The sequence below is a fragment of the Cryptomeria japonica genome, chromosome 5, assembly GCF_030272615.1.
Source record: "Cryptomeria japonica chromosome 5, Sugi_1.0, whole genome shotgun sequence".
In the NCBI taxonomy this organism is placed as follows: Eukaryota; Viridiplantae; Streptophyta; class Pinopsida; order Cupressales; family Cupressaceae; genus Cryptomeria; species Cryptomeria japonica.
In genome coordinates, this window is record NC_081409.1 from 34,563,693 (window position 1) to 34,707,871 (window position 144,179).

A 144,179-nucleotide genomic window follows, 5' to 3' on the forward strand; every position below is an offset into this window, starting at 1 on the left:
ACCACATTTCTGTTCTTTGTTGAGCTCTTGTGCACACATAAAATCTAAGAGCAAATATATCAAGCAAGATCAATGGAGATAGGAAGAATGAAGATCCAAACCCTATTGGACATGTGATGGTATAATCTTTATGATTTTGTTGATTTTCGTTTGTCTTAGGTAATCTTCATATGTTATGGTGGATCTTTGTTGTTGTTAGGCTAGGGTTTTGTGGTTGAATTCATTTAGTCTTTCAATATTGTTGTTTCCATTTTTACTATAAACATTTTGGCACGCTCAGTGGGACTTTTGTCCCTTTTGCATTTAACATATTTTGTTGCAGATTTTGTGTTTTTGAAGTTGCAAATCTGACATTTTCGATAAACTTTCGACATTTCCGCATCTGCGCATCCTGGAACCCCATTTTTGCTTTTTTGTCGCATCCGTGACCTCCGTAATCACGTCTGTGTTCGGCATTATTTTATCTTATTTTGCAAATTGCAGGGTTGTGTCTCTGTTTCCAAACCGCGTCTATGCACCTTTCAACCGCATCTGTGTTTGGGAGTCACATCTGCAAAGGATTTAGGTACGCTTGTGATTTTCTGTCATGTCTGCATTAGGTTTAATCACGTCTGTGTTTTAGATTTTGCAATTTTTAGTTTTTGATCCAGTTTTGAGGCTTTATTTCATCATTTGGATTTCAGATATGGTTTATTTTGGGGTAACACCTTGTGATCTAGCTAACAAAATTGGTGCAACTTGTCTTGGAAGCGAATCGTCTTGTCGAAGGCCCCTATTTCACAGTCTTTTGGATCTAAAATTTACCTAACTTGTTTACTTGCAGGAAGGGCTAATCATTTGAAACAACCCAAACTACTAACAAATTTTTGTTGCAGGATCTTGGCAAGGGTTTTCTTTTGATCTTTATTGTGTGCCTTGTTTTCATAGATTACCAAACATTTCAATTGGTGCACTAAAATTGGACCAATGTCTTTTGTATCTTGAGCAATAGGCTCTTTTTGTTTAATCTATAGAGGGCATGTCTCCCTGTGTGGTCATTAAGACTATTGTGAGGAGAGAACGACCCAAGTGGTAGCGAGGAAAACCCACCTCTTCCGAACCACTATAAATAACTGTATCCATGGTGAAAGCCATGGGTAACGTGTGTTGATTAGTTCACACCAACACTATGTCTCCCCATAAACCCGTTTGATCAAATTTATTTGATCAGTTGTAAGGTGTAACCCCTAACAGTTGGGAGCCTTATGTATTTACAGAGTTGAAAGTGCCGCATGTATGGCCACACGAGCGGATGCCCTTACTAGCACCTTTTTATTTTAGAAAGCCAAAATCCTTCTAGTTGTTGGGGCAGGAGGTCGGACCTCTAGAGCTGCCCACACACATACGGTTCTTAGTAAAGATACAAAGTTCGCCAAGGGCAGTTTTCATGGGGACTGATGCTTGGCTACCCCAGAGAAGTGAGTACCGAGGGTGGAGCTAGTGGGGTCAAGCATCTAAGTATCCGCTCTAAATAGCGTAGCCTCAGGGGAAACCCCATGTGGGATCAACAACTATTGTCCTGGCCAGCCATAAGAATTGTGATTGTCTTCTTTTAAACATTCAAACATTCAAGATCAAACATCAAAACATTGTGTCTTTTGTGTCTTCAAGTGTATGAAAAACATTTTTACATCAAACAACACACTTTATTTTGAGTCATTTTGAGTCTAAACACCTACAAACATTGAGTCCTCATCAACATTGTGTCCTCTTGTCATGAAAAACGGTCACACATTCAGATTTGGTCACAACAAACAACTTCACAAATTGAAAAAATTGCACTCATATTTTAGAAACTGCGTCTGTGAAGTATACAGGCATATCTTTGTTCAGTATTGGAAAAATCTACAGTCCAGCAAACAAGAGCAATTAGTTTTAGAATTATTGAGCTTCCTAAGTTACTTCTCCATATTTTCATCTAGCATTCAGCCTATCTTTGGGTCTCACAAAGTTCATCATTGCTTTACATCTTGCATTACATTCACATTTGTCTAAATTTGAGTCAAAAGGTCACTTGCTTGTCCTCATCTTGCTTTGTCAACACACTACATACAACAACATTTTGCTAAGTGGTCCCTCATCAAGGTCTATCACCTTTGGGTCTCATTTGGTCTTACTTAGAGTCAAGGTCAACTTACCTCATCAAGAGAAACTATCATCTCTTTGGAAGCCACACCTACTCTACTACATACATACTTGGTCTTACACTTTGGACATTGCAAGTACACCTCATATTCATTTACATTCCATACAAACTCTTGGTCTTCCATACTTTTTCCATCTTCATCTAGTCTCACACATCTTGGTCAAGACCTAGTTCATGGTCAAAACCCGTTCCCAAAAATCTAGGAGAGAAGCTAAAGAGGCTCAAGAGTCCGCAAACATGAGTGCCTATGAGTATAAAAATGATGTCTTTTTCAATTCTGATCATACCACATTACCTGACATGGATGCTTATAGAAACATTCAAAATATTGAGAACATGGATAACACAAACAACAATGATACACACAATGACAATATGGACAACTTTTCCATACATTCAGCAAAAGTGGAAGACTCCATTATGGATCCCTGTCTCAATCGATTGGTTGAGGAAATAATGAGGAGAGATAGCCAATATTTCTTACAAGTGATGGCACAAAGTGGAGCCAATATCCCTCATGATTTTGACATGTCTCAAATAATGGAAAATCAACCTTTGCAAGAAACTCAACTCAACATGGATCAAAGGAGGCCTAATAGTGGAGGCAATAGAGGACCACATCTTGTGCCTGAATCACCATCATCTTTGTTTCAAAAACCTGAGGTCCCACATACACATGGTCAAGCATATGATACTCACCTTCACAGACCATCATGGAAGTCTTATGCAGAAAAATATACTCAATCACATACCAATGCTAAGGACCAACCACCAAAGCAATTGTATATCCAAAGGTATGCTCAAACTTTGGACACAAGGAAACCCCGCGTCAAATTTGGGGGCAACAATTAGAACAAACTCATGAAATGCCTGTAGAGTATGGTATATATGGACAAAATAGATATTCCATTCCTAATCGTGACTCTATACCAAGTGGTCCCTATACGCAACATCATTATAGACCTCCTCCATATGAACATGTGTATGATCAATATCATCCATATATGCAACATGCTCCTCCTCCACCTGGTGGCTCAGGCATGGGATATGATCCAAGAAGTCGGTCTCCACCTAAGAACAATTTGGAACAACAAATAAAGGACTTACAAAAGAAAATAGAGGACATAAATACACCGAAGCCGACTTACACAATGAGAGACATATGTCCCTATCCATTTGACAAAAGCATTCCAATTCCTCCTTTTCTTACACATTTTGTGACACCTAAGTTCAATAAGTATAGAGGCAAAGGAGACCCTAAGGCACATATAAGACAATTTTTCACAACTTACATTGAGGTAGCATCAGAAGAGACATATTTATTGAGACTATTCCCACAAAGCTTAGGTGATCAAGCTATGGAATGGTTCTCTCAACTCCCACTTGGAATTAAGTCTTGGGGTGATCTAGCAAAGGCTTTTATCCAACATTTATCATACAACATAGAGACATATATATCAGTCACCACTCTATGCAACACCAAACAAAAGGATGGGGAGTCTTTTTCATCATTCTTGCAACAATGGAGGAATTTAGCCAATAAATTCTCTTGTGAAATTCCACAAAAACAAATGGTAGAGATGTTCACCCAGAATGTCAACAAAGACATTGGTTATGATCTAAAGAAAGCTTGCTTGTCCACTTTCAAGGACGTCATTGAAAAAGGCTTAGGAACATAGAAGGTCCTAATTGAACAAGGAGTAATTAAAATATACAAAGAAAACAAAGAGGACTTTAAAGGAAAAGACAAGCCAAGATTTTGGAACAAGAACAAGAACACAGTAAATGATGGTGTTGTTGATGCTAATACAGTATGACCCAAAATTATTTTTTCTGGATCAAGTTCTACAAACAACCAAGTGAATACTCAAACAAATTCCAAACCATGAAGGAAATGCACTCCATTGGGAGAACCATTTGAATCAGCTTTCAAGAAGCTAGTGGCAAACAAGATAATAACAATTCCAGATAATCCTCCATATGAACCAAAGGTCAAACCAAATTGGTGGAATGATGATGAGTAATGTGAATTTCACAAGAGCAAAGGACATAAAATAGGAAATTGTCATCGGCTAAAGAACATCATAAAAGATCTTATTGATAGAGGTAACATTGAGATTGAAGGGCATTCATCCAATCAAGAACATGTGATGTTTAAGGAACCATTCCCAAAACATGACAAGGGAAAAGCTAAAGCCACAGATGACCAGACCAACTATACCAGAGCATCCTATAACTATGATTCAACTGTCAATCACATTTAAATGGATAATTATGTCTCTTCCATTATCATAAAGGACAAAACGCTTGAAAATTTTGCCCAAAGACCTAAAATTGTCCTAAAAGGAATTGGATCTTCTATTGAACCTACCTCTAAATGTAATGTTACAACTCGTTGAGGTAAATTCACTTTGCAAGGTGCTCCAGCTAAAAACACCACTTCCTCATCAGCCAAACCTGAGTACGATCTGGTAGATTAGTTAGGGAAGACACTCATGCTTATCTCCATCCTTGAGCTCTTATGCATATCCCTTGCACATAAGGCCATTCTTGACAAAATTTTGAGAGACACTTCTGTCCCCACAGATTTGAACGTGGACCAGTTTCAAGCCATGGTGGGATACCTTTCCATTCCACACTCCCTTACATTCACAAAAGCTGACGATGCCTCCGTGAGACAACCACATAATGCACCTTTACACATTGAAGCCTTCCTACACAAACATCGAATAAAATGAGTCATGATAGATGGAGGAGCCGGTCTCAATATATGTACTTTAAACACAATAATACAATTAGGATATTTAAATAAAGTTATGAATGCTACAAACAAAATTATCATCAAGGCATATGATGATGAAGAGCGTTCATCCAAAGGCACAGTCACCTTACCTCTCAGAATTGGGCCAGTTATGAAGGATGTGGTTTGTCAAGTCCTAGACCAAGATCTCACATACAACATATTGCTAGGGTGTCCATGGACTCATGAGATGAGAGCAGTCCCATCCACATACCATCAGTGCATTAAGTTTCCTCACAATGGAGTTGTAGTAACAGTTAATGGTGATCCTAATCCATTTATATACTGCAATAACTTGAGACCAAAAGCCAAGACAATAATTCCAATTAATAGAGAACCTATCCCATCTTTTGCATATATTGACCCTGAATCATTAAAACCTTCAACATCAAAGCAAGGTGAGCTTAAAGGGAAATATCTTGACAAAGGCATGGGTGAATACACTTTGAATCAAACTATGTGCTTATGATAAGTTATGAGTTCACCAAAAGAATATGGATGACCACATCCTTCTAAACGGGTATCTATCATTACACTAAAATGGGAACCTACTATTTTCCAAAAGTGGGGTGAAATGGAAGAAGAACACTTATAAAAAATGCTTTACAAAGACCCTAAAGATGGCACACAAGATCACATCAGCATACCATGTGAAAAATATGGCAAAGGATTCAAGATCCTACAAAAGTTTGGGTATGATGGCAAAAGTCCTCTTGGCTTAAGAAAATAAGGTATCACTCAACCTTTGCAACCATAATTAACATTTAAAAATTAGTGCTCGAAAGGGCTTGTTTTCATCTCTTCCAAGGTAAACACTCACAAATCAGAAGAAGCATTACAAATCATGATGTCCAATAATCAGCAAGAGAACCGCTATTCCACCAACTCTAATGAATGGGAATGGGGTTCAGACAAATCCTCCAGTGACTATGAACTCACCGAGACATTCAAAGAACTAGGTGAACCCACAAAAGTGATGAATAATGATGAACTGTAAGTACCAAACCAGTACTGAGAGGGGGGGGGGGCTGAATCAATACAGACAAAAACTCTCCCTCAACCAGTTTGACTGCAAAGACTGTGCTTAACTGGTAAACCTAAACACCGGTCTAAATCCGAGCACTACCGGTTACACACAGTGAGAGTATGAATAGCATAAACCGGTAAACACTTAGATCTCTACACAATCTAATATCTCATTTCCACTTTACCCTTATGCATAAACAGATAACATATCATCAGAAATATAATGACCGCCGGTTAAACATGCTTTACCACTTAACAAAAAATATTAAAGCATTACATGAAAAGCATCACACATGACACGCTGATTTTTCACGTGGAAACCCAATTGGGAAAAACCACAGTGGGGATGAATACCCACAAGCTGTTCTTTTAACTCTTTTGAAGTCCGCTCTATTAGGAGCCTAGTCCGGTTAAAGACTTACAATAGGTTTTGCTAGGAACCGATCCTGCTAGGGATCACCCGGTTAAGCGATGGCTAAATACCCAGTTAAAGGTTAGAACCCTGTTAAAGGTTACCTAGCAAGAGGATTTGAAGAACTCATTGAGTTGAGTCACCCTATTAAAGGATTTACACAAAATCCTGTTAAAGCTACCTGGTTAAGGGATTTTCCAACTACTGAAATGGTTAGAAGTCAACAGGTAATACACTGATCTGATAACAACATTCAATGCCAAGGCAAATCCACTTTAGCTCCTTCTCTTCTGTAATCACACTTTGTAGGTATCAACACACTTCTCCGATCTAGCAAGAATCAAGTATCTCTTCACTTGGATACACACATAGCATTTGCCAACAACTTCAAAATGAAAAACATCATCGACCTTATAGGAAACAGAGAGGTCGGTAGCATAAACCCCAAACCCTAAACATTTAGGTTTAACAATTCAGTCGGTTTAATCCTGACCGTTAATCACATTACATCGAATACAACAGTCTTGAACAAATCTCAAGATGTTCTCCAATGTTCATTCTTTGCCACTTCAGGAAGTTCATAACCCATCACGCGCTCTCCACTGTTTACAGAGACTTTGCACATTCCCGAGGTAGATAGGATCAATCTCCATGCAAGATCCTCAAGGAAATCCTTCACTCGCACAAGGCTGACGTGGCAACACTTATCTGGTCTTCATTACAATGCTAACTCATCACAAGATGTCATCGGTTGAATCACACAAGCTTGGAATGCATCAACCTGAAACCCTGAAGCTGAGACTACCAACCGGTAGTCATGCCAAATGAAACCCCGATACAAAACTTCCATTTATCGGTTCTCATTCTAACACACTGGTTCACCTTGAACAAACATACCACTTCACTTTTTCACATATATCGATTTACATCATCATACCGATTCTCACATATACCGGTTCACAATATCATACCAGTTCTCTTGCTAGTTTGCTTACTACAATATACCAATTCATACTTCAGCATATTCACATCAATGACAACATACAATATCATCATGTCATCATGCTCTACACATATGCCAACAAGAAGAAGAGGAATTCCATAGAAAATTCAAAATTGGTCAAGAAACAACCCCTGAGGATCCCACACAGTCTTTGTCTCTAGGTTCTAGGTCGAAATCACGAAGAATGAGAACACCTGTTTCAGAATGCGCTTTTAGTATTGACAATTTGGACTCGTTCACAATCGAGACAGATGAGGAGAGTGCCAACGATGATCTCAACAACTACCTTGACATACCTGAATATAACTGTATTTGCACCCTAACACCCACTGACTTTGAAAACATTGAAGGCCTTCCCCTTGTTCACCACCAACTTATTGATTGGGACCATGAAGGACCTGTACAGTTCGACACATTCCAAAACGATGAAGCCTTTATCGACTATCTAGGCATACGAGATGATCTTCTGCTTGGGGACCATAAGGCGGGATACACTATAGAACTCAACAACGTGGCATATTTTGGTGAGGGTGTTGGGCCTTCCAGTCGCAAAAATGTAAAAATAAAAACAAATCAAGGGTTTTATGGTGAAAACCACATTGTGGCACTGTCTGACCCCAAAAAAGTAAAAAGAAAGGATGTATCTAAGGGTGAAAACCTCTCTGTGGTTCCCGAAGATGGAAGACTTGACATTCTCCCAGCATCATATGAAGAAAAATCATCTATGTTAGTAGAGGAGACCATCAAAACAAACATTGGTACATAAGAGATTCCACATAACATATTCCTGACACAATCTTTGACAGAGGGAGAAAGATCAAAGTTCATAAGTTTCTTCACATAGCGACAAATCAATTTTGCATGGTCGTATGCTGATATGCCTGGACTGGATCTGGATTTAGTAATGCATCATTTGACAGTCAAACCGAGGGCAAAACCAGTAAAACATAAGTTAAGAAATATGCATCCACAAGTGGCATTATTAGTCAAGGCGAAGCTTGAAAAATTATTGGATGTCAGATTCATACGCCCAATTGATTATCCTGAATGGATCTCCAACTTGGTACCAGTCAGTAAGTCAGATCGCAACATCAAAATATGCACAGATTTCAGAGACATTAACAAAGCTTTTCTTAAGGATGACTTTCCATTACCAAACATCGACCTGGTCGTAGATCTCACAGCAGGTCATGCAATGTTATCTTTGATGGACGAATTATCTGGCTACAATCAAATCAAATTTGCGTCTGAGGATCAGCACAAAATAGCATTTACTTGTCCCTGGGGAACTTTTTGGTGGAATGTCATGCCCTTTGAGCTAAAGAATGCAGGCGCTACATACCAACGAGCGATGACTACTATCTTTCATGATCTCATGCACGTAACTGTAGAAGATTATGTTGATGACCTCTTGGAGAAATCAATAGACAAAGATACACATTTGGACATCCTTTCAGTCATTTTTGATCAGTTGGAAAAATACAAAGCAAGACTAAACCCCAAGAAATGTGTCTTTGGAGTAACCTCTAGGAAGCTCCTAGGATTCATTGTTTCAAAAAAAGGAATCGAAGCCGATCCAACAAAAGTCAAAGTGATCCTGGAAATGCCACCACCAAGAAATATCAGTCAACTTTGATCTTTACAAGGAAGACTCTAGTCCATACAATGGTTCATAGCACAACTTGTAGATAAATGTCATCCTTTTCAACATTTGCTACACAAAAACATCAAATTCAAATGGGATGATAACTGTCAACAGGCTTTTTAGATACTCAAAGATTATCTTCTGAATCCACCAGTCTTGATGCCACGAGTCCTAGAACAACCCTTGTTACTTTACATATCAGCTACATCAACAACACTGGGGGCACTCTTAGCACAATAAGAGGCTGAGGGCAAAGAAAAGGTAGTCTATTACATCAATCGTACTTTGGTTGGTTATGAGCTACACTACACACCAGTTGAGCATGCATGTCTCATTGTGGTTTTTGCTTCGCATAAATTATGACATTACATGCTAACTCATAAAACTAAGCTGGTCGCAAGGATCGATCCATTAAAATACCTTCTCAATAAGGCGACGCTTACTAGCAAACTAGCCAAATAGGTGATGCTCTTGAGTGAATTCGATATTGAATATGTGAACATAAAAAAGCAATAAAAGGACAAGCTATTACAAATGAATTAGCAGATGCACCCATGATAGATGATGCTCCTCTAATTTCAGAATTTCCAGATGAGTCCATCTTGACGATATCACACACAAAGCCTTGGCAACTATACTTTGACGACTCATACACGCAGCATGGTGTAGGAGCTAGTATCCTCTTTATCACACCTCAAGGGGATTCCATTCCAAAATCATATCGATTGTCATTTCCCTGCACTAATAACATAGCAGAATATGAGGCATTAACAACTGGACTATAGGTTGTAGTTCAGTGGAAGATCCAAGAACTTCATGTTTTTGGGACTCTCAACTGGTAATTCATCAAGCAACTGATGACTACCAAACAAATGATGAAAAATTAATGCCTTACAAGAAAATGGTAGATGACTTCAAGCAACACTTCACGAAGTTAACCTTTGAGCAAAATCAAGCCGTAGATGCCATGGCTACCATTGCTTCACTGATTGATCTACCACAGAATGAAACCCGCTATGAGTTCTTGGTGCATAACCTTTTGGTTCCCTCGTATGAGATCACTCCTACTGAGATGATATGTGTCGTTGGTCCTAATTACCAGTTATACGGTTCCATTTTCACATACCTCCATAACAACACCCTTCCTCCTGACTTATCCAACAACCAACGTCGCACTTTCATTCGCCAATCTTCCTGATATGTCATTTTAACCGATATCCTATACCGTCGAGGACTAGATGACATTATCCTTAGATGTTTAGAAAGGGATGAAGCTCAGATTGCGTTACTCGAAGTTCATGAAGGAATATGCGGTCCACATTCTAGTGGTCCTACCTTAGCCAAGAAACTCATCAGGACTAGATACTACTGGCCCAACATGGAAAAAGATTCATATCAATTTATCAAGAAATGTAAGCAATGTCAAATTTATGGAGACCTTATTCATGCACCAACACAAGAACTTCAACCGATTGCGACTCCTTAGCCCTTTTGTCAGTGGGGACTCGATCTCATAGGAAAGATTCACCCTCCTTCTTCCAATGGCCACAAATTCATTATCACTGCCACAGAGTATTTCACCAAATGGATTGAAGTTGTGCCTCTTACACAATTCACTAGAAAACAGATTGCTACATTCATTCTCAACCATATCATTTGCTGATACGGTATTCCTCTTTCCATCATCATTGATAACAAACATCCCTTCAAAAACCAAGATGTTCATGAACTTTGTGATCACTTCCATATTACTCATCGTTTCTCCACTCCTTAGTACCCCCAAGGTAATGGTCAAGTTGAGGCGTCTAATAAAACTATTCTTAAAATCCTCAAAAACACAGTCCATGACGCTGACCAAAATTGGCATATCCAACTTAATCCCACACTTTGGGCTTATCGCACAAGTGTTTGCGCACCTACAGGAGCCACACCTTATTCACTTGTCTATGGCGTTGAAGCTATCTTGCGTATTGAGTTCGAGTTACCATCTTTATGAGTCTCTTTGCACAACATTATCAATGATGAAGACTACAAGGTCTCTCGCTTACAAGAACTAGAACTATTGGATGAACGAAGACAAATTGCTATTAATCATCTCAAGGCTTATCGACAACGAATGAGTCACAGTTACAATCACAAGGTGAAGCCTTGCACATTTGAGATAGGTGACTTAGTTCTCAAAGAAAACCCCAAAAATCAGCAAGACAGAGAGAAGAAGGGCAAGTTCGAACCAAATTGGCTTGGTCCTTACATCATTACATCAACTTATGGATCCAGTGCATATCAACTCTCAACCCCAGAGGGTGAACCTTTGGAGGATCCTATCAACAACATGCACCTTCATAGGTTTTACACATAGCTCTTCAGAATATCCTAATTAAAAATTAAAAAATACAAAAATAAAAAATAAAAAAAAATACAAAAATACAAAAAAATCATAAAATAAAAAAAATCGTTACTTGGTGAAACTTGGCAAACAGGCACCTTGTGACATAAAAAATTTGAAAAATCAAGAAAGTAAAGAAAAAAGCATTTCGTCCAATGGTGAAAACCACTTTGGTGGCGCACTGGGCAAGTAACATGGTGAAAACTGGGTCACCGACGCCATGTGTAGAGACATTGCTCCTCCCTCCTTCAGGATTCAATTCCATCCTTTCACTTTGCACACACTCACGACCTTTCCATTCATAATAAATCAGCTCCTACATGTGGCTAAGGCAAATCCTATGTCTAGTGATGGGTGTGGAACTAAGAGCATCACACGTTTTGAGGAGTACAGTTTCTTCTAGTTTTCTTTAGTATATCCACGCACAATCCACAATAAAGCAAAATTTTCATCGACAATCCGCAAAAAAGTTTTGTTTTCTCCACAATAAAGTATCAATTTCATGGATTTAGTTAGTTTCAGATGAGACACAACAACAACAAGGGGCTTCAACAAATCAAATCTTTCAACAGACTCAAACAACATTATGGTTCAGTGCTATCTATCCTTTTGTGAAAGTAAACATTGTGACCACAATCAAATAAGACTTATATAAGTAAAAAGAGACACTAAACTCGAGGACTACAATGGATGTTGGTATCGAGTCTTGGTTTTCTTTTCAATTTTATCTTTTTGGTGACATGTCTTTTAGCTTTTCCAAGATGTCTTTGACTAGAGATTTTATCTGCAGGATGTCTTTGACTAGAAAGGCAAGGATGGGGTATCATCACCTATTTTTCTTTGCTATATGTGGATTGTCTCTTAGTAATGCTATGACATGTCCAAGGATATGAGGACATTGTGAGTCTAGTATGAACTGGGGCATTCCTTATTTGCAACTGTATGATCTCCATGCAAACAGGTACACTGACTTTCTGGGTCGAACATATACCTCAATTGTCATAACCTCTTTGCCATAATAAAGCTCAATGATGATAAAGCACAAGAAGCTCTTTCACTTCCATATCTTCTATCTTCCATCCCCCTTTCTTGATTGACCTCCATCGCCTTTCTTGAGTCCGTGTAGCCTTCTATCACATGACTGAGTATAATGACACACCAAAAACAAATATTTGCATTTCATGTAGATTGCACCTGCATTACCACAAATAAGCATTTCATACATACATATAGATATCACAATTGCATCACATCCTACACACAACACATGTTAGCACATTTTACATTTTCATCATGTAAATAGTTATTTGCATTATCATATTCATCTGCATTTCATACATTCACATTTGCATTTGCATAAACATATAAAGCATAAAAGAACAAAAATATTGCATTGCATCATGTACATATTTGCATTCATATCATAAGCATCACATAGAAATCATGCATTAAAACATAGAAAAATCACATAGGTACACATGCATATAGTTGTCGCAATGAAGACTCATCTCATATATATATATCAAAATCATAAGTGTCATGATACAATGATGTCAAAATCATATGGCTACAATCACCCAAAGGTGTCATCATACAAAATGGTATAAAACTGATACATAGGGAGCCCTCTAAGGCTATGATGAACTCCCTCCCTCGGAGCCGATTGGCCTCGATGGAGTTTGAGCCCTGGAAGGACCCGCCCTAGAATCATCTCTCTTGCCCCCTCTATCTGGTGGTGGTGGAGGATCCATGACCCCACCGCTAGACGCTTGTCTCCTGTCTCTCCTCCTAGAGATCGTCGCAATTCGCAATGGTCTTTAGAAGCTCCTAGCCCGCTGATTTAGTGGTACCACTCCATAATACAAGTCTCTCTAATAGGCTATCTCCTCCCCTGCCCACATAACATAGGCGTATCTAGCCCCTGTATCCTCTATTGTCTACCTCTCTGCCCTCAGTGTTGTCTCAGCCTCCGTATAGTGCTGAATAGCCTGATCCCTCTCCCACTCAGTGTCCCTCAGTTGTCTCCTGAGTCTAGCTATATCCCTCTCTAGGTCCTGGATCTCATCTTCCTATCCCTAGCAGATCTCCCTCAAGGATAGCATCTCATCCTCCTCTCTCCCCTCACTCTGTCCCTGTGGCTACTCCTATGGCTGCTCTTGTCCCTGTACCTATTTGGGAACCTGTACCTATCTGGGAACCTGTGCTGCTAGCATCTGTAATAACAATCCACCTCTGCCCCTCACTATGTGAGCCTGCTGAGCCTGTCTATCCTCTCTGCCCTCTCTCCTCAGAGCCACTCTCTTCTCTACCACTATGCCCCACCTCCGTCGTCGACCTCTACCTCCACCATCTCCACTATCATCTCCATCACCTCCACCATCTCCATCTATCGGCTCCCTTGGATCCGTCAGTCGTGGAAATAGATGCTCTGTCCAATATGCAAAGTACTCTACATCCATCCCTACATCCTCTACATATTCCCATATGTCCCAAGACATGGGAACCATCTCCTGCAGTTGTGTCACTGCCTGATCATAAGATAATAACGACCCCAAATGCACCTGATCCCTCACTGTCTGTGCATACATCCCTAACCCTCGTGGCATCCGCTGTATCCTGTCGAACTGCCTACATACCCTATCAATCAATCGTTGCTCAATGATATACGATGTCCTCCCAATCAGATACCTGCTCCTGAACACATATGACAGCTCCACTGCATCATCCTCCCACTCCTCACAGTCCTGGTACGACCTCCATACCACACTATCTACCTCATCAATCACCCGACACCAATAATATAGCCTCTCAATTTGTGGCTGAGAAGTAATCATATCATACAAATGAACATAGCTATGCCCATGTCCTCTGCCCCTGAAGTGTATCGGTCATGTAACCGACAGATGCTCATATGCCCATACCTGTAACAAGGTCACTCCGCATCCTAATCCTGTTGATCCATGATATACAAATTGATGCAGCTCATAGTACAAGTGTGCCAACATACGTGATCCCCATGCAAACCTGGTGTGCTTAGTCGCCAATGTCTCCAGTGTCCTCCCCCATCCCACAACCAACCCTTGTATCGCCCTGTTCGGACACAGGAACCCACTGATCACTCCTGCCAGCACCACCGGTAGCACCAATCCTGTTTGTGTCATGGTATCCCAAGCCACAAGTCCGGCCCTCATCTCCACTCCTGGATCCTGAAACACTCATCTCAGCGCATCCTTATCTCCATCTCGATCGTAAGGAACCAACTCCCCATCGATCGGTATCCTCAGTATCTTGTATACATCCTCTAAGGTGACTGTCATCTCACCTATTGGCAAATGAAATGTACATGTCTTTGAGTTTCATCTCTTAGCTAATGCAGTCAACAACCCCATGTTCGCTTGAAACTCATGCACATACATAATGTATCACAGACCCATAGCCTCAACTGTTGCTTTATCCTCGAATGTCAGCTCTGCTCGTAAACTCTGAGTCAAAGGGAATCTCTCCCATGACTCCAACATCGGTAGGTCCTCTTGCAGTCAAGCAAATCAACCGTGTTAACCCTAGTGGCATTCCTTGTTCATCACAAAATGCTGCTTTTTATCCTAGTGGTACTCCTTGTTCATCACAAAGTGTTGCTTTTTATCCTAGTGCTTATATCTATCATATGGCACTCTATCCTAGTAGTACTCCCTATTCATCACAAAGTGTTGCTTTTTATCCTAAGTGCTTATATCTATCACATGGCACTCTATCCTAGTAGCATTCCCTGTTCATCACAAAGTGTTGCTTTTATCCTATCTTTTAGGGCACCTACTTGAGTGTATCCTCTTGAGTGGCTTATCCAATTGGCAACGTATGTTCTATCAGAGAATTGTCAATTTCTTTGGTACTCCTTGTTCATCACAAAGTGCCTCGATCTATCATGTCCTAGGGCCTCTGCTTGAGTGTATCCTCTTGAGTAGTTTCCTGATTGGCAACGTATGTTCTATCACAGAATTGCCAATCCTAGCCCTATCTACTATCCTAGTCTTCCCTAGAGGACTTGCTTGAGTGTATCCTCTCGGCAGCTTATCCAATCAACAACGTATGTTTATCACAGAACTGTCGATTTGACCTTGAAGACATAAACACGCATTCATGACACAAACGCGCTTGCATCCTACCCAGACGCACCTGTCTTACACAAACGCCCCTGAATCACGCAAACGTGCCTATGCTCTGCATAGACGTGCCTGTCCTGCACAAATGTGCCTGCAAGACACAGACGCGCTCATATTGAACACAAACGCTACTGAAATCATAGACGCGCTTGGCACCAACGCAAACGCGCCTAGCCTACCCAGATGCGCTTGGCACAAACACAAATGCGCCTTAACATTTTTCCCCTCGCTTGATATTTTTCTAGACCTACCTAGAGAACATTTATTACACTACCTAGCATGCATTTATGACAATAATTAATGCAACAAGGTACAAGGAGGTCTTGTGGTACTCACTGACACTACCTACCATCTCGTTATTTTCTTATTTCCTCTACCTACCCTCTAATCTTAGCCGACCATTTATTTTTTACACCTCTCAATCTTATCCCTCCATTTGTTACAGTGTCTTCTATATAAGGAGATGCTTCCTTCATTATCAACCCCCCAACTACACTTTCGAATTTTCATATGCGATCAAGCCTACTTGCAACCACATTTCCGTTCTTTGTTGAGCTCTTGTGCACACATAAAATCTGAGAGCAAATATATCAATCAAGATCAATGGAGATAGGAAGAATGAAGATCCAAACCCTATTGGACATGTGATGGTATAATCTTTGTGATTTTTTTAATTTTCATTTGTCTTAGGTAATCTTCATATGTTATGGTGGATCTTTGTTGTTGTTAGGCTAGGGTTTTGTTGTTGAATTCATTTAGTCTTTCAATATTGTTGTTTCCATTTTTACCATAAACAGTTACATCAAGTCATACTAGAACTGGTGTAAGACCCTACAATCATAATCAATTACACCCTATAGCTACTTGATAACTGGTATAATTTCCTGACTAGGGCTGTATTTGGATTCTTAGAACTAACAAGCACTACGTGCAGCTAGTGCACCTTGGCCAAGGATTTATCTACATATTTTTATGAGGCTCATTTCCACCCTATCTGACTTGCACTTTTAATTTATTAGCAAAAATAAGAAAAAGGGAATTTCACCAGAATTTTTCTTATGGTACTTGTGAGGTTAATACTTTTAACTCACACTTACAGGTTAATCTTCTTCTGACTGGGTGTAAACCCTTATTTTAAATTTACCATTCATTAATTAAATTCTCATTAATTTCTTGCTGAGGCAGAGGTCCCTACTGAACAGTAAATGAATATATAAAGAAAGCCAATATTTGTATTTACAAAAGACTCCTTTAGGAACAACAACGCAGAAAATAGGAAGGAAAGAACAAATGAAGAAGCTTTTGTTCAGTTACTAAGTTAAAAATTATCTAGCTAGATTTCTTAGGAGGATACAACACTTAAAACTAAGACCTCTTCGTAGTCTTAAGCTAATGCTTCATTGAAACAATAAATATGCTCTCTATTGAAAATAAATATATCAGAGAGTCCACATGTCTAGAATTTGAAGAGGATTGAAACAACAAGAGTATTGAACAATGTGATTAATAGAGAAGTCCTGGCAACTATGGTGGCTGGTTGCACTTCCTTAGAATGCAGAAGAATTAGGAATTATGGTGTCTTCACTCCATCCCCTTAGTTCTCCCGTCCATCCCAAAAATGAAAAGAGTTGCCGAAAAAGAAGAGAATAATAATGCCAAAGACCCAAATTGTTCCACCCTATATGCTTTGCCACCCTAATGTTTTACGGGGGAGTTCGCTATGATTTCGACATCCCCCGTCGTGGCTCTGGGAGACGGAATCACGTCCGAGGAGAAATTTTTTACAAAAAGCCTCATAGCCCATATAATAATCTTATTCGAAAATATAATATATCCCGATCAGGAGTATGATGATAAAACATTTTGACGAGAAGGCACTAATATTTAATAAAATTGGATTTTTAAAAGAACGTAATAAGGTCCAAGAGAAATTAAAAAGACTAAGTCTTAATATTTTTTTTTTATAATTACATAAAATTAAATAATAAAGGTAATAAATATATCTTTTTTTAATAAACAATTAAAATTTAATAACAATATACCTTTATTAGAATTATTTTACAATTGATCAAATATTATATATTTTTAACGTTAATATATACGGAGTCGACTTCCTCAAGTCGAAGACATGACTAAAAAAAAAGTAATAATTAAGACGATATTAGGAGATACATAATAATGATTTTGCAACTCAAGTACAAAGGTTCGACAAACGAGTCGGAGAAAGTCGGAGACACTACCGGACATAATTCCCATGGTCCTAATAGGGAAACTAGGTTGACAAGGTCACACTAGCTGACATTAGGTAGTACATACCAGTCTTATATTCCATACAATCATTGACAATGACCATTTCGCTTCCCTCTTTCTCGGTGATATCTTTAACGTTAATATATACAGAGTCGACTTCCTCAAGTCAAAGACATGACTAAAAAAAGTAAGAATTAAGACGATATTAAGAGATACATAATAATGATTTCGTAACGCAAGTACAAAGGTTTGACAAATGAGCCGGAGCAAGTCGGAGACAAAAACAAACATAATTCCCATGGTCCTAATAGGGAAACTAGGTTGACAAGGTCACACTATCTGACATTAGGTAGTACACACCAGTCTTATATTTCATACAATTATTGACCATGACCATTTAAGTTCCCTCTTTCCTGGTGATATCTTTTCCCCTTCTTCTTGGAGGCCAAGTCATTCCTGCATCCACTTGTCTAAACTAGAGTAGTTAGTCTGACATCTCGATAATTCAACCTTAATGTTTATATTCGTTAAATCAAAAGATGAGTTATAACATTACTTTGCGTAAATGAAACATCAGAACATTTCATATGTTTATAATATTCAAAAATAAGAAATAGAGCAATTTCAACTAGGGCATCATTTAGGCTAAACCACTGTTTCTAGCATTCAATACCATTTAGGGCATCATTGTTAAATCGAATACCACTGTTAGAAAAACCACAATCTTGTAGGGCATCAAAATCATTGTTTCAGTAACCAGTATCCATCTAAGGCACCAACACAACTAAGTATCAAAATAAGAGTATATAGGAGGGGATGTGACACAAAGACTTTAGGAGGCTAGTGAGTAACTCAATAGCTTTGTTGAGATCATCCTTGTCTTATTTATCCCTTTTAGTTCTTACAACCAATCTTGTGGCAATCACCTATAAATTATGTGCATCCCCATCTCTACTTGGGGGGCCTAAATCCACCTTCACTATATTGTAGCTATTTGGTCTAGCCTAACCGAGTTCTTTCTGAATAGAAGGTTGGGATATTCCTACATACAAATTCCCAAAACTACTTCCAACTCTCTCCTCAGATTTGTCTTATCATCATTCAACTTTTCCACCTAATTAACCAAGGCATCAATGTTTGCTTCCTCATATGAATTGTTTTCACTAAGTTCCAACAACTGCTCAGCCAACTCTTTTCTCTTAGCCAACGAAGCTTTGTACTTGACCTTTATTTCACCAAGGGCTTCTTTAGATTCTGCAAGCCTCTGTGAAATCTCTCTATAGCTCATTGAACCTTCCCCCATGTTAGCCTTAGAGATCCTTCCCAAGTGGTTAAGCCTTTAAGGGAATTAGGCTCTGATACCAATTGTTATTATGAGGATCTGGTTACTACTGAGAGGTGGGGGGGGGTGAATCAATAGTAAAACAATTCTGCAATACTTCAAAAACCTATACCGGTAACTACTCAAACAATATTCATAAGAAGATTTACCAAACCATTCCCTCAAGTGTTCATCATTATGCAAACAATGTAAATATATCAAATGCACAAATCAACAATGCAACCACCATATGAATACAAATATTTTTCACGTGGAAACCCAAATGGGAAAAACCACGGTGGGAATTAGCACCCACAAAATATTTGCACTCTTTTGGAATGCGCCCAATTAAAGGCCTAGCCCAATTAAGAGCTTACAATATGCCCCGTTAAGAGAATACCCTGTTAGGAGTCACTTGGCTAAGTGATTTGCCTCAACCCTGTTAGGAGTAACCTTGTCAGAGGATTTTAAACTCAAGTTAATGAGCCACCTGGTGAAGGGATTTACAACATAAGACCTGTTAGGATCTACCTGTTAAGGGATTTTAAATTGTTGTAACTGTTAGGGAACAATAGGGTAAATGATTTGATCAAAACACTTCCTTGCTTGCAAGTACAAATCTTTTTCAGCACAACTCTGCTACACACATGCAGACACTTCAATCTGGTTCGACAACACCTTCTTCTCAAACTACCGACACAAAATCTCTTCTCCAACTAGCCCTAAATACACTTTTCAATCAGGTCGGCTACATAACCCTAACTACATCAACAATATATAATGAATTTACGTTATAGATCATTATAATAAATTTCTAGATAATTTCCACTGTTGAATGATCACCGCAATCAATGCACATCGATTTGATAAGCAATCAAACCCTTGTCACATTCTACTAAGCACTTTGTTGTTTCCCAAGAAATCCGATCCTTGTACGCGCTCAAACACCATCTTATCATTACACATGGATTCTGACACGTCATCACTAAGTTATGAACATGATAAGATCCACTGCCAAACCATAAATCATTGACGGTTAAAGATTTGTTACTGATATACATTCTTCTTCACAAAGTTCATGACAGTCAATTATAACTCACTCAATACACCGAATATGCTGATGCGGTTTGGAACATAGGTTCATGTTCCTGTCTTCAACACTCCTGTAAAACCGCAACATCTAACTCTTCACCAATTGTCTGTACCAGTTACTTGATCATTGCTTTGTTCCTATTTACCGGTTTACAACAACTTAGCAGTTTTGCTGTCTAACACATTCCTCTACCGATTAGGCTATATCGGTAGGTCTAGATGACTTGGATGACTCAACAAACATGGTTTCCATCAATGATAACACAAATAAAGTCATCAAACAACTTACAACTATATCATCATCATCTAGCTAACAATCTCCATCAACTTTACCAGTCATCTTCATCTCATCGACATCTCCATATGCCAACAATCTCCCCATCATTATCTTCATCAGTTATGCCAACAACTAATTTATATGGTAATCTTTTTTATATGGGTGATGTTGTTAATAATGTAAAAAATATCATGGCTAAGGTTGTTCCTCACAAACTTATTCACATTAATTTTATTACATGAGATAAATATCTTTCTCTCGGTGAGCTTTCTAAAGTTATCTGTCACATGAATAAGGGTCATCTCTTGCATGCGATGAGATTTCCATGGAATTATATAAAGGTAATAGTAAAATTGGATTAGCAAGTTTTTATTAAAATTTTATAATTGTGCTTTCTCTAATTTATATGGTAATCTTCTTGATATGGGTGATGTTGTCAATAATGTAAAAAATATCATGGCTAAGGTTGTTCCTCACAAACTTATTCATATTAATTTTATTACATGAGATAAATATCTTTCTCTCGGTGAGATTTCTAAAGTCATATGCCACATGAATAAGGGACATCTCTTGCATGCAATGGGTTTTCCATGGAATTATATAAAGGTAATAGTAAAATTGGATTAGCAAGATTTTATTAAAATTTTATAATGAAGCCATTCTGACCAGTTATTTAGGTTGCCATATAAATAGGGCCATTTTTAAACTTATCCCTAAAGAGGATGATCCCTCATAGATTAATAATTGGAGACCTATTATCTTACTAAATATTTCTTTTAATTTTTTGTTTAAGGTTTAGCCTCAAAGGATGTAAAAGGAGTTGCTCATGTTATGTCTTTTCCTTAGTCATGCATTCTTGATAATTTGGCCAATAGTTGAAAAGGGATGCACCAAGCTAAGTCTTCTAAACAAAATTGCTATGGATCTTTTAAATCTTGAGAAAGCTTATGATAAGATTGAATGAACTCTTAGTTTTCTTATGCTTAAGGCTCTAGGGTTTAGATTTTCTGTAATATTCTTAATATTTTATTTATTGATGTCTTTGTGTATATTTGTATCAATGTTGAATTGTCTAATTTCTTTTCTCTTCATAGGATAGTCAGGTAAGGATGACCTATAGTTCCTTATTTATTTCTTGTTGTTCTTGAAAAAATACATTATTTATTAAATGAGTGTTTTTAAGCCCACTTGTTAAAGGTTTGTCTCTACCTTTTGGTAAATTTAGTGTTTAGATTCAATCTATTGATGAAACTTCATTTTTGATTGAATTAGATGAAGAGGAATTTTAAGTGCCAGATAATATATTGAATTTATATTGTATTGCTTCTAATTCTAAGATTATTATTAGTAAATATAGTATATTAAGTTAGAATACTAATTGACCTATGTGGATTTGAAATAGGGGTTAGATTTGTTATGGACTTGATGAGATTATCAAGCATTTTTGTATCCATTTTTTTTTAAATTATTCTTTATAATCCACGTGGGAGTGGATTTTGGATAAAATAAGCAATATGATTTTAAAAAAACAAGAAGGTTTCAAGTTTGGTAGAAAGTGTTATTCCATTACACTATTTACTTTTCTTCATGTTGGCTTGTTGTCTCTTCCCATATAAATAAGTTGAATAGACTTATTAGATATTTCCTTTGTTTGGTGGTAGTAGAAACAATATGTGTGTTTTTCCTTGGAACTAATGAGTTACTTCTAGGGTTTTGGGAGGTATGGGGCTACACGATTTTTTTGTTTATGAGGTTTCCCTTGCAGTTAAATGAAGTATAACATCTATGTTTGGTAGCGAGCCTTTGTCTTATGTACCTAGAGATATGACATTATAATATATATAAGTGGATGATGACATTGATACATGATACACACCCCTTAAGTTATTTATATTGGGTCATGAATTATATTACGTAATTAGGAGGCTTGCATGGATTTAGTGATTTACCCATCTATTATATTATTAGGAGGAGGTCTATATAGAGAAGACAAATATCATTATATATATGTGATGATTATGATGTTGTGGTTGGTGTCTATTGAAAATAGAGCTTGGAGTAGTTTCTTGAATAAGGAGTATTATACTGTGAGGTTTATTCTTTTTTTATATTTATTGGATATTAGGGTATCTTGCCACAAATATCTATTGTGTGGTGTGTGATCTATCCTCTACATTATTATATGCATAGATCTTACAATTTGGAAGCAACTTGTGAGGAAAAATGTAGCTATTTATGTGCCTAAAGTGAGATTTGATTATAATGGGTTATATTTTGCAATGTCTCCATTTTTGGGTTCTCTTGTAGTGCAACCAGTGCTAGCTCTTTAGGTTGGTGTTAGTAGAATTGTACGAGTATTTTGATGTCGTTAGTGTGTTCAAATGGACAAATTGAGGCGAGTGACACAATCTAGAGTGATTTTGGACTTGTCAGAGACTTATTATTTTTAGTAAGTCTCAATTTGGACATCAATTGGTCAATTGGGAGTTTTTCCTAACTTGCTATTTTTAGTAATTACTATGTTTAGTAAGTGCTATTTTGGGTAGCTACTATTTTTGGCAACCGATCATAGTTTCAATCTCCTCTTAGCTTTAGTAGTATCTTTAGTTCTAGGGTTTGGATAGTTTGAGCTATTTTTAGCATATTACTATTTATAGTAAGTACTATTTTGGACAACAGGTATCAATCTCAATCTTTCCTCAGCTTTAGAGTGCAAGTCTTCAGTTTTAGGAATTGGTGAATTTCCTAAGGCTGAGAATTTCCGAAGAATTTGTTTTTAATCCAAATATTTACTCTTCCTCTTCCTAATGATGGATTCTTAAGTGCAATTTGAAACATTGATTCAAAAAATAGACTCAATTTATCCGAAAAACACTTTTTCAAGGGCACCTTTGTTCATAGTTTGGATGATAATGCTAGCTATCCTATTATTGCTGACAATGTTGGTGCTGCTTTGAATGATGAAATTTCTCCTATTGTTGTTGTCGATCATAGTGGAGGTGGTCCCTCTTCTAAGTTTTGTGCTTATGTTGTTATTGAGTCTCATAGTAAGGGGAAAATATTGTTGTAAATATTGGTAGACAATTTGGACATGGATGTTTCACCTTTATCACTAGTTCCAATAAAGATGGATTCCATCTTGGCTTCAAGAATATGTTGATTTTAGTAGAAACAAGTCTTTGGAAAAGGGTTTTAATTCTTTCATTGACAAGATGGATAAGGAGTATAATGTGATACATGATACTCTTATATTTTATGGTTTGTTATCTCAGATTATTTCCTATTTAATCTTTTGTATAATTGATTATATGATAGAATATCCAAGTAATTTGATTTTGACTAGTCAAAACAGATAGATTATCTTTGCGACACTCTCTTCCTAATTTTTATCTCAACTATATTAAATCTTTGTTAATCTTCACAACCAACTACTCAAAAGATATATATTTTGTAAACTACTATAAATATTAATATAATTCTTATCTAAAATTTTCACCAAAAAATATTCTCTTTCATAAAATATAATCTCACTAAGATTTAAAATATATTCTAATTGAAAAAATCCCAAATATAAATACAACCATACAACCATCGAATTTAGCCCAAACGGGGCAAGGACCACGACTGTATCACGCCAGTTCTGCGAAAAGAAAAGTTCCAAGGAAAAAATTCCAAGCTGAACAAAATTTCCAAGCAGTGAAGAGTTGTCCCACACCCACGGCCATTGCTCCCCAAAACACAAAACAAAGCAACAGAATAGAATGCGATTGATTTATAAACGAATGTACATTCTACACGTAACTACATGGGTTTAACGATAAAAATAGCGAAACTTTAAAAACAACAACCACCTTGTTTGCACAAATTCGAGAAACATGAATTTAATACATTTTAAACAGCTCAGCAACGGGCCGGCAAATCTTGTCAACCGCAGTTAAACATGAACCAGGGTTGACAACCTTGAATTAAAATTTCCTTTTCGCAGGGACAAAATACAGAAGTCCAGCAAGGATAATAATAATCATTCGTAAATTCCCAGCTCTTTACAGCGATCAGACCGGGGTTCGAATTCCGCGAGCAAGAAAAACCAAAAATATCAGAAGAAATTTCGGAAAATATCCGAAGTCGACATGTTTTTGTCTTGAAGATTAAATTTTCACGCGCAGCATGAATGTGTGATGCCGTTCGGCTTAGCGCAAATGTGGAAAAGCTTGATTGCTCTGAATTTGATGAAATTTGGGATTAAAACAGGGCATTGAGGTTTTAAAGCTTATATTTTTACGCGTAGTCGTGAAAACGCGATGCAGTTCGGCTTAAAGCAGAGTGGAAGAGTATTATTGCACTGAATTTGTTGAAATTTGAGGTTGAGAAGCAGTCATGGAGGTGGATTCGAACGTTGTCAGTGAAGTTGTTAAGGAAGAGGAGGAAGCTCCTCCTGTTGCAGCTAGGCCTAGGCTGGCTCCATCATACAGAGTAGTTGATGCGATTATAGAGAATAAAGATGATGGACCTGGCCCTAGGTGTGGTCATACTTTGACGGCGGTTGCAGCGGTGGGAGACGAGGGGACGCCTGGTTATATTGGTCCTAGATTGATTTTGTTCGGCGGTGCGACCGCGCTTGAAGGGAATTCGGCTGTTGCTGCGGCTGCTTCTCCCCCACCTTCGCCTGGTGGAAATCCAGGAATCAGTAGGTTTTTATCTTTGTTTTATGTTCTTCATTGTATTTTGGTTAGGTTTACATCTTGGATTGTTTGGATTTTATCTAATCTTATCTGTTAATTGTGTGTTGATAAATTTTAGTATCGAGTTTGCATATGAGCCATTTTGTTTTCAGCTGTATACTGTGTGCTGAGCATTTTTGTTTAAGATTCTCCTTTGTTTTATTATAATTTTATGATATGAGTTTTAGAGGTGGCTGGCTTGTCGCATTTTGTTTTGTTTTGTTACTTTGCCTGCAAGATTTGCATTTGTAGGCAGTACTTGAAAATTAAGGACTTTACAATTTTTGATATGTAAACATTCCGTTCTTTCTTCTGTCCACGAGAATTGTGTTTATTAAGTAATTTTTGAGAAGTAATGATCCCGTTGTGTTCTGCCTGCTAGATTTTGCTCGGTTCATGTGTGTGAGATTTGAATTTTGCTAGCAATTTTTGAGAAATAATGATTCGGATCTGTTCTTCTACCGGCGAGATTTGTATTTTGCAAGTAATTTTTGATAAGTAACGATTCTATTCTGTTCTTCTCTCCCTTAGATTTATGTTTAACAAACATTTTTGGAAAGTAATAATTCTGTTCTGCTCCACTGCCTGTGAGATTTGCATTTAGTAAGCAATCTTTGTGAAGAAAAGATTTTATGTATCATGTTTGCATTTGAATTATTCTAGTCTTGTTTTTAATTTTAGATGCAAATTTTTCTTGAGATTTTTGGTTTGTGGTTTCGTATTTGAATTATTTTGATAGCTTTGCTCGGCCCTTCTGTCTGCAAGATTTGTACTTTCTAAGCAATGCTTTGGAAGTAAAGATTTTTTAGGTTTGCATATGAATTGTTTAAAGTTTAGCTGTAAATGTGTTGAGAATTCCAGTTTTAGGTTTGCATTCTGAATTATTTGTTTTAAAGACTTTAAGCTTGTACGATCTCTAATTAGTAATTATTGAAGAAAATAAATTTTTGGTGAAAAACTATGTAGATGGCTTTCTCAGATTTTTCTTTTCTATACTACCATCTTTAAGATTTGAATTTTGTTCTTCTGTGTGCAAGATCTGTTTTTTTAAGTAATTTTGGAGAAATAATGATTTTGTGTTTTTAATTTTTTGTTTTTAGATTTACATTTGAATTACATTATTTTGCTTTGATTTTGACTTAAAGATCTCGACAAGTGTATAGAATTTTGTGTTCTATTATGTATTATGTCTGTAAGATTTGCAGTTTGTTAGCAAATTTTAAGAAGTAAAGTTTGTGTTTTATTTATGCATTTGAATAATTTCGAATTTGTTATTATTATATCATAAATTATGTATTGAGAGTTCTAGTCTGGTATTCCATTTGAATTAGTTTGTTTTGCTTTGATTTTAGGTTCACATTTTGATTTGAATTAGTTTGTTTTTGTTTTTTCTTTTAAGTTGTAAATTTTGTCTGGACAGTTATTTTGGTTCGCTTTGATTTTGTCTTGAAAGTCTTGATAGATTTCTGGATTATTGCATTATTTTGTGTTTAGTTTGCATGTGTTAATAAAGTTTGAGAAATAAAGATTTCGTGAATTAAATATTCATTGTAGGTTTGCGTTTGCTTTGTTATGAATATCTCGAGAGGTGTTGGTTTTCATATTCTGTTCTGATCTTCTGGCCGTAGATGGGCAATTAGTAATTAATTTTGAGAAATAACTTTTTTTTTAAGGTTTGCATTTGAATTATTTTGGTTTTGTCCTAATTTCACTTTTAAATTACTAAATTGTGTTAAAAATCTTAATTATAGGATTCAGTTGAATTATTTCTGTTTTATTTCTGTATACCTGCAGCAGACCATCCTCCAATTAGTTATATTCTATGAACCTGATATAATCTGGCATGCCCCCACAAAATACAAGGAGATGAATACATTAATTGGCTCCGTTGCCCATACAAATTTTCAATTTGTTTGCTAGGGCTGTTCAAAATGTAAGGGACTTTGACTATATTGTAAAATATTCTTTCTCCATATCAGCATCCAATTCAAACATAGCACAAAAAAGGGTTCATGTCTCCATAGTTTATAACACAGACTCCCAAAATTCCGTCAAAATTGTGTCTCCTAATTTAACAAATCAGAATTGGGAGCGGTTATGGGAATGTGGGTAAGGTACCCCGATATGGCAAAAATATGATAAGGACTGGGTACGTCCATACAAAAATGTAAAAATTACAAATATCTACTGTTTTTATCTAATTTACATATTACATAAAATTTAACTAATTATATTAAAATACAGCATGATAAATTTATATTAGTCTACTAAAAATACATTATGATCAATATTATATGTATTGTGACAGTATATAAATTTGTATTAGTATAGTAAATATTATAAATTCAAAAATAGTATATAAAATTACATCATGATTAATAATTTAATATTTAATTGTTATTTGGTTACCTCTTTCAAATCCATACTGTTGTGATATGGTAATAAGACTTTAATTTATATAATTATATATAGTCACCATAATATCTACGTCTATTCAACACCATCCTGTTAAATGGATATATAATAGATGGGATGGGATATTACCTGTTTACTGTTGCTGCAAGAAGTTAAATGCTCAAAATGTATTATATGACTGTTTAGGGTTTTATAACTGTCATTTAGGGTTTCAGATGGTTTGTCTGCCAGTGGAATCAATCTGAGAATGTCATGTTGACCCTAGAATTGCCTAGAAGGCTAGATACACCATTAAATGTTTCCACGTGATTCTAATCACTGGAAATCGAACCATACCTGTTTCCGCACAATTGAATCTGATTCTGGCATGAATTGTACCCAGAGACGCAGGGTTTTCCTGCTGATTCAGTAATGTAGTGTCTCCCAAACGATCACATTGGTTTGGAGGGGTTGAAGAAGGGGTTATGGGAATGGCTGACCAAACCTTATTTCCTCCTCATCATCTATAGACTCCAACAAACTCTTGTTCATCATCTCCCTCAATGTTTGATGACCTAGGTTACCGGGTTCGCCTCTGGGCCCCCTTGGTACGGGTCCGGGTTCGACCGGGTCCATGGTACGGGTCCGGTTCGACCTGGGTTCGACCAGGGTTCGAAAAACCCAGAGTGGGTTCGACCCTGGTCGAACCCAGTCGAACCCGGGGTCGAACCCAGTCGAACCCGGGGTCGAACCTGGGCGGAGTCAAAAAACAATGCAAATTTAATTTTGTTTTCAATTCCGCCTTGTAAAAAGTGAAAGTTATAACCTTAAAAAGCAGAAAATTAGACGTCTTAAAAAAACAGAAAACTGATGCACGCCATGGAGTTCTGTGTGGGTTTGAAGGTTGTGATTTGGTGTTGGCGGCAGGGGCGCTGCCCCTCGACCCCACCCTGTACCGCGACAGGGAGCGCGCCCTAGGCGCTGCCTCGGGACCCTGCGAGGGGCGCTGCCCCTCGACCCCGCAAGGGGCTCTGCCCCTTGACCCCGCTGGGGGCGCTGCCCCCAGACCCTCGCAAGGGGCGCTGCCCCTTGACCCCGTTGGGGGCGCTACCCCCAGACCCCCGCAAGGGGCGCTGCCCCTTGACCCCATTGGGGGCGTTGCCGGCAAAATCCAGGTCCTCAGTTTGAAAAATTAAACTTGGATGTTCTTAGTTTGAATCCATTTAATGATCAAACTTTAAATTGTTGAAAGTTGAAACAATGATACTTGAATATTTTATCATTTTGATATTAGACTTGATGTATATGATGCTGTTATGGTATGATCATGATGCTACGATTACAAGTTTATGTTGGTTTTGTTGTTTATATGATGCTATGTGACATGCTAATCTTAATTCATGCTTATAGGTTGCATATATATATAATTTACATGTTTTTGTACTAACGAACCCAAACGAACCCAAACCCCTTTTCAAAATTTTGCCGTACCAGCGTACCGGGTTCTTCGAACCCGAACCGGTACCCGAACCCGAACCGGTAACTTAGGTTTGATCAAATTTTTTGACAACAAATATGAAATATACCTTCCATCCCTTGATGATTGAATAAAATTATAAATGATATGGGTGTTTGATTTGCCATAATCTTTCAATGGTTAAATGCCATACCCGAATTGATGTTTGCCGCCTCTTCACGGAATCTGGAAATATATCTGGTACCTGCAACTACAGTTTCAAGCCCAATTATATGAGCTATTTTATCACCTTTGAGCAAGTTTTTGTCTGGCTTGAATTAGCCATGGCAGTGGCAACTTTATCAGCTATACTTGTTTCGTTCATGCTTCTTCTCAATTTGGATTGTAATGCTCAGAATGAAAAATGTTGGAGTTGTTCCTTCTATGAAATATCTTCCATTCTGTCAGGGCTTATTTTGCTTCCTTCTCATATTAAATCTTTATGAGTCATGACAATCCTGTAGTTTTTTGTCTCAAAATGGCATTGTCCAATGTCAAGACATCTTGGGTAAGAAAAATCTCTATCCTCCTCCACAACACCAACCATCCTTATCTCTTGTTCACTTTTGTACCTGACTGTCTCTGTGGGCACACTTGTTATAGTAGTTGTGACCCTTGCCATCATCTCCTACCTTGATGATTTTAGAAGAGGATGTCATTAGCAAAACTTCAAAGCTCTGAAAACATACACAACAATAAGAAAGACATTCAACATGGTGTTGAAGAGGTGGTAATCTGCTCTTCTGGTACCCTTTAAATCACATGCAATCTGTCATGTGACACTTGAATAATCAAATGAGTGGGCGCCAAATGAAATGAGCATTCAAGTTCCTTGAATTAAGTTGTTCTCTTTCTATTATATACATCCATACTTTTATTATTCTCCATAATTATTGCTTCTTGTATTTGGGTGAATATTTTTAGCACATAGTTCTTTGAACTCTAAAACTTTTAGTCTTTGAAATAGAAGGTTTATTTTTTATTTTTAAACTGGTATGTACAGGTTCATAGAGATAAACTCCTTAGCTTGCTACCTTGTTATTCTCCCTCCTAACATGTTCAATGGACTGAATTTTTATTTGGATTGAGGCGAAGCATTCCTGGACGACCTTGTTTATTTGCTAGTTTGGGCTATTTCAATTTATTGTTGCTACAACTGCAAACTACATGTCCGCTTCAACTATCAAAATCCTTCACCCCCATGTCCTTTGTTATCTTCCCTCCCTCTAGAAACTCTATCTTTTGTAAGATGGTTAAACATTCGTTTGGATGCCTCATAATAAATTATGATAGAACTGCAATGGAGAGTTTTGAATACTCTTCCCGCTTCTGCTAGGCTAGTTAATGTTCAATCGAAATTAAGTTGTTTCATAGTGACCACCTTGTAAGATTTGCATTTTGCTTTGCTTCTACCAATCCCTTTTTTGGTAATTTTTTCCAAAAGCATGTTTTAATATAGGAAGATTTTATGGTCAGTTCGCATATCTTCTCATTCTGGGAGGCCAGGCATTTATTGTTCCTTGGTACTATCAAGTATCAATTATTTGTGTGCAGATTCTTGAAACCATAGTTACTAGATTCACCTGGACTTGCCCAAACTTGACAAGTTTCAAGGTGAGGTGAACTGGTCAAAACTAGTCTCGAAGACTTGGGAACTAGGCACCTGTCGAGTCTTCTCTGCAAATCTTAGCCATGACAGGTAGATGGAAAGTAAAAAAAGCAAAAAAACTCATAACATTTAAACCTAAAACCTATGTGTTGGAATCACCGCTGCCGTTACACCAAAAGCTTGAGCTGTCAACGAACGGGAGAGTGGCCAGAGACAAGGATCCACGGGAGGCGGGATGAAGCACATGTCGTGAATCCCGAAGGAGGTGCTGACCAAGTCAACAATCTCCCCCTCGGCACTGACTGAGGGTTCCACACTGATGGAATGAAGGAGGCCTCCTGTGATTCGAACGTGTAACCCAGCTCTTTGATACCAATTGTTGGAATCACCACTGCCGTTATGCCAAAAGCTCGAGCTGTCAATGAATGGGAGAGCGGCCAGAGACAAGGATCCACGGGAGGTGGGAGGAAGCACATGTCGCGAATCCCGAAGGAGGTGCTGACCAAGTCAACACCATGTTACCGGGTACTGCTGGTAAAGCGTAGGTCCTGGTACAGGTATGCCCAGGGTACGGCCTGGGTACCCGGGGCCCTATCCAAGTGTAGTTTGGTACGTTAAAACCTCAGTTTCACTCTTTATCATTTTGGGTATGCCATTTCCTTTATCCATCCAGTCCCAGCTGTATCGTTTTATATCAGAATATGCCAGCAATCAAATATCATTTCAGTTGTATTTGTGAGCTTTACCTGTGAACACAGGGTTAGTACACTTTATATCAGCATTAATCAGATTGATTTCAATTGATTTACATTATGCATATATAGCAGCTGTTTGTTTATGTTTTGTGAAATCACGTTTCTTGTATTGTTAATGATTTGGCATTTTGTCAAATGTTTGCAAAATGAAATTGAACCAGCTTCTGCACTTGACACAGCTAGTGGGAGTGGCATTCCAATTGATTGTGGTTCAATTGAAATTGATCCAAATGTTGGTGTTGACCTTGATGCTTCTGATGAAGAAGAATATGAATATTAAATATTGATTGTAATTTGAATTTTCATTGTGTAATGACATTTTGAGACTTGAGTTTTTTCTTTTTTCCTTTTTTCAAATTATGAATGAGGTCAGATATTCTATATTTTGGCAATTATGAGTATCACTGTTCTCATAATTTATATTTTTGAACATAAATATATATATGCATGTATATGTACCTGTACCCAAATTTTTTTTTTTGCTGTACCGCCATGCTGGGTTCCGGTTCCCGTACCTGTGCCCGTACCCAATTTGGTAACTTAGCCTAAAACACATGAAATGATCTTTAACATTTCAAAATGATATTCATTTCATTTGCGAGAACAAGCAAGGAGAAAAAAAGAGAATTTTAGGTAAAAATACAATCCACTGAAACATAAAATAGAAAAGATATTGACAAAAAACATAGACGGCTTAATTATTGCTCCGTAGCTTTGCTACTCTCATTTTTTTAAGGGTTTGGAGTTTGGTTAAAAGTGTTAATATTGTGAAAAATGGCATGCATCGTGAAGGTTTGAGTGGTTGCAAAGGCTCTCTCTCTATATAATTTTTTTGCTGTACTGCCATGCTGGGTTCTGGTTCCAGTTCCCGTACCCACACCCGTACCCAAATCGGTAACTTAGCCTAAAAGACATAAAATGATCTTTAACATTTCAAAATGATATACATTTCATTTGCAAGAACAAGCAAGGAGAAAAAAAGAGAACTGAAGGTAAAAATACAATCCATTGAAACATAAAATAGAAAGGATATTGACAAAAAACATAGACGGCCTAATTATTGCTCCATAGCTTTGCCACTCACATTTTTTTAAGGGTTTGGAGTTTGATTAAAAGTGTTAATATTGTGAAAATGGCATGTATCATGAAGGTTTATGTGGTTGCAAAGGCTTTATATTGGGCTTGGATGGCTTCACTCCTTGACCTAGCTTTGTATCATCATCAGGAGCGTTCTAGGGGTGCTGCTTCTAGAACCCAGCAAGGGGCAGTGCTCCTTGTCCCCATTGGAGGCTGCCACCTCTAGACCTCTGATGTATTTTTAAAAAGAAAAAAGTAAAAATCAGTTGGGCCATGCCAGATGGAGAAAGCAACATTTGTGTATTCTTTTGACTTTTTATTCTATCAAATTTATGCTTTGGTTGTAAAGTCAATCTCTATTCTAAGTAATGCCCCTATGGCTGTAACAGCGTTTGTAGACTTGTCTAATATACAAGCACAGGATCCCACATGGGGCTAGTGATGTTGGGTCGAGTGATACATGTTCCTCTCTACTGTAGTTCATGACTCCATTTTGTGATGTTTGTGTTTTATGCTTATGAATATCATTAATTACTATAAAGGAAAGTAAATGAGAGACTGGGTTTCCTTGCCTGAGACTGCTAGATATAGGAAAGTAACCAAATTGGAGAATCTTCGGGTAGTGAAGCAGCTCATGATCCATTTCCTCCAATCTGGATTGAAGCTGAATCTGTTAAGTACAACTCCAGAACAGATTAATTGACTGTCAGTTACCATGGGTCATATCTTATTTAATTGCTACTCCGCCTTCTCTGTGGGAACAGATTGAATTTAGAAGTTATGAGCTAAAAATATTTTGGAAAATCTGAATTTTTGTACAAATTGTCCTTGCTTCTTTATGTAATCCTAGGAAGGATTAAGTCAAGTTATTTTTCGAAACCTTCATGATGCATGCAGAGATTGAATGCAATGCATGAAAGAACTCAGGAATTTTCTTTTCTAGTATCCTTCACATGATTCAGGGACTGCCATCACCACATCAACATCCTCACAAACTATTGCAAGAAAGCTGCACAAAGGTCATCTGACCTTTGAGATTTTGTACTTTGACATTAAAAATGCCTTGTAGATTATCCTCTGTCAATGGACCATTGAGCATTTTGTTACTCTCATTTGAGAGGATCCTTGAACTAAACTGCAGTATTCTTTGGAGAACAGTAAATTAATGGAAGAACCCAATATTTATATCACATTTCTTTAGCCATCTGATCCTGGATTTTTGCTTACAGTGAATTTATTCCATTAGCATTGGTCTGTTTTGCTCCTTATCAGCTTAGTCTCATTAGTTAAGATAGCCTTACATTTTAAGACCCGATATCGACAATTTTTCTTCTATCAAAAGTACCTCCAAATTGTTTTGCATTCCGTTCTTTTAAGTTTGCCTTTGGTAGTTTATTTCATGAGCTATGGTGTACATTTTTTACCTTGTTATTTTGACAGAATCCTGTTCTTTGATTTTGTCTTTGTGGTTTTCATCTTTGAATCACAACAGATTAAATTTGAAAGGGCACCTTTGAGGGGACTAGTTTAGTTTTGATGATGAATGAGATAGGTCAGTGATTCTAAATCAATTCTAGAAGAATGCAAACTAATCATGTTAGCAATCTGACTCTGGACTTCAGTCCATACACACCAGGAATTCCTCTAACTATTCATCTAAAATCTCAGATCCATCTTCTATTATTCCAAGTGCAGGGACCTGATTTTGGCTTAACATCCAAAAGCCCATCTCAGCTTTGAATTGATTTAACTCAAGTGTTGATTTTAGTAATCAGACTGAAAGAAAATAACAAAGAAAATATAAATGCAACACATAACACAATGCTATCCTGGGAAAACCTCCCTCTTGGAGGTGAAAAACCCAGCAAGAAATCTCAGATCTGATTAGGTTAAATATAACAGCAAATTACAACATAGCTCCTCTAGGGCATACAAGTAACTTATCTGATTCACAACTCAGATTAGACTTGATCAACTTGCCCAGAATGCAGATTTCAGACCATATGGCGATATTCGCATGCCCTAGGATGAATGTCTTCAGGTCTGGAGCAGATTCAGCAACCTTGAATCAGGTTCAGCACCCTTGATGCAGGTTCGACACCCTAGGAGCAGGCTCGGTAGACTTAAGAGTGGATTCAGAAGGCCTGAGAATAAGTTCGCACAGTTAGAAGATGATTCACTGAATAGTTCTCTGCCTTAGATGATTAATTCGCTGTTTAGGAAGTTTGCACAGCAGAAGTAGGAGTATTCGCTTTGTTGATTGCATTGTGATCCTCAAATGATCTTACTTATATATGAGTTCAAGCCCACAACAAACCTTGGTCGGCCTTATTCATTTTGGCGCCAAGTCACAAGAATTTGAATACTTTATTTACAAGTTACATCAAATAGGTCTTGACCTATTTACAATTTACAAATTATATATTAATCATTCACCCTATTTAGGGCCTGCCCTTAATTGGATATTACAACTGAGATTTCTAAATGTCAAGGCCGACAGGCCACTTGACATTTTGTGCACTAGGTCGGCCCTAGAAGGGATCCGACCTAGCTACACAACAACAACAAGAGGATTGGTTGAAGTGTTACAAACTGACTTTTCATAAGTGGGCAGGATGGTATTAAACTATTCTCTCAAAATCCATCAATCTGAAGACTAAGATTTTCACGAAAATTTAATAGATTTTAAAATTGAATAGCCTTCGTGGCTGTGTAGTAGGGCCATGGACATTGAAAGTATGAAATTGCTGTCAATGCTACGAGCATCAAATCTAACCGCTTGTAAATCAGTACAGGAGTCCAGTTGAAACCCCCTATTAGGTCCGATTTGAATTGACCACTTCTGTTAGTGTTGTATTGGGAATTTAGGTCTTTACTAACACAAATGTGAGCATAAACTGACAGAAATCCTGTTTTAGTATATTTTTCCATAATACTATTTTCTCGAAGATTGTTTGTTCTCTTAAATTGTTTCCTATGTGTTCAAATTTCAAACATGTTGGGTTTCCAAAAGTTTCCTGATAATCTATACAAATGGGTCTGCAATTCCATTTTAGGTTCAAAAGCCTTTTTTCCAGACCTTTATATACAGTCTTGAATGATCCATAAGCCTCGGGTCATTCTAAATATTTCCTTACTTTATTTTGCAGAACCAAAAATAACAATGAAATAACCTGGTGAAGAAGCCTTAATTGCTTTACAGAAGGAATCCTCCAAGAGTGATAGAGATATTTCCCAAATCTGATGTGCTTGCCCGATATACATGAATTTGCCGATTGCGTCTCTTTCCTTGGGAATGTTAACTTCTGAATCGAGTTCTTCATTCTTTAAAGAGATTTGTGAAACTATATCTGAAACTGGGTGAATAGCTGGAGCTAACAGAAGGCTTTGGCTGGGAAGAGTTCCTCAGTTATCTTCCTCTCTTGCCTTGATGCTCTTTGCATTCTGAATCTCATCTCTCTTCTGTGTATGCTGCTTGTGAAACCTTTTCCCTTTCCAATGCATTCGTGTAAGTGGGTGTTTAAAAAGATATGAACAACTTACATTCTCCTTTTTTAATTTTTGTCTTTGAAATAATTTTAAGATGTTTGCATAAAGGTTTATTTATCTTTAATTATTTATCTGTTGACGTGTATTTTGTACACTATCAAACACAGAATAAAATACCTGAGGGTACCTTATCCTCTCTTGAGTAAAGCCTCCGAATGCTGAAGATGTTGCGAAAAGGATCAATCGGGATGACTTCAAGGTTCTTGTATGTAGGATCTCTACGTGTGGATAAGCTCACTGTGGTATGATGTGATTTGCTGGAATCACAAGGGGACTTAAAATTGATGACTGAACTTCTGATTTGCTTTGAATATTGCTAGAACACAGGATTTTATTGCCTTAGATTAAAAAAAAAAGAAAAAAAAGGAAAAAAGACGAGGGCGAGAAAAGGATCTAATCCTAACACTAAGAATGTAAGAGCAATGAATGATCTTTGATGAAATTCTAACTAGATCTTGTTTTGACATCCTAGGACCATCTCCACAAGGTTAGTGCGATCTTCGAAGGAAAGCTTTATGATGTTCAAATCATCACTGCAGGCATAGACACCATCAGGTTGATGCATATCAATGAAGAAGCGACAATTGAAGTTAAGCTTAAGCTAAATGATTCCAGTTGACTACGCAAGGCAAGTTTGCAATTAACAAACTGCTAGTAGTATGGATATACGAATTCCACCATCGATCAAGCACATTTCTTCCACTCATCTAATAACACGAAATCAAATATGAGAAGTATAGAGACCATGCAAATTGTCGAATCGACCCATAAATTTCACCATTTCTTCAATGAAGTTACAAGTCTTTTACAACATCATCTTGGCAACAATCTTTGCCTTCTCTCTCTACTCTACTCTAATTGCTATTCTAATCACCTTCTAACTACTCTCTATTCACTAACTCCTTTCTAACTGCTTTCTATCTAATTTCTATTAACTGCTTCCAACCGCCTTTACAAAATGAATAGTTGGGGCTTATATAGTGCCCTCAATACAATTCGATGGCTTAGATCAATTCGAGATCAATGGCCAAGATTCAACGATGAAAACCCTAATTAGGGTTTGTTACAACCATTACATAACATTTAATGCTTGACCAATGATAAAATTGTATTGCTTGGACACATGTCCTCTCTGGAAAAATCGACCAATGGATAGCCGGGGTAAGTACATCAGAGTTTGTGCCACCTCCCATGAGTTAGGTACATTGAATCTGGACATGTTGAGGTGGATCAATCCGACTAGAGGAGTGATGATTGGGATGCCACCTCGTCCGACACTTGCCACTTGGTAGATATTCAACTTGATGTTGCTGAGAAGCTCGCTTTAATTAACTCTTCTGAAATTATCTGCTTCTTCAATGAACCCTTTGCTCTGACTTCTTGTGTCCTTGATTTGCAGGATGATGATGTACCCCGCCTTGGAATGCTGGATTAGAAGAGGTCGCCCTTGATGATGTTAGTCCAAAGAAGGCCATCCTTGTCGATGCTAAACTGGAGGAGGTCGCCCTTATCCTTGCTTGATCTTCTTGGAGGAGACCGTCCTTGATCTGGCTTGATCTTCCAACTCCGGGATCTCCATTTGATGCCTTCACAAAATATTAAAGTTAGTCTTTTGAGCATCAAACCTTAAAGCATGAAATTTAAGACCTTTCAAAGGTAAAACTTAAGATATCAATCTGAAAAAAAGTCATGATAAATCAAGAATTACACATTTTCAAATTAATAATGAATGGAATTTGGATCTTCAAGACTTAGATTTTACAAAATTGCAATGGGATCACAATAAGTTTTGAATAAGAACTTCAAAAAAAGTAATTCTTCATACCTCCTCTTTGATTGCTTAAGTACAAAACTTTGAAAAAAAATGATGAGAGAAGACCGGATTTCGATGGACAAGCTTAGATTATAGTCCTCCCTTGGATGAATTACACCTCCTCTAGCTTGAAAAAGAATAAACTCCACTAGCCTCTTCAAAAATCTGGAAATTCGCCTTCAAATACCTTCAAAACATCTGGAAATTATCCTCCAATTTAGCAAGAAATTCGCCTCTCCAATGGCCTTCAAGATGAATTTCGCACTTAAAAGGAATGATTGAATGATTTGAAATGTGAAGCAACACTCCTCAATATATAGAGCGCTCACCTTCCACTTACCCATGAGGCTGACCTAGCAAATAAAAGGTGAAATAATAAATAAAACCTCAAAAGGAGTAGGTCGACTTGTCAAATAAAGGCAAAATAATGCCTTGTGCGCTCAACTTTTAATTTTTAATTTCACAAAAATTAATTTTAAATGCCTTTATAATAGAAATTCGATTTTTTTGAGGGCCTAAATTAATTTATTAAATGCCAATTTAATTAATTTTTTCAAATATTCCAAAGTTAGCAATTTGGCATCTAATGCGATTTGGAGGATATTAACGCCCAAATATGGTAAAAAAATAATGAATGCCATTAACTTCGCTCTGGTCCCTTGGAGAGGGACAGGAGCGAACTCTCAATCTAGGCCTTGCATTCCTCATTTTCTTGTCCAAGACTTCATCTAGGCATCTAAAATGGCATTTTTAATTGGAGCTTTGAGTTTAATTTCACTTGATTTCTAGGAGGAAAGTGCCTTTAGGATTTTTTTTCGCCCTGGACCCTTGGAGAGGGACAGGAGCGATTTTTCACTTTTGGTCTTGATCCTTCACCTTTTATTTGTCGATTCTCGTTGTGGGGTAAGCAATGATCCCCTTCGTCCATTCTATGCATGCTTAACTTGTTTTTGCAAGGCAAAATTGGTGTTCTAAAGATTTTCGCCTTGGTCCTCCAGTGAAGGACAGGAGCGCTTTTTGCATTTTAGGCTAGGATTATCAAGTTTTGAAAGCAAATCTTTGTTCACCACGCTTTAGAAGACCTTTTCCATCTTGCACAACCTTGCTTTAGCGTAATTTTGGAGGGAAGTTATTGGTTTTGTAAAAATCGCCCTGGTCCTTCAGTGAGGGATAGGAGCGCTTTTGGGTTTTTTGCACAAATTCTTAATCCCTTCAACTTCAAATGATCCTAAAGGCGTAGAACATCATTCTCCACTCTCTTTGGAGTTTTGAAAACAAAAATATTATCTCAAAATGTAAGGTAAATGGGCACATTTGGAAATTTTGCCCTGGTCCCTTGGAGAGGGACAGGAGCGCTTTTGCCAATTGTCATCAAAATTTGCAACTCTTGCATCTCAATTCCTACTCGAAGCTTTTTAAACATCCTTTCAAACTTGTGCCTTGGCCTAGATTTGTCCAAAATTGGCGAGAAAGGCTAGATAACATGTTTTTCGCCCTGGTCCCTTGGAGAGGGACAAGAGCGCCTTTTTACATCTTGGCATACTTCTTTGTTCTTTAAAACCCTCAATTGCGTCTAAGGCATAAAACATCATTTCTCTCTCCTATCCAAGTCAGGCTTTGCCTCAAAATCTCAAACAAAGAGGAGAATCTTGTAAAAAATGCCATGGTCCTTCAGTGAGGGACAGGAGCGCTTTTTGTCTTCTAGGCCAAAGTGCTTCATCCTTCATCTCGAAAATCTTGGCTAAGGAAGATATCATCTTGTTATACGCCATGAATAAGAGTTCAAGCCCAAGAAAGGTTTAAAAATGTGTATATAAAGAAAATCGCTCTGGTCCTTCAGAGAGGGACAGGAGCGCTTTTACCTTTCTAGACAAAAACTCCATCATTTCATCGTCTTTGATCAAGTTTGGATGCTCTATCACGTTCATTTCGTCCTCCACCATGCCTTTGATGTCTCAATTTGACCAAACAAGGTCAGGAATGACTCAAATAAGCTTTTTCGCCCTGAACCCTTGGTGAGGGACAGGAGCGAAATTTGACTTTTTGAACTCTCTATCAGGATAATTCTATGGAATATAACATTTAAGTATAAGAAGGAAATGTCACTTATACTTTAAGTTATATTCCATATATACTTTCAGGATGTTTGAGAGTGGTTTCAGACCTCCAGGAGTTATATTGCAAAATCTAGTTTTTGGAGGTTTTTCAGTTTCCAGACTTAGTCAAATTTCAGGATCAGGACTTTCAGACTTAGCCAATTTTCAGGATCAGGACTTTCCAAACTTAGCCAATTTTCAGGTTCAGGACATCACTCAAGCCGGACCTGCTATCCATGTGGTCCCTTGGGCGACACTCAAAATGCAAAGGCTAACGGACAAAACCCTAAAAGACCCAAAAGAACAAACCCTAGAAAGCAAAAAGCAGGGGTCCCCATTTGCAATGGGGCGATGTGTGAAAACGTCACAACATTATCTTACATCAAATTCCTTTATTCTCTTTGGAGGTTTTACATTTTAGAAGTTTTTTTTTGAGAATTAAAGTTCATTTGTTTTTTCTATTTGAATCAACTGTAGCCCATGTTGCAAGCACACGATTTTAATTTACATTTTTCATACAATTGCTTTATTTGTTCAGTTTCAAATTTCGGTTTTGCAATTAAAATTTGCATTGAGGGTGGATTTTTTGTATATGTATATTTTTTTGATAATAGTAGAGGGGGATCTAAGAGGGCCCTTGCCCATGTAATATAAATACTGATAAACAAACATTCAAAAAGGATGAGCATTACAACAACAGCCAATAAGAGGCCTAACTATATTCTGGAAATTACAAGAAGGAAGAACTAACTATAATCCTGATAAATTAGTCAAAATGCCTTTCCCATAAATGGAAGGCCAGAGAAGCTGAATTCACAGCCAGCACAAAAACAAAAGCTAGCTGTAAACAAAACTAGGAATTAGAGACATACAACTCCTCAGCCACCAGACCCTCCAAAACAATCGGGGGAAGCTTCCAACACTTTAGACATTACTTTCGATGTTGGCTGCAACTACCACCTGCTTAGGAGCTGAACTGCCTGCACCACTAGTGTGCCAGGGAGTTGAAACATACTTTGTGAATAACCTCACGGTGCTTCTTGTAATGTATTGAACCATCACCTGCCAAAGTAGGGATTGTAAAAGCACTTGCCAGCGCCAAAGTTCCTTTCTTGTGAGAAACATGCAAACTCTTAACTACCACGCAAAGACAATTGCAAAACGAAGACATGTTTTGGAAAGATTCCAACATAGCCTTGATTTCTACTTGCAAGGCTTGTAAATCATTTTCCAACGACATGGATGAAGGCTCCTTTTAAGCATTGATACCAGTGACTGCTGCAAACTCCTGTTCTTTGGCCTCCCCTCAAAAAAGATCAGCCTCAGTAAAACCAGTCCTTGCCACCATTGGGAAATACATGTTGTTGGAGAAGAACCAAACCAACAAACCAGCCTCATAGGTACTTTGAGATCACCGTTGCATTTGACTTAGCAGTTAGCTTTGAAGTCAGACAGATTTCAAGCTCTTGAATGAAGCTTATCATTGTTGTAATGTCCCCTCTTGGAAATTAAACCAAGACCAATCCCAACACTCATCATTTCCTATAGATCTTGGGAATTTTGCACTAAGGTGATGGGCTTTGATTATTTTCAATTCAAATTGTTAATGATCTGATGCAAATTTAACTCCACAAGGAAGAAGGAAGAAACTCTTTCGGTTGAATTAAGGAAAGGTGCAAGAACATCCAAGGTGGCTGTTGTATATCGCTTACCAGCTTTAAGAATGTATTTGATCTGAAGGATACACAGACTCAAATATGTCAGAATACATTATATTATCTGTTGCCTGTAATGAATGAATCACAGTGAAGACCCTTTACAGATTCCAAATACGGAGGATAATATCATCATTCTACAGGCCTTGAGGGAGCACGCTTAGCACTCTGGAAAAATTAATTTCAAAAGCAATCCATTACATGAAAGTCTTGGCAATATACCTGGCAAGTCCTCAAGACAAGGAAACAATGTGATTTCCAGCAACAATGAAGGGTTAAGTTATGTTATGAAATAATAATTAAAATTTATCTTAATAACATCGATCAAGGGGGGCATTTGATTATTACTCTTGGGGGAAAATGTTATTTAAGAGAGGCCAAGCACGGAGGAGGAGGCATAATATTGAGAAACCGTTCTATTAATATCTACTCTTTGTTGAACGTGGAACCTGAGGATGAAAACCCTCTATGTTTGGAATTGGAGGACGGAAACCCACAATTCACTAGGAGTGATTTCACACAGAAATCACCATTGTGCAGATTTTTATTAATTCTTAGTTTGTAATTTAATAAGTATTCTTTCAAACCTACAATTCATAACTGGTTTGCAGTGATCGGTCAATAAATATTCTAAAGAGAACATACACATTATAAAAATGAAGTTGAGGATCACAGCATTATTTAAGAGTGCTAAACCATATTTAAACTTGTCTATGCCTGCCGTACAATATGAATAACTGATCACAACCTTGCTGCATAGAGCAAAAGGTGATTGCAGCGGGTTATAAAGATAATCGCAGCATTTAACTAGGCAGTCGTAGCAATGAGAACTTGCCATGAGGCAATTCCCATATATTAGGTGATGCTAAATGCCATACTTTATTGGTTGCTGTGAGCTTTTGAAGAGGAATCACGAGTTTTAGCTGGCGTGTCTTTGAAGGAAGCTGCAAGTTTGTTTGACCCAAAATTCAGGAAATTGCAAACCACAAATTGGGGATATTACAATGGTATATAAAATCATGAGAGGATCAAAATATTCCATTCGGGATAATACAATTGTCCACAAGATCCACTTGTTCCAAAAAATCTTTACTGTATTCAATAGAGATTGGAAGAGGCATTTAAAACCTGAGTGTAGCTGATGAACCACACCTTCCATAGACATGGGTTCTTTGCAACAAAGGAAAAATGCGTAGGAGCCATAAAAATGACGAGCAGACATAGGCAAATGCTACTTAACCTTCACTAAAAAGCAGACACCAGTAAACAAGTAGCCATGTAAGCTAGAAAAATTACACCAAAGCCACAACTTGTCATGATATAAAAAGGGAGAACAGTTCATGTGAGCATGGGTGGCAGGATAGGGTATAAATAACCATCATAAATGAAAACATATTCAGTACAATACCGCTCTAGGGAATGACCAAAGTGTCACATTGAAACAAGAAGCTAATCTAAAAGTACAAGCCAACAAGGGGTTGGAAAGGCAACATGCCAACAAGGAAATCAAGGTGGCCTATCATCCAATAATTACCTTCTGAACAAAGGCCACAAATCACTGATCTCACTGCTAAGCGTAGAGACAGGATCTTGAGTGATTCTCGCATATGTGAGAGTGTCATCAGCCACCTTGTTACCTTCCCTATGAGAGTGCACAAAGGAGACAGGATAAAAGATCTTACAAAGCACTAAGGCTTCATCAAGTGACCTTCATTTGATTCTGTAGTTATGCATATACTTTTTATATTTTACCTTCTAAGTTCCCTTTTTTTCATTTATTTAAATTTTTTAAAGCTGTTTGTAATGGTTAAATACCTTCATTTATTTTATTTAAGAGGAAGATTTGTATCTTATCTACAAGTTAGAATACAACAGTTACCTTGTATTTAATGGCTTAGATGATTTGTTTGTGATATCTACGTGGATATATGTTTTTTGTATTGCCACTTAGATTAGTTCTAGGGAATGTATGTTGTACATATTTCATGCCGTCTTTCTATATGTAATTTTTTCTTTATTTAACCTATTTATTTGCATTTTTTCATGCATTTGATTTGTTTACTATGCACTTAGGTTTTTGCACTCTATTATGTTTCACCACTGCCTTTTATGTTTCATATTAAATTTTAAAAGGGAAATCTGAAAAATATATTGTAACTTGATCTGTTTGGAGAGTTTACCATTCAGTTTACATTTTCGGGTTTTTTATAACTGTTGATTCAATCTTTTGGTGCTAAATGTAAATTTTGCCCATCTATGTGTAATCATTTAAGTTTTTTCCATCTTTGTATAAATGTTGAATGAACTTCATGAATATTTTGCTTAAGGTTTGTGCTTTACCTGCATTTTCTGGAGAAAACAGAGGACTTGTATTCTAGCTGCAAATTGAAGAAAAATATTGACAAAGTATTTAAAGCATTGTGATTTATCATTAATTAATAATTATAGAAAAAACAAAATATTTGGTATATCACTTCAGATCAGCTGCACTGGACTGCTACAAATTGCATTTACCTTTGGCTTTTATCACATGCAATCTACCATTTTATTTATACTTTTTAACATGCATCTCTTTATGAGAACAACATATGTTGGCATGCCATTCTACCCAAGCAGCAAAAACAAGGCTTATCTGTAAATTTTTGGGGTAGGGACATTTTGGAAAACAACCCAATTTTCCCCTTGCAATTAGGAAAATCACTTTCAAATTTTAAAATTTCCTTATTTTGTACTTTATTTGAATTTTGCCCAGCTTAACATTATCTTTTTATGAATACATCGGATTTTCAAGATTGCAGTACATGGTTATATTCTTCTAGCAAGTTTTTTGATCTGTCTACAGTTAAGACAAGCTCAAGAGAAATATATCATTTGGAACATAGTTTTTTTCTTCATGTTATGTAGTATTCATGATGGTGTTGGTCATTTTTTTTCAATTTTTCTCTAGGATTTTGGGTACTAAATCATTGGCAAGCAATATGGGAAATTTGATTGCCATCTCTGCTTGAGTTGTAGGGTTAGCAGGGGCAACAGCTGATGTTCACTGCTATGATGTCTTGGCAAACAAATGGACAAGGTATGCATAATTATGGTATTGTAGACAAGGATACAATATTTTCTTAATTGCATACTTTATTATATGCATTTTATGAACCCATCCTGGTATTGGATTTCTAAGTGTAGTAATATGCTTATACTTTTTGAGAATGTTTCTTGGCACTTGCAGAAATATTTAGTGTAGATCTGGATGTGAAATATTAAATATTATCCTCATACTTACAGTAAATCTTTGCCATGTAAAATGTTATGTTGATAAATGATTTTTTTTTTTTGTCATTAGATAGTTTTCTTCCAAATAGATAAATTTGAGGATAAAACAGCTTTTCTAGAAAGGATTAAGAGCTGGTATGAATGATATTATCATTAATAGCTCCCACTGCTACCGGCAAGATACAAAACAAAAAGGCTACGTGTGAAAGTTTATTAGTTTGGATCTATGAGCATAGAGCACTCTATAGATTTGGATGTCCAAATGATTATAGCTTGTGTCAAGATGCTACTTTGCAAGCATCTGATTTCTTATTTGTATGGTAGCCTTGACTAATCATGCGATAGCAGCTCTTTTACAATTCCAATGGGAATAGAGATGCAGCCTTGTGGTTCTACTTGGGAAAGAGCCTTAATTTTCTTTGAGATGTCTAAACTCTCAAGACCTCTTTACCCTGATGCTTCATGGCATCAAATCATTCCATCAAGCATTTTTGTTCTTGGTCATCTTTTTCAAGTTCCTTCATCTGAGTGCCTCCCTCAAAAGCTTAAAATTCACCTTGAATTCATCATATTGGATGTTGGGGTTCCACTTAGAAATGGAGCTAATCCTCTTCCTACATATAACTCCATTACCAGGCATTTGTGGTATGCGTGTTATTTTCCACAATTGATTCACTGATTTTTTCATTCTGAAAAAATGCAAGCAGAATTATTGACATACAGCTTTTATATTCAAATAATTCATGTAATACTCTAATCCCTATCACTTTTCATTAACAATCATGCCACTGTGACCATCAAACTATGTGAGCCTAATAACAATCCACGTTGCGCCTAGTAATTGCATTGTGAAGAACCTACGAACTTCAAGGGAGAGATCCACTCAATTAATCTACAGATTGTATTAAACATGCAACGGGAATTAGTAAAACAAGCTCGCCCAATTGTCTTGAATAAGGGATTGTGTGGGCATTGGGAATGTATGGTAGAGAAGAACTACAATTAAAATCTCCGTAGAAATGGTTTATGATCCAACTATTCATCTCCCTTCTTGGAAGTTATTGGAAATAGAAGATGAAGTGTCATTCTGGTGATGTGGATTCTTCTACTGACATGGTTTAGTGTGTAGCACCTGTGGAGCTCAATAGCTGGTTTTTTGATTTGTACTGTGCAGGAGGTGCCAAGTATAATTTTCCAGTATTATTCACATGAGGTGCAAATTCTGCATGCACTAGAGCTGTCAAGTGAATTGCGAACAGAACTGTGAATTCCAAGTTTGTAGGTGCTGCCAAACCATGTTCACATTACAAATTCTAAGTTTAGAGGAGCTGCCAATTGCAAGGTTGTAGGAGGCTAGTTACAAATTCTGAGTTCGGAGGAGCTGCAAATTCTGAGTTTGCAGGAACTGTGAACTTTAAAATGAAAACTAGTCAATTTTTCCAATTGACTCATGAAAGATGTCAATGAGGTTTCAGATTTGGGAAAGCTGACCACAAAGTACTTATGATAGAACCAAATCATCCTGTTATCAAGTTAGAATTTGAAACATTTGCCCTCTTTTGACACAGATTATAATAGCACACAACTTGAACTTAATAAAAGCTTATTTACCAACTAGCCATGGTCAAGGTGCATGTATGCTAATTCCCACTGAAATGATTGCTCTTTATTCTAGAATTACATTTATTGAAAACATAACTGTCTAGAATTATATCCCCCCCTTAATTCAGGTCTCAATATCATGTTCATTTAGTTGCGTTGTTCTTATTTTCATGTCCTCTTTCTGGGTCTATGGCAAAAGAATTCTTGTAATATGGGAATGTTCTTTTGGCATTTAGATGCCGAAAACTCTTGTTTACCTAGAGTAAGATCTGAAGAAGAATGTATTGTATGTTTCAAATAAAGAACTGTGGGATATCTTGATTGAAGCAATGTTACGATGGTTTTCTTAATTAGTTTAAGATGAGAATTACAGAACAAAGCTTTGGCACTTGATCAGTGATAGCTTTTTAATTTGCACCTCTTGGGGCAAAACAAAATGGAACAGTGTGTGAGGATAATCCTCTTTTCAAATTGGAGTAGGAAGCTCTCTATAACAAAAAAATATAACCAAAATCCTAGAACCTAAGCAAATGACTTCTTGATTTTTACAATGAGTACAATTTAACTTGGGGTTTCAAACGCACATTTCAAAGTGTAGTTAACTAGATACCTATCATTTTAGTCCTGGAGCAAGCACACAGTGCTATGAGAAATTTTGCCATTTTTCTTAAAGAAAACAACCTACAGCAGCTAATAAATGCCCATTTCGGCTAAAAGCAAAGACAAGAAAAGTGTGAGTACAGCACAAAGATGAACTAATTTAAACAAAGGACACAGACAAATTAAACAAATCAACGAAGGAAACTGCATTCAGAGTTGCAACAACCACACTTCAATGAAATTAGCAATATAAAACCTGCAATTCTCAAGGAAAGCAATTTGATTTACCTAAACAATCCACACAAAAGACCATAAAATGCTTGAATATAATTTTAGCTACATAATAGGCTTACCAAATTCCATTCATTAAAATCTAAGTACAAATGGCACTAACTTATAAGTGTTTATAGAGTTTTGTATTAGGAGTAATAAAAAAGCTAATTGCAACTTTTATGCTATGAATATTTTTCTTGCTCAGCAAGCAAGCCTATTATACAATTTTGTTGACAAATTTCAAAACCATAAATTTGAAAATATTCTAATGGATTTCTGATAAGGATAATTATTGTTGTATCCGTCTGAAACTTTATACTGGTACCACTTTGATACTTGCTTTTGTGATTGATTTATCAATCACTCATGCGTCAAATCTAAATCATTGGTGATGTTTTCCAGATGAGTGGTAAAGGTGTTGTGTCAAACTAGTATTTCAAACTAACAGTTTTTGCAGGTTGATTGTGGTTGCATATTTTTTGAGATTAAAGTAAGTTCTTATTTATGTTGAAGACGACTTGATCTGCAAAAAAATATATTGGCAAATAAAAAGTTTAGAAGCACACTTTTAGAATGCTAATGTTACGAGCCAACATGATGATATTGTCAAGTGAATCACTCCAAGGAAAGGTGAAATGGTATGGCACACTTTCATATTGCATATTCATATAATAAAGTAGCACTCAAGAGATAAGACATGAGTTGTTTTTGATGCTCAAGGAATAAAAAGAGAGAAGGATTTTATTTAAGAAAGTTGTACCTAATCAAAGAATTAGATAAGGATGGTGCACATGTTTGATAATATAGCCAGCAAGAGAACCACTCCCAAAGTAGCATGACAATTTTAACAAATGAATCATACCAAAGGGAGGAGTCTTTTGCAAAATGCAAAGTTATTTTGTCATGATATGTGAGGTGGCAATCTGGTCAACAAAGGGAACTGCTCCAAGGAAAAGGCAAATTTGGTTTATGTTATGGCACATTTTCTATCAGGCATTGCAAACTATAACTTGCACCAAAAATAAGAAGTTTTAAAAGACATGAGCTAGCAATCCAGTCATCAAGTGAATTCTGCGCAAGGAATAGTGCACTATTTTGTGTCTTTTGTCATTTACTATTCCTCAAAGAAGCAATAGTTTATGCAAGTAAATTGTGCCTCTTAGAATATTCATCACACGCACAACTTTGTGATGTCTTCTATTTTGCTATCTTCAAAAAATGACATTCATCCTTATAATTTCTGTCTTTTCTAAAAGTATGTTGACCTTTCTAAATATCACGACCAAGACATCTTCTAAAAGTAGTCATTGATAGTCCTAATTTCCCCCTTTCAAAGATGATTTGGCATGCAAAAACATAAAACATTCAATTTTGGTTTTAAAAATAAAAACAAATCATAAAAGTTAGAGCTATTCTTTAGCTGGATCAGCACATGTTAATAGAATAAACATTCAAAAGTATGGATTGCATATTTAGTAATGCCTTCAACCATTCAAATACACAAACAAAAATTCATGCAGCTGTTCATATTAGGAAACAGTCCTTTGCTTCTAATTTTTGCAGTTTGGAAGGCTAATTTGAGGTATTATCGGGAGGAATGTTTCAAAAGTTGCTGCTGCAGTGGGGTATTTGTTCATTGTTGTACCACTCAAAAGTCTTGTAAAGCAAAGCAAGATTTGAGATTCAGATCAATGTGATTGTTAATGATGGCAATAGATAAAGAATGTTATTCAGATGGTGAATTTCAATGTGTGATTGCTGTAAAGATAATATAATCAGTGAGGAGTGTTTTGATTCAATTATGTGTCAAATTGAATCATCAGAATTTAAGTGTCTTTTAAAGGTTTACTAGATCTCATCAACACAAAGGATAGCTTCACTAGAATCAACTTCAAAACCACCTTCTAGAAAAGTTTATTTAGCCCATATTATGTTTTTTGCTTTCTGCTGTTCTTAGTGTTTCCTCAATTTGTAGCTCGAAATCAGCTATTGTTAGATTGCCTATCAGTAGTTCTCATGTTAGGGACGTGAGCTTTGAAGTGTTAGTTTGTGGTGATTTTTACCATTAGTGTAATTGAGGATCACATGGTTTTAGATTCAATAGGGGATAGAATTTTGTAATAAAGATTACATCTTGCAATCACTTATTCTTAGAGTAGAAGTCATAGCTATCTATTTGGAGATTAATGGTGAATTTTATCACTATGCACACGAGGTATCATTGGTCATGTGGAAGTAAGAAGTGTTTCCCTAGGTCCGGTCTTTGTTTTAATAGATCGTTTTGTAGTTGTATTATAATGGAATGATGGTTTTTTGGTGTTTTTAACTTGGAAGGGTTTTCCCTATGTATATATTGTGTAATGTATTTAATCTGTGTATCTTGTGTTAGAATAAATAGGATAATCACCTATTTTATTAAGTAATTAGGTCCCTTTTTTACTCTATTACACTTAAGCTAAACTTAGGAGTTCTTTTCTATTTTTAGGTCATGTGTTTTTTCGTCTCATAGCATAGGATGAGGATACATGGCATGATTTAAGTTAATCCTCACCTAAGCTTTCATCTAGGTTGCTTTTTTCTTTTTCCTTCCACATGGATTCATTATTCATCATTGTAATAATCCAATCCAATTAATTCAATACAAAAGCTCAATCATGGAGCCCTTTTGCATCAATTCATTTCTCAAGGTTGCATAGCACAATCAATGAATTTTTCTCTCTTCATGTGATAGGTATTTTGGTTGTAGGTGATTTTTGGAGTTTTGTGGTTCAACAATCAACTCCAACATGGTATCAGAGCACTAGATTTGTGACTTATTGTCTGTTTTTTGGGAGATTTGACTTTGAGGGAAAAATTGGTGCATTTTGAAGCAAAACATATATCATTGTTGAGTCGATAACACTCAAAAACCCTAAGATTGATTGTCCAAATGCTCAAGTTCGAGCAAGGAAATTTTTGGCAATTTTTATTAACGAGTCCAAAAAAATTCAACATTAAAAATCTATACAATGTAAAAATCCATACATCGTAGGGGTCATACATGCCATGCTGCAACCGTCATTGCTGTTGTAGGAATACAAATTCTGTAGAAATAAAAGTAGTGGTGATATTTTGATTTTTTTGGTGTTGGGGAAACTTTTGTGCTGATCGGTTTTTGCTTTTTTTGTTTTGATTTTGGTTTCCTATGTGGGTTTTTTTTTAGTGCTGACAAGTTTACTACCTGGAATTTCCCAATTGTTGGTGGTGTAGGTGTGGTTGGGAGATGTTAGCCTTTGGTCACGAGAATCTCCTAATCAGGGTCACGATTAGTGCCTCTGGTCCATTGTTCTGTAGCTGATCGGACCATCGCTGCCAATAGTGGCGTTGAAAGATAACCAACTTACCACACAAACACTACTAGGGGACCTGTAGACCCCTTCAATCTCCCTTCAATCTTGCTTAGAGTAGTAGTTTTTTTGACATAACATGGGTGTACAATATTTTTTTTGCAGACGAGATGTCACCAAAAAGTTGGTTCTGCGTACTTTCAGTGGTGGTCCATTAGATTTTTCTATTGGTAAAGTTTATCGTCTATTGAAGTCAAATTATCACTTTTTTGCTTTTGAGGTCATAACTTTTTGCCTATATCCTCAATTTTTGTGATTCTTGCGGTGATTGAAAAGTATTTTAGAGTTATTCACATCTATCCATGCACTTTCTCTAGAATTTTTTCTAAGTGTTTTGTATTTAGTTTGTTGTGATTTCAAATGTCTTGTCTCCTCGAAATGTTTTGTTTGCATGAGATGACATCATTTGATCTACTTTATATGCATTGAGGTTATTGATCTTTGATTTTATCTTGAGGATGTATCATGATTTTTTTAGTTCATCAATTTGTGGTACTCCTAAATAAGGATAATAATGACTTTTGGCAAATCAACATCCTGACACATCTTAGGTGGCTGTCTTTTGCCTTATCTTTATGGACTCATACTTGAACCAGAAACCCAAGGAGTAGATCAGCATCGGCAATATCATAGATCATGTTGTAGGATTGATTTGTTCTAGTGTTGATCATGACACTATGTGTGTTGTATCAGACATTGATTGCCCCCACATACTTTGGACTAGACTATGGGAGATTCTTGGAGACCCTCATATCGCTCCATTGCCATAGGATCTTGCTACAAATTGTCTCGTTCCCTTTGATTATGCAAATTGCATACCTTTTAATGATGATGCTTTGGAGGAGCTTGAGTATATCACAGGTCTTGCATGTTCCATTGGTTTAGAGACTTGTCTCCTTGTTCCTACTCCTCATATTGAGACCTAATCTTCATTTTTCGTTGTTCCTGATCAGATTAGTATCGCTACATCCATGGCCCATATTGATTTCGTTTAGTAGGACACTCATCTCATTCCAAACATTGCTACATGAGATTCATATCTAGTAGATATATAATCCTTGTTTATGGAGTCTCATATTGCAGATTTGGACGATTTTTTTGAGGACATTCATCTCCTCTTTCGTGACAACCACATTATCGTTGTTAGCCCATCATCATTGTCTATGTAGCTTGTTCTACATTAGTCTCCACAGATTTATTAATTGACATCATATCATTCCAACATGTAGACATTTGAGTAGTTTTTAGAGGCACACATCATTTTGATTTAGATTCTCTATTCATCTAGGTTATCAAAATGGCCTCTACAATCATGAGTGTATCTATTTCTTCTTGAGGGGGGAAATGTTGTTTGGAGGTAGTGGATCGTGTTTTGTCTTTAGTCTTTCATCATTGGCACAAGAGCTACATCTTTATGGGGGAGTATTTATATTCTAATTTTCTCTATCCTGTTGGGGGACATTCATTGTACTTATGTTATAGAAGCAATCCTTAGGGGGTCATATTGAGTCCTCTTTTCTTTTTTTTCATTAGTACGCATTTATTGTATTTTCTCTCTTTTGGTGAGGAGTTTTTTTCCCTTGAGGTTTTCTCATTTTTTTCAATTATGAGAGATTTATTTGTTTGTACATGGCTACCTCATCAAGCCTTATATCTAGGACCCATCCATGCATTCATCATTTGGTTTTCAGCTTCTCTCTAAGTTGAACTTAAGGGGGGTGTTAGATTAAATAGGATAATCACCTAATTCATCAGTTAATTAATTAGGTCCCTTTTTACTTTACTACACTTAAACTTAGGAGTGCTTTTCTATTTTTAGGTCATGTACTTTTTTTTTTGTCTCATAGCATAGGATGAGGACACATGTCATGATCTTAATTCTCACCCAAGGCTTCATCTAGGTTGTTATTTTCTTTTTCCTTTTATAAGGATTCATTATTCATCGTTGTTACAATCCAATCCGATCAATTCAATATAGAAACTCAATCATGGAGCCCTTTTGGATCAATTCATTTCTCAAGGTTGCATAGCACAATCAATGGCTTTTTTTTTATCTTCACATGATAGGCATTTTTGTTGCACGTGATTTTTGGGAGTTGTGGGGTTCAACAATCAACTTGAACATCTTGTGATTCACATTTAATTTACTTTTATATTTATTTGTATCGATTAGTAACCTAAGATTCTAATTTCTAACATAATATAAGAGCAAGTTAGGAAACACTAATCATTTTTTACAAGTAATAATTGAGAGTTAATTAGAATTTTTTACACTAATTTTCATTTTGTTTACATTTACATAACTCTAGGGTTTTGGCTTATTTGATGTATCCTTTAATTTATATGCAAAACTGATATGTTCAAGCTCCCTTCATGAAAAACTTCAACTTTTGAATATCGTTACAAGTTAGAAATTGTGACGAGGACTAGCTCTGCTGATTAAATTCCTTTTAATGTAAATCGTGAAGAAGATAAATGGAAAGATCTCAATATGGATATAAATATATTAAATTCGGTCTTCTAGAGATTTGAAATAATACAACTCAAGATATGAAAGGGCATGTTTTGAGATGCAAAAGGGTGTGGTTGTAATAGATAGAAGGTGCATTCATTTAAATAAATGCCTATTCATTCAACTGCCATTTTGAATCACATTCAAAATTTGGATTCATTATGGTATTTTTGTTAAAAACTGCTTAGTGGAACTACATAGCCATGAAGCGAACAACAAACTTAATAGTGGGAGATGGATGCTAGAACATATGTGCAACAAAAATCCAACATTCATCCTCATATACAATTTTGCAAAAAAAAAATAAAAATCTTCTATCATGGGCACAAGGTAGATATACTCAAGAAGAGCATGGGAAACCTACTCTAGACTAGTAATTCTCTAGATAGAAATAAATCAATTTATCTCAAGAGATGTGGTTATGCTATCATGCTCTTTTCTATGTGGGTCATTTTGTTTGGCAACCTCTTGGTATTCTCAATTTTCATTCACAATCCAAGCAACTTTATATTTATACCTTTTCAAAATAAGATAGAAACCTTTAAGAAAAATTAAATCTGGTTTGAGATATTTTATGGCCTTCAAGATTGCATATGCATCCATTGGTAGTTGTTTTGAGTACATTGAATGAAACAAGAAATTGTCTATTGTCTTTACTTTCACCTTTTACAATGTGCATGCACCCACTTTAGCCCATTCCAAGTACATCATTTGGTGTAATGCCCAATAGGTATTCTCCAATAATAGAACTATCAATGACCTTGTAAATTGAGACAACATGTTATAGATAGGTCAATAACACATGGCAATATCAAATACACATATGGACAATTCCCATTTTTACATAAGGTGCATCACTCTCAGGCAAAAAGGTCTAGCAGGTTGTATCCATTTAGGTGTGACTATTTGTATCGGTCTGCATATTAGGTTGGGTTTGACAGGTAGTATCCATGCTAGGTCTAGCTAATTGGCTAGGTCATCTGTTTATGATTAGTTTCTGCAACAAATTGTCTCCATTTGTGTGGCCCATGCATGCATAAGTATCAACTATTTGTCTAATATGTCTCATGAGCCAAATCTCTCAGGAGTTATTCCAATTGTTAAATTAATCAATCTTCAAACTATCATTCTCCACCTTAATAAAAGAGATATAAAGCAATGCTTTATTCATTTAGATATACTATCAAGTATAGGGATTCCTCGAAGCATAATTCTAAAGCATGAGGTAGAATGAAAGGCAAATTTGGATTGGATTTGTTTTTGAGCCTTTATGTTGAAATGGATAAAGATGCTGACCCCCCATTCTTTCATATTAAGAAAGAGAGACTAGTGACGTGAATGAGCCCTTGTGTGAAAAATCCTCATGATGAATAGTAATAGATTGACATTGAAAGTTTAATTTCACCATGCATGGAAAAGTAAATGATGTGAAAATATGACAGAAGTTTAAGAGGAAATTACTTCTAAAACAACATTAGTAAAAAATTTCAACAAAGCATCGTTTATTGGCTTATTCAAATCTTGTTGCATGGAATTAATAGTTATCATATGCATCATTAAGCTTGATGAAGGATGCATAAGATAATTAATTGCTTTGAAGTTATAGTGGGTATGGAAATATCAACAAACAAAGAAATTTGTTTTCTCTTATGAAGACTATGGTGAAAGGGTTTGGTGTATCTACCATTACACTTACAAAATGTTGATCATCATCTCCTTTTTTGTTTTCATTTCTTCTTATGGTTTTCTCCAACTATTTGCTAATGGTATGAAATTTTATTTGTCATATTTTATTCATGTTTTCAAAGTCAATTTAGTTACATTTTCTTTTTCACTTATAAAGCTCTTCCCTGTGTGAGAAACAACCTTGACTAGTAAAATAAATTAGTAATAAATATAAAGCTACCAAAAACATTAACAAAAAATGAAGTTAAATCTGAATTGAATTCTTAAATGGATTGACTGTTTAAACTAGAGTTCCTTGAGGGTGGTGACACGTTTAACTCTAGGTTTGCATCTACATTGGCTAATCAAAATCATGTCTACAAAGCTATCAGTTGTTCCTCACATGCCAAGCTTGCATGAAAAAGCACTATAGAACTTATAAGTTTGACATGATGTACATATGCTCCACTGACACAAGTATGCCAATGTAGAAGAGTGTTGTGTTCTTTTTTGAGTCAATTTTTTCAATCACAAACACCATGAAAGCAATTATTGAGGTAGATAATTTGCTTGGACTTTCTTATCAATGCCATTTTGACTACTATTACCTATGAGAATCTTGAGTTTTGGTCCTTCAATTTAACAAGTATCAAGTATGAAACATTTAATATTTGTTTCCTTTAATGACTACCAACAAAAATCTTTGGAAGTCCAAAGCAATTCTCCTAAACATGTTGATCATGTGAAATATTTGCCCGACATATCTTGGGAAGAATGAATGTTTCAATATTGGTTCATGTAAGATGTTTAGTAATCACAAGAATGTTAAATAGCCATCTAGAGCACCTTTAAAGTAGGAGTGATATTTGAGTAGGAAAATAGTGGTTTGTGAATGAGAATAGGGATTTGAAGGAAAAAAATTAAATCCCATGGTACATCGTATTAAATTCTTGAGATTTTTCTCAAAGGCATCTCAAGGTTCCTTGACAATTCTGAAATCTATTGGGGTGGTTTAGAATTTAGATAATCAATATTCTCTATGATACAAATACTCTCTTGACCACTTCCATCTCATTAATCCACCCAATTATTGTTCAAGAGGAGAGGTGATTGAGTCGACGAAGGAGGAATTGTCTTATTAAAGAGGTGGGAATGCTAGGCATACTGATCTAGATGGATAGGTAGTCACTCAAGATTTTGAGGTAGTGGAATTGACAAGTCTCGAATGGGGTTGGCAAGAGGCATATTTTGGTTAGATTGAGGTGAGAACCATCCGCATCCTTTTGTCATAGCCTCTGTTTGACTTGTGACACTTTAGATGTGGAATCAAATATTGGCTAAGAAATAGGGCCAGCAAGTCGATCATGCTAACTAATTAGTGTAGCCACACCAATATTAGGGTCACTACTTGCCAAATCATGACCTTTTTTTTGGGTGCAAGGGGCCTCTTTATTGTTGGATCAAATGCCAATTATAAGAATTAAATAGTTTCTCGTGATGCCACCACTAATTCTTCTATTGCCTATTGGGAATTCATAATCTATTTGTTCATGTTGCCCTTGGAACCAGTGATTCCCCCACTTTCAAGGGATGGATCCCGTTGTGACCATTTCACACATCGCCCCATCAAAATGGGGACCCCCTCTCTTTTTTGGGTTTTGCTTGCTCTTTGCTTAGCTTCTCTTTGCTTGTTTGGTGTTTTGAGTGAGTTAGTGGTGGCGTAGGTTAGGTAAGTTAGGGTTTCCTTAGTGAGCTTGCTTAGGGTTCCTTTTAGGGCCAAGTCTGGCCTAAACTTGGGGAAGTCATTATTCTCTGCCTAAAATCCTGATGTAAATTTTAACAAGATCTTGCCTTAGAAAGTTGGAGAATGTATATTTTGTAGAGGAAGTCTTGGGGTTTAAGTCTAGATGAGTCAAGTTGTTAGGCCAGAGTCTTGTCTTCTATGGAGTCTGAGTTGATATGATGAAGCAAATAATCGAAGTGTAGGCACGAATGACGAAGGCTAGCATGGGCAAGTTTGGAGGGATGCAATCATGAGAAATAGACATGAAAATTTGGGAAAGTGTTAAGAATTTGAGCTAAGAAGCAAATTTCGCTCTTGACCCTTCCAAAGGGTCCAGAGCGAAATTCTTTTGAGGTCATGTACCTTCCAAAGGTACCTAAGCGAAATTGTTAAGATGTCCTTGTAATCCATCATTTTGAACTAGACGCCCCCTTAAGGTGATTTGTTAGCATGTCCTAGGGTGATGGTAGTGTGAATAAGGAAGGGTCCAGAGCGAAATTCTTTTGAGGTCATGTACCTTCCAAAGGTACCTAAGCGAAATTGTTAAGATGTCCTTGTAATCCATCATTTTGAACTAGACGCCCCCTTAAGGTGATTTGTTAGCATGTCCTAGGGTGATGGTAGTGTGAATAAGGATGAAGTTTGAGTGTTTGATTGATGTCTAAGACTAATCCCTAAATTTCGCACCTGACCCTTCCAAAGGGCCCAGAGCGAAATCCTCCAAAAGACCTATTTCTTCACTAGGGACATTGAATGGTGGTCATGCATGGCAAGGAAAAGATTCAAGAGTCAAGTCTAAAGCAAACCTAAGTGAAAAGGGGACATGAATTGAGCCTAAAAGAGCAAATTCGCTCTTGACCCTTCCAAAGGGTCCAGAGTGAATTTCTTCATGAAGCATTATGCCTTGTTCAAACCTTTGAACTAATTCATTCCCAAGCATTTTTTGTAGACAAATGACTTGATCTTTATAAGATAAGGGTGAAAAGACAAGTCCAAGGCAAGTTGAGTGTAAATTGAGTCTGGAAAAGCAAAATTCGCTCCTGACCCTCTCAAAGGGTCTAGGGCAAAATTCATCTAAGCTCCTGACCCTCTCAAAGCGTCCAGAGCGAAATCCTTAGATGGACTCTCAATTTCACCTAGTGCACTAAAAGAACCTTGTTTTGATAGCGAATTGACTTGATGGTGATGGAAGGTGTGATAAGTTAAATTCAAGGCAAAGAAAGGATGAATGGATGATGAATTGAGCCTAGGAAGAATTTCACTCCCGACCCTTCCAAAGGGTCCAGAGCGAATTCTCCTAAAACACATATTTGTTCCTTGTTCTAATCAAAGTTTTTGTTCCTAGGGCATGTTTGAGGGAGGATTGATGTATACTTGCCTTAAGAAGTGAATTGAAGTGAAGGCAGTGATGAATTGAGGCTAAATGACAAAATTCGCTCTGGACCCTCTGGACACCCTCAAAGGGTCCAGAGCGAATTTTCATAGGATCCTCCCTTTTGCTTCAAATTTGGACTAATTTTATGCCTTTTAGCCTTAACTAGGATGTTATCATGCCTTGGAAGCAATTGAGGGGTGAAAAAGTGAAGGATTTGGGTCTAAAAGAGCAAATTCGCTCCTGACCCTCTCAAAGGGTCTAGGGCAAAATTCATCTAAGCTCCTGACCCTTCCAAAGGGTCCAGAGCGAAATCCTTAGAATAGCCTAATTTCTTGCCAAAAACATTGAATGGACATCACTTTGAGGGCAGATGGGCTTGATAGAGATGGAGGGAAGACCAAGAAGCCAAACCTAAGAGCAAAGTTGAAGGAAATGGTGAAAGTTTGAGCCCAAATAGCTATTCGCTCCTGACCCTTCCAAAGGGTCCAGAGTGAAATTCTCTCAATAGGTCTTGTCCTTCGAAGGGTACCCAAGCAAACTTCTTGGATAGGTTCCATACTTAGCCTAAAACATTGAGAGAATATCATTTTGAAAAAAATTGAGGACAAGTTAACATGAACAATTAAGGAAGCAAGTTCGCCTAAATTAAACACTTGCTAAATTCAAAAATTTCAAATATCCACCTTTGGCGCCAAAGCAATTTTTTAAAAATTTTAATGCAAAGTCGGCCAGCTTAAGAAGGTGTAATAATAATTTTTATGAATAACAAGGTCGGCTTTTTAAAGGAGGGGTGAAGGCGCCTATAAAGGAGAGCTGATCCTAAAGCATTCATCATTCATTCAAACGATTTCTTCCTTAGAGCGAATTTAAGGAGCAGATTTGAATAAGTGAATTCCAGCAATTAGAAAGCGAATTTAAGGAGCAGATTAGAATAAGTGAATTCCAGCAATTAGAAAGCGAATTTCAGGTTTGAATCTCCAAAGGGCGAAATCAAAGGGGAGAGCGAACAGCAGTAGCTGAACTCATCAAGGTGAATTTCAAAGGCAGATTTTATTGGGTGGATTGGTGATTGAGAAGGCAAAAGACATATCATATGAAGGCAGGTAAGGCAGATTCAACACTTTTAATCTCAGGCCTGATCCTCTCAAGGACGAACTTGAAGATCAGCAATCCTCCGAGGGTGAATTTGATTTACTTAAGGTGCAGACTTGAAGCTTTTAGGGGAGCGAACTTCTTTGAACAGCATTGAGGAAGGAGGTAAATCCAATAGCAAGACATTATTTACCCCTCTTTTCAGGTTCATTTCTTTAAAAGCTCAAAGATCAAGTTTGAGGTATGTTCAATGTCTAAATTTGGAGGAAGATCTGATTTACTTCAATAAAGATTATTTTTGCAAAGATAGGTCTTCGTATTTAGATTAATTCATTTGTATTTTCAATTTGTAAATTTTGATGCTTATTCATTTATATTTTCAAATTAAAGTTCAATTGTTCTTTTTAAGGTCTTGAATCACCTATCTTTGTGACTATACCTAAAACCCTAACTTAAACCCTTTCATAGGTGACAAATGGCGGCCCCCAAGGCGAGTATATCCTCTACCCGACAAGCCCTCATTAAGGAAGATCAAAGGAGTGACGACTCGGAGACGAGGATCACATCCAAGTGGAGCAATATTGGAGACACCAACTTAGGAAACTTCAATGTGAAGAAGTTTCGAGAAGCACCATACATTGGCAAGCCATCACCCATAGCCAAGAAGATAATTGAAAGTGGAATCATCAAGGTAACAGGTTTCCCTCCCGCAGTCAGGTGTCATGAGCTAATGATCGAATGTGCTAGGCATTATGATTCGCATTCAAGGACAATTGTAGCCAAGGATGGGACTGTCCTTGCCTATCTCTTAGAAGGAGCTATAAGTGAAGCTTTTCATCTTCCAGAGTAGAGAGATATGATTTACAAGAGCCTAGAAGGAGCCAAGTCTATCTATGAAGATGATCCTGATACGTGTCTAAATTTCATCAATAAGAATTGGTTGCTCAAGAGTAGGCCTCGCCTGAATAAGATACCTAATACCCCTCATAGAATTGATTTCCAAGAAGAATTCAGAGACTTAATAACCATGCTTAATCGAGTTGTAGGTGCCTCTCAAGCCTTCTTTTTCGACAAGTGGATGTTCGTCTTTATACAAGTGATCATTGGGTTAGGATTATCAGTAACAACCTAGACGTGCAGTTGACCTGGTTAGTCCCTACTAAGTCATTCCACATGAGCTCATATGTTATATATTCTCTAGCCAGATGTTATGAGTATGCGTGACTACCACACAGAGGCGTTGTTGGGAGAGGCCTGAAGAGATAAGAGTATGTGATTCTTATGCCCAATTGCATCATCCGCCTAAGAATTACTACAAGCTAGTCAACGATACTTTCACAATGCATATCACCAAGGAGGAATTCACTAATGACTGTCTCCAGAAGCACAAGAGCTCGTGAAGAAACATGGTGCGTGGTTCATTCAATTTCCTAAATTCACCTACATCAGAATTCATGGATGTCCCTCACCTCCTTATATTTTGCCAAGGTATCTAACGGATAGGATAATGCTACTTGAGATAACTCGACAGTTGGCAGCGTGTGCTAAGGCATTAAGGCACAAGCATGGGAATAGTATTCCTATACCCATTTCACTTGGAAATTCCATTGAAGTTTGTTCTAATTCTCAAGCAGCTGAAGATGCATAAAAGGAGCTATCTGTTTACTCATTCACATCTTTTGCTTCGAGAGATAATTTTGATCCTAGTGGTCATATGGGAGAAACAGTCGGGAAGAAACACAAGCATGTGTCCCAAGTAGAGAATTTTTAGATAAATGCTCAAGATGATTTGGAAATAAAGAAGAGGTTGCACTCTCGATTGTCCTTGGATCTTATCAGGAGATACAAAGTTTATAGAGTAGCAGATCAAGCACAAGACATTGGCAGATATCTTCAATCTTCCTATGAGAAAGAAGACAAAGAAGTGAAGATCGATTGGGATGAGCAAGCGGTCGAGGATTTGAGAGCATTGATGGATCCAGTTCTGAGTTGTGCTCGCAAATGGGTGGATGTCTAGCATCAAAAGTTCAAGGAACAAAACATAGCTATGACATTCAACTTGGAAACAAGAATGGAAGAAGGAGAGGTGAGTGCAAGTGAGAACACTTCTCATTCTAAGGGGTCGAAGAGAAAGGAGGGACCTGAAAAGAGAGAATCGTCCAAGAAGAAACAAAAAGTGAATCCTGATCATCCTCCTAGTGTTTCCTCAAGACATGAAAAAGAGATAAGTCAAGGAGAGGATCAAAGGGAGAAGGTGTATGAGATAGATGAATCCATGGAATCCACAATACAAAATGATAAACAAGACAAAAGACGGACACCTTAGCAATCATCAAGTCGGTCTCTTCCTCTCCAAGTTTGTGATAATGACCAGCAAGAGGAAAGAAATGACGATGAAGCGACATCTCCTTTTAGAGGCGAGCGACCCTTGCCTGAGGAAATGCAAGTAAAAGAGGGAAAATCTTCCATTCCTGATTGGCTCAGAGAAAGACTTACAAGGAAAGTTGTGATTGATGAAGAAGAGAAAGCATTTGATTTGGAAAGTCTTCTAAGTAAGTCTCAAGAAGGGATTGAAAAGAAGAAAGCTAAAAAGATGTCTAAGGTGATCAGAGATCATACAGGCTCCAAAAAAATACAGATAGCTACACCAGCAGTAGACAAGTATGATGATGAGATCATGGCGGAAGAATATGATTTGGAGACTTTTGATCTTGGTCCACTTACCTCCGAGCAAGCCATGGAAGATGCGACTGATTCAGTGAGGGCAATCAATGATAAACTAAAAGAAGAGATAGAAAAGAATAAAAGGTTAGAAAGAGAGATTAATGCTTGGAGGAATTATTTTAATCAGCTTAATGAACCATTAGGGCGATAGGATCTGGTAGTCTCGCCCTTGCAGGCACTCCCTCTTGAGTCAATAAATCAGGTAGAAAAGATGAAGAACTCAACCCGACTCATGGATACATGGATTGACAGATCCTACATGGTAGCCAAGGAATTTGTCGGAAGAATGATGAAGACAATCCACAGGGTCATCCAAGTCCTTGAGATAATTCATAATCTAGTGGTAACTGTCGATGCATTCACTCACACTAGAGATATTACCATCCCAGTACTTCAAGTGGTAAGGAAGACATCAAGACAGTTTTAGCGCAAGAAAGGATAGTTGATGGTGGAACTCATAATCTCCTACAATGGTTCCAAATGAAGGACGTTCTATTCAAGGACATCAATAGTAGGTGCAGCCAAGTTGAGGACACTATCCATCCTATTCAGGATAAGATGTTTGATGTGCTGTGTACAATCCTTGATAGAAGGATAGAGATTGAAACAGATGTGGATATCCAAGAGTTGGAGGACAGGATCAAGGTCATCTTTTGTAGAGAAGACAACATCATCACAAAAGAGCATCGAGATCAGATGTATACTACTATGTTCCTGGTTGAGAGCACAAAAGAGTTGGAGCACGGATGGGATATGACTCTTCTTGTAGCCTTTGATTGAAGGGATTGCGTCTAGATTCATTGAATATGCCAGAAAGGAACGAGGAAAAGGAAACAAAATTCTAGATGAAAAGTTGTTGCGAAATGATGTGGCAATTCAATCCCTATTGGAGGACGCTTCCTCGTTATTCGTGTCAATTCCTATTGGCTATGTTATGATAATGCTTATCTTAATAGGGTTATTTTTGTAACAAACTCTAATTAGGGTTTAGGTGTCAAAATCTCACCCCTTGATCTTCTTTAAATCTGGGCCGTTCATTGTATTTGAGAATGCTACATAAGCTCTCACTCATTTCATTTGTAAAAAAAGAATAAGGTTATTAGTAGTAGAGAAGAAGAGTAGTTATTCATAAAAAGTATAAATTTGGTGAAGAGAGAAAGTTGAGCAATTGTTATTACATTTTGCTATGAGATTAATGAAACATTGAAGTTATGGTGTTTTATTGCAATCTTTGTGGCTTCTTGCATGGTTGTTCATCTTTTTGAATCACTTTATTGAAGATAGTATTTAGATGTTAGAGTTAGATTGAGTGATAAATGTTGTGTTTGATCTTTTAGTGAAGCTCATAGTCCAAACCACTAGCCTCTTACTGATTGTAAGAGTGCCCTGTGTGGTCAACTGGAGATATTGAAATTGTTTGAAGTTTAATCACTACATGAGTATTGATATGCACCCCATTGATGGTATCTATATTCATGAATGATTTGAAAACTGTTGAATTCCCTTAGAAGATCACACCGATTCCAGTAGAGTTGTTGTTCTATGGCAATACTGAAATTGGTAGAGTTTCACTAAGATTGCCCTCCATTTAGTCATTCATAGGCTTAGTTTAATATAGTCCTCTCTAATCTCTTATCTTTGTCTTTTTTTTGAAACATTGGTTAGTAGTAGGAAGACCTAGTTCCTCATTGGTCAAGTAGTTGCAAGAACCAGCTTTCATAGAAAGTACGTAAGGCCCCTTGATGAAACATCAAACACAACAAACACTGGTGCTTATCCACACGTAGAGAACCTGCATACCATAACCTTGGAGTTGCCTCGATTTGATCCTTAGGCGAGATCTTCAACATTCGGTGAAACTTTGTTCAAGAGAGGATAATGTACCTTTGGGTATTTTATTCTGTGCTTGATCGTGTATAAAAGACACATCAATAGATCCGCCCCAATGTGAATTTGCATAAATGTTTGCTAGAAATTAGTGCTTTTTGAATGGCCTGTAAATTGGAATTGAAAATTTTGTAGCTGTGTGTGACCTCTTCTCTCCTCTTCAGGTATGAGATTAGGCCTATCGTCATTCAATTAAATTAATCGTAATCGGATTCATTCTTAAAGGTTGGATTTCACCCTATCCTTTCTTCCCCTCTCCTTGTTGCTATGCGTTGAATCTGCCCAATGTTCATCTTGCTGTTTGTTGTGACCATTTCACACATCGCCCCATTACAAATGGGAACCCCCTTTCCAGTTTTAGGTTTTTAGGTTAGATTGCTAGTAGCTATCCTTTAGATGGAATAAGGTTAAGATCAATCCATTTGATTATCATCACTTGCTGAATCAGAGATGAAGTGCTAAATTTGGCTAAGGAAAATTTTTTAGAGGTAAATGCTTGGAAGGAAGGATAGGCTAGAGTCCAAATCATCATGAAGAGGCTTAAGGCAAAATGATTAAGGTAGCGAAGTTGTCATCTTGAGGTCACTTCCAGTTGCCTCCCAAATGTGCGAACTTCTTGTGGAGCCTCAAATCAGCAAACTTTCACTTCACATTTTCTTTGCTTGAAGATGATCACGACCTTGCTAGAATGTTCCTAAGGAGCTATCACAAGCCTAATCAATGGCAAGTCAAGGGAGTGAATGAAGTAGCATGTCAATAAACCAACGATGAATCACTTCCGATACCCTTGCTAAAGCGTGAGCTTCCAGTATCCATCTCAAAGCGCTATCTTTCACCAACCACTTCAAGTACCCTTGCAAATCAGTGAACTTCCAGTAAGTACCCTTGCAAATGTTCAAACTTCTAGTGCTCACCCAATAGCACGACATCCACATTGCCACTTCCTATGCTTGTCCAAAAGTGTGATTCTTTGATGCTCATCACCAATGGCAAAGGAAGAAATACGTAACTTTTCACACCACCTTAAGAGAAGGGGCCCCGCAAGGCAAATAGACGTTTTGATTTAAATTTGAATCAATGAAAGCAAGGTGGCCTCCATCCTTGAAAAGTGAAATTGCAAAACATTAAATGAAAGGCACAAGTCGGCCTTGTGATGAAGAAGCACTCCCCCTCAATGAAGTTAAAGGCAATGCTGATCATTTCATTTGATCCACATATAATTGATAAAGTGATAATCTCGATTAGGCAGCGATTTTGATTAAGGAGCAGCGATTCCATTCAAAGAAAAGTATTTTCAAGATCATCATTGCTAAGGCAGCGAATTCACTCTCAATTGATAGTGATTTTGTTCGAGCACAAAGTGAATTTGTTGTTACAGACCAGCAACCTTGCATCATCAAAAAACGGTGATCAGCGCCATCAAATCATTGAATTCCACCTTCGGCTTCAGCATTTGACATTGCTAACATAGCAAAAGCTCTTCAATACAAAGACAGTTTTGCCAAATCAAAGGCTAGTTTGAAGCAATCAGTCAGTTTAGGACATATTTTAAGGTCTGAAACAAGTGGTTTAAATCATTTTTTCATTGAAAATCAAACTTTAATGTGCTGATATGGTTCCATGGCTAGGGTTTGTGATGAAGTTTCAGGCATAAAGATTATTTCATATCATGCTTTAGAGCTCTTGGATTAATCATTTGGCGGAGTTTAATGAAAAATTCATAAAAAATATATGATGGGATCAGTTTTTTTACAAGCTAGGGTTTTAATAAAGACACCTAGGGTTTTAGCAACATTGAAGGTTTTTAGTGAATTGTCAGCTTTAGAGCAGCAATTGCTAACCTAGGTGATTGATTTCAGCTTGTAGACATTAATATCATATTATTAAACTTAGACAACTCTCACAGGTAGAGCATGGTAGCCGTGAAGACCAGAATAAGTACATGTCAAGTCCTCATCAAGGAAGACTTGAAGGGAGAGGCTCTGGAATCCAAGATTACATCATTTTGGAGCAATGTAGGAGACACCAATCTCTAGAAAATTAACATGAAGAAGTTCGGAGGTCCCTTGTATACCACTAGGCTTTCCATATTTTCAAAGATGATGATCAAGAGCGGGATAGTGAAAATGATAGGCTCTCCTCCGGCTATACAATGCAATGAGTTGATCGTTGAATGTGCCAAACACTATGATGCCAACACAAGAACAATAATGACACTTGATGGCAAAGTACTTGCCTGTCTATCTGAGACGACTATCAATGAAGCTTTCCACATACCTGAGTCCAACGACATGGTCTACAAAAGCAAAGAAGCAGTGCAGGTGTTCTATGACGATGATCCTGACAAATGCCTTGGCATGATTACCAGGTATTGGTTATCAAAGAGCAAGCTCGACATATCTGAGCTACCCGCCAAGCTTCACAGGATTGATTTTAAGGAAGAATTCAGTGTTTTGATCACTTTGCTCAACAGAGTTATGGTAACCCCTCAAGCATCCCAGTTTGAGAATTGGATGTTCTATTTTATGGAAGTAATATCGACTAGAAAGGAGAAAGTCAATTGGGCAAGAATCATAAGCAATAACCTTGGCATACAACTTAAGAGGCTTGCGCGCACTAGGACATTCTACATGAGTTCATATATCATATACTCGATTGCTAGAGCTTGTGAATACACATGATTGACATATAGAGGTCCAGTTGGAATGGGAGTTGGTGAATCGAGAGCATGCAAGTCATACACACAACTGCACTATCCAAGCATAGCACATTACAGGAGGGTGAACAATGCCTTCACCATGCACATGAGAAGAACCTTGCAATGGTGGCATTCATCACAGGCTATCCCCACAAGCACATGAATTAAAGAAATTTGGTGCTTGGTATATTTGGTTTCCCAAGTTCACCTATATCAGAATTCAAGGATCCTCTTGTCCGCCCTACATGCTACCACAATATCCTACCGACAAGATAGTGTTGCTTGAGTTGGTGAGGCAGTTAATGACATATAACAAAGTGGAGAAGAATGGACACAAGACTAGAATCACTTTCCCCATTTCCATTGGGCAATCATTGGAAGTGTGTCCTTTACAGGCAGCAGAGAAAGTGGAAGAAGAATTGAAATCTCACCTTCTTATCCCAAATTGAAATCTCACCTTCTTATCCCATACTTTTCAGGAGATAGCTTTGATCCTTACGACAATATTAGAAGAGCTAATGGAATAAAGCACAAAGACAAGCTTCAGTTGGAAGATCATTTCATGAATGCTCAAGACGATTTTGAGATAAGAAGAATGTGCTCAAGACTACTGGTTGACATCGTCGCAATGTGTTAGGTCTTCAACATTCCAGATCAAGCACAAGATAGTTGAAAATGCCTTTAGCCCATATATGAGCAAGAGAAAGACAAGAAGGTAGGAGTCAATTGGATTGATGTAGAGATCACCAATTTGAAAGATTTGATGAAGCCAGTCTTAGCATATACAAAACGATGGGTAGACATCCAGATCAAGAAATTGAAGAGCCAAAATATACAATTGACTTTTGAATTGATGGGAGAGACAAAATCCTCCAATGAAGATACAGAAAGTGCCAACATGAGTGGAAGTGCCACCCAGTCAGGTCACTCCAGAGGATCAAAGAGAAAAGAAAGTCACAAGGAAGAGCCTTCAAACAAGAAGCATAAATCAAGTTCAGGTCGCCCGTCCACTAGTACTTCTTCTGTACACGAAGTAGAGATGAATCAAGCAGTTGGCCAAGAATGTTACCTGCCGAGAGAGAGTATAGATCTTGGAGTAAATGAATCCATGGAATCTACAATCCAGGACAATAGATGCGAGAAGACAAACAAGGTTAAGCAACCACTAGGTCAAGACAATTTAGTTCCACACAAATAGATCAATGACAAGGAAGGCAAAGATGTGTATATGCATATTGAAATTGAAGATGAAGAAGTAACCTCTCCACCCAGAGAAGATCAACATCTCAATGAAGTGCAAGTAGGAGAAGAGAAATTTGCTATCTTAGCATGGCTTAGGGAGAGGTTGACAAAAGAAGTAATAATAGTAGAGGAAGATCCTATTGATTTGGATAGCTTCCTGAACAAAACTCAAGAGATTGTTGAAAAGAAGAAAGCAACTAAGATGTTAAAGATGACAAGAGATGGTACAAGATCTCGAGTGATACGGATTGCCACTCTGAGAGTAGATAAGCCCGAAGGCGAGATCACAGTAGAAGAGTATGATTTGGAGACTATTGACTTAGGTCCTCCCACCACTGAACAGGCATTAGAAGACATGAATGACATAGTGAAGATAGTCCACGACATGTTGAAACTGGAAGTAGAAAAAAATAAAAATTGGAAAGAGAAGTGAATGCATTGAAAAGTTACTTCCAACAGTTCAAGCAACCGTTGAGGCAACATGATCCTTCAACTACACCACCACCATTGCTTCCTCTAGATTCAGTTGACAATTTAGAAAAGATGAGAACCTCAACACACCTGATGGAGATTTGGATAAATAAGACTTTCAAGAGGGCAAATACATTTGTGAAGGAATTAGTGAGGATATTTGATAAAGCCGTAAATGTTCTTTAAAGAATTCAAACCCGCATGGTGGCTTATGATACTTTCGTTTTCACCGTAGACTATACCATGCCGAGACTGCAAGCAATGAAGAATCTGCCTAAGCAAACTTTGGTGAACGAAGGAGTGTTAGATGATGAACAATAGCTTGATTTCTAGCAGTGGTGTAACTTGCTCCAAATGAAGGTCATTTTCGAAGATTCAACAGTGGATGTACCCAAGTTGATGAGGCAATAAATTTGATACATGACAAGATTGTAGAGGTAGTTGAGATCATACTTGAGAAGGAGATGAAGGAATCCACATAGATGTCAATCAGTTAGCTGAAAGAGTGAAGATCATATTCTTTGGAACAAACGGATCACCTTTTGAGAAACAACTGGATGACATACACGCATTCATGGTACTTGCTAGCAAGACTAGAGATTATGGCCTAGGATGGGAGAAAACCTTTGCTTCTGTTTTAGACGAAGTGAGCTTCATGGAAGAACAGTTGTAGAACTTGCCCGTCGCTCCAATAACTGAGATTGAATTCATGACGTTCAGATTCGTTGAATTTGCAACAAAAGAAAAAGATAAGGGAACCAAACTTCTAGAAGACAGTTTGTTATGATCCCATGTGGTGTCATTTTTCTTATTAGAGAATTTTTCCTTGATATTTGTGCCAAATTGATGTTACATTCCCATTGGCTAATATTTATTAATTTACAATAAGATTAGGTTTTGATGTAACAAATGCTAATTAGGGTTTAGGTGGCAAGATCTTGGCCCTTGATTTTGATTTAATCTTGGCTATTCATTGTATCTGGGAGCACTATATAAGCCCACTCATTTCATTTGTAAAAAATCGATTAGAAGAGTTTTGAAGAATTGTTGCTGGATGCTGCAAAATTAATAAAATCATTGAAGTGTTGGTGGCTTATTGAGTTTTGGAGCATTTGCTTGTTTCTTCATCCTTTTATGAGAGAACTTATTATTTGAAAACACAAAAAAGTAGAATAGAATCTGCTTTAAGTATTTAGATGAATGAAAGATGCATGTGCATGATTGATAGTGAAGCTCTCATTGTTCATACTACTAGTACTCCATTGATGTTGAAGTATCCCGCATAGTCAACTGAAAGCTTAACTTCAATTACTATTCTATCATTGATATGCTTCAAGGTATCTATGCTTGTGGTAGTGATTTGAAAATCATAAAACTACCCTTAGAAGATTGCACTATTGTTGTGGAGATGTTCATGGCATGTCAAAGCAAAGCTTAGTTGAGCTCACTTGAGATTGTCCATTGTCTTGCATTCTTAGCATTAGCGTAGCACTCCTAAACCTTGCTCCTTTTTTATTTTTATCAAAGATCATTAGTAGTGGAAAAGAGCAATATTGCAATAACATTCGAAGAATAGCATTCATCGAGCTTGAATTGATAAGAACAATTGTGTATGTCCCTTTGGAGGTACAACAAACACATCACACCGTTAAAGCTATCCAACACGTCAAGACCTGACATTGTAAACCTTGGAGTCGTGTCAAGTGATCCTTTTCCATATTCAACATTTGAGAAGTCTTTGTTCAAGAGAGGATAGAGTATTCAATGCTTTATTTTGTGTTCGATCGTGCATAAAACATACATCAACATTGTCCAACTTATGCTTCTCCTGCTTCCCCTTGATCATAATGCCCCTCATTCTTGGGTTCATCGATCCAATTGGAACTTCAACTTTAGGGTTGTGGGGAATTAGTAGGAATAGAAGTGAAAATTTATGATGAGAACTAATTGAGATAGAAAAGCTCATGGATACAACCTTGTACCTTGGTTGCATTATTGGGGTTGATAGATTGGTTGACAAACTGGAGTTGTATGAAAGGAAGTATTATTAATTTGAAAGGGTCACTACTCAACTACAATATGTAGTTCTCTACCCCCTACTATCTAATCGGGCTTGGTATGAAAGGAGATTTCCAATGTAAGAGAACATGTCTACTCTTGATCGGGGTAGGCTGTCCCAAAGAAAGCAAGATTAATTCCCCCTATAAAGTCCATACGGTACCCACTCAAACAAAAGAAATGTAAAATGTTCAGTGTCTCTTCTTTGAAAAAAAAGATGAGATATATTGGTATGGCTGCTCCCAAACAATGATGATTGGAATAAAATGTAATTTGGCCAATAGAGATACAACCTATGGCAACTTATAGCATCATTAAGAAATAATATTTTGTGAACCCTCAAAACTGATAAATGATAAAATAAAATCTTCTCACCATAAATATGGTCTATAGAATGACATTGGAACATTGCAATATTCCTAGACAAATACAACTCCTGAAAGGAATCACACCAACTGGCAATTGAGAGGTTTTCATCCGTTAGATGTTTGCATTGAAGGAATTCAGTTCTTGGGTGAACAATAGCAAATAGATGCCTCTTTAGTGAAACTTTGCTTCCTTTATAATCACCATTTTAATTTGGAAATCCTTTTCTTGCCTAATTTTCTTGTAGGAGTGCCTAGATACTACTCTTTAATATATCTTTACATTAGGCTCACTTCAAAATAATAATGATACATAAGTCTTCCATTTACAAAGTTATAAAATAGATTTACTCAGACAATTCAAAATATTATTATTAAAATTAAATTATGTAGAAAAGAGGACTTGACATTTTCTTCATTCTTTTTTTATAAAAATTGACAAATCATGCCACCTATTAACATCAAGGCATAATGAAAAAGACTGCGAGTACTTGTGGCTAGAATTGGCAGCGAGTTATTTGCCCAAAAGCTTATTGCTAAGTTTTCCAAAAACTTGCAGTGATTTTCATCAAAGCATTAAGGAGTAGTGTTAGAAATTAATGTTAATAGGGGTCATATCCTTATAACATTTATATATTTGTTCTAATATAAGGTTATAAAACCTTCTGCATATTATATGCTTAATAAAGCATATACCGTATAAATAATTAGTAATCTAATATACTATTAGATTATTAATTATTTATATTTGTTAGTTTTGAATAGGTATGATTAATACCTCTTTTAATGTTTTGTACCCTTTCTCCTATATAGAAAGAATTTATTTCTCATTGAGAGGCATGGAATTTAGAGATTAATAGTGAATTCTATCACTATGGACAAGAAGTATTATTGGCTATTTGGAAGTAAGGAGAAATGTTTCTCCAAGTTCAGTCTATGTTTTAATAGACCATTTTGTAAGTGTTTTATGATGGAATGATGCTTTATTGGGTTTTTTATCCATAAGGGTTTTCCCCATATATATATTGTGTAACGTGTTTAATTGTGTGTATCTTCAAATTCTCTGTCTTTTTATTTTATATTTATTTGTAATGACTACTAATCTGAGATCCGAATTTCTAACATAGCTTTTATTATTTTCTCATGCAATTGGTTTGTAAACATTATAAATAATTGCTATTTTGTATTAGATGGATAATAGTGATTTTTAAGTTTGCATATCGCTGGAAATGTCGCTCACTGAGTTCTTAGTTTCAATGTTCAATTGTTTTGTGTTGAGTACAATTTGATAATTCTTGTATGCTTTTTATTATAATTATCATTGAACAAAAGTCTTCTCAACTTTGTGTAATGCTTCCATGCGTAATGTTTGTTTTTATTTGTTCTGTGCATTTAATTGAGAATCATAAGCATCCTTTAGATGTGTTATATTATTCTCTACAGTAGATAGATTGTACACAAAATCATTTGCCTTGAGTTGATGAGCATCTTAGCCTTTCTTTCTAGGTGATTCCAAAAAGACATCTTTAATTTTATTCAGTTTGAACATGAACCACCTTATAAAGCATGCATATATTGTTCATAATAGGATAACTTTTATTTTACAAGAGCTCTTCCTTCTAATCCAAAGAGCAGTTCTACTGCACTCTTTTTTTTTGTGTTGCACTGAAAGGTACAAGTTAAAACACTAATAACTATCAACTAAACAAAGTCGATCTATAAATAGATTGTTTCAAAAATCATTCTAAGATAGTTATTCCAAAATAACAACTAAAAATAGTATGGACTGTAAATAGTTCTTTTAAATAGATTTCCTAGAACATGATTATCTTTTAAAAAATACCGATGGCTAAAAATAGCACAGGCTATATATAGCTTAGGCTAAAACTAATCAATTTGACACTTGGCTCTTGCTAATGATTCTAGTGAACTTATCTATTTTGAACATGATGGATCCCCTCTAAAGAAGCCTTGAAATCATTGATGGTCAATCTTGGTGCCTTAGTCTAGTTCCTTCCCTAGAAACTTGTGAAATTTGATGCTCTGTACCTAGATCTTGTTTATGATGAAGACAAGTGTTGATCCTTGCATAATAGTTATAGAGCTTAAGGGATTTGTTCTCAACAACCAACAAGATGGTCTCCCTTGGTGTTATGAGAGTGAAATCCTGATTCTAGCATATGAAGGTGTGCTTTCTGGTCATCACTTGTTTTTTAATCTCACTTTTTGACATTCAATCTCTCATTGCACTTCTGTTATGCTTTGAGCTTGATAAAGTGACAATCGCACCTTCAGGTTAGTGTACTCAAGCATCCATGTACACTGTGTTATTCTTTGATTTTGACAAGGTGACAAACAGCTGTCCGTGGGCACCCCTGGATACTTATTTGTTACTTTGTCATTTTCTGGTTCTAATTTGATTTTGAGTTTAGTCACTTAAGTGTAAAGGGGCACTTTTGTTATAATTCTTCAGTGACATTTTCTGCTGGGTCACTTAACTGATCTATTTTTTGTTGACATTCAAAAGTGCAAGCACTTTATGCCTTAGTGTATTTTTGACTTGGAACATCACAATAGATCCATTAAGGGAGCATCCAAGCTTCTGGGAGGCTTTTTTTAGTGATTCTAACCTTCTAATAGATTTTCTCTTACTCTTCTGGACTGCCTATCTGATTCTTTCTGGCCTAAAATATCCTTGAACTACTTTTTCCTTTGTTGAGACTACTCTTTGAGGCTGCAATGTTCATTGGTTTGCGTCTTCATTCTACTACTGTTCCTTGTATGCCAATTAACGTGTTCACCTCATCCAGTGTGTTTGGAAATCTTTCTTCTTAAGCCCTACATAGGTGTTGCTGAAAAGTGAAAACTATTGATGACAAAATTGACACCCATGAGCAACAAGGATTCAGAAACAGATTACAAACAAGAAATGTCAAGTTTTATACTTCGAATTTGACTCATGAACAAGAAATGATTCGATACACTGGATTTTTTTGAATGGATACAAGAGTCATTATAAAATACTAGATTAATTTGTTGACTCTTGTCCCACAGTTGAATGTGTTCTAGGATACAAGTTCTGCAATCAATTGGAATACACCGAGTTTGTTATTGAATTTTTTAACATCAATTATTGTAAAGAGATTTTTTTTAAAACAATCTCCTCCATAGATTAGCAAATTTTAAAATTGAAACTGAGCCAATAAAGTACAGAAACACAGGTGAGTATTCCTGAAATCCAGAAGTATGCTGGTTCATGTCTATGGATTTTAAATTCCAAATAAGAGGGTTGGAACACCTCCTTAGGACACGAGTTAATCTGTTTTAGTCTCTGAAGTGATATTAATGTTCAGTGTCTTCATTCTTACTATTTTGATTGCAGGCTTCATCCATTAGGTGAACCACCATCACCTCGTGCTGCACATGTTGCAACTGCTGTGGGTGCAATGGTTGTGATTCAGGTCTCTTATTCAGACTTTATTTACTGAATCATGCTTATCAATGGAAGAATTATATTACTATTTTTTTTTGTTTATAGAAATTCACGAGTATTGAGGGTAATGGACATTATTTGCACCTTCTGTTTTTGATGATGACACACAGGGTGGAATTGGTCCACTGGGACTTTCATCAGAAGATCTGCATGTTCTTGATCTTACTCAACAAAGGCCACGTTGGCACAGGTAAGTGAAAAGTATAACTGAGAACATATATGATGAATCACATACTGTACAGTATTAATGCTTAATTTCTTTGTCAGGGTGGTTGTGCAAGGACCTGGTCCTGGACCTCGTTATGGTCATGTCATGGCTTTTGTGGGACAAAGGTTTTTGTTATCTATTGGTGGAAATGATGGTATGGTTTTTCACACGTGTTTTTTGGTCCTTGTTATTTTTAACGATGCACTTATTTTATGTTGTAGACAGCAGCGCTTTCTGATTTACCTTTTCCTCATAGCCGCCTTCTAAGTTAGAAAATTGACATTCTTTTATTTTAGGTAAGCGACCTTTGGTCGACGTTTGGGTTCTAGATACATCAGCCAAGAGGCCTTATGAGTGGCAAAAATTGGAGCCAGAAGGGAATGGACCACCTCCTTGCATGTATGTTTTGAATGCTTTTAATAATATCATTGATCAACTATGCCTAGTTGGGTGTATTCTTTTAATATCAATATTGTATCATATAAGTAGCACGCTTTTACTAAATGTAACTAATTAATGATGATTGTGCTCTGTAAGAAACTTTCTTGCAATCCCATTCACTTGTGTTTATTGCTATTAATACATTTTGGAGCCTCCTAAACTAGACTAGAGGATGGACATTGAAAGTTCCTTTGCACTTTTTGTGTTATAGGTTACAGAATTGCAATTTGGATGTACCTATGGCAGTCGTATGTCCTGGAAATGTTCTAGTATTTTATTTAATGTTTATGTTATGCACTCCTGTATAACACATTGATTAGTTAACATATTTTATAGGAACATGTCACATTACATGTCCTGCTTCATATGTTTGTTATTGTCTATAAACAGCCATATTTTAGATAGAGGTATATGCTGGTTTTTTCTTAGTTAATGTATAAACTTTTTCTTCAATGATTACCACTGAACAATGTTTTATCTTGCTTGGGAGCTATGATTCTTAGTTTCTTGAAAATGTTTGGCTTAGTTTGTATGAAGTATGAATTACACGCAAGAATTTGTTACTTTCTTTGTGACTTTTTTGTTTTTTGTTTTTTCTGCCAGTTACAGATGATGTAGTTCAGCACTGGTTTTGTTGTGCTTGTTGTTTAGTTTGCTCCTGTTTTGCTATGTGATCTTTCATTTGTCTCTAAATTTCTGACAATTGGATATCAAAATTTATTCCAAACTCTATGTTAGATAGGATTTTGCTTGAATCTTTATCGATGGTGAATTCTTTCCTTTTTGGTTATATAATGAAGAATTTTACAAGGATTTGTAAACAAAGTTTTTTTTGTATTTCCAAATTTCACCAGATTCAGAGATGTGTAACAATTCTCACCGATATATTTTTTGACATTCTATTATGTGTTTGCCTAGTTTTAAGGTAATAATAATGATGGTTGATCAGGTATGCAACTGCTAGTGCACGTTCGGATGGTTTGCTCTTACTTTGTGGAGGGAGGGATGCAAGCAATGTGGTATGTATTTAACATAACTTCAGAAATGTGCATGACAAATAAATGTTTATTCCATGCAAACCATGGAAACTAGTAGCAATGCAGGTTTTTTGAGAATTTTTTGATATTAGCTTTATTATTGCTTTCTTTGACGCTTGAGGTATGGCTTATAGAAATACATATTTTCTTTCCTACTTTTGGAAGAACTGTTCTTGATTATGAAAGCAGAAAGAGCACAAGATGACATGAGTAAAATTTTAACTCTGCCTCTTGCTGTTTGTATGCTATTCTTGTGTGACTGAATTTCATTAACTCATGAGACTATGCATATGAAGAAAATTAGAAAGTAAATAACCCTGCCTTCCACTTGTACTAAATTTATGAATTATATAGGTAGTCTCTGAACTAATTATGAGAGGTGATGCAATCATGTGCAAAATGCAACATGCTAAGCGAAAGCATAGGTTGTATCTAGCTTAAAGCTTGAAACAAGAATAGTTTTCGTCCAACGTGCAGGAATAACATTTCACCAAGAGATTTAGTTGTGAGGAGCAGCAAGATCTTGGATGCAAGTATCTTTCTAGTTGCCTTCGATGATTTTCTTGTGAAAATCTTCAATCAACAAATTTAATCCATATTCGCAAGGATAACTGGTCTATTCGGAATTTCAGATGTTACAACTAGTTCTAATGTGTTGTAATTAACTGGGAAGTACCTATGCTGCTCAAGGTGTTCTTTAATAACAAAAATTGTTGCATCTATGTTTTATGGAAGTCATGTTAACTCTTGAATCTGATTTGTTGTGAAATCCTTGACATGTTGATCATTAGTATTTAGTTTTTAAAGATTGGTGCCATAGTCTTGAAATGTCAAATTCTTTTTGTATCATGTGAGCAACTGTCATTTAAGAGCTAAGTCACAAGGTTCGAATTCGACAGCTATGAAATTCAGATGAAATTCGACAAGGGAAAAATCCGAAAAAAAAAATTCGGATAAAATTCACCTAATATATTTTGTTTATTTTTAAATATATGTTTACTTCTAATAAATTATCAAAATAGCTTAACATTTCTAAATAGATTTGAAGTCATTATAAAAAGATGGCACATTTATAAAATATAAACCATAATAAACATAGGAATTTCAGTTATGCTAGTGATCATATAAGATATGCCTAATACAATGTACAGCGGAATCCCTTTTGAACCTGCAGAAGGAAGTGCACTTGACACCTGCATTTCTCTAAGAAATTTTTACTAGGTGATAGTTCAATATGGGTTTGCAAGTTATCATTTTCTATCTAGCCTTTATATAGCCACAGCTGGGGACCATGTTGAATTGAATCTTAGTGTGCAGGAAACCACCCTCTTATTCTAGGAACTTGCCATTTCTTTTATATACAAAAGTGTCATTGTATTGGATTACTTTATTTCACATTTGTAGTTTTTGTAAAAGTTATTCTGCCGTCTGCCCACTTTTTAGCAGAATTTTTTTATGGTCGAATTTGAACGATTTTTTTTATTAAAGTTTGAAATTCGATTAAATTCGAACCTCATCCATGAAAATTGCCGTATTCTGTGACTTAGTTTTAGAGTGTTTTGAGAATCTCAATGTTTACATGCATTTTAACATCTGACACTATCATAATCATACATTGATCGGATGTCAAACAATATTTCATATGGAATGTAGATTGTTATAGAACAAAAAGAAGTAAGATGCTGACAATAGGAAGGGGTTTGTGGATCTGATTTCTAGGGTTTGAAGGTGCATTGTTTGCATGTGGTATTTCATGGTGAATTTGGTAGGAAGAGCAGCCTACCCTCACCAGTCGTTCGAACAAGTTGTGCAATCCTTCACTCAAGCAATTAAAATGCCCTGGCATGCTTTATCTTGACAGCATATTACTAAAGCTCAATGTTTCATAGGGGATCTGTCTCTTGTGGTCTCAAACATGTCTCTCATGCTTTGGAGATGGGGCGATGCATCTCAAACATCTTTAGTCTTGCCCAAAATATAAGGGAATAGTTGAGGATGCTATTTATTGTTCAGGATATTTAAGGATTGATTTACCCACATTCAACATTATGGGTGATGTCCAGGCATTCCTTAACTCGTAGAGGAATGTTGCGGTGCCTTCCTTAGTCCATAAAAATAGTAAAATAATTTCTGTAATGGAATGAATTTTATTAATTACCTCCTGCATGATGTGTTCCATGACTCAACCCTATAATGTTTGTAGAATTGATTCCCGCATAGACAGCATACAGATGGAAAGGAAAGTGTTACCCCTGTTCAGAGGGTCTTGAGTAAATTATTATTGGAACCTCAAGCATCTTCACTGGACTTGGGCAACAGATAGCATCTCAAAGGTGGTATTTTGAAGTGGATATGAGTACCACATTGCATCAATGTCATCTTTGATGCCTTTGAGGCAGTTTGAGCTCCCTGTAATTTCTCTGATGGTTTTCATTGAGACCAAGTGCATGTTCTAGATTGTATCATTTCCCTTAAAATTCCATGTCAAATGGAGAACTTTATTGACTGACTTGTACGTTTCCTTGTTATAGTCCTTCAAGGGTCTGATGTGGGTTGACAAGTCTCTTGCATAAGTAATAATTATATCTCATTCTTTAGTTTAATTTCAAGATTTACATTGAAAATAGCTGTGGGGTTCTTGGGTTATTGAGTGGACAGAATATCTCAAAGAATCACTTTCAATACAGAGATCCATTTTCTACATTGCCTCTATCCCAATATGGCACTTGTCTTTTTTGAGAAAAACTTGTGGTTTGACTTTGAAGTCTTTCATCCTTTTGCTCTTTGGCAATGGCTGCAATATCAGGAACACATTTCTTAATCGTCTTCTCCCTTCTGATTTGTCTGGACAAAATCATCTGCCACTTGCTAATGCAATACCACCTATATTTGTCTAGCCTCGTCTTCTCGATAGATCCAGAAGGTTCTTTCTCTTCTTTTTTCTTGTCTGAATTCCATGGTTCAACTTCTTGGCCTTAGGGCTTCTTAGAATTTGATTTGTTGGAAGCTTGGATCCTTCCACTTTCTTTCTTTTCATCGAATGTCTCTTCTTCCTGTGCAGCTTAATTGTCTGTGGTGCTTTTTTCCTCTTCTATTGGATTGTAGTCCTGTTCCTTTGCATTTATTTTCTTCTTCTTGTCTGTAGAATCTTACAGATTCACCTTATTGATTTTTGTGGGATTCTTTGGCAGGTAATGTCCGAGATTTTTGTCTTTTGCCTTAGGATTCTTATCACCATTCACTGAATCAACTCAATCAATTCCCTAGGTCACTGGAACTTATTGCAATAACCCTACTACTTCTAGCTCTTTTTGCCCTAGAAGTGAAGATGACTCAGTGTTTTGAGGGGTGGATGTGGATTTCTGACCCCAGATACCTTTTGTATTTATGGATTGTCTGTTGATGCTTCAAGCGCATCATCTGAAATGTTTGTTTCATGCAGCACCTCTGATGAAATCAAACTTTTAGTTGCAGTTACTTGCACATTAGCATCATACAATTCAAACCAGAGTCAACTCTCTCTGCACCGGATTCTGGTGCCGATTGCATTGATTCCCTGCCTGTTGTTAATTCAGGCACATCTTTTGAAATATTTCTTTCATGGGTTAGATCAACCGAAGTTGAAGCTGTAGCTGCTGGTAGATGCACAGCCTCACTATAGTGCAATTCAAAACTGTAAAAATGATGCAATAGGAATGCTACAATAATACTGTGCTTCTATATTTTGTTCAACGAAACATAATGCAAATGTATAGAACTTACATCTCCTATATTATTGGAGAGTGCCTATAACCATTCCTTTTCATAGATACTCACGGGATAGAACCATAACAAATACTCACGGGTAATAACAAACTAACAAATGATTATTGTACGCTTCCTTAAGACAAACAAACTTAGAGACAATAGAATGAAGTAATATTCCTATCAACCCCCCTTATTACAACATTTGGCAAATGGGGATAGGTGGACTAACAAATTTGTTTGGGGACAAAGATATCAAATTACAAGGATTGAACAAAAATTTGCCCGAACCCAACAACCGGGTTTGCGTCCTCAAATCCGCTTTCGAACCCGAACCGGTAACTTAGGGATAAACACATCCACTCACTACATAAAAATTGAGGACGATGTCCACTTTGTGGTGTATGTAGCCATTGTTATAGATCGTTGTCACTTTGATCACAAAAATATGAGATGGTTATTGTTGGCACCTAGGAACCAAACTTAGCTTTATTTATTTTGGCATAAATAGTTTTGCCACTAATACATTTTTGTGGTCTCATCACTAGTGACTCACAAAAAAATGTTGCTCATCTTCCAAGCTACTGTGCCTCTATCCTTTGGTAGGTTTGCTACTTAGCAAATTTAACTTTGGAGGCTTGGTTTTGGAATGCCTCCCCTCAAGATGGACATTGCGTACACGTGATAGTGCATCCAGTTACAATAGAGGCAATTTTTATTTTTCATTATTTTTCAATACTTTTGGATTTCAATAGATATACTTTTGATGTGTAATGTCCCCACTTTGAAATAAAATTTAATAATAAATAATAATAATAAAATTTAAATATTAAAAATTAAATTAAAGTATAAAAGAATATAATTAAATATAAAAAATTTAAATTTAAATAAGTTAATAAATGGTCAAAAAACATGTCTTCAGACATGTAATGTTGCGGTTAAAACACTTTGTTGGTGAAGCGGCCACCAAGGTTCAAACCCTTGTTGGGCCATTGTGCTCGCAGGCCTTGTGTCTTCGCTAGGCCGTTGTGCTCGCAGGTTTGAACAAGTGAAGTGTGGGGATGAGGTCCCCCGGTTGTGGCCTCACCGGTTCATAGCTCCGGGTCAAAAGCGTTTCACATGGAGCCGGAGGGCGTGTCATGCCAGCGTCGCTGGTCACGTTAAAAAGTTTACCAAGCATTTAAAAAAAAAAGGTCAAAAGATATGGAAGGAAAAGTTGTGACTCCCTCAATAATTAGATATAAATGGGAGAAGAGAATCTCATTTGAGAGGGGGATAATTTGGAAATCAGAAGTGCACATCTGATTTAAATTAGAAATGCAGATCTGATTATGAAAGGTTACGTCCCTTTCAAAGAGCAGAAATAATGAAGAGTTGCACTCTTTCAAAAAGTGCTAATGGTGAAAGGGGGCATCTCTTGCCAAAGGGCATGTATGATGAAGAGGTGTGACCTCTTCTGCACATTGAGAGATATAAAGGAAAGAAATCAAAGCATCCAGCAACATCACCATGGATTGGATCAGATCAGAACTGTTATTAAGTTACAGGCAGTAGCATCTTTGTTCTTGGTGGTATATGCATGGGGATGTGCTGAATATGTATGCTTAATATATGAAACCTGATAATGTTGTTATGCAGAATTTAGTAGTAATATTAATATAGACTGCAATATGTATGACAGTCATACTTAATTTCATATATATTCATAATACATGAGAAGTTACTATACTTATAGTCTGAATCATGTTATTACTGTCAGTATTTAAGAAGATGGGATAGAGTTGTTTCCAAGAGGGGCAGTCTAAATCCAGCCAAATGGATGATTCCCAAGATAGGGTAGGGATCAGTGTCCCGTAAACTTTGAGGGCATAGTCCCAAGACAGGGTAAGGGCTTGGCTCTGTGAACTTTGAGGGAGCCTATTGAGTTTGGTATCTAAGCGCTTGGCAACATAGTCATCTCCTCCTTCCTTAAAACTGGAGTAGTAACAAGGATTGAACTTTGCATTAAGAATTATGGATGATACAATTAATTATCTAATAATAGAATTAGTTGCCTAGTATGGTAAATTGACAATTTATTCATGAATAATTGATAAATTATATAAAACTATGGAATATCACAGATTTGATTTATGTTAAGGAATCAATTTAGTTTAAGTCATAAGTATAGTGAAATAAATTAATTACTGTTATAACAGGCCTAAACTTAGTAGGGGACATCACATGATGACATGACAATTAACAACTGATGCATTGAAGAAGGAAAAATGTGCCCAAGTCTAAACAAAATAATACAAGACTTTGACTTGCTTTGACAACATACAATTTTTTTATAATTTTATCGGACTTCTAGACAAAATATCTTTATAAGAACTAATAAGACATTTTGAAACGCTAAACCAACAATAACTAGACAATAAATTATAATTACAACCTACCACTATGAAACTGTTAAAAAGTAAAAGTTCAATCTAAAAGCTATCATTAGACACAATCTACAAATGCAGACTTTAAAAACTAATTTAAATGGTTCTACTCAATGCTTATCAACCTGACTTTAATTTCTAATATCGTTACAAGCTATAATAAATTAAATTGATTAAAACACAACTTGACACCTATGCATTGGAGTTGGAGAAGCAATGGTTCTATAAGTGCGGAGATGATGGTTGGATGACATAGACAATGTGTAGATCAAAATATGTTGACCATGGGTAGCAAGAAAAAAATCACAGATTATTATAAATAGTTTTTTGTATCTTGAGGCACCTTTTGTATATCCACTCAGAAAGAGTTTTCTAGTTAGGCCCATGCACCATCCTTGGATGAACCTCAGTTGCAGTAGTGAATAGGTTCCCACATGCATGCTTGTACTTCCATAAGGGCAGTAATAGAGGTAACATGGAGCTCAATGTTTACGGAATGAAATTGAGCTAGAGGTAAGTTTATTATTTCTTTCTGCCTTTGTTTATGTCAAGATAAATTTCCTTACCAAAGGGGCTGATCCTCTACTTGAAATGAAAAGTATGACAGATTTCTCCATTGACGGTAAATGTCACATCTTTTTTCAATTTATAAGCAAGTCTGGTCTATTCAATACTCAACAAAATCAAAGGGAATCAGCATCACACTGTCTATCTGAAAGCCTGCTAGTATGAAAATACATATAAGAATTTTATTTCTGAATTTGGTCTATAATGGAAGACATACCTCTGAAAGCTAGGTATAGGACCTTTGTGCATTAAACAGTATGCTGAATTTCGAGATATATATTAGCTTAATATTACTGTTAAGACCTTGATGACATTTTGTTCATGTGGTACTGCTGTGGTCTAGAACATGTCTTCTATTCACTCATCTCTTGTTGTTTACCTGTGCTACTAGCCTTTGGCTGGTGCTTATGGTCTGGCAAAGCACAGAGATGGGCGTTGGGAATGGGCAATTGCACTTGGTGAATCTCCATCTCCTAGATATCAACATGCTGCAGTAAGTTGGTGTTCAATGGCATTCATATCTTGCATAAACAATTGCATTCTTGTATCTTATTATTTGTTTTTCTCTACCTTGTTTGTGTTGTTCTCAGGTTTTTGTCAATGCAAGGCTGCATGTTTCTGGTGGAGCTCTTGGAGGTGGTCGTATGGTAGAAGATGCTTCTAGTGTTGCAGGTATTATTAGATTCTGCTTCTAGTTACAAATATTTATAGCTTTTGTCCAGTATTTTGATAAACTTTTGACACTGCTCAACTTTTGTAATACTAATTAATGCTGTTTGTGTTGCTTTTTGTTAGTCTTGGATACTGCAGCTGGAGTTTGGTGTGATAGGAAATCAGTGGTGACAACTGCTCGGACAGGAAGATACAGTGCAGATGTTGCTGGTGGGGAAGCAGAACTTACAAGGCGCTGCCGTCATGCTGCTGCAGCTGTAGGTGAACTAATATTTATTTATGGTGGCTTGCGTGGAGGTATATAGTCGTTCCCGTTTAGAATTGTTTCCAAACATTTTGTAATGATATTCTTTACATTGTATATGAAAAAAGCTTAATGTTTTCTTACTAATTGTAGGTCACATTGTTTGTTTCTTTTTCTTGACTGATAACTACCATAAATATTCCATTACTAATTCACTAACACCAATCTTAATCTTTCTTATGAACTTGAAGTTTGGAAATCCTTCTAGATCCACCTATTTTTCTCCAACCTCTTGTGGTCCTCATCTCACTTTTCCATGTTGATCAAGATGATTGCATGAACCATAGGATGCATTATGGATCTTTGACAATCGTGACATTGTCTCCAAAGGTATTAGGCATAGTTTTCTGGAACTTGTGTCCACCTTGAGATTATGCTTCCTTATCTTTATCAAAACATTCTTATACAGGTGTTGGGAATCATATATTATAAACTTGTTGATGTGTCTTTTGTACACGACCAAACACAGAATAAAATACCTAAAGGTACCTTATCCTCTCTTGAACAAAGTTTCCCGACTGTTGAAGATCTCGCCGAAGGATCAATCGAGGCAACTCCAAGGTTCTTGTATGTAGGGTCTCTACGTGTGGATAAGCTCTTCGTGGTATGCTGTGATTTTGCTAGAATCACAAGGGGACTTACATTTGACTGCCTGAGCGTTTGATTTGCTTTGGATATTGCTGGAACGTGAGATTTTACTGGTCCTAGATTTTAAAAAAAAGGAAAAAGGAGAAAGGTTGAAACGAGATCTATTTCTAATACTAAGAATGTAAGAGCAATGAACGACCTTTGATGAAATTCTAACTAAGTCTTACTTTGACATCCTAGTACCATCTCCACAAGGTTAGTGCGATCTTTTGAGGAAAGCTTTATGATGTTCATATCACCGCTACAGGCATGGACACCATTAGGTTGATGCATATCAACGAAGAAGCGACAATTGAAGTTAAGCTTAAGTTGAATGATTCCAGTTGACTACACAAGGCAAGTCTGCAATCAACAAACTGCTAGTGGTATGGATATACAAATTTCACCATCGATCATACACATTTCTTCCACTCATCTAATAACATGAAATCAAATTTGAGAAGTATAGAGACCATGCAAATTGTTGAATCGACCCATAGAATTCACCATTTCTTCAATGAAGTTTACAAATCCTTTACAACAACATCTTGGCAACAATCTTTGCCTTCTCTTTCTATTCTACTCTAAGTATTTCCTACTCTCTGACTATTCACTACTATCTATTCTCTATTAACCAACTATTAACCTTTACAAATGAGGAGCCATGGCTTATATAGAGAAACCCTTTACAAAAAGACGACTTTGATTGATTTAGAATCAATGGCTAGGATTACAAGATAGAAACCCTAATTAGGGTTTGTTACAACAAACATCCTTAGCCAATTAGAAAATTACATTCCAGGAGTGAGGACCAATAGGAAGCAAAGGTAGGTGCCTTGAAGTTCGTGCTGTCCCCGATGAGTCAGGTACATTGAATCTGGACACGCTGAGGTGGACCAATCCGACTGGAGGAATGATGATTGGGATGCCACCTTGTCTGACACTTGTAACTTGGTTGATGTTTAATTTGATGAGCTTGAGAAACTAACTTTGATTAACTCCTCTGAGAATATCTTCAATGGACCCTTGCACCGACCTTATTTGATTCTCCTCTGTCTTTGACGCGATTGATGGGTGGTGTACCTTTCCTTGAAATACTGGCAACGCCTTTCATTGTCATCTTGTGGTTCCTTAGTGTGGTGAAGTGAAGGTTATGGAGGTAGCTGTCAATTCCTTGAACACCTTGAGTCTTCCCTTTTGCCTGTGGAACGTCCTTGACGATGATGGACTGGAAGTGGTCGTCCTTGATGATGCTGGACTGGAATTGGTCGTCCTTGATGATGTTGGACTGGAGGCGGTCGTCCTTGATGATGCTGGACTGGAAGAGGTCGTCCTTGCCTTGGCCTGGTTTTCTCCATCTGCAAAATAAACCAAAAGGCGATTAAGTAAATATGACATGTTCATTTCAACAAAGCATTTTCCACCTTAAATCATCAACAAGAAGACTTTAAAATAAAGTTCGCTCAAAATCCTTCCTAGGGACAAGTCCTATAAGAATTTCGCCCAGGACCCTTTGGAAGGGTCAGGAGCGAATTTTGCATTCCTGGTTCAAATTCTTCTCACCATACTTGCTTAGATACATGTCCAAAGATGCCCTCATTCTCAACCAACACCAAGCTTGATGTAAATTTGGGGCAAAATAGAGGTTTTAAGAATTTCGCTCTGGACCCTTTGGAAGGGTCAGGAGTGAAATTTGCATTTTAGGACAAAATCTATCATGTCTCTACTCCAAAATGCCTTCCAAGGCAAGCATATACTAGTCTTCTCTCCTCTAAAGCCTAGGAATCCACAACATGACCTTCATCATGAGCAAATTAGGTGAAATTGAGGATTTTGCCCTGGACCCTTTGGAAGGGTCAGGAGCGAATTTCTTGATCTTGGACAAAACACTCACTTCTTTCACTCACAAACCCCTCTAAGGCATGCTTGAGGCAATCTTTTAAGCCCAGTCACCCTCACCAATGATTTGACCTAACACAATTTTGAAGGAAAAAAGAGATTTTGTGAATTTCGCTCTGGACCCTTTGGAAGGGTCAGGAGCGAAATTCAAGTTTTAGGCTTGATCTTTCACTTCCTTTACCTCAATCCACTTTACAAGGCAAGAATACCTCACTCCACCTTCAACCATGCCATAGGCATTAAAGTTTTAGCTTCACTCAAGGAGGAAAAAGGGTGGTTTGAAGAATTTCGCTCTGCACCCTTTGGAAGGGTTAGGAGCGAATTTCTTCCTCTAGCCCAAAATCATCATTTTTGGAGACAACAATCCATTCAAGGGCAATCTCAAGGGCTTCTACCATCTTTGTCTAGGCCTGGCTTGGCACAAATATGAAAGGAATAGGTGGATTTTAGAATTTCGCTCTGGACCCTTTGGAAGGGTCAGGAGCGAAATTCATGATTTGAGCTTATTTTCTCATTCTCTCAACTCTAATCCACCCCCAAGACCAAGGATACATCGCCTCACTCCTATCTAGGCCATAAAAACCTAAAACTTAACTTGTTTTGCAAGGAAAATAGGTGACCCTAGGAATTTCGCTCTGGACCCTCTGGAAGGGTCAGGAGCAAAATTCTTGGTTTGGGTTAATTTCCATCATTTTGATAATCACTAGCAAGTCAAGGTCACACCTAAGGACACTCCCAATCCTAATTTACCTTGAACCACCCTAGACTTGGCATAAATTTGGGGGAAAAAAGTGGTTTTGGAGAATTTCGCTTTGGACCCTTTGGAAGGGTCAGGAGCGAAATTCACACTCTAGGCTTGATATTTCATTTCTTGAACTCCAATCTACATTGCCAAGCAAAAATACATCACTCCACTTCCATATACGCCATAGGAACCAAAGTTTTGACCTCATCCAAGGAGAAAATAGGTGCTTTGAAGAATTTCGCTCTGGACCCTTTGGAAGGGTCAGGAGCGAAATTCACAATCTAGGACAAAATTCTTCACATTCTTACATCCCATCACTTCAAAACTAGAATGTTGGTCCAAACAAGGAAGGAAATGAGGTTTATGGGAAATTTCGCTCTGGACCCTTTGGAAGGGTCAAGAGCGAAATTTCCATTCTTGGACAAAAATCCTTACTTTTCAATGCTTTCATTCACTTCTCAAGACAAGAACACATCAATCCACCTTCCAACATGCCTTAGAGACCAACACTTAGCCAAAATTAGGAAGGAAATGAGGGTTATGAGAATTTTCGCTCTAGACCCTCTGGAAGGGTCAGGAGCGAAAATCTTGATTTATCCAATTCTCTCTCAAACTTGATCAATCTCAAGGTCCTTTCAAACTCTATTCATCATTTTAGGCAAGATAGAAGGTCAGAAGGAAGATTTCGCTTTGGACCCTTTGGAAGGGTCAGGAGCGAAATTTCCATTCTAGGTTGATTTTCACCATTTCATCGCCTCAAAATTCTTTCAAAGGCTAGAACACCTCAAGGTCACTGCAACCATGCCTTAGAAGTCCAAAACTTGGCCATAACAAGGAAGAAAATGGGTGTTTTCAAGAATTTCGCTCTGGACCCTTTGGAAGGGTCAGGAGCGAAATTCCTTCTTTAGGCTAATTTCCATCATTTTGTAGTCTTAAACCTCCTCTCCAAGGCAAACATGCATCCAAGTCTCCTCAACTACGCCTCAGAAATCCAAAACTTGGCCATATGAAAGAGCAAAATAGAGGAAAAGGTGAATTTCGCTCTGGACCCTTTGGAAGGGTCAAGAGCGAAATTCCCCTTTTGAGCTAATTTCTTACTTATTTTCTCCTCTTCATCCCTTGGACAAACTTCATTAGGCCTCCTTCCATCATGATCACATGAATTTGCTCTTCAAGTTGACATCTAGCCCAAGAATTTGGTAAAAAAAAGGGTTTTACATGAATTTCGCTCTGGACCCTTTGGAAGGGTCAGGAGCGAAATTCCTCCTTGAGCTCAAGTCCTGGCTTCATTTTCACTTTTCTTCACTTAAACAAGTGCTTTTGCCTCCACTCAAGTCTGGGAATGAGCCATTTCATGTCCTTGGGCAATATAGAGTTGTCCTATAGAGGAATTTGCTCTGGACCCTTTGGAAGGGTCAGGAGCGAAATTCCTATTCTAAGCTAAATTCTCCTTTAAACAAACTTGACTTTGCCTTGGACATGATCCTAGACACATTTCCTTCCTTGTCTTTTGCCAATTTTCTCAACCACTCACTGACTTCCTCGAACTCAAACGAGACACAACCAGCAAAACTAAGCCTAAGGAAGACCTTGAAAGAAACCCTAACTTGGAGCATCCACTGACTCATCCTAGCTCAAGCAGAGCCTGTTATCCAGCGATCCCCTTGATAGCACTCATCATGCAAAGGCTAATAGACAAAACCCTAAAAGACCAAGAAAGAAAACCCTAGAAAGCAAAAAGTAGGGGTCCCCATTTGCAATGGGGCGATGTGTGAATACGTCACAACAAAACTCCATTGCAAACTTTTTTTCTTTTGGTTCAAAATAACAACTTTAATGAATCTGAAGTAGGAAAATAATTAATTCTCATGAACCATGATTGGAATAAAATCCTTCTGAGGGACAGTTTACAATGTTGTTCTCCTAACATTGGCAAATTTGTCAAACAACTCTTCCCAGTTCAAGGTTATGAATGTAATACATGCCTTTCATGCAAATTACAAAAACAATGAAATATAATATACATAAGATCTGAAGCAAAATGCTTTTGGAGTGTACTTAATGATACTATTTTGCTCATCTTGATAAGGCTTTTGTAGAAACCAAATCAAGAATAATGAGATATGAAATCAATATAATTTCTTTTGGATAGCTCAAATGTTGACCAACTATATAATTTTAAATTTTTATTTTCAATCTATAAGCATTATTAATTAAAAATAACTTTTGCCCTAATTTTAATGGAGCTAAAACTACATAATAAAACATAAAATTTGAACACCATTTTTTGTTGTTGTATTCTTCTTCTCATTCAGGTTGTGATTCCCTTCCTCACTTCCATGCTTCCAAGCATCTTCCCAAGTGAGAAGTCAGGTAAGGCTTATCTTATTTTGTGAATACTTTCAAGTGCGAATTTGGCTCCCTCTATGTGGATTGAAGTGCCAACCAGTATGTATGCGGGCCTGCATGCTTCCCTGCTGCTATATTCAGAACCTTAGTATTGTCATAAAAAAGATTCATTCTTTGTGGATCAATGGTTGCAAGGTGTACATCACTCACCTTATCATTTATTGTTTTACAAATAATTGGTGTCCCCAGCATAGAAATAATTGGTGTATCCCAGCTGTTGTTTTTCAGTAACTTCTCTATGAGAATTGAGTGTCTCAAAGCATAAAGTGATCTCCAACCCTTGTTTTTTGTTTTGAACACATCATAGGGGTGCCTTTACTCCCTTCAAAGAACTTTGTTTCTTCAATGTAAAAAATGGCTGTCATGCCTCTTTTACTTTACATTGATCTCCAGGCTAAGAAAACTAGAGTGGGATGCCTCTCTTCTGTTATGTTGATCATTATGGTCAATAGAAATAAAAAACAAAGTACACTAACATTTTGAGCTACTTGCTCACACTTTAGCTCTCCCAAGCTCTAGCCATGTTCTTATACTGCATTATAATTTTACCATCAAAGGAAGTGTCGGGATATATTTTATTAAAGTTATTCTAGAGAATTTATAAACTAAGTAGGATTGTTTATTATCGTATTTTCGAGGATTCATTCCCACACGATAGCTTATCATTTTAACTTCATCTCCCCACACGAGTGTTGTCACAACCAACAAACTATTCACTATTTAGATATTAACCATTAATTATTTACAAGTCAGTAACAATAGGTTAGAATTATTATTTAAACCTATATATATTATCTGACTATAAATACACCTAGCGCATTATAAGCTATACAATATGGGGTAATAATTCCTAACTTTTCAATTATCTTTGAGGAATTAGGAAGCTTTTCAATCGTCAAAGTTGACTTCATTATTGGTAACCTATGTAGTTGTTTTATTATGTGTTATATATATTTAGAGTTATCCTAATGGTGTGGTGACTATAGTTGGGTATTTTATCCTCAATCATTTGAATGCAATCAATTCTATTCAACAAATGGATAGGGGATACTATATAGTTGACAACACTTCTAACATCTTGTGGATACATGTCATAACGTGTGAGTTGGGCCAAGAATCCATCCCATTGCAAATGATATGTCACGGCAAGACAGTATACTATTTATAAGAAGCTTGGCTCCATATTTTTCCATTCTTTTCAGGTTTTCTTTTATTTTAAACAGTCAAGTTAGAGTCTTATTCAATACTTAAGATTAAGATGTGGAACAATGGCTAATTTAATTATTTTATACTATACAATGAATAGTCTTTGTTCATTTGGTTCAAACTTGTACTCTTTGTATTAGACTCTTTGGAAACTTTGTTAATATTTGCATATTGCTATGCACTCTTTAGTAGATTTTTTATGTTTTTAAAGTATTTTGAAATGGCATGAATGGAATCACTTCCATCTTTTTTCATTATAAAATTCTGGTGGGGTTTTTGCTTAGGTGTTAAGTACACGAAGCCTATATTTTTCTTTCTCAAATATATTCTGTTGGACATGATCATTTTCAAAAAGTGGTAGAGCATTGTTTTAGACATATATCTATCATTTGCACAGATATATTATTTCCTTTGAACTTTTCATCATTTATAATGATCGGAGGAATGAAAGATCTTCCAATCTTATGCACTAATCTTTACTATCTTCTAACCTCTCTCGGTAGGTGGTTCATGACATTGATGCTCATCTTTTGATTGATTATGTCAATATATTTGATTTTATATTATACCAAGTTTAGTTTTTAGGCCTTTTTCAGACATTTGCATTGTGGTTAGCAGTTTTCATGTGATCAGATTTGAGTAGAAAAAGGCGAAAAATATAGCTTGTTTTATGGTCTTTCTTTTAAGTAGGTTTGGGCCTTTTTTTGGATGGAAGTAGTAAATGGACCAAATGGACATTTGTCGTAAATGGGAGTCTTTATGTCTTCACAAATTTAAATCTAATATGAAGCAGTCAATTTTACTTCTTGCTTAAGTATCTGTTTGGACAACATTACTGGGCTTGTTATTTGGGTGACTTTAGCAAGGATTCACATATATTTTTCACTTTTTTGTATAGAGAGATGCTAAAATTATGTGGTACTTGTCGAACTAAAATATGATGATATTATCTGCAGGGGCCCTGCTAGATGATTTGCTTCTAGCAGATGATTTTGCAGCCTCAGAAACATCTAGTGTTTATCCTTCTTCAGGAACATCTAGATCTCCATCTCCAAATAATGTCTCTGATGGTACAATTATGATGGATAACCATTTTGCACCTCTCAATGGCCACATGTCCATGGAAATTTCAGAAAATGAAGTCGTCCAAAGGCAGAGGTTAGTTGCATCTGAACTTGCTTCTGCAATATTCTCGAGAAAAATGGAAGCTTGTAGATTCCTTAAATATTGTCTTAGGACAGAAATAGATGAGAAGATCTTCATTAAGTTTTAGTAGGATTATAAGATTATCTATATTTTTACTTTACACTGATTAGCAAATATTCTGCTGGGGGTTGACTAGGAGTGAAGAGTCTCTGGCCAAAGCCTCAGCTGCAGAAGCAGAAGCCATAAGCAGAGTGTTAGAAAAAGCAAGGCAGAGCAATGGAGAAGCTCCGGAATCTCCTGATCGAGATCAAGGGACAGATGCAATGCCAAATGGAGTTGAAACACCAGGAAGGCCTCGTGCAGTTTTGCCAAATGACCTTTCACTCTCCGCAGTTAAACTTCATCATAGAGCGGTATGAACATTTGTTATAAACAAAGACATCATGCTTGTTAAGAGTCACTTGGCAATTGTTTCTGTATGCTACAGAAGTGTTTTGGCTGTGTTATTTTCTGGCTTTGTATTATCTAATGATATCTGTATATGCTCCCTAAACTCTGCAGATTGATTGGACATTCAAGTCATTTAACAAAATTATCTAGATAGATAAATTAGAATGTCAATTTTAGTGGTTTGCTATTTCTGTCTACAAATCATATAGAAGGTGAGAAATACAAATGATAAGCTTGTTGCCTGTTATAATTATAGTATTTAACTCTGTTTTTGGTCTATATTTGCAGGTTTATGTACCTGCAGAAACTGGGGGAGCCTTAGGCGGTCTTGTAAGACAACTGTCTATTGATCAGTTTGAAAATGAAGGCAGGCGAGTGAGCGATGGGACTCCTGAAAGTACTGTTGCTGCAAGAAAGTTATTCGATAGGCAAATGTCTATTTACAGTATTCCCAAAAAGGTGGTTATGCATGCAGCTCTTGTATATTGCAATGGTTATTTGACCATATAGAATTACAATGGTCTATTTTTTTCTTTATTACCTGGAAGATAATGAAATAAATGTCTTTTTCCAGGTCTTAGCAGACTTGCTAAAGCCTCGTGGCTGGAAACCTCCAGTACGTCGTCAGTTTATACTAGATTGTGGGGAAATTGCAGAGCTCTGTGAGAGTGCAGAACGAATTTTTGCACGAGAACCAAGTGTTTTACAAATAAAAGCACCTGTGAAGATCTTTGGGGATTTACATGGCCAATTTGGAGATCTGATGCGTTTGTTTGATGAGTATGGTTCTCCATCAACGGCAGGAGATATAACGTAAGTTTATTTAATTCATGTAAGAAATCTGGTATCATTCAATTCAATCATATACTATGTTACCCTGAGTTTCCGGGACGGGGTTTCCGGGATTTTTTTTTTCCCGGAACAGGGAACGGCTGTATATATATATATATCTGAAATTTAATCATAGCAACATAATAACATTTATAAATTACTCTTGATTCTAATTCTAATTATCTAATATCATTGAAATTTGAATCAATGATCATTCATTGAATCATTATAGAATAAGATTAAGAACATAGGATAGCATCATGATCAAATGATTCAAATAAGAGTTCGAATTTCAATTTCATACATTATAGATATAATTTATTGAAACAATGAGAAGCATCACTATCAAATATCATATCATAGATTCATATATCAAAATATCTAAATAAGCAAAGACTGCAAGTTTCAACTTTCAACAAAATGAAACATTGAAAAGTTAAAGTAATAGATCAAGAGCTATAAGTATCATATCATATATCAACTATCAAGATAATGTATCAATGTATCATATAATGTGAGAAGTGAGAAGACTCAAAGTGACAAAGTCAGAAAGTCTCAGACTTAAAAGTCAAAATGAAAAAAAAAATCTGTTCCAGAGCTTAGAAAAGGCTATGTATGTAGGAGTTAATGGAACTCCTTGCGTGAGGCTTTTGAATCTATCAGGAGAGATTGGGTGTGCAAGTAAGTTTTATTCTCTTCCAGTACAATCTTTTTTCTTCTCATTTTTAATCAGATTCTTATCCTAATCAAATAGATCCCAAGTCTTCCCGAACTAATCCAACTGATCTTTTGAAGGTATTGTGTAATTGGTTTTCGTATTTTTACTGCTTAATGTCAATTTACTAATTAACAAAATTAACCAAAATCCAATCAATGTGATGCCTCTAAAGGTAAAAACTGTATAATTTTAAATTTATAATGCAAGTCAAGAAAACAAAACAAAAAGTTATTTCAGATTTTACTCTTGTTTCTGCAACATAGCAGCACTGATTGTACCCATTTTTGAGTAGACAGGCATATTTTCAATATATTTATGGATTTGAATGAATGGTATTCTTATCCTACATTGTGACTATGCTTGTGATATGTATCTTAAAGTCACAATTTTGAGAATTTTCATATCTGCAGATTCAGGTTGTGTGAAAATTACAGCTCCATTAAGGCGGCTTGAAAAAGCCAGGGATCAGCTGGATCAATGTTCAGCAATAAAAAATAATATTTTCTTTAAAAACAATTGTTTTTTAAGTGCCCTTACCGCCGAAAATGGCTAACTGTCCCCGGGACGGTTTGGGTGTCAGCGTCCCCTGCTGTCCCAGGGATGGTCAACAGTTCCCGGAAAAATAGTTGATCGTTTCTGAGTTTCCGAGACGGTTTCCGAAAATTTTCTGGGATCAGGGATGGCTTGGAAACATTTCCGGCCGTCCCCAAGTCCCTGAAATGGTTTCTGTTTCCGAAATGGGTGCCTCAAGGCCGGAAACTCGTTTCTGGGTAACACTGATATATATATATATATATATATATATATATATATATATATAAACAATCAAGACCCAACAACAATTTTTATATTGTTAGTTAATCTACAACTTATTTGAAGTATTCTGAACTGAAAAAAATTCAAAGATTTTGAATAGAAGATTTTATTAAATAATTTAGAATTAAAGGGCAAAACATATATTCTAAGTACTTTTATATTTTTATATAGAAAATCAATTTTTATAACTGAAAGCAATTCAAGTAAATGTAAAATTGTAAGAACTAAAAATGTAGTAGCTTTTTTATTTTTTAAATAATTTTGAAGTTTTTAAAAATATTGTACATATTATTTAAGTCACACATGCACACAGCACAAACACAGAGATACCAGTCGAATTTTGATAGACTGTTTGTTTTACAATTTCCAAAACAAATTAGATGTATTCACATACAAAGAAATTTATATTCATCATATTTTTACAGTAAATCTCTCTAAATACAGGTATATGGCCATCAAATTTAGGCCTTGCATGAAAATGTTTTTTTTCCTTCCTGATGGTGAATAAAGATACGAAAAATTATGGTCCTTTATATGAATATTGTGACTAGCATAAAATGCTATGAAACTATCATTTTTAGCTCTATGATATACATTAAATATGATTTGATAGTTTTTCTATTTTATTTTTTGGTTTGTTTCAGATACATTGATTATCTTTTCTTGGGGGATTATGTCGACCGAGGACAACATAGTCTAGAAACAATTGCACTTTTGCTTGCCCTCAAGGTATCCAATGAGCTGGAGCATAAGTTGGTACTTTGAGTTTATTTCAAGCTAGATATTTAGTTGTATATCCATTTCAATTTGTTTTTATCCTTGTATCAGCTTTTAGTGGCTATGAGTCTTCAGAAGATTGATGATAGTTATTTCTGGACATACTTATTCCTTCTTTTGCAGGTCGAGCATCCAAACACTGTGCATTTGATTCGTGGAAATCATGAAGCTGCTGACATTAACGCACTATTTGGTTTCCGGATTGAGTGCATAGAACGATTGGTATCTGGCCAAATTTTTTAAATAGCAATCTGAAGTTTTTTTAGAAAGTTTATAAAAAGGGTACTTATAAATCATTTTGAATATTGTGGGCAGGGTGAGAAAGAAGGAATATGGGTGTGGCAGCGCATTAATCAACTATTTAATTGGTTGCCCTTGGCAGCTGTAATAGAACAAAAAATCATCTGCATGCATGGTGGGATAGGCAGGTCAATTAACCATGTGGAGCAGATTGAAAAATTGCAACGCCCTATCACTATGGAAGCTGGATCTGTTGTTCTTATGGACCTACTATGGTAATAGATGGTTTTAATGAAATAATTATATGTTCTCACTTAAAAAAGATTTGAACTTATGAAGTCTAATATAATGATTCTGCCTTGTAGGTCTGATCCAACAGAAAATGATAGTGTAGAGGGTTTGCGGCCAAATGCTAGAGGTCCTGGTCTAGTGACCTTTGGGGTATGTTTCTGAAGTGAATTTTCAGTGTTACTTGTTGCCTACTTCAAAATAGAAAGTATACATTTATTGATTGATTGTTTAGTAGTAATAATTAATGACAAGATACCTGTGGTTTGCTCTAGCAAAGTCTGTCAACTGTATGGACTTGCCATGGAATACTTTAATCTTGTGAATTACTGATTTTGTTTTCTTTCCATCTGCAATTACCGTGTAGGAAATGTACATTGTAATACTATCTATCCTTCCGCCACCAAACCATGTATCCTTGGGTGGTCCTTGTAGCTGATGTCCATTACTTCATCAATTATTTTGAACTTCATGTAGATCGTCTTCATTACCCATCCTCATGTAAAAACCAATAAATGGCTCATTAGTAAATTACAAGTTTCAATACAGAGCTTGATTTATTGTATATCTTTGTGGAAATTTAAAAGGAAATGTAGATGAAACCTAAAAGAAGACATTGTGGTTAATATAAATTTCCTAAACGTTATCAAACTACAGAACGAAAGCAACTTTGTCCTGAATTGTGGATAAGGGAAAAAAATACTTTCTAACATAAGTACAATGGTGCTACCCAACAGTGACCCTCTTTAAATATAAAATCTTATGTGAGTTTCACAATTTTCCTCCCCCTGCAAGGAACCTGATGCCCTAGAACAAGTTTATAACAACTTGTGGTGATTTTTCTCAGGAAGAATTGAGGTAGAAGAGGCAAAAGTGTACTCTGCCAAGTAAAATACCTATTGCCTTGGAAATAAGCTGTGCTATACTTAATCATAATTTTTTAAGATGCAATTAGGATGATTCATCAATTAGTATCATTTGGACAGTGTTCAGAGTTCAGACTTTATGTATATGTTGTACAAGGATCTATTCACTAATTAAACTGTGGGTTTATATCCTGCAGCCTGATCGAGTAATGGATTTCTGCAAAAATAATGACTTGCAGCTTATCATACGAGCACATGAATGTGTCATGGATGGGTTTGAACGCTTTGCTCAAGGACACTTGATTACTCTTTTTTCAGCCACCAATTATTGTGGTATGTTTATTCCTTTTATGGTTATAAAATTAATTCAATTGGGTTGATGTTGAAAAACAATTCTATTCAATTTTTTCTATAGGAACTGCAAACAATGCGGGTGCAATCTTAGTTATAGGAAGGGACCTTGTGGTGATTCCCAAACTGATCCATCCTCTTCCTCCCGCCTTCACGTCAGCAGAAGGATCTCCTGAAGGTCATGCAGAAGATACATGGATGCAGGTATTTTATTTCACAGAACTCAAATACTTGAGTTTTGAACTGTTTTTGCAAGTTCTAATTAGGCTCAATTGCAACTGAAATATATATGTTTATGTCAACCCTATATGATGTAAAGGGTTGAAAAAAGAAAAAGTTGAGAATTTTTTTACACCTGGTTCTATTGTAGGATATCTGCTATTTTCTTGATAACTTTTTGCTAGAAGCTTTTTGAATCTTTTTAATGCTTATTTTTCCAATGTTCTAATTGCCCGTTTTGTGTGATGACAATTCAGTAAGCTGCTTAAATTGTTTAAATCTTGATGATGTAATGATTGCTTCTGCCTTTATTACTCATGCATAGTGGCTAGCGCTATTTAGAATCAAATATCTCTCAATTTCAACTTTGGTTAATACTTGTTTTTGTATATTGATCAGGAGCTTAATGTTCATAGACCGCCAACACCAACAAGAGGCCGTCCACAGGCTCAAAATGATCGAGGTTCTCTTGCATGGATCTGATTACCCAATTTCATTGCTATGTATTAGATTCCAGTCTGAGGCACTTGGTGGTGTGCTAAAGTTATACATTAGTCCTTGTAAACTAGATAGCATTTTTCACCGGAAAGAAGTAAGGCATTTGCTTTGGCTGTTGCTGCACACCTGCACAAATATTTTCTTCCTGCCAATTGTCTCTTCATGGGAAGGTGTATGAAAAACTGTTCAACACTGCTGCAGTCCTGTACCAATGCCTCTGTTTACGCCATTCATCAATGTCACTCACCTGTACATCCTCTTGTTCTTCTATTCTTTCTGCTTAGAAGATATTTGAAGAATTGCTTAATTTTATTCAATCAAGGTTTGTTATGTGGTCCATAGTGTATCGTGAACTGAATGCCACAAGAGAATTATCTTTATCTCTTGTGGTTTCCGGATTGGAGGATCCCACTGCAAGAAAATCATATTTTACCACCAATATGGTTTTATGACAAGTCTTGGAGGAGTGCAGAAGTTGTACTGCGTGCATAGTTTGAAGAACCAATGTACAAGCATCGGCGCGTAGCGACATATGCAGTTTCTCTCAGACTATAGAAAAATCTTTTTTGTAAATTTAGCAAAAGCAGTCAGCAAGAGGAATTCTTTAATGTATGTATGTAAAGTTAAATTTTGCTTATTAATAATTTTCAAGAGTAGACTATGCAAATTAAGGTTTTCAGTTTGACAGTATAATTTGGCCTTATGGTTGTTTCCCATGAAGCCATGTATCATATGTGTGAAGCTGGACCTAGCTTTAAATTTTTGTGTTGAGGGACACCATTTGGTATCAAGCTATTAATTAAAACTTTCCAGCAGCTGCAGCTATTTAAGCTGCCAATTAAGGAGGATTTGCTTTTATTAATTTTAATATGGTCTTATAATTTTTCTTCTTACATGGGTCCCCAGACCTTGAAATATTTCATGACCTTGGAATTTTTCATACAGGATCCCTCATTCAAAATTGATGGAGCCATATTGTGTTATAGGGGTTATCTTGTAGTTTGATGCTCAAGTATTTCACTGCTGCGAAAAAACTCATTCATATCATTAAGTTTAAAAAATCACTTGGGGCCATTTAATTACCTTAGAAAAGGACACAATGGAAGACTGATGAATAATAGCTATTCCTGGCATTGTAGTGAATTTCAGAATTTGGATTCTCACAATGGTGCAGGTGAGAGTTTTGTAAAATTTTTGCAGATCAATGGATTTTTCTCCTAGTCGTTATGGGAGATTTTTTAATTTTTAGTTTTTATAATTTTAATGTTGCCTTTTAAATGCTATAGTATTCAACTGTCAGTATGAATAGTGTAATTTGATGCAGTGTTTTTAATTTTCGCCAGTGGAAACATTCAGGCAGACATGTCAGATGTGATAAGTTACCAGGGAGGGTAGTTATTGCAGGCCTGATAAATTATGAAGTTCTTTGGTATTTATCTCCATACAAAGTATACTTTACTGTAGGAATTCACAGCCTGCACCGTGGCAGCCATCTTTGCAAATAAACGTAATACCAGAGATCCAAACAAATCGTTGAGCAAAACAATTTAGGAAAAGAAGAACAACAGCGATTTTATTTTCAAGTAATATCCTAAACCTAGTTATATAGACATTGCAATTTATGACAATAAATAGTGAAGACTAGAGACATTTTGTTTAAGATTAGTTAGAGATAGTAATTGTTTATCATGCTCAATTGAGAAACGAGGTTTTAATAGAAATCTCCTGAAAAAATGAAGAAATCGCCGTTTGTTTATACGTAAATATACAATTGGTATGCAACAGTGAGTGAAGATGATTGGACCTTCATATACTGTTGCCTGGCAACGATTGAATGTTTAAGCGGTAGTGCTGTTGACAATCTGTTCGTGTTGAATGAAACAATAGGGAATTTAATTTTATCGAAAAATGGACTTTAAACAATTAGCTCATTCTCGTGTTGAATTAATAAATAAAATTATTCTACTTTTCAAAATATAAATAGCATCAACGTCGTGGAGCAATTTAAAAGCCTAAATTATAATGTTATACTATTGCGTCATTAAAAAACTAGTAGGTATTAGAAGATGGAGGGCATAAACTAGAAGATGTTAAAATTCTATTTAAAATATAAAATTGGGTTAAGATAATTAATGCTACCTTTAAGCCTATTTTAGGGAGGATTCCTGCAAAGTATTTAAATAACTGGTAAATAGAGGATATGAAGTACAATCTTATTAATTTCATTTAAACATGATATAATGAAAAGACAATTGTCATTGCTTGATACTGATTGATAGAAGCTTGTACGAAGAAACAGTTAGTAGACTAGGAATAAGAAAGAGACAAAGCCTTGAAAACCATTAATGGGTTGCCATGTCTCTGTGCAACTGTAATGATGATTGATTCCAACAGCATTTCAATCATTGTATCATTCGTTCATTCAGAGGTTAAAGGCAAAGTGTACTTTTTAACTTTGTCTTCCCAGGCATCTGATTTTCAAGCAATATTTTGCTTTCAAATTGGCAAAATTTATTATTATTTTTTTGTAGGATTTAGACTCGCATATGTTATCTTTACAATGATCAATATCTATGAGTATTCGTTAATTTGAAGTATTTTTTCTTTCATTCATGTATTTGATAGTCCATGTTATCAAGTTATTGTACTCGGGGCCTTGGTTTTGTGCCCAAGCGGGCTGGGGGGGGAACTATTTTGAACTTTTATTAGTTAGATTTTTTTGGGCACTTATTTTGAACTTTTATTAGTTAGAATGTTTTTTGGTCCTTATTTTGAACTTTTATTAATTTAAATTTGTTGTAGGGTTGTATTTTTATTTTTAATTTTTAATATTATAGTTTCCTATAACGACAAATTGCAATCTATTTGGAACCACAACTAGTTAAGTTTAGTGAGCTTTGAGGTAAATAGATAATTTAAATGTGATTTGTAATTAATGTGCAGTACAATTTAAGAGTTCGTATAGGTGAGTGAAAGCTCACTTATGTGTTATAAGTGGATATGAAATTGCAAAATAAAAAGTGGTTGCAAAAAAAAATGATGACATTCTTAACAAAAAAAGAAGTTGACACTACAAATGAGAGATTAAAATCTTCTCTAGGAAAGAAAACATTATTGAAGTCATTTATAGATTCATCTTAAAAAATGGCCTTCTAACATATTTTCTTGGAGGCACCCTCTATCCATGAAGAAGATCCCTCTCCTTGCAATAGATGTCCATCAAATAAAGCATTTTGGAATGAAACACGAGACATTTTAGATAAAAAAAATTGCATGTTGCATTTATGCTACTAATTTGTTTTCAACTTGGTAAGAACATAATATTGATGGGAAATGGTGGCATCAATTGGTAATGCACCATTTGGTTATATAGGTATTGGGTATGAAAGGTGCATCCTACTTTATTGGCAAAATATATTTTTTTTAAAAGGCATCGTTGAAACCAATAAAGGATTCTTGGATTGAAACAAAAGTATCTTTTATTTTTGATGGATGGAATTTTTGCAAAAATTGACCTTTAATAAATGCTATTGTTGTGTTCCTTAAAGGGGCAACATTTTTTAAGATGGTTGATTGTGATACGCAAGTCAAAGATATATCGAGTCCATAAAAAAGGTGGATTTTGTTAAGTTTTTGTAAGTCATTACAGACAATGCAAATAAATGTAGAGCAATAGGTGCCTTGGTTGAGGAGAGGTAAGAGGACAATTTTTTGACATTGTGTACCATACACTCTTAGCTTGGCAATGCAACTAATTGGCTTTGGAATAGAGTAGGTGAAAGCTATATATATATATTGAGGGTGAGGAGATCCAAATGTTTGTGACCAACCCTCGTGTCACAAGACATCTTTAGGATTTTATCAAATTTGGAATTGTTGGAGATAAATTTAATTTAATTCAATTTTTAAATTAATTTTACCATACATTTTAATTTGTTATTAACTAGATTTTTAGACAACACTAGGTTGTTGAGACTTGATTTGAATCACATGATTATTTTGAGACAACTTGTGAAGGTCCAAGAGGTGTTAGGGGCCATGGTCATTAGCCACCAATGGAGTATATGAAAGTAGTCAAATTCAAAGAGGACCCAAAAGGTCTAGTCATTGGTACTAGATAATGATTAGTGGCATTGTGTGGACTATGTCTTGAGTTTCACTTAGTTTATCATGAGTATGATCGGGTAATCTCATACATATTGATATGTTTGGGAGAAATTTATGATGGTATTGATTCCATGATAAAATAATTTTCATAACAACATAGAATGAGAATAATCTTGAACATACATTTTTTTAGAAGTGTGAAAAAATTATTCATCAGTGCAAGAACAAGATGAACTCACCATTGCATCTCCTTGTATATGCATTATCCCCCGAATATTAGAGCATAGAGATATTTTCTTTGCTAGGGAGAACTTCAATATTGCTAATGAACACTGAAGTGGAGAAAAGAGATCAAAAAGATAATGCATAAATTAAAATATGAAATACAACAATACATTCAAAACAAAACAATCAACCTTTTTATACCTTCATTCTCCTCTAATGATTGAGCTTGAAGTGAAAGTGTGCACCCAAAGACCTCCACTTAATTTTCTCTTTGTGATTGGAAGGATGTGGATTGCTCTCTACTACACAACAATGATGGAGGTTTGGATGATGAGACAGATGGATTGGCTTATATGAGGCAATATTTGGGCATAATAAGGATGTAATGGATGGATTTGTTGCTCAAAATGATAGCATAACAATGTGCAAAAAGGTGGATGATTGAGAGGAGAGGAGACTTAAATTTATAGACTGGAGCGGCCCAAAATGGATGGCCAAGATTGAAAGAGAATGGAAGGTAGGATTGAAAGAAAGTGGGATAGGACTTTGAGAGCACAAGTGGGAGATCCAAGAGATTTTCCATAAAGGCAATTCTTTTCTCCACACTTCTCAAGTACATGGGGAAGAGTTCCTCAATTACCTTGGGAAGATAGGAAAGAAATATAAATTTCCTTGGGAGAGGACAAGTGGAATTTAAAATTCCCAAATAAGAAGATGTGTGGGAAAAATAAAGGAATAAGGAATTAAAATTCCTTGGGAAGAGGGGGCATGGGGAGATTCAAGGGATTTGACATTCCTTGAATGAACCAAAGTTGGTAGCATTTAAGGTTGTGATGCAGAGCATCAATACACAAACCGCAAATCATCAAGGGTGCTTTTGACCCAAACCGATTCAAGAACTTTAACCTGATCAATGAGACATCTAACAAGATTAACTTTCTCTTTTCATCTTCAAAAGACACAATCTGATCATTAGGCAATGGCAACATAAATAGAACCCTTCCATACTTCAAGACAATAATGCTACCTTCACATAACCTTGCTTGGTAACAACACTCAATTCCACTTCTATTTCTTCAATCCCTAACTATGATTATACCTTCAATCACCATTCTTGGCCTTTGACAACATATGAAAGATTGGACATATAATGTTCAAGATAAATGCACATACTGTCAATTGTCAATCAGGAATTAATCCTTCTAGGCGTTCAAACAACAACAACACACTTTCTTTCCAACATTGAATGATTGGTAAGACTACAAACAAGGATCATATGTTACCATTACACCTTTTTCACCATGACAAGAAGGTTTTTCCAACTCTATTTATAACACAAGGTCACTTATTAATCATATTTTCCTAATTATGACAGTCACAAATTCTTGTGACAAAACAGTGATCAAAAGGGGATCAAAACTCAAGACATGTATTAATTTTAAGACCAACCTTAAAAATAATTTTCAACCATTCTTGACTTATCACAAACCCTTGGCAATATATCGGGTCTTTGTCATATGATGTTTAATGCAAATCTTCTAGTTATTAATTGAAATAAAATCACAAACAATCGTTAATAACTTTTGAAATATTTATCATGAAGCCAATCTCTCTGGTCATAATGTATATTACCTAGGAACATAACTCTTCTCCAATTTATAGACAGATCCAATGGTTGAAACGAAAGTTACGAGGGTTTTACCAAAACGGGTAACCCTTGGTAGAGTTTTGACAGTTTTTGGAAAAATAAACATATCTTGCCAAATACTCCACAAAAATGCATAATAAAGGATTCATTTGAAATCTATTTCATTAATATATCATTCAAAAACATCTACATATCAAAATTACACCAAATGCGAGCCTCCATGGCTCTATGACAGTCACAGATTCCTTAAAAGCTTATGATAGTTTGAGGGTTTGATGGATAACCTTTGTCAAATCCCCTCCAAACTGTTTGATCCCCTTGATCTCGAAAAAACATGGGTTTATAAACTATTAAAAACCATTTCCAACTCCTCCTAACTTCTCTAACCACCTCATGGCCAATGGATTGCATTCTTACACTTTTTTTGCACTTTTTAGCAATGTTGCAACTTTGTAATTTTTTACAATTTTTGACAAATTACCACTACACTTGACCCTAGCCTTCATGGAAACCCCTAACATGTTATAATGGATTAATTTTTCCCAATTTCAAAATTTCAAACCTTTTTTTGGATGTTCTTCACACTTTGACCACAATTGACCCTATCAAGACCTATTAGGTGTCTTGGCACAAAATGGCTCATCAAGCCTTACAACATGAATTGTTTTGATATAAATGGTCTTTTGTGACCATACAATCATTAATGTTACATTACAAGTAAAGAAGAAAGTGGTTTGTCTTCATGATACATCTCCATGGCCAGGTGCCCCTGCACCAAGTTGGAGGGTGAGATGAGAAGACCATTTATGGCAAAGAGTTGATCCATCCTGTGCAATTTATTAGTAGGAGTGATTGTGGGATAATTAGAGATTAGAGTGCAAGTGGACAAGTTAGGAGGAGGGGACAAGAGGAGAGAGAATGAGTGGAGGAATATAAAATTGGAGGAAATGTTAATCATGATCATTCTATAATTAATTAGGCAAAGTGAAGGGGATTAGAGGGGTGATTTGTAGGAATCATGGGATTATTTAATTAGTTGGGATTAACTAACTAATTAGGGTCTAGAAGAAATATTGGGGATTGAAATGATTTTAGAAGAATAGGGAATATAATTTATTTTTGACAAATTAATTATAAAGGTCAAGGTGATAAAATTAATGAAAATATGATTTAATTAATTTTAAGAGGAAGGGAGATTAACACAATTAAAGTAATTAATAATGCGGAAATGTTAAATTAATTAATATTAATTTAATTAATTTTAGGCGCCTACAAATACAGGTTGGCATTCCAAAGAATCTTCTTAGATCCAAAAGTGGTGGATAGTGTTAGGAAAGAGTTTCACAAGTTCATCTGAGGATGAGATCATAGTTTTTATACTCTTCAAGATCAAAAGGAAGATGCTTATAAATATCGGTACCTCCACAACAAGATTATTTATTCCTTTAGCCTCTTACAATCAAGGTTCTATAACAAACAAGCATTTTTCTTACCAATTGCATACTAGTGTTTACCATTATTTTGTATTTTTAATTTTTAAGTTGTATTGTTTTTCTCTCCAATTTTCATAGGTTTCAAGTTTTTCTTTAACTGAATGGAATTGGAGAACATGTTGCTTTATCCACTCAATGAAGTGTAGTTGGTTGGCTGCAAAAAGTAAAAGACTTGGTCTATATCTATTCCAACTTGTCTCTTATCACATAAGGAAATTGACTATAAGGAAGGGGTAATGAAGAATCAAGATATATCTTATGAGTATACCAATTTAAATGCATCTATTATAGAGTTTGCTAGAGTCAATGCAGATGATGATGAGACTTTTACACATGATGTACTTAAGGGGAGTACTACTCCATTTACTTGTGGTTCAAATAATGTTCAACCAAGAGATGACTTCAATCTAGATGCTTTTGACAAAGATTAAATATTAAGTTAGAATTTTTTATTGTAAATCAAAGTGAAACTAATAAAATATTAATTTAAACAAAGTGTATGTGAATATGAAAATGTTTTTCTTATCCAAGATTACCCATAATATGAAATTGGGAAGATCACAAGTGATAGAATTCATGTGGAGAAACCCTTTCAAGAAAAGACTCCACACCCTTAAAGATCCAAAGCTTATATTAAACTTCAAGTGAGTTTACAACAATGCTTCTCCCTTAGAATTCTAGTAGCACTTTGATATTTCATCAACCTACATAACAACATATCTTCTACTAACACAAGACCCTAATCTATAAGAGAGCTAGTAATATAATTGTGGTATCTCAAAATAAGGGTCAAATCTACCTGCAAAAATCATTCGCCCCACCTACTAGAAATCTTGTAAGTTTAGTAAAATAAATTTAATGATCACGTTGTCTTCACATGGGCATCCAACCCACAACCAAAAAAATTGGTCAATATTGAGTGCTTTACTACTCATTGATAGTTTTGACAAATGACGTGCACAACATGCAAATCTTAGCATTCCACCCAAGGTAACATATAAAGTACATACGTCAACATGCACAAATATGCAAATTCAAGTGGTCCCCACCTCCAAAAAAGATGCTTATAACAAATATTCCACCAATATGTTTTGTAATTGTCATCGATGATTAGATCCACATCTATTAATGTGATTATATTTTTTCATGATAAATAAATATTAAATATTTATCTCTTATGACCATAGGCATCTAAATACACATGCCAAAGGTCATGGAGACATATGAGACTGACTTAGGATTTCAAGGTTAATGTCACCTCATCTTAACTTTCTCCCACTTAACATTATATATTGAAATTGCATCCATAAGGAAACATACAATTATAATTAAGTATGGTGATCAAGGCCCATGGCCTTCCTACACCAAGAGAACTATTCATGGTCACTACTTTGTGAAAAAATCTATAACATTATCCAAAGTGTTAACTTTCTCTAACAGTACCTTAATATTATAAATCATTTCTTGCCAAAAGTGGCAGTAAACATGAATATGCATAGTACAAGGATTATACATATTATTTTGCCCAAACATATGACATTCTAATTGTCAAATCTAATCTTCACAATCTTGTAATCAAAACCAATACTTGGACCAAGTCTTTGTAACCATATGTGGTGCAGTTAATAATGGAGGGTCGGGAATGGGCAGTCCAACCTTGCAGACTTAAACATTGTGGAACACATTCATAGCATAAGATAGAGGCAACATAGAAACAAGAATGTGCACACAAAAACACATGAGACAAGGATTATCTTGGGAAAAACCTAGCCTCAAGAGATTTATCCCCATTGTATCAGATCTCAAAACTCATTACATATACCACTAGGGATTCTAACGTGCTAGGCAGCAACCCATGATTACAATAATCTAATACACAAACACCAACGCACAACACCTTCAGAAACATATCTGATTCCTCCCAAACTTGTTGCTGCCCCTGAATGTATTAAACACTTATCTATCCTCATTCTTTGGACCTCCTCTGTCTTCTTCCTATCTTGCAAAAATCACAAATCTTTCTTCCCCCTCAGATTCTATCATTATAGTTTCTCTATCCTTGCTTCTTTGGTTCCGACATGCTTACAAATTGATCTATCCCCTTCTACAATTGAATTCCCATGCTAATACAACTTCTAGATCGTATCGATAATCTTCCTCCACTTCAATCCATCAAACCATCCATTATTTACCTATATGTAGTATGTCTTGGTTTCACTCTTCCACTCCTAGTCCCAACACTCCTTTTCTAGATGACTTCGCAATCCACATATGCTACAAGATATAGATCCCAATACTTTTATCTCTTATGCTCACTTTTGTCACAATGAGAACATCAAAAACACTTCTCGCCTTGGATTGGTTAGTTTGCATTTCCTTGATCATTTTTATCAAAAACATATCCAAGTCCTTCATACCTTAATCTCATGATTGGTTCCATTAGATCTCTTATTCCTTGACCCTACTTTCCCAATCCTTTTCCTTCATTTTATCATCCTAAAACCAACACTCTTTTCAAACAAATGTCTTATTCTCATTCGGATTCTCCTCCAGATTACCAGACACATCATCTATAATTTTACATTTTTCAACTACATGACACTTACTGGATTCATCCTCCAGTGAATAATTCAAGTGATTAGTATCAAAAGAGATATCTCACTTTGTCAACTTTGATCTTAGGCAGTCATTTTTATTCTACAATTGGAGATTTTGTTCTTTCATCTATGATATTTCCTTCTTTTGTCAATTATTTTCCTCCTATATCCGTTCTAGCATTTCCTCCCTCTTCATTTTTCCTTTGGACCTTCACAAGAAATTCTAAGTTTTCCTCTAGTACTTCAAAACCATTTTTGACATTTTCAAATAGCTCCAACTCTTATTCTAACTCCTCATTTTTTCTTTTAAGATTCCTCAGTTCTTTTTTCGAACATCCTTTTTACATATTAAATATTCATTGTGCTTCTTTAATTTATTCACAATCATACCCATTGAAACAAATCATAACACTTCCGAAATTGAGATGAATTACCAAGCCCATTCTAGATCTTCTAGAACACCCTTATTCTAAATGGATTCAATAACCATCTCCGATACCATTTGATGTAGTCAAGGATGGAGGGTCCAAAATAGATAGTCCAACCTTCCAACGTTAACTTTTCATAACACATCCATACCATAAAATAGAGGCAACATACAAAGAATGATCTACACACAGACACATGAAACAAGAATTATCTTTTGAAATCCCTCAAAGGGAAAAGCCCAATCTCAAAAGATTCATCCCCATTATATCAGATCTCAAAAATCATTACATTTTTCACTAGGGCTTCTAACATGCTAGGCCACATCCCAAGATTATAATAATCTCGTACACAAACACCAAAGAACAACATCACCTCCAGAAACATATCTAGCTCTTTTGAAACCTGTCAGTACCTCTGAATCTATTAAACACTTCTCTAACTTCCTACTCTGGACCTCCTCTACCTTCTTCCTCTCTTGCAACGATCACAAATCTTTCTTATATATACCGTTTGTATTCCCTAAGTTAATCCACATTAGCTAATAGTCAGCTCTAAACATTAGACCTTACGTAAGATGTACTCAACCACCCCTCATTCCTAAATCACCTCTAGACCTAAAATAACATTGCATGGTTTTTAGGATAGTCTCTACTAATCCCAATTTTTCTTCATACATTTCCTCTTGTTGGCACACAATTCCCTTTGCTAGCACAACTCTCCAACTTTTCTTATAATCATCCAAAAAATATAGGCTCTACTCTGTCACCTCCAGAATTATTTCTATTAGCTCAAACCTTTGGAAACTTGAAACTAACATTCCTCATAGCTAGATCTACCTTCCCTCCAAATTTCAAGGCCAAACAATAAAAAATAGTAGAATGCAGTACTCTGCAATGCCCCTCTCTACAATTTGACACTTTGTGACAATCGGTAATTCAAATCTTCTAGATGCTCCTACATTATATTGCATCCTTAGAAACATGTATAGAAACAATATACTCTGCTTCTATGGCGGAAAAAAAAACATAGGTGGCCTTTTACTCATACAACTCATTGCACCTCCAAATAGAGATAAAATATAGTAACTAGTGGACTTTCAATTATCCAAGTCCCCTATCCAATATGCATCAACAAAACCCTATATGTCCAATTGTGTAATCATATAATCAATACTATAATAAACCAAATAATAATAAAAAGTCCCTTACAAATATCTAAACATTCTTTTAACAAAAACCGTCTATTATGGTTAGACATAAACCTACTCAAAACTGTCACTACATGGGCAATATATGGTCTAGTGCAAATCATTGCATACAAAACACTACCAACAATACCAGTATAAGGAATCTTAAACATCTCTTTTAAGTCATCATCATAATTAGGACACATTTCTAGAATGATATTAGGACCAATATAAAATGGAATACTTAATGACCTATAGTCATGCATATTAAACCTTCACAGGATGGTATCAACATATTTACTCAGTTAACAGAAGATTTTTGTGTACCCTATCCCTATTGATCTCCATACCAAGAATGAATTTAGTATCCCCCAAGTCCATCATATCAAATGTGTCGAGAAGGTGAGCCTTGAGCTTCCTAATCATCAACTTCTTGTTACCCATAAAAGACATGTCATAAACATACAAATAATAATTAGTATGTGATCATCAATAATCTTAATATAAATACAATGATCTTCCTTGCTCCTTTTAAAATTCAGATTTAATGCAAAGATATCAAAATTTTGGTACCACATTTTGGGTCTCTTTTAGACCATACAATGACCATTTTACCATACAAACCATGCATTATTTTCCCTTCACAACGAAACTATTAGGTTGTTGCATATAAATCTCCTCCTCAAGGTCCCCATGCAAGAAATAAGTTTTAACATCCATTACCCAATTTCAAAATTGAAAATAGGAGAGAAAATTTCACCAAAATCGATTCCCTCTCTGGAAGTAGCCATTGGCCATCAGTACGACCTTGTACCACTGTAATGGACTATTTTCACTAAATTTATTTTCAAATAACTACTTGTAACCAATTAACTTTTTCCTTTGGGAAAATTAACAAGATTCCAGGTATCATAACTATCCAAAGCCATCATCCCCTCTTGCATTGCTTGCATCTAAGAGTCACGTTCTTATGTAGAGATAGTCTCCATGAAAGGTAGATAGGTTCATCATTGGTACTTAAAAAGGCAAATGCACAACAAAATTTGGTGGGTTATACCTATCAACAAGATTCTATTGTCTTGTGGATCTTCTCAATTTAAGAGTAACAGGCTCTACAAGTTCTTTTATATGCTCATCCCTCACACCATTTCAACTTTTTGAATGTTCTTCTTCATCATCCTCAGATCCATCTAATTATTCTTGCACATGTGCATCTTCTTCTTTTTTAAATTTTTGTTTTGAAATGCATTATTTTAGTTCTTTCTTTCTCCTTTAATTGTACTTCACTTGAGTAGTTTCAAAATCCATGAAAATCACATCTATAAATAAATCATTTTCCAAGTTTGAGAATTTCAGAGCTTATAACCTTCATTCTTACTATAACTGTAGTCACACAAATCTATCCATTTTAATTAAATGAATATTTCTTATTTATTTGATTAAAAATCCACTAGCCATCAATTAATTAAATTAATATTTAATTAATTCATCCCCAAACATTCTTCTATTAATTAAATAAATTATTCAATTTATTTTAATTAATTCATTAAATCAAATTCCAATCAATTAAATAAATAAAATCTATTTATTTAATTAAATCCCCCTATTCCTCTTTTAAATAAATTAAATAAAAACATTTATTTAAATCATTATCCCCCCCCACTTGCATTTTCCTACAAATGCAACTTGCACACATTTATTAAAATAAATGAATTTTTATTTTTAATAAAATCCTATTTTCCCTCACCCACCAAATCCACTTGCAAAATCTAATCCCCTTCTAGATTCTTCTAACCCCTTCCTAATTAGCCTAATCCATCCCCTAATTATTGTCACATTCCTAAGCAAAATGGAGTCACTTCTCAAAGACTCCAAAGTCTTTGAAAAGCATTTAATGCTTTGTGTGTTCAACAAATTAACCCCCAAAGTCTTCCAAGACCACTAATGGCTCTTACATGACCATTTATGGCTCTTACATAACCATTTATGGTTATTTCAAAATTGTCCCCCCAAAACATTTATTGTTTTGACCATATTCATCCATTTCACATTTGCACAAGAATTTATCCATTGGATAAAAGCTTTATTCTTTGAATAAAGAGCTTATTCATTCAACCAACCTGGACTTTAGCTCCCAAGGTCATATCAGGCATTTAATGCTTATTCCCTCTCCTCTCAACCTATCTCACATTGACACTTGTCATCCTGGGATTGGGTTGAAAGCCCTCACATGGATTTGAAGTCATTCAATCCTGACCCTTGTTGAGATTGCTCAATCTCAACCATCCATTGCTCCATTTTTCCTATAAATAGAGCCCATTTCTTCATAATCCAGATCCTGAAAAACTTGTATGCATTGAAGCTATAGACATTTTTAAGAGAGCATTTTAGCATAATTAACTAATATCTTGTCATTTTGGATAAAATCAATCATTTTAGTATCAATAGTTTAGTATTAGCTTTTCATTTCAGATTTGGAGCACAATACTACAATCTCAATCCTCCATAAGCATCCATAGTGCAAAAAGCTGCTGAGAGCTACACTATTTTGGAACTTGGAGAGGAGAGGAACAAGGGAGAAAGAGCTAAGAGCATGTTGGGAGGTATTTGGAGATGCCTCATCATATTTGCTTCTTTAGTTAAATATGCTTTCATGTTTTTAGTGTCTCTCTTGGTATGCCTATTTAGATTAGTCTTCGATTAAATAACACTAACGATTTTCTTGTGTGTCTTGTGTTGTTTTTCTCTTAGACTAACCTTGTCCATTTTGCAGGGCATCATTTGGTGAACAAGACGTGAATCGAAACACCAAAAAAAATATCATCTTTTTAGCAAACTAACATGTCTGAATGTTGAAAATGTCACACAGGTTGCGCTTTGGTGCTATTGAACACGTTCTAGCACTACCGACACTTTTTCTTTTAGCGCTATTGTCCAAATTTTAGTGGTTTTGGATTTGTTTTGGCGCGTTTGTCGTTCTTTTGGCGCTATTGAAAATCTTTCAGCGCTTTTGCCTCTCTGGCTTTCCCCTTCTTTCAGTGCTTCTGTGTTAAATAGCGCCTCTGTTCAAACGCAGACTAGCGCTATTGTAACAGAATGTCATAAAAATTGCCTTGTAATCAAAAAAGTGAAAATTTTAGGCTTGTGGAAGCCCCCCCTTGGACATCAATTTTACTAACACATTGTTGTTTATACAGGTTAAAACACAACATTAAAAAATCACAAAATTTTCCTTTGGTGTATTAAAACTTGAACACAAACAAATTTTCATTGCTTTCTAGTTAGGATCATTTGTCTTTTGGTGCTTAAAATCAACAAGCAAATTTGATTTCCTTGCATCAAACTAAAAAGATTTACAATCCACACTTCCAATTTTGGTGCACATAAAATACACAATCCATTTGTTTTGATTTTTGCAAACAAATTTTACTTCAAGCAAACGTGTATTTCATTAAGTTGACTAGGATTTCCAAATTCTAGATTACAAAACACATTGCCTTTGAAGTTAAAAAAAACACCATGGCTGTTGGAGCAACATCTCCAAATAGTTAGACCACATTGCAATGGTGGATTAAAAAGAACAAGTGTCTTTCGTGCTTGGCACACTTGTGCAAAAAGTCAGTCAAGTGGTCCTACCTCTAACACACACTATCCTCTCCCTTGGCTTTCGTGGTCCTAGGTGCAAGAGAAAAGTGTTAGTAACACTCAAATTTTATCTTTTTAAGAGAGGCCTGCCAAGGGATCGATACTCTTGGGAACGACCTTGAGCGGTAAATCCTTCGAGCCGCTATAGAAATCAGGTGAGAGCGAAAGCTGTAGCCTTGGGTATAGCTGTTCCTATAGTGTAACTGGCCGAAAGGACAAATGGGCCCCACCACCAGTTACAAGGCTCTTAAGTGAGTCACTGCAGAATGAACTTATGTCCAAAAACATCGAACATGACTAAACACCTTTAAGTAGTAACCCACCCGTTCTATTGATTGAGAATATTTGCGATATAATTTAGTGCAAGAGCATAGATGGTTTTGCTCCCAAGATACTCACCATACATATTTCCTTGAGTAGAAACATAGCTTTTTGAAAAGTCACTTGTGGCTTGATAAAATTGGTGACTCCCCCATCATAGGGATCATCTATTTGTTATGCTCGTGCAAGACTTAGTATATCACATCCTTACCTGCCACGGCGGGATTCATAAGGTATGTAGTACCAAAGTCGAAGAAATATCAAGATGTGGGCTAAATTTATCACAACTAGCCATTTGACCTCAGGGATAAAAAGTGTTTGAAGTATGTTTGTTTTAAAGACCAAGTGCAAATTGAGCCGACTTCAGGCTTTGGAAATACACCTTAAAATACATCTAAAGGAAGGGTCATATACAAGTTCAAGGATTGGGTTGATCTAGACCCATACTCATTTGTGCCTTTTAGGCAACATTCTTGTGTTGTGCTTGCTTTGTTTTCTTGTCAAAGAAACATCAAATCAGAAAATCAATCCCAAAAACAAAGTATTCATCCAACCAAACATTTCTCAAAACAACCAAACCCATCAAAAACAAACTGCAAACAACAAAGAGACAAATTTTATGACCATTCTTCACATCTTGCAAAAGAAGAAATGTCATCAGAATATCAACTTGAAAAGAAGACCATTAAGCTCAAAGGCTTTGATCAAAAGGAGGAAATTCTTCTATATCAATAGACAAATCTTTGTCTCCCATAGAGTTTTTCTGCGTCACATGCGTCTCTACCTTCAAGGCAAAACAAACGAATTTGATTCAAAATCATTGAACCGCAAAGCTTTTATGCAAAATAAAGCTCTAAGTTATCACAAAAACCAAGGAGGTAAGATTAATCCCAACTTTTTCCCAAATGTCTGTATCACCTACAACACAACTCGAGAAATACCATCAACACCTGAAAGGGAAGAGGTAGAGTTTGTCCCATTTGTGACACAAAGTTTTTATTGAAGTTGAAAACATTTTCATCCATCATCTTTTTCATACATCATCACTTCATCATCAATCCGTTCCAACTCTCAAAACATTAAGAGGTTCTTGTCCCAAGTTCTCTTTTAGATATTGCTTGAAATCAAAAACATCACATCACTTTTTAGATTGTTTCTACATCTAGGATAAGCTCATCCTAAGAGACACATCTATGCAGGTTAAAACTAGTTCATAAGTGAATCCTCTCATTACTAGGTAGTTAAATCTGTAACACATCTCAGATTTCTCTACACCTTATCACATCCAATCTTATCAAAACAAACAAGCAATTCAAAGAAGGAATTTCGGTTACATCTACCTTAAAAAGTGCTAGAGATCCACATGCAACACAATTCACCAATCATCAATCTCTCATTTCATCAAAAACTCATCATCATTTTCACTCAACTTCAACAAAGACTCATAAACAAAATGGCTCAAACCCGATCACAGTCAAGGCAACGAGAAATAGAAATAGAAGAAGAAGAAGAAGAAAATCTCAATGAATTTCAAGAAGCACTTGGAGGAAATGCAAATGACGAAAACCCAAGTACTCCTATTCCTGCAACAATAGAAAGGGCTCAGCATAACCCTCTCTTTAACAGACTGTTTGACGAAATACTCAGGAGCAATGCGGATGCTCACTTGTTAAAACTCGCTCAAGAAGGAGCCAAACTCCCCTCTGACTTTGATCTTGCCCAATTGAGACAAGCTTCAGAAAGACAAAGTCGCCATGAAGAGGAAAGAGGTAGAGATCCCATCAGATATAACATTCCTCGAGGTAACCCACCACCTCCTCCTCCAACTGAAATGGAGATGTTGCGGCAACAAGTCAAGAATCTCGCCCAACAACTTCATAGTGGTGTCAAAACTAACCAATTCTCACTCAATGACATCTGTCCTTATCCTTTTGATCAGAATCTTTATATGCCACCCTTTCCACGAGGATTCGAAACACCCAAATTTGAAAAATATAGAGGAAAGGGAGATCCTCGTGATCATGTCAGAGAATTTCATTCCGCTTGTCTCGAAGTGGCATATGAAGATACATACCTAATGCGCCTTTTTCCCCAAAGCTTGGGAGGAACAACCACATCATGGTTTTCCCGACTACCAGGTGGCATTAGAACATTTGAGAAACTCATCCAGAAGTTTCTAGCTCATTACTCTCATAACATTGAACGCGACATTACCATGGCTGATCTGTGCAACACTAAACAAAAACCAGGTGAACTATTCTCAGTATTCCTGCAACGATGGCGCCAAATGTCTAGCAGACGTTCTCTTCAGTTACCCGAACGAGAACTAGTGGAAATATTCATTTCCAACTTAAACGAAGAAATGGAGTTTCACCTGGATGTCAAAGACACAAACTCTTTTAATGATATGATCACCAAGGGTTTGAAGTGTGAACGGGCACTCATCAAGAAAGGACTCATCAAAATCTATAATGAACCAAAAGATGGTGCTCGCCCACACTTCAATAGTGATAAACCAAGCTTCTGGAATAAAAACAAGAATATTGTCAATGATGGGGTTGTGGATGCCCGGACTATCCAAAATGCACAACCTATGGTACGGTTTGCAGGACAGAATCCTCCACCTCAGAATAACACAAATGTTCCTTCAAATCAAAGTCGCATTACATCTCACGATGAACCAAGCCCTCGTCAGCAAAAACAGAAATGAACATACACTCCCTTAGGGGAACCCATTGAAACAGTATTGCGACAACTCATTTCTCAAAATTTGGTCACTCTACCTAAACTATCAAACTATGAGCCTCAGATCAAACCGGCATGGTGGAGAGATACTGAACACTGTGAATTCCATCAAGGAAGAGGACACAAGACAAGTAATTGTCACCGATTAAAAGATCTTATTCAGGATCTTATTGACCGAGGAGAAATTGAAATTGAAGGACATGACCCAAAAACAACAAATAATGATCATCTAATGTTCAAAAATCCACTTCCATCACAAGATCAAAGGGGTCCTTCCACTTCCAGGCGAGGCACTGATACCACAGATTATACACAGGCTGCGTATAATTACACTGTAAATCATCTGTATGATGCCAGTGAACAAGTTGCAACCATAACCTTCAAAAATCCCAACTCAAATTGCAATGTTGTTACACGTCATGGTAAGGTCACCATAAAGGCAGCTCCATAGGGTGCCACCTCCATCCCAAAGCAGTACAATCTTGTGGAACAATTAGACAAGACGCCTGCACTTATATCCATTTTAGAGTTATTGCGCCTATCGCCATCTCATAAAACTATCTTGGATCAAGCCCTCCAAGAAGCGTCAGTCCCTGCAAATCTCAATACAGACCAATTTCAAGCCATGGTTGGAAGTCTAAAGTCATCACCTTGTCTCACTTTTTCCGAAAGTGACAACTCTTCCTTTCAGCAACCTCATAACGCCTCACTCCACATCGAAGGATTTATTAACCAGCATAGGATCAAGCGAGTCTTGATCGATAATGGAGCAGGCCTAAATATTTGTACACTGCAGTTGGTCACAGCATTGGGATATGCAGTAGAATCAGTGGATCCTCGTAAGAAGATCACAATCAAAGCCTATGACGATGCAGAGTGATCATCCAAAGGAGCTGTGGTACTACCAATCCGAGTAGGCCCCATGGTAAAACACATCATCTGTTAGGTTCTGGACCTTCCTCTGCCATACAATCTATTGTTAGGGAGACCCTGGATACATTCCATGCAAGCCGTTCCATCTACCTACCATCAATGTATCAAGTTCCCACATAACGGTGTAGAGATCACAATCCTGGGTGATGCAAATCCCTTTGCGTACTGCCATAATATCAACCATCAACCAGAGATTGCCGTTCCTAATAATAGAGAAGCTATTTCCTCCACATCATATATAAGTCCTACCTCTCTTGCCAGTTCAAACACCACTATACCCAAGCAAGAAAAGCTTAAGATGAAGATAGCAGAGGAAGGTCCTGGGGAATACAACTTGAGTCAACTCTTTTGTGTGGGACAAATGCCCACTTCTCCTCGAACACATGGTAAACCACAGCAGTTACTCCCGCAACCACTAAACACGCCTGCATGTGCTTTGACACCTTTCATCCTTGGAAAGAGTCAAGAAGAAGAAACCCAAGATGAGGACTTAGCAGACTAGATCTATAAAGATCCCATCCCCACTGATATACCACAAGTTAAACTTCCTACAGATCAGTATGGCAAAGGTCTCCTCATTATGCAAAGAATGGGGTATGATGGTCAAAGTGCTTTGGGATATTGCAAACAAGGACGACATGAACCTCTGCTGCCGGAATTCAAGCCCAAAGGTAATACATGCCTAGGCTTTGAAAAAGAGATTTTTCCTAAATTAAAATTCAAAGGAAAACCTAGCAAACCATTATGTCAGTCTACTGCCAAAAGGACACCTTTCATTATCAAAACGACATCAAGCACCATCCCAACTGCCCCACTGAGGCTCAAAACCCCAACACAACGATCACCAATGCCACTCATCCCACCAGACGAACTCGTAATCCCATCAGTAGCACCATTAGCAGCAGCAACTGTATCAGAACCCGTAGTAGCATCCATGGCACCAGCAGTACCAACAGAAGCCACCAAGTCAATATTACCGATACTCCCCGTATTGGATCCTTTAATCCCCATCAACCGTCCTGCAACACCGATCACTACAAAGGTACATCAACCAATCACACCTGCAGTATTTAACTCCAAGGACATCCCAGTATGGTATAGTAATAGGATGCTGGAAAGTGACTCAGAGACTGACTCGCATGAGTGGGAATTTGATTCTGTACAACTTAACACTTCAGATGAGGAAGATGCATCACTACCTCCACCACGCAAAGATATCCCTGTTTATGGAGAAGCACAGATAAAGACATCTTGGGTTCCTGAGCTGGAAACATCTTCCACAGACCCTACGTCTCATCCTATGCCTGATTTTGATAGGGAGAGTACCATCAACAACCTTCACCATAACGTCTTAACCCTCACTAATACCTCTAACGAACTTAACCTAATCGATGAAGTAATGCCCATTATCCATCCTGAACTCATCGAATGGAACCAATCAAATCCTCCATGTCTTGACTTCTTCCAAAACGATGAGGCCATCATTGACATTTTGGAATTAAGGGATAACCTACCTAGCGGGGATCACAAAGCTGGATTTGCCATTGAACTTAAGAGCGCAACATACTTCGGGGTGGATGCCAAACCTTTCAGCTACAAAAATATAACAATAAAACATGGATCTTCCAGTGAAAACCGCACTATGGCACTGTTTGATCCAACAAAAGTAAAAAGAAAGAGCGTATCCAATGGTGAAAACCTCTCTGAGGCGCCTGAGGATGAAGGGTTTGACATTCTCCCTGCTAGTACACAACAGGAACGATCAACGATTCTCATAGAGAAAACCAAAGAATACAATGTGGGGACTCCTAAAAATCCTCATATCATACATCTTGCATCTCTTTTCACTCTAGAGGAACAGCCTAAATTTATAGAGTTCTTCCAGAAGCGTCAAATCAACTTTGCATGGTCATATGTAGACATGCCTGGGCTTGATCCTGATTTAGTCATGAATCACCTTACCGTAGCAGAAGGAGCCAAACCTGTCAAGCAAAAGCTTCGTAAGATGCATCCTCAGATTGCAGTACTAGTCAAAACAGAACTCAAGAAACTCCTAGATGTTGGTTTCATTAGACCAATTGATTATGAAGAATGGATCTCCAATATTGTGCCTGTCAGCAAACCAAAAGGGGGCATTCGCATTTGTACTAACTTCAGAGATCTGAATAAGGCCTGTCCTAAGGATGACTTCCCCCTTCCAAATATCGACATCATAGTGGATCTGACAGCGGGACATGCCATGCTTTCACTTATGGATGGCTTTTCAAGATACAATCAGATAAAGATAGCACCAGAAGATCAACATAAGACAACCTTCACCTGTCCATGGGGCACATATTGCTGGAATGTAATGCCTTTCGGTCTCAAGAATGCAGGAGCAACCTATCAAAGAGCAATGACCACCATCTTCCATGACATGATGCATACTATGATGAAAGATTATGTGGATGACTTACTAGCAAAATCACTCACCAGAGACGGGCATCTCCACATCTTAGATAAAATCTTTGATAGACTGGAACAATACCATGTTCGACTCAACCCCAAGAAATGTGTCTTTGGAGTAACCTCCGGGAAGCTTCTAGGATACATTGTCTCAAGCAAAGGCATTGAGGTCGATCCAACAAAAGTTAAGGCAATCATAGACATGCCACCACCAAAGAATATCAGTCAGCTAAGGACATTACAAGGGCGACTTCAATCCATTCGAAGATTCATTGCACAATTGGCTGATAAGTGTCACCCATTCACACACCTGCTACACAAGAACATCCGCTTTCAGTGGGATGATCGATGCCAACAAGCATTTCAGATGCTTAAAGACTATCTCATGAATCCACCATTGCTGATGCCACTAGATCCAAGTAGACTGTTGTTACTCTATATCTCAGCAACAAGTACAGCATTGGGTGTACTACTGGCACAACATAATGTAGAAGGAAAAGAGTGTGTTGTTTACTACATCTCTCGCACACTGGTGGGCTATGAACTCAATTACACACCTATTGAGCGAGCTTGCCTAGCAGTAATCTTAGCAGCCACTAAACTGAGGCACTATCTGTTAACCCACAAAGTACAACTCATTGCAAAGATTGATCCACTCAAGTATTTACTTAGCAAAGCAGCATTGACAGGCCGCTTGGCCAAATGGGTGATGATTCTAAGTGAATTTGACATCGAGTATGTAGACCGTAAAGCCATCAAAGGGCAGGTTATTGCAGATCAGTTGGTTGATGCACCTCTCATAGGTGATCATCCTCTCATTTCCAATTTTCCAGACGAAGAGATATTCATGATCACAACAACACAACCATGGAAACTTTACTTTGATAGTTCATACACTAGGCATGGCTTGGGGGCAGGCATTCTGTTTATCACACCCCAAGGTGACAGCATCCCGAAGTCTTATAGGCTCACATTTCCATGCACCAACAACATAGTAGAGTATGAGGCTTGATCACAGGACTCAGGTTAGCCGTACAATGGAAATTACAAGAACTACAAGTATATGGCGACTCACAACTGGTCATTCTACAAGCAACTGATGAATATCAGACCAAGGACGATAAACTCATGCCATATAAGCAAATGGTGGACACTCTAAAGACATCATTTACTACTATCACTTTTGAGCAGATACCAAGAGATCAGAATCGAGCTGCTGACGCTATGGCTACCATCGCATCTCTCCTAGATCTTCCACAGAATTCAACACGCTACGAGTTCTTGGTCGAACAACTTTGGATTCCCGCTTATGATATCCCCAAATCCGAAATGATACGTCGCCTTGTTGGTTCTGAATCCCCATGGTATGGTGAATTCTACACCTACCTCCGCGATCACACCCTTCCTCCGAACCAATCGAATAACCAACGTAAAACCTTCATTCGTCAAACTACTCGATATACCTGTTATCTAAAATTTCATTACCCATGTAATGTTAGCCAAAGGATGCATATTTATCAAATGATTGCATTTACAAAAGGTACATTGCAGTGTTTTAAAAAAGGAAAAAAGGCGTATTTTTCATTTGTATTGAACAATGATAGATTACAAATTGAGTTCATGCATCTGAAGCATATTTATATACACTGAGTTTCTTAAAACCTCACACAAGCCGTGAGCTTAGCATTTCTATCTTTCCTACATATCCAAAACAGAAAAGGATAGAATCAAATAATGAGTGTGAGGATAACCAGTCATTGCCTTGGGTTGCTTTGACTGGTTATTGGCTGCCCCGTTGCCCTTATGAATGTTTTCTCGATCTTCAGACTCTGAAAAACCCCTACTTTCCTGCACAAAAGAGAAGAGGTGTTAGATCCAACAGATCTAAGCAATGAAAGATTATCCTACAACATATCATTTATCATAGCCTATCATATTTCTGTTTTGAAAGGGCGGGAAAGATAAAGACAAATCACTGCTTCAGGAAAAAGAAATGTTTATGCTAATGTGTTTGTTTCATGTGCAGATAATTAGTTACTCTAATTGGCATGTGCCCCTGACCGAGGCTCCCTTCGGGTATGAGCCCGACATACCCTTTAGAGTAACTAATCTCAGAATATCAAAGTGGAATGATGAAGAAACCAACTGAAGTATCAAGGGGACATGTTTGTTTTAAATATGAAACCTTTTACTTTACTATTCATGATATGCATAAAAAGAAAATATTAATGCATAAACAGTTTTAAGGGACATATTATTTCAATGTGAAACCTTACAGTATTTTAAAAGGGTCAATACTACATCATGAAGATAAACAATTCAATGCAACAAGTTGGTAAAGAAACAGAGTATTTGTTTTTTAAATGCATGTTCAAACAGTGAACTTCAATAAAATTAAAATCAACTGGTAATGAAATGAGTGTCACGAGCCCGTGCTCGAACTTCATTTCTACATAAGATCAATCCCAGCATGTGCTACATCCAACTATTTCTTTTATGCAGCTGCAAACCATATTCGCAGAGGTGAGGCAGATATTATGTTAGCTGGTGGAACTGAAGCAACAATTATTCCAATTGGTTTGGGTGGATTTGTTGCATGTCGAGCTCTATCTCAGAGAAATGATGAGCCTCACACTGCCTCAAGACCTTGGGACAAGGACCGGGATGGCTTTGTCATGGGTGAAGGTTCTGGAGTATTGGTTATGGAGAGTTTGGAACATGCATTGAGAGGAGTCTTATTGATGCAGGAGTATCACCAGAAGAGGTGAATTACATAAATGCCCACACCACATCAACAATAGTAGGTGACTTGGCTGAGGTGAATGCAATCAAGAGTGTGTTCAAGAACACATCTGAAATAAAAATTAATGCGACTAAGTCTAGGATAGGGCACTGCCTAGGTGCTGCTGGTGGGCTAGAAGCAATTGTCACTGTCAAAGCCATAAATACTGGATGGCTACATTCAACAATAAACCAATTTTAATCCAGAACCCTCGGTTGAATTTGATACTGTAGCTAATGCAAAGAAGCAGCATGAAGTAAACGTTGCTGTTTCAAATTCATTTGGTTTCGGGGGACACAACTCAGTTGTTGTGTTTGCTCCTTACAAACCATGAGAACATACATATTCATTTCATTTTGGAGGCTGTTCATGTAGCTGACACAGGACTTATCATTGGAGTAGAATTTACAGATAATAAATCACCCAACGACACCTTTATCATTGGAGTGGGGTATAGGAGCATACCTTGCAGGGAGATGGATGGATGCAACATAGTGAACATGCAAAGTCATTTTTGAACTCTCAGGATACTCCAATAATACCTAACGGACTAGATGGGACATTGTGTGCTCAACTGGAGGAAAGTGAAACCCCACTTTTGATAACTTACCCAAATATGGACTTTGTGGGAAGAGATCTTGAGGAGACACCCCTAGAAATAGAGGAGTCCAGTAATGAAATTGTCACTGAAGATGGAGTCTGCAATGTAGTAAATGAAAAGATTTCAGAAAATTCAGTAACAAATAAACTAGAAGAAGCCATGGCTGCTGCCCAAATGAGTTTCGTCTCTTCCTCACTCTCCTTTCCTTCGCAACAACGTCCCTCGCTTCCCACATTTTGCAGAGGAAAACTCTCATCAAAATCGAATAGCTCAATTGCGATCGTAACTAGCTCAACATATAGAGCGAGAAAGGCGCGATATGTTTCGCAGCGGCCTCTAACCATTTTTATGAATCTTCCTACAGCAAACCCAGAATGGGCCGCCAACGGGAAAATTCCAAGATGGTCAGAGAGCTCTATAATATCTTTCTGTCTAGGAGAGTCGGTAGCTCACAAGGTGCGTTACCCAAGTCTTGGTACAGAAGCTCTTCTCATGGGTATTTTGATGGAAGGTACAAGTCCTACTGTCAAATTTCTACGGGCTAATGGATTTACTCTTTCTAAAGTTCGGGAGGAAATGATAAGTTTGATTGGACTGCCTAGTATATGGGATACTAAAGTTGAAGCGGAAATACCAGTATCTGAAGATGCACAGAAGGCATTAGGTTTGGCTGTTGAGGAGAAGATAAAATTGGGGTAAAGCGATGAGGTGACAAGTAGTCACATGTTACTTGGAATTTGGGCTCAAAAAGGCTGCACGGGTCAACAAATACTGGCTAATCTTGGCTTTGATGAACAGAAGGCCAAGGAACTTTCTCAGATAAACGAAATGGTGAGAACAAAATAAAAAAGCTCCTTTTCCCCTACAGTATCCATTTTGGGTCACAAGGAATAGGAAGGTCTATGCATGCACATTTTGGTTTGTAGTCTTGATCTTGAGTAGAATTCAACATTCTTCCAATATTCACAGTTGCTGATCCAATCTAGAAAGGTAGTCCGTCCAGGTTTGAATATAGAGATAGCTCTAGATGCGATTGCAAATCAATTAAATGTCAGAACTGGGGCTCTTGTATTGTCGGTTCCTGGTGAAAGTGCCGCAGCAGACTCAGGGTTGATTCCAACAAAGAGAGGATTTGCTGGTAAAATAATTCTTGGCGATGTAATAATTGGAGTCGAGAATTCACCTATAAAAAATGCTACAGAACTTTCCAAAATTTCGGAAGATTATAGTGTGGGAAATATGGTGATGCAATATGTAAAATGTAAAATGTGAAAAAACAAACACAGCGTATTATTTTCCTAGTGAATATGTATGCAAAATGTAGTGTATGCAAGATGTAAACACCGGACACAGTAAGTTTCCTGTTAAATGTGGTGCGAGCATACCTATAGAGAACACGATTTGCATTTAGAGAGAAGACTCGGAAAGCCCAGCACCCTTCGTCAATGGCGGCACCAAACCCTCGAGAACCTTTTTTGCTGTTCGCATTTTGCAAAATGAGAAATAACGAAGGAGTGCGAAACTTTTAGGGTTACAAAAACACTTTATCATTTTTTATATTCTCCCTCAAGTCCGCTGGGCTTATAAAATATGCAATATAATAAAAATCAAACATATTCGATAAAATAAATGTTTATCAATATATCAAATATGTTTTATTTTTATTTATATTTTTGTTTTCATTCTTGGTCAAAAAGCTGGTATTTATTTGTAAAAGGTATTTAATTACAATGCAATTATAAATTGTAATTGAATATTATTATTCGAAATGTAAAAGGTATATCCATATGCAAGAAGGAGACTAAGTCTTTTGACTTAGTTTTGAAGGAGGAGTTAATTCAGGAGAGATAACACTCTCATTGAAGAAGTCTTTTCAGTTTGGAGACATAAGGAGAGCATATAGGATCATGCATAACCACTTTGGAAACATTCAAAAGGAGTTGAGATAAATTTGGAGACAAGAACGTTTTTATAGGAACATGAGGTTGTTTGAAACCAAATGGAGTGAATCTAGGGAGGTTGGAGCACTTTTAGGTAAAGGGTCGAAGTTGGACTTTTCCACTATTTTGGAGAGCTTTTATTACTTGGTTAAGTGTTTTGAGGCTGTTTCTAGTGATCTTTTGGGTTGGTTATTTATTAAGGAAGACTTTTCCAGGTTTATAGCCCTCTTTGGTGTCTTCTAGACTCCTCTTTTTGAGGCACTTTTCTTGCATCCGACCCAATCAGTTGGGGGTTTTTGTACTTAATGCCTGAAGACACTTCATTTGGAGTTAGTTCAAATTTATGCAAGAATAGTGTTTTGAGAGACTTTTTTCTTGTCCTTAGCATTTTTCTTTTGCACAGATTCTGTAACTCAGATTTGGAGATATAATATATGAAACAGCATCTTTTGGAGCGATTTTCTATGGAATCAAACCTTGTTATCCTTCCAATTTTTTGTGTACAAGCATGATTGATGAAGCTAAATTTGTGAGTTATATTACTCCTTGTTTACTTGTCTCAGTCAGTACCTTAATATAGGAACGTATGTATGTTTGCAGGTCATAGTATGTGTTTTAAAGTTCAAAATTTTTGAGTGAAACATTATTATTTCCTCATTGGTTCGTCTCAAGACCTTATTATGAAATACTTATGCAAACTTATAACAGGAAAGAAGTGTTTATTAATTAAAGTAGAATATTGCAGACTGAGATCAGTTTTTTATTATTTATCTCTCACATTTTGGTGTATCACCAGGTTCTAGTTAATTTTAGTTCAGTTTTAAGTACCTTTTTTGTAATTTCTTCCCCTTTACCCTGCAAAGTTAGTCCAATATTAGAGAGTATCAGGTGATTATCCAATAGGAACCGGCCTAGGAACCGGAGGTTTCATTTCAAGTTGCGCATTGCCCACATGCAGAAGTGAATCCCATGTTAGGCCAGATTGCTAAACTTATAGTTTAGTAGGGTGCAAATTTGTGCCTTAACAATACCATTATTGCCGAAACCCTATACCGACACGGTCTTGATGGTACTCTCCTTCGATGTCTGGAACAAGGTGAGATAACAAAGGCTTTGGAAGAAGTCCATGAAGGCATTTGCGGGATCATTCAAGTGGTCCATCACTCGCCAAGAAACTCCTGCGCAATGGATACTATTGGCCATCTATGGAAAATGATTCCTACTACTTTGTCAGAAAATGCAAGAAATGTTAAGTTCATGGTGACCTGATACATGCACCAGCCCAGGAACTACAACCAATCACGACACCATGGCCTTTTTGTCAATGGGGCCTTGACCTTTTGGGTAAAATCCATCCATCTTCATCCAATGGCCATAAATTCATTATTACCGCCACTGAATATTTCACAAAGTGGATCGAAGCTGTTCCACTTACCCAAGTCACCGGTAAGCAGATCGCCTCATTCATCCTCAACTACATCATCTGCCGGTACGGTGTGCCCATGTCCATCATCATAAATAACAGTCTTCCTTTCAAAAATCAGGATGTCCGCGAACTTTGTGAGAAATTTCATATCCAACACCGCTTTTCCACTCCCTACTACCCACAAGGCAATGGTCAGGCCGAAGCATCCAATAAGAACATATTGAGGATCCTCAAGAGGACAGTCAATGATGTCGGTCATGATTTGCATGTTCAATTGAATCCAGCACTATGGGCATATCGAACTAGCATTCGAACCCCTACAGGTGCAACTCCCTACTCATTGGTCTATGGTGCAGAAGCTATCTTGCCTATTGAGGTTGAGATACCATCATTACGAGTTTCCTTGCACAATCTCATCGATGATGAAGCATATCGAGTATCCTGTCTTCAAGACTTAGAGTTACTTGATGAGAAGCGACAAGCTGCATACAATCTGTAGACGTATAAAAATGACCATATTCCTAAATGAATATTTTATGTTCATCTCTCTATTTGATTAAATCCAATTTAATTAAATTATCCACATTCTTCTATTTTATTAAGTAAATTACTCAATTTATTTAAATAAAATTCACTATACCCATTTAATGAATAAATCATTTTATTCAATTAAATCCCCCCTATCCACTTTTAATTAAATTCAAATTTAATTAAATAGTTATCCCAAATTGAATAAATCTATTTTATTTAATTTTCCCAAATTACAACCAAATTGAATTAAATTACTTTATTTCAATTTAAATCCTATTATCCCTCCATCCACTTGCAAAATCCCAAACCCCTTTCTAATCCCTTCTAGAATCTTCTAATCATTTCTAATTAACCTAACCCTCCTCTAAATTTTGTCACATCCCTAAGCAAAGGGAGGTCACTTCTCAAATGGCTCAAAGTCTTTGATAACCATTAAAGGTTTTCAACCTTCAACCACCAAAACCCTTAAAGTCTTTGAAAACCATTGAAGGCTTCCAACCTTCAACCACTTAATCCCCAAAGTTTCCAATAACCATTAATGGTTAATTCAAACCCTCCCACATGGTTAAAACATTTGTTTTGACTCAACCTCTATCCAACCCAAGGGTCTCATCAGGCCATTAATGCTTTGACCATGATTATCTCTTAATCATTTGCACAAAGGTTTATCCTTGGATTAACTCCTAATCCAGTGGGTAAGCCTAACTTAGACTTGACCCTTAGCCTTTAGATAACCATGAGGTCTTCTCAGGCCTTTAATGCCTCCAACCTCTTCTCTCAACCCAACCCTATGTTGACACTTGTCACCATTTCATTGGTGCCAATTGTGCACATGGATCCCCAACTTTCAAACCTGACCCTTGATTAAACCATTCAATCTTGACCATCCATTGCCCTGTTTATGCTATAAATAGAGCTCTCATTCCTCCATTCTAAACAATCATCTTTCAAATTTGAAGCATCACACTTATGCTCAAATTCTTTCAAGCTTTCTCATTTCATATATGCTCATCATTTAGCCTCTTTTTAGATCAGAAATTAGACTAATATGCATGCTTAGATTACTTTCTTTTTAGTTCAATCATAGACTAAATACAGTATGCTAGGATAGTATTCATACTAATCTTGTCATCTTATCATTTAGATTATTGCATTTTAGTATCATACATAGCTTACAACACATCTCATACTAAAATCAATTAAAAGCATCTCTCGTTCTCATATTTGCCATCCCCAAACCATTTTGCTCAGTAATCTGAGAGCAAAAACGTTGGTTTGAGGGACATTGTGAGATAGAGAACCATGGGACCCTCCTTGGGAAGCTGAGTAACACTACGTTACTCCATAGCTTGCATCAAGAAGTCCTCTGTGTGTGTGTGGACTAGTTTTCTATAATATTTTCACATATTAAGTTTTATTCGCCCACTTTTCCCGCATACATTTCTGGCGCCCACCGTGGGGCCTGACCCCAAATAACAAATCGGTTTTTCAAATTGATCACTTTTGCAGGTCCGCGGGAAACAGGAATCAGCGCGTCAAAAACATATATTAGCGCATCCGCCTAACAGTCTAGCGCTTCTAGCCTACTGTTTAGCGCGTGGGCTCTCTGCTTTAGCTCGTGAAGACCTTTTCCTAGCGCATGATTTTGTTTAACAATTTTTCCTGTAGGTCTCGACGCAGACAAAACACAGAGTAGCGCATCGACTTAACAGGTTAGCGCATCCGATCCCCAGTTTAGCGCCTATAATACATCATCCAACGCTTAAAACCCAAACATTAGCGCATCAGATTTAAAATTTTCTTGCAGAACTGACCGCGGGAAAAAGAAAAATACAGAGTAGCACTTCCAACACCCAGAGCAGCGCACCCAGGGAACAGAGTAGCGCGTTTATCATAAAGTTTAGCGCATAGAACGTATATTGTAGCGCGTACAGTTTGTTCTGTAGCGCATCACAGACAAAAACAAAACAAAAAAAAAATTATTGTAACCGAATTGAAATTTTAGACTTGTAGAAGTCCCCCAAATCACCTGACATTTTATCTTTTTGTTTGTTTGCAGGATTCTAACGGTTTCTTGCAGGTAGAGCGAGGAATTTTATTTTTACAAAAAAAAATGATTTCTTTTGTTGACCTCCAAAATGGAAAATTTGCTTTGTTGACTATTTCCATTTTTATAGATCAAAAAATCTTTTTTTTAAGATTAAAAAGAACATCCTGTTTTTGTGGAGCAACATCTCTACATAGGTTAGCAAATCACTGAATTGGAGGTTTAAAAAGAATTTTTGTTTGCTTTGTCTCGAAAGTGGTAGGAATATGCTCTCCCCTTAACTGGGTGACCAAAAAGCCAAACCACTCTTAAGCTTTCTGTACTTCAAGCATTACATCCTTTAGCAGGCCTGCCTTCCCGAGGAGTTGCAATCAACTCTTAAAGCCGTTTATGGCCGGTGTGAAGGGAATGACCTAAGTGGGGAACGACTTTGACGCCAAGAATTTCAACCCACTATAATCAAATGTGGAAAGTGACGAAAGTCCTTTTCAATGGTTGCGCGCAGTGATTAGCCTTCCCCCAGTATCCTCGAGATACGTAAAGCCTTTGTTCTAAAGGTTGGGAAGCCTCCTGAGGGAGTTTATCACTGACGGCCGAACAGGAAGCCTGATTAAGAACCATAGAATTAGAAACTTTGAGCCGAGTCAGTAACCAAACATTTGTAACATCATAGTGCAAGGGTGGGGAAGAATCCGCCCCCAAGATTACTCACCATATATCTCCCAAGATAACTACACAACTGTGAACCAATTCACTTTGAGTTAACTTCTGGCAAAAGGCAAAAAAACGGGCGCCCCCTAGGGGGTGACACGGCTGTTTGAGTTGACGGAGTATCGAGACTAGTGGGCTATGATGTTATTTATGACCCTTGAATAAAGAGTCTTTCTGAAGTATATTACTTGTATCCAAACCTGTTAAAACATTGGGGATTTGAACACATCCTCGTAGAACATACACTTTTTGTTAGATTAGGCAAAATGGTTGTACTTTTTGTGCCATGCTTGCAGTTATTACTTCAGAAAATCACCCATCGCACTTGAAAAATTCTCAACAAAAATAAAAAATCTCAAAGAAAACACCCAAATCAGAAAGATCAGGGCAGTCTAGCGCATAAGAACAACATCTTAGCGCGTGGAAAACTTTTTACAGCGTATCCAAACCTCACATTAGCGTGTGAAATTAAAACAACAACGTTTTATCCTCAGGCAAAAACAGTAACAATCCTTTAGCGCATCCACAACACAGTCTAGCGCTTCGCAGCAACCTCCTAGCGCGTAACAACCAAGTATTAGCGCATAAAACAAAATAGTTAGCATTTCTAAAGCCTAGTGTAGCGCGTGACTTTTTCAAAAAAATTCAATAACCATTTTCAAAAGTCCTACTTTCAGCACGTGGCAGCAACATCTTAGCGCTTACCATACATACATTAGCGCATTCACTCAAACAACTAGCGCGTATCAAACACAGTGTAGTGCGTAGCTTTTCAAACAAAATCCACAACAAATTTTATTGGTCCTAACTTTAGCGCGTGGAAGAAACAGCTTAGCGCTTAGAAACCATATTTTAGCACATTTATTCCAATAGTGAGCACATTTAAAGCCCAGTATAGCGCGTAGATTTTTCACATGCTAAACAAAATTTTTCCAAAAAACCAAACTTTAGCGCGTATCTTGGGGTAGATTAGCGCGTAGGCTCATTCCTTTAGCGCATCCGGTAAATTCAGTAGCACATGTAAACTCTGTTTTAGCGCGTGATCCAAAACAGGAAAACAGAGAGTCCAAAACTAAAAAATTTTGAAAATTTCAAAAACATCTTTAGAAGAATTTTTCATCAAAAAATCGTTTTTTATCAAACCAGAGTGACAAAAACAAACTATTAAAAACTTTTCTCAAGCTAAATTTGTGTCAAACAAAGTTGTCCGAATCCAAAACAAATCGCACAATAGAGGATGTCTCTCCTATCATAATCCGGAAAATTTTCATCATCAGTGTCATCAAAATCCTTTACCATCTTACGGATTTCTATCTCAAAACACTTGTTTAAAATTTTCAAATCGTCAAATCCAGTTTCCAGATCGGGAAGCTTTTATCCATATCATTTGACACACTTTATCGTGAAGGGGCAGCCTTCACTCGGATAAAGTAAGATTTGAAATTTCCAAAACAAGAATCAACTGAATCCAAACCAAATCAAAGGAAATCATTGATCACTCTTGCATGACTAATCCCCTTATTCTGAGAAGAAAGAACCTCTATCGTAACATCACGTTAAAGAAACGACAACCTAGTTTTTCCAAATTCATCAGGCAAAATAAGTTTTTATACATCAATCGTCAACTCTTCAAATCTCATCGGGTATTCCCTTATCACGTCAAACGTTATATCCAAAACAAATCTAGTGAATTTGACAAGGAACCCTTGAAGACAAGAGCATACTGTCAAAAGTCTGCTTTTAATCAAACCATAAACCGCGGCGGAAAAATCAATCCAGCATTCTTACCCGACGAGTGCATCACATATAACACATCTCGACCAGAACCACCAACGCCCGAGCAACACATTGAGGAGGCTTTTGTTCCATTCATCACTGAAAGTTTCTACTAAAATGCCTGTCACTCGCTCTCAACGAGACAAACAGAGCAAGACACCCGCTGAGTCCAGTATAAATCGAAGATTTTCAAATCCTTTTGAAGTTCCACCCGTAGAAGAACCTGAAATTACTGAAGCCCTTCTTAGGGAATGTCAAGTAAATCCCGCCTTCCAAAAACTTGTCGAAAAGCTCATGGAAAATGACAAGGAAAAATATCTATTGATGCTCACAAGCAAGGGCATTAAACTTCCTGAAGATTTCGACCCAAACATTTTTCAAATTGGATCTCGGCAATATGCATATCAAGAACAAAACAGAGAAGAAGAAACTCGCATACCTGAACAACATAACTTTGAACAACACATTCCAGAACAACGCATACCAGAAATGCATATACCTGAGCTAGAAACACTAGAGCAACATATACCATTTACCACTCCTTTTCAGCTGAGAACCAATACACGGCAAGAACTTTTTCCTCGGCAAGACAATGCACCCTTGATTGCTCTTACTCAACAAATGCAAATGTTACAAAGGCAAATACAGGATATGCAACAAGGGACAACAGTGCGGTACTCGTTAAATGAAATCTGTCCTTATCCATTTGACAGAAGCTTGAACATGGTGCCTTTTCCTCCAAACTCAGACGTTCCCAAATTTGATAAATATGATGGGAAAAGTGATCCCAGAGATCATGTATGGGAATTTTGCACACTAAGCCTTGAATTCGCTCATGATGACACCTATTTGATGAGGTTATTCCCCAGAAGCTTGGGTGGGCAAACTATGGAATGGTTATCCAAAATTTCGCCACCTGTTAGATCATTTGATGAATTGGTTAACAAATTCATAACCCACTATTCCTACAACATCCAACATGCCATAACCATGCTAGATGTTTGCAACACCAAACAAAAGAACAATGAAACATTCATGGCATTCCTTCAACGTTGGCGATGCATGGTCTCCAGATATCCTCGAGATATTCCTGAAAAAGAGAAAATGGAAATCTTCATTGATAACTTGAATGGTGAAATGAGTTACAGACTCAAACTTCAATGCGTACCATCTTTTGCTAAATTGATTGAAAATGGCATTCAAGTAGAGGAAGCATGTGTCAAAAAGGGAACACTCAAATTCTACAAAGAAGGAACAAACTCATCAAACTACAATAACCAAAACAACACCAACTTTGACAAATCTCGATTTTGGACTCGAAACAAGAACGAAGGCAACAACGAATCACATGATCCCAAATCTAAGCAACCAGTGCTGGCATTATCCGGAAATCCTCATAATCCGAAAAATCCTAAAAATGCTGCACCAAATGCTAACACATATGTACCAAACACTGATCAAGGACAACTTAACACGAATAACACCAATGATACTCAAAGCAAGAACATGAATCCAGGACCTAACAACAATTCACACAACATGAACAATTTCCAAAAGCGTATCTTCACACCACTGGGACAATCACTAGAATCCGCATTCAGAGAACTTTTGGCAAACAAGATTCTTTCTTTACCGCCACTCAACAATTATGAACCCCCAATCAAAGCACCTTGGTGGAATGATTCACACTATTGTGATTTCCATCGCAACAAGGGTCATAGAACAAACGAATGCATGAGATTGAAACACATAGTCCAGGACATGATTGATCGAGGTGACTTAACGGTTGATGGTCTCAAAACAAATGGTGATCACGGAGCCTTTAAAAATCCTCTCCCAAATTACAACAAAGATGGAACATCTCCTTCAGATGATACAAGCGGAGCTCGTATTAATCACATCTACAACAACACCATCAACCACATACCAGCTGAAGATCATCAAGTAAATGTCATCACTATCCGAGATCAGCGTGATCATGAATCTGTCAATGTAACAACCCGCACTCAGAAATATGTCTTGAAGGGACATACTGCACCTGCAACCGCCACACCAAAAATCCAATATGACTTGGTTAGCCAACTACGTAAGACTCCAGCTCAGATATCTATCCTGGAATTATTGAAACTATCACCCAAGCACAAAGACATATTGGAGCAAGCACTATTGGAAACAAATGTACCTCAAAATCTAGATACAGACAGATTTCAAGCCATGGTCGCCCATATGACAGGACCTCATAACCTCACCTTCTCCGAGCATGATAATACTTCCTTGAGTCATCCACATAATACTCCTCTCCATATTGAAGTCATTGTTTGCAAACACCGAGTCAAAAGAGTCTTAATAGATGGAGGAGCCGGCCTTAATATATGTACTTTAAAGCTTATCCGTGGATTAGGCTTCTCAGAAGAATCTATTGACCCTTGCAAGAAAATTACCATAAAGGCATATGATGATGAGGAAAGGTCCTCTAAAGGCACAGTGATATGACCTATTCAAGTAGGCCCAGTACGAAAGGATACTATTTGTTAAGTCTTAGATATTGATCTAACCTACAATATCTTATTAGGATGACCCTGGATACATGAAATGCAAGCAATACCTTCCACATATCACCAGTGTGTCAAGTTTCCTTATGATGGACAAGAAATCTCCATATCTACTGATCACAATCCATTTCAACATTGCAATACAATGGGGGCAGCCCAAGACAGTTTGGTTCCTCATAATAGAGAAAAGCAGCAATCTTCAACATCAAATCCACAAACAGCAAAATCCAACTCCTTATGGGGAGACTTCAAGCAGAAAATGCAAATCAAAGACCAAGGTATAGGAGAATACACTTTGGAGCCTTTATGTTTGGCAAAATTGTCGACCTCACCTAGATCGCATGGTTTGCCTACTACATCAACACAATTGGCTACTCAACCCATCACTAAATTTGATGGTACCTTCATCCAATTAGGTACTCTAGCACATGAATCAGAAGACAAAGATGTTCTTAGCTGGTTATACAAAGATGAAGAAGAAAATCATAGAGCAGCTACTCTGGACATTATTCTACCAACACACATGTATGGAAAAGGCTACTCAATCATGAAACAAATGGGATATGGCAGTAAAGGACCTATTGGCAAACGTAAAGAAGGAGTCACTGAACCTATAGATCTTCCTTCACAACCTAGCAGAAACAAAGCAGGATTGGGTTCTAAACTCATGTTCCTTTTGAAGCGGCCACCTCACCTACCTATCAAACCTCAATGGAAGGAAAAGACACCGTACAAAGAAGAATCCTGGCAGGAAGCACTTTTTGAATTAGCAGAAACAATCCGCAAGGCACGGGAACGTCAAGATCAGAAGTTACATCAGGAAAAACTTCTAAGTCATAAGAAGGCCCTATCTGCAGCAATAGCTCATATTCAAACACCAATATCTCAAGAACAAATCAGGTCATCTCCAAATACCGTTATTCCTCCCCGAGGAAGCACAGTCTATGAACAAATCCAGCAAGTAGAAGACAGATCTGATACAGAATCTACAAAAACCATCAAAATGGTATCCATCATCAGAGATTTGTTTTCACCATACAACACACCTGTTTACAGCACAGATAGAATCTGGGATGATGCTTATGAGACAGATTCCAATGAATATGAATGGGGTACCTGCTCCAATGCTACTACTGATATCCTGGATGATACTGATTCTATATCCCTTTCTCAGGAAGAACATAACGCAGAAGATAGACCTCTTGAATTTGGACCGCAACATATCTATGATGCTCAGGAAAGTGAACAGAAACATTATGAACAAGTCTATGTGGAAGATGATACCATCGAGGACCTCGATGAAATCCGAAATTTCTTTAAACCCAAGACCCATCACGATGAAAACTCTATCCTAACACTTACGGTAGCCGAACTTGATCCACCCAACGATTCCTTACCACTTGTCTTTCCTGACCTCATCGACTGGGACGAACCTGAAACACATGATATACCTATTTTCCCAGATGATGCATCTATTGTCCATTACCTATGTACCGTAAATCCGGAAACAGGCTCTACCAGTGAACAAAATAATGATATCTGTCAATCAGGGAGTGCCAAGTCTCTCAGTCACAAAAATGAACCAAATAACGAATCTAATGCTGAAAACTAGATAATGGCAGCTCTAGATCATAAAAAAGTAAAAATAAAGGACGCATCGGAGGGTGAAAACCTTTTTGAGGCACCTAACGATGGGAGACTTGACACTCTTCCTAAGCACTTTCATGAGCGATCGCCCATATTGATTGAGCCCACTCAATCAATCAACATTGGTACCACAGAAGCAGCCAGAAATATACATCTTGCAGAATCTCTAACAGAGGAAGAAAGATCGGCATTCATCATCTTCTTTAAAGAACAACAAATCAACTTTGCTTGGTCATATGCTGATATGCCCGGAGTAGATCCACACTTAATCATGCATCACTTGTCCATCTCTACAGGAGTTAAGCCAGTCAAGCAAAAGCTACGAAAGATGAATCCACAGGTGGCACTCATGATTAAAACTGAACTAAAGAAATTATTAGACGTCGGATTCATCCGGCCCATTGACTATGCAGAATGGATATCCAATATCGTTCCAGTATCAAAACTAGATGGTAGTATCAGAATATGCACTGACTTCAGAGACGTCAACAAAGCTTGTCCAAAAGATGACTTTCCTCTGTCAAGTATCGACATAATTGTAGATCTCACAGCAGGCCATGCAATGCTCTCCCTAATGGATGGTTTCTCAAGCTATAACCAAATCAAGATAGCTCCTGAAGATCAAGATAAAACAACATTCACCTGTCCTTGGGGGACGTACTGTTGGAATGTTATGCCTTTCGGCTTAAAGAATGCAGGGGCCACTTATCAAAGAGCAATGACCACAATATTCCATGACATGATGCACACATTTATGGAAGACTATGTGGATGACTTACTAGCTAAATCCTTCACCAGAGCAGAACATCTTGGCATCCTAACAAAGATTTTTGATCGATTGGAGAAATTCCAAGTCAGGCTTAACCCTAAGAAGTGTGTCTTCGGGGTTACATCAGGTAAGTTACTCGGCTACATAGTCTCAGCTAAGGGTATTGAAGTTGATCCAACAAAGGTACAAGCCATTATGGAAATGCCACCACCACAGAATATCAGTCAACTCAGATCTCTACAGGGACGACTTCAATCAATCCGGCGATTCATCGCTCAGCTAGCAGATAAAAGTCTACCATTTAACCATTTGCTCCACAAAAATGTACCATTCAAATGGGAGGCTAAATGTGCAGAATCTTTTTATCAAATCAAACAGTACCTGATGAATCCACCAGTTCTAATACCACCAGTCGCCGGAAAGCCACTTATTCTATATATCTCAACAACAGATATTTCACTGGGGGCATTATTGGCACAAGAAGATCAACAAGGAAAGGAACGCGCCATATACTACATCAGTAGAACATTGAATGGCTATGAGCTCAACTATACATTTATTGAAAAGGCTTGTCTAACAGTGGTCTTTGCATCTCAGAAGTTCCGACATTACATGCTAGCACACACCATCAAGCTAGTTGTGAAAATTGACCCTCTCAAATATCTACTCAGTAAGGCAGCTCTTACAGGCCGATTGGCTAAATGGGTCATGATTCTTAGTGAATTCGACATCCAATACACAGAAAGACGAGCCATCAAAGGACAAGCAATTGCAGATCAATTGGCAGAAGCACCACTACTAGGCAAACAAACCATGGAGGTTGAATTTCCAGACATGGATGTTCTTGCTCTTTCTACTAAACAATGGACTCTATACTTTGACGGATCCTATACTCAACATGGTTCAGGTGTCGGCATTCTGTTCATCACTCCTGAAGGACACACTATGCCCAAATCATACAGACTTATGTTTCCATGCACAAATAATGTGGCTGAATATGAAGCACTGGTCATAGGTATCAAAATGGTCGTAGAATGGAAAATCACAGAGTTAAAAGTCTATGGAGACTCACAACTGGTCATTAATCAAATCAATAACAACTATCAGACAAAGGACGACAAGCTACTACCCTACAAACGAATGGTGGATGACTTCAAACAGTATTTTGTGCACATCACCTTTGAGTAAATACCAAGGTTGAACAACAAAGCAGCCGATGCAATGGCTACAATCGCTTCGCTACTACAAATTCCTGAGCAACAGAGTCGTTATGAGTTCCTGGTAGAGCAACTATTCTCCCCCGCCTATGACCACTCCGAATCCCATGTTATCTATGCCTTGACTGGTTCAGACTCTCCGTTATATGGACCAATATACGACTACCTCAAGCATAATATCTTACCCATTGACCAATCCCATAACAAAAAACGTAACTTTATCCGACAAGCTGCCCGTTACACCCTTACCGCTGATACTTTGTATCGTCGAGGTCTCGATGGTACTCTTCTTCGTTGTCTTGATCGTAATGATTCCGATTTGGTTTTACACGAGTTTCATGAAGGTATTTGTGGCACACATTCAAGTGGCACTACTCTTGCTAAAAAACTTCTCAGGATGGGATACTACTGGCCTACATTGGAGAAAGATTCATATCACTTTGCCAAGAAATGTCCTAAATGCCAAATCCATGGCAATCTGATATATGCACCAGCACAGGAACTACAACCCTTTACAACATCATGACCCTTTTGTCAGTGGGGACTGGACCTAGTTGGCAAAATTCATCCGTCCTCTTCAAATGGACACAAGTTCATTATAATAGCAACATAATACTTTACCAAATGGATAGAAGCAGTTCCCATGACCACGGTGACCGGGAAACAAATTGCCTCTTTTATCCTAAATTATCTGATCTGCAGATATGGTATTCCAAGTTCAATCATCACAGATAATGGACGACCCTTCAAAAATCAAGATGTCCAAGAACTATGTGAAAAATTCAAAATCCAACATAGGTTCTCTACACCATATTACCCACAGGGAAATGGTCAAGCAGAAGCATCTAACAAGACAATACTGAAAATCCTCAAGAAAATAGTGAATGATGCAGGCAAAGATTGGCATGTACAACTCAATCCAGCACTTTGGGCATACAGGACCAACATCCGTACACCTACAGGAGCAACACCATATTCATTGGTATATGGATCAGAAGCTATTTTACCCTTGGAGGTAGAGATCCCATCTCTCAGAGTCTCTTTGAAAGGCTTAATCCCAGATGAAGAGTATTGAGTTAATCATCTACAAGAACTTGAGCTATTGGATGAATGACGCCAACATGCTTATACTCATCTCAAAGCATATCAGCAACGCATGTGCAGAAGCTACAATCACAAGGTCATTCCCCGCAACTTCAAGGTTGGTGACCTAGTCCTCAAAGAAAATCCAAGAAACCAGCAAGATCGAGAAAAGAAAGGGAAATTTGAACCTAACTGGTTGGGTCCCTATGTTATCATATCAGTTTATGGATCAGGTGCTTATTAGCTAACAAATTCTGAAGGAGATGTGCTCGATGACCCAACTAACAGTATTCATCTGAAGAGGTACTATACTTAAAAGTAGCCTAATGCACGGAAAAAGCCAAAAACAAACAAAAAAAAACAAAAATCCAGAAAAAGCAAAAAAATACAAAGTACAATAAAAACAAAGGGTGAAAACCTGGTAAACAGGCGCCCTTGTGAAAGAATGGCTCCTCTATCTATTTCCATACCATGTTGTCCATACAAACACTATCGGCCATCGCCCGACACTTAGCAAATATCCATTCAGGACATACTTAGCATAGTCACTATCCTGATTTATCTATAACTATCCTCCTACCACTCATACACCATGGCTTGGAATCACTGTATATATTCACATCAAGAGGCACACTCCGCTAGGGGCATGTAAATCGTATCAATATTGCAAACATTCAAGACATCAAGACTAAAATGCAAAACTCACCAGCATGACATCCAACAAACAACTACGCTTCATTGCCAAACAAAAACTACACAAAACACAAAAAACTACCAAGGATGGATGGATGATTTTCTGAAGTACTAAATGTTGCACTATAGCATAAAATCTTAAACTAGTTTTGCATTTTAAACTTTGTGCATTATTGGATTCTCTTCCTTGTCTCATTAAATGCTTCACAGCTAGAGATCGTGGGGAATTTCCAATATTTTCTTAGTCTTCTGTCTGGGAGGCGATCACTTGTACTGTGTGAATACATGCCTCGAGACGTGATACGTCCAATATCACTGAAGGCTTGATTCCACTTCACACATACAAATGATCAAATCTTGTCTGTTTACGCAATACGCCCTCAGGTCGTCCTGGTTCAATTATACCTTGACGCTTGTGCTATCTTGCAAAATCAAATATCATGTAAATTTTTCTCAGGTCATTATGGTTCAATTATACCATTATGCTTGTATAAATTTTCAACATATCCTAAACAAATCAATGCTCAGTGATGATATTTACAATGAAAGCAAAAATATGGTTATATCGGATGGCAAATACAGAATGAGGGATGCTCCAAAAACAATTAGTTGCATATCATTTTACAAATAGTTGCACATCATTTTACAATTAGTTGCATACACATCATTCCATATCATTTAAAATTATTTACATATTACGATACATTTAGCAGCATATTAAAAACATACATCTCATTTTCAAGATACATCTTGCAGCATATAAAAAGCATACATCCTGCATCATAACATTACATCATATATTTAAGCATTGCATCATCACATAAAATAAATGCATCCATATCAACACATCACATGATCAAAAATGGTGCCATATATATATATATATATATATCAAAACTGATCAAAATGTACAAAATGTGTCCACACACTGTGTCCAGTACAACAAATCACAAACTGCTAAAAAATACAACAGAGACCCTGTCTCTCAAGTATGACTATCTCCTGACGGAGATGGTCTCGCTCCAGCTGCACCCGCCCCTGGATCTCCAGGAGGGTCCTGTCTCGCTCCAGATACACTCGCCCCTGGATCTCCAGGAGGGTCCTGTCTCACCGGCCCCGTCACACCTCGGCTCTAAGATCGTGTCCCAGCAGTTCGAGATCGACTCGATCTCGACTGTGCAAAGCTCTCCACTCGTTGATCTCTGGGTACTGCAGCCTCATAATGCCGCCTATAATACTCAACCTCCTGCACTCTTCGCGTTAGCTCTCTCAGGGTGTCTCTCATCGGACCACCCGCCGCTGCTCTCTGCACACTCGCCAAGGCCTCCTCCGCTCGTCCTCGCCGCTCTATCTCAGTATCTCTCTCAGTGGTCAACTGAGAAATCTGCCGCTGATAGGTCAAAATCTGCGCCTGCAGCTGCTGAACGGTAATCTGCAGGGTCCGGATCTGTGCATCCTCCACATGACCTGGCACTCGAACCCGCAGTGGTACCTGTGCTGGAGGAACCCCTCCCACTCGCCCTATCCTCGGTACTGGAGGTGGGAGTATATCTACCCTCCTCCTCTGTGTTGGTCTAACTATCTCCTCCTCACCCCCCACTGCAGCCAGCACCTCCGTCACTCTCCCCTCTCTCTCAACTCCAATAGCCAATCCTCCTCTCCCCCTCTCAATCCTCCCCTGCCATACCGCCCTCTCCACACCTCTACCTCCCCGCCTCCCTCTAGCTCCTCTACCTCCTCCATCCTCTCCATCATCTCCATCATCTCCCTCGTCTCCCTCCTCCCCATCCGAGTCAAACGCTGGCCTCATCTCCTCTGGATCTGAGATCCTCGCCACTGCCCGCGCAGCAAAAAAACGGGTGAACTCATCTGTCATCCCGGCATCCTGAATCTCTGGGGCATAGTCCCAGATCTGCCCAGCTATCCCCACAAACTCCTCCACGACCACTGCACTGTCAATAGTCGGCCCCCAATCGGCCACATCCTGTTGCCTCCGTGCATACAGGCACGCTCCCTGAGGAATCCCCTGCTGGCGTCCGAACTGTCGCCAAACTCGGGTCACCACAAACCGCTCAATAACGAACGGGGTCCTCCCAATCAGATATCGGGTCATAAAAACAAAGGGCATCTCCAGCCCATCCTCCGCCCATACCTCGCAACCTGTATACGGTCTCCAGGTGACCGTATCTATATCATCAAAAACCCTCCTCCAATGCTCTAGCTTGCCCAGCTTACGCTAGACAACTAGACCTCTATAACCGTAGACATATGCTGCACCTACGGGTCTGTCTCTATCTGCCAATGGCCTAGCTACTGGAATGTGCTCCCGGCACCATACCTGTAATAGGGTAACTCCCGCTGACAAGCTACCATAACCGAGGTATACTACCTCGTGTAAACTCCTGTATAAATGAGCCAGCATCGCTGACCCCCATGCAAATCTCCTCCCCTGCATAACCATCTCCTCTAAAAACCAGTCCCCATCCCACCGAGAATCCCTTTGACCTGCGATCAGGACAAAGGAATCCCCTAATGAATCCTGCCAGTACAGATGGCAGCGGTGCATACCCCAAATCCAAAAACTCCTGCCAAGGGATCTCATACCCACAAACTGTGTCATCCTGAAAAATGTGGCGCAGTGCCTCTGTGCCGCCCTCCTCTGACTGCTCATAAGGAAGTAGTGCCCCTACTACAAGAATTCACAAAATCCGGTAGCAATCCTCCGGTGTCACTGTCATCTCTCCTGTCGCAAAATGAAAGGTGTTCGTATCGCTATGCCACCTCTCTGTCAACGCTGTCAAAAGCCCCCGGTTCACAGTGAACCGAGGCATGTCCAGAAGTGAGGACAATCCACATCTCTCTATGATATCCAAATCTGCCTGTGATAGTCTTGGTATCAACGTCCACAGTTTCGGGAATCTCTCCCTCGATTGAACAACCCCCAATCGCTCCTGTCTAAATAAACAAAACATATCCAATATCAGTTTCCACATCCAAACAAAGATATCAAAATCAAACTTACATCAACAACATGAAACAATTTGCTCATCTACATCAAGTTCAAAATCCTATCATTTCATATCAACTTGTAACACAACTCAAGTTCTCAAAAACCATATCAAAACTTGTAAAACAACTCAAGTACCAAAATCACATAAACTTGTAAAACAACTCAAGTTTCCCACCCATATCAGCTTGTAAAACAACTCAAGTTTCCAACCCATATCAGCTTGTAATACAACTCAGGCTTTCACATACATTGAACTTGAAACAAAACACGCAACTACATCATTTTTTATCAACAAAACAGATTAATATCTACATATAACTTGAAAACTCGCAAATCAAAACAAGTTATACAAACACTCATATTGGGTAAATTCATCAAAACACGACAGGCAGACAAAACAAATTTTCAAATCGGCCAACACTGCAAATTTGTTTTGATGCGCTAAAACAGATCTTCAATGCGCTAAATCACCCCCACGCGCTAGGCTGTTTCTCCTACGCGCTACTCTACCCATCCTATGCGCTAGACTCTGTCTACGTGCTTATCTATTCCTCCTAAGCGCTACCCTTTTAGCCCTATGCGCTAGGTTATCCCTACGCGCTAAACCCCCTTCCTTATGCGACCCTCTGCGGTCCCTATGCGCTAGGTCACACCTACGTGCTACCCTGTTGATGCGACGCGCTACCAAATACTTTACATGCGTTATTCTACTTGCACGCGCTAACCTACAGTTTTCGGACGCAACCCCTAAATTTAAACTTGATGCACTACTTCACATTTTGCATGCGCTACTGTGGACCTTAGACGCGCTAAAACGTAATACCCGAACTTTGACATTCAAAAAATGATAAAAAATGACAAAACAAAAAATCAAAAAGGGGTCAAAACATTGACTTACTGGTGGTCCACGCGCTACAGGTCTCCGGTACCTCCGAACGCGCTCAAAACGGTGTCTGTGATAGGGAATAGGCATTTTCTCTCCAGAGCAAATTCTCTTTCTTCAAAATCAACAAAGCACAAATGAACCTAAATCAAGCCCTTTTCTTCTTTTATAGGAGGAAAATGAAATTAGGGTTAGCCGACTGGACCTGTAATATGGTCGCGGTCTCCCCTATACCAAAACAGTTGTAACTTATCGGGAGATGAATCAATCTACACACTTTTTACCTGCACGAAATCATACACATCATACGAACTTCATCAAATTAAATCAAAAATTTTCAAAATTGATTCATCTCCCGAGGGGGCATCACACATCGAATCTGGGGCACGACTTGCAAATCAAAAAGAGCGACACAAAAATTGCATTTAATCATAAAATCACAAAAACACATCATTTTCTTTGAAATAACATGTGCACACACGTCACTTCAAAGAGGGGCAAAATGTAGACGTATAAAAATGACCATATTCCTAAATAAATATTTTATGTTCATTTCTCTATTTGATTAAATCCAATTTAATTAAATTATCCACATTCTTCTATTTTATTAAGTGAATTGCTCAATTTATTTAAATAAAATTCACTATACCCATTTAATGAATAAATCATTTTATTCAATTAAATCCCCCCTATCCACTTTTAATTAAATTCAAATTTAATTAAATAGTTATCCCAAATTGAATAAATCTATTTTATTTAATTTCCCCAAATTACAACCAAATTGAATTAAATTACTTTATTTCAATTTAAATCCTATTATCCCTCCATCCACTTGCAAAATCCCAAACCCCTTTCTAATCCCTTCTAGAATCTTCTAATCATTTCTAATTAACCTAACCCTCCTCTAAATTTTGTCACATCCCTAAGCAAAGGGAGGTCACTTCTCAAATGGCT

The 144,179-nt window shown here is 37.0% G+C and overlaps 1 protein-coding gene and 1 pseudogene across 1 annotated transcript; both read left to right on the forward strand.

The window, feature by feature from the left end:
- The first annotated feature begins 24,449 nt into the window (after nt 1-24,449).
- LOC131057444 (serine/threonine-protein phosphatase BSL3) lies at nt 24,450-98,651 on the forward strand. Its single transcript, XM_057991631.2, has 21 exons — nt 24,450-25,244; nt 44,818-44,878; nt 74,188-74,266; nt 74,409-74,488; nt 74,566-74,660; nt 74,803-74,905; nt 75,897-75,966; nt 83,113-83,214; nt 83,312-83,393; nt 83,517-83,690; nt 91,540-91,741; nt 91,926-92,142; nt 92,468-92,638; nt 92,754-92,992; nt 95,189-95,273; nt 95,445-95,543; nt 95,637-95,836; nt 95,927-96,002; nt 96,913-97,048; nt 97,131-97,270; nt 97,685-98,651. Exons 1-21 carry the CDS (start codon nt 24,935-24,937, stop codon nt 97,766-97,768), a joined length of 2,805 nt encoding a protein of 934 aa, XP_057847614.1. The 5' UTR covers nt 24,450-24,934; the 3' UTR covers nt 97,769-98,651.
- A 23,210-nt stretch (nt 98,652-121,861) lies between these two features.
- LOC131875699 (3-oxoacyl-[acyl-carrier-protein] synthase I, chloroplastic-like) lies at nt 121,862-122,718 on the forward strand (annotated as a pseudogene).
- Nucleotides 122,719-144,179: the final 21,461 nt, after the last annotated feature.

Excerpts from the sequence above, each read along its gene's own strand:
- LOC131057444 (XM_057991631.2), top strand. The coding sequence starts at position 24,935 with ATGGAGGTGGATTCGAACGTTGTCAGTGAAGTTGTTAAGGAAGAGGAG. Across the intron at positions 74,267-74,408 it reads GTGCAATGGTTGTGATTCAG|GGTGGAATTGGTCCACTGGG; the intron begins GTCTCTTATTCA and ends GATGACACACAG. Across the intron at positions 75,967-83,112 it reads GGAGGGATGCAAGCAATGTG|CCTTTGGCTGGTGCTTATGG; the intron begins GTATGTATTTAA and ends CTGTGCTACTAG.